General features: G+C 45.1%; 9 protein-coding genes across 12 annotated transcripts; 3 read left to right on the forward strand and 6 right to left on the reverse strand.

Annotated features, from left to right (window-relative positions):
• The first annotated feature begins 14686 nt into the window (after nucleotides 1-14686).
• Nucleotides 14687-18310, forward strand: gja10a (gap junction protein alpha 10 a). Its single transcript, XM_072365210.1, has 3 exons — nucleotides 14687-14775; nucleotides 16116-17569; nucleotides 18112-18310. The coding sequence occupies exons 2-3, from the start codon at nucleotides 16153-16155 to the stop codon at nucleotides 18156-18158; spliced, it is 1464 nt and encodes a 487-aa protein (XP_072221311.1). The 5' UTR covers nucleotides 14687-14775; nucleotides 16116-16152; the 3' UTR covers nucleotides 18159-18310.
• A 2048-nt stretch (nucleotides 18311-20358) lies between these two features.
• bach2a (BTB and CNC homology 1, basic leucine zipper transcription factor 2a) lies at nucleotides 20359-44151 on the reverse strand. Of its 2 annotated transcripts, none has more exons than XM_072365260.1 (5): nucleotides 44007-44151; nucleotides 34798-35068; nucleotides 30318-31448; nucleotides 26742-26948; nucleotides 20359-21778 (listed from the first exon to the last, which is right to left on the reverse strand). In XM_072365260.1, exons 2-5 carry the CDS (start codon nucleotides 35050-35052, stop codon nucleotides 21464-21466), a joined length of 1908 nt encoding a protein of 635 aa, XP_072221361.1. In that variant the 5' UTR covers nucleotides 35053-35068; nucleotides 44007-44151; the 3' UTR covers nucleotides 20359-21463. The 2 variants fall into 2 exon arrangements, with proteins under 2 accessions (XP_072221361.1, XP_072221360.1); XM_072365259.1 differs by having other exon boundaries at nucleotides 20359-21871.
• A 2594-nt stretch (nucleotides 44152-46745) lies between these two features.
• Nucleotides 46746-71104, reverse strand: LOC140270245 (mitogen-activated protein kinase kinase kinase 7-like). Of its 3 annotated transcripts, none has more exons than XM_072365360.1 (14): nucleotides 70895-71104; nucleotides 69235-69345; nucleotides 63320-63385; nucleotides 61365-61410; nucleotides 61077-61215; nucleotides 60013-60137; nucleotides 58325-58453; nucleotides 56453-56583; nucleotides 55319-55403; nucleotides 55111-55238; nucleotides 54054-54192; nucleotides 50092-50150; nucleotides 49706-49821; nucleotides 46746-48053 (listed from the first exon to the last, which is right to left on the reverse strand). In XM_072365360.1, the coding sequence occupies exons 1-14, from the start codon at nucleotides 70958-70960 to the stop codon at nucleotides 47882-47884; spliced, it is 1512 nt and encodes a 503-aa protein (XP_072221461.1). In that variant the 5' UTR covers nucleotides 70961-71104; the 3' UTR covers nucleotides 46746-47881. The 3 variants fall into 3 exon arrangements, with proteins under 3 accessions (XP_072221461.1, XP_072221463.1, XP_072221462.1); XM_072365362.1 differs by lacking the exon at nucleotides 70895-71104 and adding an exon at nucleotides 70730-70860; XM_072365361.1 differs by lacking the exon at nucleotides 63320-63385.
• LOC140270658 (uncharacterized) lies at nucleotides 58615-59869 on the reverse strand. Its single transcript, XM_072365855.1, has 2 exons — nucleotides 59484-59869; nucleotides 58615-59431 (listed from the first exon to the last, which is right to left on the reverse strand). The coding sequence occupies exons 1-2, from the start codon at nucleotides 59867-59869 to the stop codon at nucleotides 58615-58617; spliced, it is 1203 nt and encodes a 400-aa protein (XP_072221956.1).
• Nucleotides 71105-72887: 1783 nt separating the features above from the next.
• Nucleotides 72888-91263, reverse strand: LOC140270869 (disheveled-associated activator of morphogenesis 1-like). The gene is made up of 26 exons (XM_072366109.1): nucleotides 90873-91263; nucleotides 89651-89868; nucleotides 89484-89573; nucleotides 87035-87106; nucleotides 86815-86909; nucleotides 86525-86744; nucleotides 84708-84821; nucleotides 83757-83867; nucleotides 83385-83488; nucleotides 83231-83297; nucleotides 82939-83056; nucleotides 82716-82854; nucleotides 81572-81630; nucleotides 81026-81213; nucleotides 80652-80897; nucleotides 79859-79966; nucleotides 79609-79706; nucleotides 79292-79376; nucleotides 78966-79072; nucleotides 77742-77830; nucleotides 77501-77669; nucleotides 77209-77316; nucleotides 77052-77112; nucleotides 76830-76964; nucleotides 76167-76337; nucleotides 72888-74276 (listed from the first exon to the last, which is right to left on the reverse strand). The coding sequence occupies exons 2-26, from the start codon at nucleotides 89834-89836 to the stop codon at nucleotides 74061-74063; spliced, it is 3156 nt and encodes a 1051-aa protein (XP_072222210.1). The 5' UTR covers nucleotides 89837-89868; nucleotides 90873-91263; the 3' UTR covers nucleotides 72888-74060.
• Nucleotides 91264-94200: 2937 nt separating this feature from the next.
• Nucleotides 94201-96592, reverse strand: gpr135 (G protein-coupled receptor 135). Its single transcript, XM_072366110.1, has 2 exons — nucleotides 95869-96592; nucleotides 94201-95542 (listed from the first exon to the last, which is right to left on the reverse strand). The coding sequence occupies exons 1-2, from the start codon at nucleotides 95976-95978 to the stop codon at nucleotides 94201-94203; spliced, it is 1452 nt and encodes a 483-aa protein (XP_072222211.1). The 5' UTR covers nucleotides 95979-96592.
• Nucleotides 96593-98426: 1834 nt separating this feature from the next.
• On the forward strand, nucleotides 98427-105736 carry jkamp (jnk1/mapk8 associated membrane protein). Its single transcript, XM_072365708.1, has 7 exons — nucleotides 98427-98544; nucleotides 99552-99631; nucleotides 101429-101583; nucleotides 104224-104430; nucleotides 104598-104779; nucleotides 104855-104931; nucleotides 105058-105736. The coding sequence occupies exons 1-7, from the start codon at nucleotides 98541-98543 to the stop codon at nucleotides 105274-105276; spliced, it is 924 nt and encodes a 307-aa protein (XP_072221809.1). The 5' UTR covers nucleotides 98427-98540; the 3' UTR covers nucleotides 105277-105736.
• A 3137-nt stretch (nucleotides 105737-108873) lies between these two features.
• Nucleotides 108874-114536, reverse strand: fam241a (family with sequence similarity 241 member A). Its single transcript, XM_072365697.1, has 2 exons — nucleotides 114317-114536; nucleotides 108874-110812 (listed from the first exon to the last, which is right to left on the reverse strand). The coding sequence occupies exons 1-2, from the start codon at nucleotides 114422-114424 to the stop codon at nucleotides 110528-110530; spliced, it is 393 nt and encodes a 130-aa protein (XP_072221798.1). The 5' UTR covers nucleotides 114425-114536; the 3' UTR covers nucleotides 108874-110527.
• Nucleotides 114537-119353: 4817 nt separating this feature from the next.
• Nucleotides 119354-123989, forward strand: lrit3b (leucine-rich repeat, immunoglobulin-like and transmembrane domains 3b). Its single transcript, XM_072364830.1, has 7 exons — nucleotides 119354-119358; nucleotides 119552-119926; nucleotides 120010-120095; nucleotides 121602-121895; nucleotides 122668-122878; nucleotides 123773-123795; nucleotides 123901-123989. Exons 1-7 carry the CDS (start codon nucleotides 119354-119356, stop codon nucleotides 123987-123989), a joined length of 1083 nt encoding a protein of 360 aa, XP_072220931.1.
• Nucleotides 123990-132179: the final 8190 nt, after the last annotated feature.

The raw sequence follows: 132179 nt of genomic DNA on the forward strand, positions 1-132179 counted from the left end.
TCGGTGCTGAAGATAAAACTACAGAATCTGGATGAACAGACAGTCCCATCCGGCAGTGAACGCCTCACAGTGAGCCACGCTGAGCAGCTGCACCCCCCCCCACACGGATCCATTTGGATCAGAACACATCACATTAGCCCAGATGACCTCGTGCATGCAGCACGAAGAAAGTTAAAGCCAAAGTGTTTTTGATTGTAGAGCCGTCTTACCGAACAGAGGATTATATGAACATTAAGAGCTGAAAACATGAAAGTACACGTCAGGCTGGAGCTCTAAAGAGCCTCTTTAGCATCTGGGTCACAGCGCCATGTGAATAGCAGCAACATGTGATGGCTGAGCCTCTGACAAACAGTTATTTCCAAACCGTTGCTCACCTGTGTAGGTTTCCAAAGCAAAGCTTTAATCTGCTGGTTCGTGCTCTGGTTGCACACAGTGACCGGCTCCGGTTTACGGTCCGGATGCCTGACAGCTGGAGGGTTCCCAGCAGCATGGCAGTTCAGATAAGTGTCGGTCTCTGAGGTGCTGATGGCTGGAAACACATCAAACAGACAGAAAACTCCACAGTAGCCCCTCAGGCTGAAGATTAGACTGCTTTGATGTGAATTAATACATCTGGAATCATGTGTTCCAGATGTGTTGTTCCTTCCAGTGGAGATCCCTCAAAGAATGGTCTTCTTCTTTGAGTCAGGTTGGTCTAAAACTGTTGGACATTCAGAGATACCTTCTGAATGCAGATGGATGGTTCATCCTCTAATCTCTGTTTAGTTCTTTAATTCTAATCATGTCCTCAGGGAGAATTCATTCTCATGGAGGAGCAATCTGAATGATGCATTTAAGGTTCCCAGAGCCAGCGATAATCATTCGTCTCACAGACCTCAACTCATGTTCTGAATTCCCGACACAGGCATCATATCAAAGATTTCTGGATCATTAGAGACAACTGTTCCTCACAGATTGGTTCAGAAACCAACTGCTGGAAGAACTACATGAGAAGCAGACTCAGATCACTCCTACTGAAACACATCCTTCAGTCATTTTGTCATAATCTTGGATTTTTGTGTTTTGTCTGCCTTGTTCTGGTTACTTCCTGTTTTATTTTGGTAAACTCTGATCTGTTCACCTCTGTCAGATCACAGCTTCCCTGTCACACCTGATGTCCTTTATTTATTCCTTCACTTCACATGAACACACATCATAGATCTTTACCACTCAGAAGGTAAACTCTATCAGACAGTAAGCAGTCTGCTAACAGAAGGGCGACTGTATTCTGGAGTCTGCAGAGGCGTTTTTGACCTGGATGGACACCATGTTGGCTCACGTGCACACTGAAGGTTTCTGTGTGTTCGACACAACCAGTTGGTGAAATGAAGGCGGTGAGTCCTGTGATGGACCCACTTCCAGCCTTAGTTGGGACAGATCATTTACAGCTGAACACTTCTCACCTGGCTGAGCTGTGTCCGAATGAAGGCTGGGAAAATCCCACAGACCCTGGCAGCACCACAGGACGTCTGCAGGTACCTGTCAGAGTGGACCCTGACTCTGTGAGTGACAGCTGCTAAAGCTGAGCGGAGGATGATTACTGGGGTCGTGCAGGATGATTTCTCCTTACTGATTGATGGGAGAGTGTCTGCTTATCGATCTCTGTTACTGCAGCTGTGCTGCAGCATTGGCCACTTCTCTGCAGCTGAGTATTTCCACCCTCAGACTGTGACAGGACCCCCTCTGCTGCTGATTTAAAAGATGGAACAGATGTGAGGCAAACCAGCCGTGGCTTCGACATGTGATGGCACTGAAATCCCTTTGATACAGTTGTTCTGTGAGACAGTTTGAGCCTGCTGTAAGAGCAGTCAGAGCAGCTTAATACAGCTGCTGTCGCTCTGAGACTGCTAACCTGACCCTAACACACAGAGGACCTGTGAGCAAAGAGCTGACCTTCAGACAGAGGCTTCCCCATCTCTGATCATCACCAATGGAAATATTGATAACACTTTATCTGCAGTGTTTGGCAGGTTAATTAATGCCTGTTCTGACCTTTCCTCCACTGTCATGATCTGGAGTTTTGTGTTCTGTCGTTCATGCCTTTTAGTTTCTAATGTTCTTCATTGTTTAATCATTTATGTCTTTTATCCTTCTTTCTTTGTTTTTCTTTCACTTTCATTCTTGTGTCTTTATTCTTAGTTTTCTCTGATCCCTCCTGTCTGGTTATCAGCTAAATTTCCACACCAGTTTCCCAGTTATTCTAAGCTGCAGTTACTTCATCATTAGTTCCCTTCGCTATTTATTCCCCCTGATTTCCTTTGCCAGATCCTCACCATTAATCCTCGTGCCTTTGGCCATTTGTGTTTGTGTTCTGCATCATGTTCCCAGTCTTTGTCAGGTTTCTGTGTTCTTTGGTTTTTTTTGGTGTTCTGGATTAGTCTGAGCAGTTTTTGTAATAAATCACGTTTCATTTCCCCTATACCTCCTATTTTGGGTCCTTCTCATCCTCCACCGTACCAGAAACATCCAACACTGGGTCACATCAAGCCTGTTTCTCAGTCACAGGGCCCAGTACAACAGTTTGTTCAGAACCTTCATTATTTTCATCTAGTCGTACGAACTGTGATTCATAACTATGAGGACAGGAGGATGAGGAGCCTGTGACAGAACTATATTAACCCTTTTATCTTTATTTTTCACTTCCAAACTCTGGTGATAAAGTAATATTCTGTATCATCTCTGATATCTGAGAGAAGCTTCCTGTAACAACAGGATCAGATCCATCAGATCTGCAGCTGTTTCTGCAGAACATCTATTGAACAGCTGAAGTTTCAGAGTGCTCTCTTTTCCTGAGTCCTGAAGCAGTTTTTCTCCATCTGACTTTCACCATGTGATATTCCATCGAGGTTGAAGAAAAGATTTTGTTTTTTGACTTTTCGACTGGACCCGTTGATTAGAATTAAGGCCTTTTTGTATTTGATGATTCAGATTAACTCAGATTCATATCTCTGCTACAACAATGGGACATCTGTAGAACAACCTGACGACTACTCTGACGGGTGAAGCAACATCAGGTGTTTGGCAGGACCTGCCTGTCCTGGACAGAACCGGGTCAGAACCTCTCTCACCCGCCTGTGGGAAACTCTGAGTGAGGTGACGCAGCTCAGCTGGAGATCCCAGATGTGGGCACGCTGAGCTGGATTATGCTTCTGAACATCAGATCGCCTTATGTAACGCAGCGTAATGCAGACGGCCGGAGGTTATGCAATCCACTGCTGGCCTGGAAATGAGGAGATATTCCTGCACGTGCACACAGTCCATCACATGCAGATATGAAGAGGAATGAAAAGGATCCCACAGCAGCAGCATGAAAACACTCAGAGCTGCCTGGTCTTTTCTGCTCAGTGATATGAGGAGATTTAAAGTGAATACGTAAATGTTGGGCAGTGGCTTAATTAGAGCAGAAGTTTTAACTTCCCATCAGCACCTTTCACTCAGGTGCGCACGTACATGCAGATTCTTCTGGGTTTGGGTTTTTCCTCACGTAAATGCCTTCCTATCCAAGATGAAGATATTTAGAGAGTATGACATCTGCTACAGAATCTAACAAAACCAGCTGCCAACCTCATTAGTTTGGATAAGACCCAACTGGACCTCTGAAGGAACAGGTGAGGAGAACCATGAACTGCTCAACAGGTTAGCAGGTTAGCAGGGCCAACAAAGATCACTGCAGTCATCAGTTATATTCAGAGAGAGTATAGCTGGGGTGGAGGCCAAATAGCAGACTGAAGTGGGATTAATGGACATTCTTTAGATGAAATGGAGGATAAAAGAGCTAAACATGTACCTGCAAGTAAAAATGATTTCAGTCAATTCTGTTTCAGTTCCCCTGAGTTTCCTTCTTTCTTCACTGATAAAAACATCATCTGGTACATCAGTCATGTTCCACCTGTCTCACACAGCCTGACAGATCAGCAGGATGGAGCCTGTCCTTAGTTTCCACCTTAAATCTGAACTCAGACTCAGTTTGCTGGTCGTGTCTCTGAGCTGATATTTTTCCTGAAAAAAGAGATGTATCACCGCTGGGATAGGCTCCAGCCGTCCGCAACCCGACAGTTGGATTAAGCGGGTATAGAATATGGATGCATGGAAAAGAGATGTATCATCATCCTGGAAAATGAGCTTGGCATCACCAAACCTCTTCCTGACTGATGGAAGGAGAACAGAGTCCACCTGAACACCTCCTCTGGTCCTTTACATCAGCCCATATCATCAGAGATGGAAGGAGAACAGAGTCCACCTGAACACCTCCTCTGGTCCTTTACATCAGCCCATATCATCAGAGATGGAAGGAGAATAGAGTCCACCTGAACACCTCCTCTGGTCCTTTACATCAGCCCATATCATCAGAGATGGAAGGAGAATAGAGTCCACCTGAACACCTCCTCTGGTCCTTTACATCAGCCCATATCATCAGAGATGGAAGGAGAACAGAGTCCACCTGAACACCTCCTCTGGTCCTTTACATCAGCCCATATCATCCCTGATGGAAGGAGAACAGAGTCCACCTGAACACCTCCTCTGGTCCTTTACATCAGCCCATATCATCAGAGATGGAAGGAGAACAGAGTCCACCTGAACACCTCCTCTGGTCCTTTACATCAGCCCATATCATCTCTGATGGAAGGAGAACAGAGTCCACCTGAACACCTGATCTCTGCGTCTCACTTCCATCCACAGTCTGGCTGCTTCTCTTCAGGTGTTACTGATGCTTTACTTTGGCTTCTCTGGATGGAAATCACATTTCCTTCAGCTGGTTTCTTAAAGTTCTCTCACAAACATTGACTCCCGTTTCTATTGTTGAACATTTTGTATTTTCAGGCATGTTGCTTTGAGGTTTCTGTCCTGACTCTATGACCTGTGTGTTTCCCTTTTACAACCTTCCATTTTGTTAGTATTTGGCCCAAATTTCAGACCCAGCTGACTGGGAACATCCAACATCTTCTCTCTGAGCTGAGTTACCTTCTTAAGGGAGTTTTATAGCCTCTTCACTGTTTCCTCTGACAGCTCTCTGTTGAGTTCATGTTGTCAGTTGATAATTAAACTCTGCAGGAACTCTGAAACTGAACGCTCATTTGCATATTTAGACCTGTGCAGGTGTTTTGAAAAAATAATATTTTGCCATGTTTTCTTCTACTGGATCATATCATGCGGTGCCACTCTGTAAGAAGTGTTGCCACCGCAGAAACCAGTAGATCACTTTGAGCCGAGGCAGAGGCGGGGTTAGATCACATGTTTGCATCTTTCAGGTCTGTGCTGTATAAAACGTGTTATACAACATGGAGTTAATCCATCTGTTCAGCTGCTGCTGAAACAGCAGCTGGGAGGCTGCCGATCTGACTCCTGATGATCTGCACATGTGGAAACAGCTGGAAGTGTTCAGCTCAGCTTTATTTACACACAACCAGATAACAACAAATGGCACCTGAAGGCAATTCAGAGTCTCATGTTACCTATATATAACCTGTCTGTCACCTATCTATAACCTGTCTGTCACCTATCTATAACCTGTCTGTCACCTATCTATAACCTGTCTGTCACCTATCTATAACCTGTCTGTCACCTATCTATAACCTGTCTGTCACCTATCTATAACCTGTCTGTCACCTATCCCTCACCTGTCTGTCACCTATCTATAACCTGTCTGTCACCTATCTATAACCTGTCTGTCACCTATCTATAACCTGTCTGTCACCTATCTATAACCTGTCTGTCACCTATGTATAACCTGTCTGTCACCTATCCCTCACCTGTCTGTCACCTATCTATAACCTGTCTGTCACCTATCCCTCACCTGTCTGTCACCTATGTATAACCTGTCTGTCACCTATCCCTCACCTGTCTGTCACCTATCTATAACCTGTCTGTCACCTATCCCTCACCTGTCTGTCACCTATCTATAACCTGTCTGTCACCTATCTATAACCTGTCTGTCACCTATCTATAACCTGTCTGTCACCTATCTATAACCTGTCTGTCACCTATCTATAACCTGTCTGTCACCTATGTATAACCTGTCTGTCACCTATCCCTCACCTGTCTGTCACCTATCTATAACCTGTCTGTCACCTATCCCTCACCTGTCTGTCACCTATCTATAACCTGTCTGTCACCTATGTATAACCTGTCTGTCACCTATCCCTCACCTGTCTGTCACCTATCTATAACCTGTCTGTCACCTATCCCTCACCTGTCTGTCACCTATCTATAACCTGTCTGTCACCTATGTATAACCTGTCTGTCACCTATCCCTCACCTGTCTGTCACCTATCTATAACCTGTCTGTCACCTATCCCTCACCTGTCTGTCACCTATCTATAACCTGTCTGTCACCTATGTATAACCTGTCTGTCACCTATCCCTCACCTGTCTGTCACCTATCTATAACCTGTCTGTCACCTATCCCTCACCTGTCTGTCACCTATCTATAACCTGTCTGTCACCTATCTATAACCTGTCTGTCACCTACCCCTCACCTGTCTGGGAGAACTGACCGGTTCCTGTCGGTTTCAGTCCAAATGATCCCATTCATGAGGTTTTACTGGGCATGTGTTCCAGTAATTGTCACGATGCAGGCATAATGACTTTTTGTTAGAACACAAAGCACACAGTATAGATAGTAAAGATAAATAAATCTAATGCAAATATAATAGTAAAAGTTAAAGTCACATAAAGTGCAGTGCCTGTCTGCAGGGTTTTGATAATCAGTCTATGGATGGGGGTATGGGGTGATGGATTTTACAGCTCTGGAGAAGAAGCTGTCTCAGCCTGTTGGGTTTTGTTACTCCTGTACCTCTTTCCGGGTGGAGAAGCACAAACAGTTTGTGTCCTGGGTGGGTGCGTCTGTGGCTATACGACTGGCCCTCCTTTGGACCGGCTGTTAGGAGAGGACTCCCCACTGTGCCGTCTTGACCACACGGGCCACGTCCTTCCTGTCTTATGCGGTGCAGCTCCCACTCTGTTGCACTAAGACAGGAGGCTCTCTGTTGTGGCTGAGGGGAGAGTTCAGTCCTTTTCAGCTTCCTCAGGAAGAAGAGCCTTTGTTGGGCCTTCTTCACCAGGTGGGAAATGTGCATGGACCTGAGGTTAGATGTGATGCGGATGCCTGTGAACTTGATGTTTTCCACCCGCTCCACCTCTGCCCCATGAATGTGGAGACGGGTGTATTCAGTCCTCCTGGGTCTCCTGAAGTCCTGGTCTTGCTGGTGTTCAGGACAAGGTTGTTGTCTGAACACCATCCGGTCAGGTGCTGGATCTCCTCTCTGTAGTGAGTCTCTTTGCTGTCCGATATGAAACCCACTGCAGTGGTGTCATCTGCAAACTTCACAACCATGTTTGTTGAGTGAATAGCAGAACAATCGTGTGTGAACAAAGTGAACAGAAACAGAAACTGTGTGGTTTGTGCTGAAGAGTCCCAGCTGGAGGACAAGGACCCCCTGCTGTCCGAGGTATCTGCAGCGTCCCACTGGCTGCCAACGCTGACATCAGCTGACGGCCTGCTGGGACCAGAGCAGACCGGGAACAGGACCTGCTTTGAAGTAAAGGTGGACACCAACAACTGCTGCAGGACAATGGTGAGGTTTCTTCCTAAAAATGTCCTGTTCACACAGAGTTAGGAGACTATTAAACATTCATAAACACAGAATGACTTGGTTTTAGCCAAAAAAACTGTTTAAATGTCATCATTAAGAGTTTTGATCAATTTAAATGGCATTTTATTTCAATGACTTTAGGCACAGATTTAGAAATGAACCTCAGAGATTCTGGCTCTTCATTAGGAATTTTTCTTTTTATCTCAAACTTGACTTCCTGTTCAAAGACAGAGATCAGGTCTCGGGCCTCATTGGGGAGTTTATTCTTGACTCTTAGCAGGAAAGATCTGCTCTATAGTTTTGGTTTTTCCTCACTTATTCTCTTTTTACACCAGATGACAGCTTCTGAGGTCTGTGACCTGCTTTAGTCAAAATAACCCAGAGACAGTTCAATTCAATTCAGTTCAGATTATTTATATAGCGCCAAATCACAACAAATATCATCTCAAGGCACTTCAGTTAAATAGTCCAATTCAAGCCAATTAGACTCCAATTCATTGTAATCATAATCCAATCAAATCCAATTGATTAAATTCAAAATGAGTCCAATTCATACATACAGAGCCAATTCAAAAACAATTCCCCAGCTCAGGAAACCAACAGAGTGCAGTGAAACTTCTCTTCGGTCCAATCTCCCATCCTGAGGCATGCACAAGGCGACTGTGGAGAGAAACGACTCCCTTTTAACAACCTCCATCAGAACCAGACTCAGGGAGGGGGGCCATCTGCTGGATCAGCATAACAACCAGGAAATGGATCAGAGAAACAGTGAAACCCACAGACACTGACAGTTTTACTTTTAGATTCTTCCATTTTCCTCATCTGCACCCTCAGCTGGTTCTGATCCAGTTTTAGTTGTAGTCTCTTAACAAGTCACACGTTGAATGGTAAAAGTTGCTAAAACACTGCTGGTGTTAACAGAGTAATCTAATCTAGTAATCCAAGTCCTTCTAAAACAAAGGCAAAAGCTGTTCTTCTACACGTCCCCTTCAATGGCTGCTCTCAGCTGAAAGCTGCACAAACAGGAATTGGACTTAACATCACAACCCCCAGTGATGGAGGGAGAGTCTAATTTCATTTGAGGCTGAACTTCTCTTCAGTTGGAAACAAGATGTCGGTTACCAGTCTTTTTGAAAGACATCCTCTGTTCTGTAATCCCTCCCCGATAGATGACAACCAGAGCAGGACCCAGCGCTGTCCTCCTCTGCTGATCTCTGCCGCCCCCAGCTGGCCGCATGTAGGACTGCAGGACAGACCTGGGTCAGCTGCCTGTGATGAGAGCAGCAGCAGGTGCAGCATCCTCCAGCAGGAACCCTCAGAGATCCCACATCAGGAGCACAGAGGCCTCTCTAACAACAACACAGTGCTAGTCTGCACAATGAGACTGCACTGTCACAGTCAGACAGGAATTATCTGAAACTATTATCAGTACCACTGGCTTATAACCACAGGATGGTCCGGTGGGTCACATGTGAAGGAGAAAACAGAGAGTACAGAACCACCTCTTCTCTGAGGTAAGGCTGACAGCTCAACTTTTTTACCTACATTTCCGGTGTGGTCACCTGGTGGTTTTGATCATTTTGTGATGCAGTTGTTGACTGATGTTTAATAACTGCCACGAATGATGGAATTACAAACACAAACCTGTTTGTTATGCAGCCGTTCGTTAAACTGAGCTAAATCCAACCGTTCGTTATGCTGAACTGTAGCTGCTTGTTGCCTTCCTGCAGGTGACTCAGCGGTGCTTTGACATTATGTCGGCTCAGATGGAGTGTTGGTGCCACAAAAAGATCCTGGAGGTGGATCAGCAGACTGCCCTCAGAGCCCAGCTGGACAGGCAGGAGCTGCTGGAGGAGGAGCTTCACAGGCTCAAAACCAATGAGAGTGAAGAAAACTCAGATCAGCTACAACATCCAACAGAATGAGAAGTTCATACACAACTAAACTGCTATAGTAACACGTGTTTTAGGGTAAATTTTCCTCCTGTTTGAGCATCATGTTCTTATCAGGAAAGCAGTTATTAATCGGTTCAATTCGCCCTTCAGTCCCCTGAACATCATCCCTGATTATCTCCGGCTTCACTTTGACAAACTCTGTTCTAAACCTTCTGATTATTGATAAGTTTCCACACTAAAATGAACATGTTGAACACCTAAATTACATGACTGATACCATAACAATGGTCCCATGGAGGAACAACTTCTGTGGATCTGTATCTAATCCAGGCTGTAGAGTGCTGGTCTTTATTTTTTCTTTTCATCTTGTTAATGGTTAATGACACAATAAACATCTATTGGTAGATCATTGCTGTGTTTAAGGTGATGCCCCCCCCCAGCAAACATTCCCCCTAACTTACAAAGCTCCTCACCTCCTCTCAATGTCACTTTGAAACAAAAAACAAAAAAAACTAAATACATCCATAAAAACAGAGAGTGGAGCCATATTTCCCCTCAGCCATCCATCCATCCAGAGTAACTCATTTAAATCTTTCCACTCATTCACTGTGCAGATGACAGCTGGTATATTTGATGTATTTCAGACACTCCCTGAATAGAGCGGCGCTTCTTAATTCACATAAAGATGAATACACTCTAAATATGAAGGTTCAGAATGTGTTAAAATCTCTTTTTATCACACTGACATAAAACTGAATGACTCAGTGAACTTTTGTTCTGTTTCCACCCACACAAGCGCCTACTTTAATATGCTGATCATGAATTAATATTAATACTGAAAATAAGTTGAATTTCCAGTCAGACAGATGTTGGTAAAAAAACAAAAACTGTTTTTAAAGCCAAAATGTGACCCAACCCACTGTTGCAGCTCACAGGTTAAGATGTTAATAGTGTCTTTTTGTGTTTCTGATTATTTAAACTGAACAATTTAAGTTTTAAATCTAGTTCTTCCAGTCCAGTTCAGCTTTATTTGTTATGCACTTTAAAATAACCACAGTGGACCAAAGTGCTGTACAGGATTAAAAAAAACATAATGAATAAAAGGTTTACAAAGAATTGAAACATAATAAAGTAAAATAGAATAAAAGTCAACATCTCACATAGTATTTAAAGCCAAGGAAAAAAGATCTATTTTAAGAAGGGATCTAAAAACCGACAGAGAAGAGGCTGTCTGATGTGCTCAGGGTTAAAAACAGGAAATCCATGTGATAAAAATCAGCTTGGACATAGTGGCTGGATAGTATAGTGGAAAGATTAGAATACATTCCAGAAACAGTCACTTGTAACTCCATTTTTCATACACTCAACAGTCTTTGTTGTGAACCTCAAATGGAGGTTTTTCTTTTCTCTAAGTCCATCCCATGATCAGCAGCTTCAGCAGCAGTGAGCTGCAGTAAAGGTTTCCTGTGTGATGTCATCAGTCTCTCTCATGGTTGTGGAGGAATCTCGGCCCACTCTTCTTTCACTGAGGTTTGCAGCTTTGGTTTATGCACAGCTCCCTCCACAGTCTCTCTGAGCATTGCACGGTCTGACCTTGGGGTGACCTTTAACCTTTAACCTGCTAACTGAGGCCTGTAGAGTCTGAGATGTAGCTCTGGGCTTTTTCACCTTGGGCTGACCTTTAACCTTTAACATGCTAACTGAGGCCTGTAGAGTCTGAGATGTAGCTCTGGGCTTCTTCACCTTGGGGTGACCTTTAACCTTTAGCATGCTAACTGAGGCCTGTAGAGTCTGAGATGTAGCTCTGGGCTTTTTCACCTTGGGGTGACCTTTAACCTTTAGCATGCTAACTGAGGCCTGTAGAGTCTGAGATGTAGCTCTGGGCTTTTTCACCTTGGGGTGACCTTTAACCTTTAACATGCTAACTGAGGCCTGTAGAGTCTGAGATGTAGCTCTGGGCTTCTTCACCTTGGGGTGACCTTTAACCTTTAACATGCTAACTGAGGCCTGTAGAGTCTGAGATGTAGCTCTGGGCTTTTTCACCTTGGGGTGACCTTTAACCTTTAGCATGCTAACTGAGGCCTGTAGAGTCTGAGATGTAGCTCTGGGCTTTTTCACCTTGGGGTGACCTTTAACCTTTAGCATGCTAACTGAGGCCTGTAGAGTCTGAGATGTAGCTCTGGGCTTTTTCACCTTGGGGTGACCTTTAACCTTTAACATGCTAACTGAGGCCTGTAGAGTCTGAGATGTAGCTCTGGGCTTCTTCACCTTGGGGTGACCTTTAACCTTTAGCATGCTAACTGAGGCCTGTAGAGTCTGAGATGTAGCTCTGGGCTTTTTCACCTTGGGGTGACCTTTAACCTTTAGCATGCTAACTGAGGCCTGTAGAGTCTGAGATGTAGCTCTGGGCTTTTTCACCTTGGGGCGACCTTTAACCTTTAACATGCTAACTGAGGCCTGTAGAGTCTGAGATGTAGCTCTGGGCTTCTTCACCTTGGGGTGACCTTTAACCTTTAACATGCTAACTGAGGCCCGTAGAGTCTGAGATGTAGCTCTGGGCTTTTTCACCTTGGGGTGACCTTTAACCTTTAACATGCTAACTGGGGCCTGTAGAGTCTGAGATGTAGCTCTGGGCTTCTTCACCTTGGGGTGAACTTGCTGGGACGTCCACTCCTGGGAAGATTGACAGCTGTCCTGAATGTTTTCCACTTGTGAATAATCTTTCTCTCTGTAGAATGATGGACTCCAGATAGTCTGGAAATGGCCTTATAACCCTTCCCAGACTGATGGCAGCAGCAGCTGCTGAAACACCGCTTCTGTGTTTTGTCTCAGTTATTTTTCCAGAAGTAATGACAGTGTGATTTGTGTTCACCTGAGGTTAGATTTACTGAGTTTTAACAGCTGCTGAGGAACAGATGAGTTTTATTACGTCCTGATAAAGAAAATGTTAGAATTTGAAGAGGGTGGACATTCTTTTTCATGACTTTAAAATGAGCCATCACCCTCGTTAAATAGTGATTTCTAAAAAGGTAAATCAGCTAAACTACGGCGTGTCTGCTGGTAAACTGAGGCGTGGTGAGCTGTTTATGCGGTGGGTGGAGCTCTGATGCAGCAGAGTTGTGTAACCCAATGATCCTGGGGTGACATCTGGCTCTGGGCCTCGGCGACCACGCAGCAGCTTCTGAAGGGAAAATCAAATCAATGCTGCATTGACTGTGTGAGGGCGCGATGGAAACCTAATTAAAGGCCCTGCAGGCACAGCTGGTCATTTCATGCAGCCAAGCAGCAGAGCTCTAAAATAAAACCAGCAGTATGTGCTCGAGCTCTGGAAGGGGCCTGATCTGTGCAGACAGCAGGTTTACATGTAAAGAAAAAATCAACAACAGTAGTTTGGTCTTCACTGACAACAAATTATTTCTGCCCCCCCTTCTTTCAAATCTGCAGTTTAATCACACAGTTCAGGTTTTAAGCTTTGTTCCCAACAGGATGGAGTAGCAGACTTCCAGTTTGGAAGTCTACTTTAATTCTGACGCAGCAGGTGTGGTCGGGGTGTTAATCAGAGCTACTGGTTTCATACATCCAGATCCAGAACATCTGTGACACTGGCAGCCCAAGTTGTTTCAATGGTTTGAACCCATCAGTGCTGTTTAAATAAGCCCGGAGATGGTGGTGATTGAGCCCAGCTGTCTGTAATTCTGATCTGAACTGAAGGTTTTGACTCCATCTGGGGGCTGAATGCACAGATCCAAAGGCTGCTGGACAGAACTAACATCAGAACCAAAAGGCTGCTGGACAGAACTAACATCAGAACCAAAGGCTGCTGGACAGAACTAACATCAGAACCAAAGGCTGCTGGACAGAACTAACATTAGAACCAAAGGCTGTTGGGCAGAACTAACATTAGAACCAAAGGCTGCTGGGCAGAACTAACATTAGAACCAAAGGCTGCTGGGCAGAACTAACATTAGAACCAAAGGCTGCTGGACAGAACTAACATCAGAACCAAAGGCTGCTGGACAGAACTAACATCAGAACCAAAGGCTGCTGGACAGAACTAACATCAGAACCAAAGGCTGCTGGACAGAACTAACATTAGAACCAAAGGCTGTTGGGCAGAACTAACATTAGAACCAAAGGCTGCTGGGCAGAACTAACATTAGAACCAAAGGCTGCTGGGCAGAACTAACATTAGAACCAAAGGCTGCTGGGCAGAACTAACATTAGAACCAAAGGCTGCTGGGCAGAACTAACATCAGAACCAAAGGCTGCTGGGCAGAACTAACATTAGAACCAAAGGCTGCTGGACAGAACTAACATTAGAACCAAAGGCTGCTGGACAGAACTAACATTAGAACCAAAGGCTGCTGGACAGAACTAACATTAGAACCAAAGGCTGCTGGACAGAACTAACATTAGAACCAAAGGCTGCTGGACAGAACTAACATTAGAACCAAAGGCTGCTGGGCAGAACTAACATTAGAACCAAAGGCTGCTGGACAGAACTAACATTAGAACCAAAGGCTGCTGGACAGAACTAACATTAGAACCAAAGGCTGTTGGGCAGAACTAACATTAGAACCAAAGGCTGCTGGGCAGAACTAACATTAGAACCAAAGGCTGCTGGACAGAACTAACATTAGAACCAAAGGCTGCTGGGCAGAACTAACATTAGAACCAAAGGCTGCTGGGCAGAACTAACATTAGAACCAAAGGCTGCTGGGCAGAACTAACATTAGAACCAAAGGCTGCTGGGCAGAACTAACATCAGAACCAAAGGCTTTTTCTCTGTGGGATTGAGTCCAAACAGCAGGGTGCCCTTCACTGACATCACAGACATGTTTCAGACCAGAGCTGCAGTACCACAGAGCCTGGGTCAGAACCCCTCTGGGCCTCCCCATCTCTCTGGGAGCTCCAGAAGCCGCTCTGCTGAACAAACATGCTACTCTCTATCACTGAGGCGGATATTGACGGTCCCAGCTGGAGTTGGCAGTCCTGGCATGGGAGCAGGATGCGGGGTGGGGGCAGTGTCCCGGCAGGAGGAGATCGATGCTCACATCCTGTGAACCCTGCATGTAACACGGCAGAGCACTCCCATCCCACAGACCAACGGGCACACAGCAGAGGGACGTGGATTCTGAAATCAGCCAAAACAAGGACGTCCCAACACCTCCATGGGGTAGATCCGCCCGGACGTCACAGGAACCACAACCATGATGGAGGGCAGCGGAGGGAAGCCGGACCTGTGATATGTAAGTTCTGTTGGCATGTTTGTGCGTTTGTTGTAATGATCCATCATCAACCTGATCAGTTTCTGATGTAAATCCGCTCTGGATGCTTCTGTCTTACCATAAAATCACTGATCCTACTGCATCCTGTTCCCAAACACTTCGATGGCCCTCAGGGTCAAAGCACAGCAGCAGCACAACAACACAGGGTGGCATTTCAGAAGGTTTCACGAAAACCTTAAAAAACTTTAAAAACACACGGCTGGTCAGGTGTTTGTCTAAGGAACTGCTTTCCTCTCCTGAACCTGATGTTTGAACAGTTCTGTATTTTCCTCCCATTGGTGCTGTTGCGATGTTGTCTTTTTACTGAAGATGATTCCACATGTGACCACGAAGTTTCCTCCTCTGAGATCTCTTCATCCTCCTTTTTGATAACATTTTATTCAGAAATCAGGTCAAGCTGCAGACATTTAAACTAAATCTGGGCATGCTGTAATTCTGCTCCTCTGTAAACAGTCTGTGAGTAAAGTCTGCTCTATGTCCTGAACTGTGGCCTCTGTGCCAGCAGCAGGAAGTGATGTCATAAACAGCTGATGCACTCACAGTGAACTCACCTGCTCTGAAACACAGAGATGATCATCAGAGTGCTCACCTGAGCAGGTGTGTAAGGAGACAGCTCCTTCTTTAGGTTCTGAGGAGAAGAGTGTTCAGATTCAGAATCAGTTCAGATTTAGTTTTGCTGCAGATGTGGCTGCAAAGGATTAAAAACTGTTCTGATCCGTCCATGGAGTGAAGGAACATCGATGGATCCAGAGGTTCCAGAGTTTAGGTCCTGATGAACACAAAGTGAAACAGTAATGGGAGCTCCGGGGGGTTAGGGTTAGGGGTAACCTGAGTTTGTCTTGGGTTAGGACCTCTAATCCTTACCTACCATCAAAACACCAAATGAAGGAAGCTTTTCTAGAAGAATGGTGTTCCTCCCTCCAGAGGAGTTCCACAGAACTGATTCTGTTCTTGTGGACTGATGAACTTCATCACTGTAGTTGATAAATGTGTTGGTTGTAACTCAGTGGAGATGCTCCACAGTTATGTGGTGCCATCTGGGTGGAGGATGGCTGAAGTCCTCATGGTTGAGCTGCAGTCAGCTGTTTCTGGTGGCATTACTGGTGAGTTTTACTGATCAGCTGTTACCTTGTTTACCAGCTGTCTGATGCCCTGACTTCCTGTTTCCTTTGGTTTGTTGGTGACTGCAGGCTTGTTTGAGGCCCATATTATTGTGTAAATTACAATTTTACTGAAAACGAACCAGTCTCCTGCATGAAGTCCTGAGCTGAGTCTAATGAGCTGTATCTGTGTCTCCTCAGTCTGAGTATGAGGCAGTGACGTGGCGAGAAGCTGACCATGGGTGACTGGAACCTGCTGGGCAGCATCCTAGAGGAGGTCCACATTCACTCCACCATTGTGGGGAAGATCTGGCTCACCATCCTCTTCATCTTCCGCATGCTGATCCTAGGAGCGGCTGCTGAGGACGTGTGGGACGACGAGCAATCAGAGTTCGTGTGCAATACGGACCAGCCGGGCTGCAAGGCCGTCTGCTATGACCGGGCCTTCCCCATCTCCCTAATTCGCTTCTGGGTGCTGCAGGTCATATTCGTGTCTGCGCCCTCACTGGTCTACATGGGCCACGCTCTCTACTGCATCCGAGCGCTGGAGAAGGAGCGTCACCGGCGCCGGGCCCAGCTGAAGGAGGAGCTGGACGAGGTGGAGCTGGCGCTCAATGAGCACAAACGCATGGAGAAGGAGCTGAGGAGGCTGGAGGAGCAGAGGAAGGTGAAGAAGGCTCCTCTGAGAGGCTCTCTGCTGAGAACCTACATCATCCATATCCTTACTCGCTCTGTGGTGGAGGTCGGCTTCATCCTGGGCCAGTACGTCCTCTATGGCGTCCAACTGGAGCCCCTCTACAAGTGTGAGAGGCTGCCCTGCCCCAACAGCGTGGACTGCTACATCTCCAGGCCCACAGAGAAGACCATCTTCATGGTATTCATGATCGTTATCGCCGGAGTGTCGCTGTTCCTGAACATTCTGGAAATATCTCACTTGGGAGTCCGTAAAATCAAACAGACTCTGTATGGAGAGAGGTACACAGAGGATGACAGCATGATCTACAGGTCCAAGAAGAAGTCCTTACAGCAGCTATGTGTCATGAGCCAACTCTCCCCTCACAACGGGCCTCTGACTCAGACCTTCAGAGTGATTCCAGAGGCTGACATGAAGCCTCCTCTTTACAGCTGTGGGCTCAGAGTCAGTCAGGAGGGCCCAAGACTCGACAGCTTTGCTCAGCTGGGTCAGGCCGCCTACACCGACCCCCAAACAAGGATGCCCGCTGGGGCTGGACTGAGCTGTGCAAGCCAGTGCCCCCAAACTACCACCCGTCCAGAGGTTCAAACTGTGGTGATGGACCACCATCCGGCCTGGACCTCTGTTACTGTTGAGGCACCAAGCCAAGTGGACCTCCACGGGGGGGAGCATCTTCCCCCCAGCCACCTGGAGCCCCTGTTGTCTGGGGTCACCTTGAGGCCCGGACCCCTCAGGGACCTTGATGAAGATGAGAGACGGGAGTCAACAGGCAGCGAGCTCCTCATCCCCAACCCCAGGAAGACCAGCTTCATGACCAGGCCGCCGTCCGAGAGCCTGTCATCCATGAGCGGCTCCACCAGCCCGTCCCTGCACTCCTCAGAGGAGTCCGACGAGCTCGGCTCGCTGCAGGGAGACATGCCGATGATGCCGCCCGCCGGAGGACGAAGAATGTCGATGGCAAGTACAGATCACAGCGTCTCATGACCCTCAGATGTTAAGTCCAGCTTCTTTAACATTTACAGAAACGTGTAAACCAGTCAGTCAGGCTGGGTGGTTGGTTGCAAAGTTGTGGTCTGAGCCTAAAAAGGACCAACGAGAGGAGGCGTTGTCCTTTAAAAAGAAATGGTTCCTGTAGATGTGGACCAAAAGCAACCATCAGCATCTGTTCACACAGAGCTCTGATAGGACTCCAGACAAACACAGGAGGAAAGTAGAACCTGGAGGTCCTCAGATGGGAATCTGACAATAATCTGAAAATAATAAGTTTTGTCATTTTAATACAAAACAACTTCTTTTTATCTTAATATACATTTGAAGGATTTCAGAAACTCCTCATTTAACAACAAAAAGAAAATAATCTTTAGTATGGAAAAAAAGTCAAACTGTTCTTAGTGCTGGTTTCTGAATGTTTAACATCTTCTAAATCAGGAATCTGCTGGTCATACTCTGTCTGTGTGAGCAGGGTATGGAGGAGGCTGTAAACTGTGTGTTTGTCTGTTTCAGAGCATGTTTCTGGACATCTCCTCCATCATGAAAAAGTGAGGAGATGAGCTGCTGGCTCACCAACAGAAGCTGTATCACTGCTGCATCAGCATCGATTACTGGCTGCAGCCACAGAGTCAGTCAGCCATGATGAGGCCACGGACGAGTGCATAAGGCCTTCGGGCCAAAGAATCTGTGGTTAAAACGTGTTGGGACACAGCGTGGTGAACTGTGAAGCTCTACTGGCTTCTATAACTAAAGACAGTGTGTAAAGTCGTTTATATGCAGTCGCCTCAGCAGAAATCCTGATTCTCTGTTATATTCACATTAAAATCTTCTAACAAAACCACAGAACTTTTGATTTAATCACGACACACACCAGCAACACACTGCACAATCCTCATGCTTTATTTCCCTTTCAAACCTTTTCTTATCAAAGAATGAGATGTGACATGGTGCTCAGTATTTACAAAATCCAAAGAAACATTCCAACATTCAGAGATAAAAAACAGAAACAGAACAATCATCCTGCAGTTACACAAAGATGTAAAAAATGGCTCACAAAACCTGCAAATACAATGGAGTCACTGTAAAAAGTTAGAAACACGGCATCTATCGAACAGTCCATTCCTATGGAGGAGGTATGCAGGTAGATGGGACTGTAGCCTGGGTTCTGCTGGGTCTGAGCGGGCCGGGGTTCCCTCTGAAGCTTTGCGGTGGGTCGTGGGACGCTGGGTAAACCTTTCAAACCAATATCATCCCGACTGTTGCAATCAGTACAGACCCGTTAACTCTGGCTCCGTGTCAGAGACTCTCTGATCCAAATGAAGAGCTGGTCTCAGATGTCGGATTAATTTCAGCAGAATATCAGAGAAACCAGGGAAATTAATCAAACATCACATGAGAAACTTCCTCTGATGTCACCATGAAGCTGAAAAATTAGCCAGAACTTTCCAACCTTCAGTTTTTCTCATAGTTTCTGTGTTTATTCCTCAGCTTCATGGTTCAGAGGATTTTCTGTTTTCGATCGATTAGGAACAGAACACAAACCTGTAAACACGTTCTGTAAGTTAGAATATCACAGCCGTAAAATAAAGACTAAAAACCAACAGTAACTGGTTCAAATCTGAGGGAGGTGGCCTCCACTGTACAGCTGTGGGCTCACAGGAAATAAAGAGCATGTTCTGCTTCTGTAATCTGCTGGTTCTGGCAGGTCCAGACCAGCCTGCGGCGGACACGTTGCAGCTGAGGCTGACTGAGCGGCAGTACTCTCCATGGCCATGTGACGCCCCATCGACCTCTCAGAACATGAATTTGGCGTCTGCCGGATCAATAACGCAGCAGAGTTTATCTGGGGCTTCAAAGCAAACAGACGACGTGTCAGCAGACATCGATCTCTGATCAGCGTCCAATCAGAAAACACCCAGACGAACGCTTCAGCTCCGACAGAACCAGCACAGTCTGGGATAAGATATGATCAGAATTCTGGACCTGGGACCAGATCCAACCCTGACCTGGAACCAGAACTGACCCGAACCCTAACTTGGAACCATGTTTGGGGACACCTGCGTGTCCCAGTGGTTGCTGGAGGACTTTGAATGTTTCAACATGAGTTTGAGATCATTTTTCATGAACTGAACAGACGAGTCAAAACTTCAAACAGTTTCCTCTGAATCAGACCTCTGGACATGAAAATAAAAGAGCAAAAACACGTCTGCAGACACGTCATGAGACTCATTAGAGTATCACAGGTGGAGGGAGCTCGGTGGTGGAGTACCAACCTGACAAGTGCCAAAAAGAAGAGATGAATCTGATTTCAGAAAATGTTCTCCATGTGCTTCAGTTTGTGTCACTGATTGATTATGGTCAGATATTAACCAAGTTATGGTCAGATATTAACCAGGTTATGGTCAGATATTAACCAGGTTATGGTCAGATATTAACCAAGTTATAGTCAGATATTAACCAGGTTATGGTCAGATATTAACCAGGTTATGGTCAGATATTAACCAAGTTATAGTCAGATATTAACCAAGTTATGGTCAGATATTAACCAGGTTATGGTCAGATATTAACCAGGTTATGGTCAGATATTAACCAAGTTATAGTCAGATATTAACCAGGTTATGGTCAGATATTAACCAGGTTATGGTCAGATATTAACCAAGTTATAGTCAGATATTAACCAAGTTATGGTCAGATATTAACCAGGTTATGGTCAGATATTAACCAGGTTATGGTCAGATATTAACCAAGTTATAGTCAGATATTAACCAAGTTATGGTCAGATATTAACCAGGTTATGGTCAGATATTAACCAGGTTATGGTCAGCTATTAACCAGGTTATGGTCAGATATTAACCAAGTTATGGTCAGATATTAACCTGGTTATGGTCAGATATTAACCAAGTTATGGTCAGATATTAACCAGGTTATGGTCAGATATTAACCTGGTCAGATATTAACCAGGTTATGGTCAGATATTAACCAGGTTATGGTCAGATATTAACCTGGTCAGATATTAACCAAGTTATGGTCAGATATTAACCAAGTTATGGTCAGATATTAACCAGGTTATGGTCAGATATCAACCTGGTCAGATATAAACCAGGTTATAGTCAGATATAAACTAAGTTATGGTCAGATATTAACCAGGTTATGGTCTGCTATAAACCAAGTTAGGGTCAGATATCATCCAGGTTGAATATTAACCAGGTTATGACTAGATATTAACCAGGTCAAGGTCAGATATCAACCAGGTTAACATCAGTGATCTATCGAAATCCCAAACAGATTTCTAACATGAGGTAGATGTACTGAGAGTGTCCGTTATCACACAAGCTGTGATGTTTCCAAACTCCTGAACCAGTAGTTTTTAATGAAACAAGTGAAAGATAGAATAAAAACGACAGAACCGGGTCAGATGAAGTCGGATTGGTTTCATGTCCACCTTCCCATCCTTTTGGAACAAGTCAGACAGAATTTCCCAAACTGCTGACAGAATTTACTGAATCATTGTGTTACAAAAAATAAAAACTGTAAACTTCAGGAAAATGCAAACTGTGTCAGCCAGAAAAAATTCTACAGAACCGAAGTGAAGCTTTCGGTTTATGGAGCCCTGAAAGGAAGGACCCCCTTAGAGACCGAGTCCATGGCGCCAGACGCTGGACCAGACAAATGCACTGACTGCTTACTACTGTAAGGTAACGTGCACGTGTGTGTGTGTGTGTTAACAGTGAAGTTCCTGAGTTGAAGCTCCATGAGGAAGGAGAAAATGTTGGTTCACACCTATTCTGAAACACCTGTCCCACAATATTGCTGAAACAGAACAGAAAACACCTCACAGGTATCTCAGCCTGAGCAGCTCCCAGCTCTACAGGTGGTTCTGGTCCTGCTGCTCCTCTGTTGTGCACTTCTGTGTCATCTCCTGACAGAAATCCACTGTCACAGTGGCGCTGCTCACCTCCTCCATGGCCCCCAGCACCAGTGGACTCTCCGGGTTCTCCTGACCTGGACCCGACATCTGGAACCCTAGCCGACAGGGGCCCTCCCCAGCCTCACCTTGTTGTGACGCAGGAGATCTGGGCCGGATGGAGCCCGGGTCACAGGAAGGCGATGGCGGAGTGGAGGTGAGGTCGATGCTGGCAGTGATGGAGGGTGTCTGGCTGCCCTGCACCTCACGGCACACCTGCTGGGACAGAAAGGAGAGGTTCTGCCACAGCTCCGACATGCAGACCTGCAGCTGGTTCCGCTCGTTCAGCAGCTTCTGCTTCTCACATACCTGGGTTCAGAAAACACACACAATCAGGTGATGTTCAACAGGTGACATGTCTGTCAGCATGTGATGCTCAGGTTCTGAGGATCAAAACTCTGATCCAAACTGACTCAAACTCTAATCCAAACTGACCCAAACTCTGATCCAAACTGACTCAAACTCTGATCCAAACTGACTCAAACTCCTATCCAAACTGACCCAAACTCTGACCCAAACTGACCCAAACTCTGATCCAAACTGACCCAAACTCTGATCCAAACTGACTCAAACTCTGATCCAAACTGACCCAAACTCAGATCCAAAATGACTCAAACTCTGATCCAAACTGACTCAAACTCCTATCCAAACTGACCCAAACTCTGATCCAAACTGACCCAAACTCTGATCCAAACTGACTCAAACTCTGATCCAAACTGACCCAAACTCCTATCCAAACTGACCCAAACTCTGATCCAAACTGACCCAAACTCTGATCCAAACTGACTCAAACTCTGATCCAAACTGACCCAAACTCCTATCCAAACTGACCCAAACTCTGATCCAAACTGACCCAAACTCAGATCCAAACTGACTCAAACTCTGATCCAAACTGACTCAAACTCCTATCCAAACTGACCCAAACTCTGATCCAAACTGACCCAAACTCTGATCCAAACTGACCCAAACTCTGATCCAAACTGACCCAAACTCCTATCCAAACTGACCCAAACTCTGATCCAAACTGACCCAAACTCTGATCCAAACTGACTCAAACTCTGATCCAAACTGACTCAAACTCCTATCCAAACTGACCCAAACTCTGATCCAAACTGACTCAAACTCTGATCCAAACTGACCCAAACTCTGATCCAAACTGACCCAAACTCTGATCCAAACTGACTCAAACTCTGATCCAAACTGACCCAAACTCCTATCCAAACTGACCCAAACTCTGATCCAAACTGACCCAAACTCAGATCCAAACTGACTCAAACTCTGATCCAAACTGACTCAAACTCCTATCCAAACTGACCCAAACTCTGATCCAAACTGACCCAAACTCTGATCCAAACTCAGATCCAAACTGACTCAAACTCTGATCCAAACTGACCCAAACTCTGATCCAAACTGACCCAAACTCTGATCCAAACTGACTCAAACTCTGATCCAAACTGACCCAAACTCCTATCCAAACTGACCCAAACTCTGATCCAAACTGACTCAAACTCCTATCCAAACTGACCCAAACTCTGATCCAAACTGACCCAAACTCTGATCCAAACTGACTCAAACTCTGATCCAAACTGACTCAAACTCTGATCCAAACTGACTCAAACTCTGATCCAAACTGACCCAAACTCAGATCCAAACTGACTCAAACTCTGATCCAAACTGACTCAAACTCCTATCCAAACTGACCCAAACTCTGATCCAAACTGACCCAAACTCTGATCCAAACTCAGATCCAAACTGACTCAAACTCTGATCCAAACTGACCCAAACTCTGATCCAAACTGACCCAAACTCTGATCCAAACTGACTCAAACTCTGATCCAAACTGACCCAAACTCCTATCCAAACTGACCCAAACTCTGATCCAAACTGACTCAAACTCCTATCCAAACTGACCCAAACTCTGATCCAAACTGACCCAAACTCTGATCCAAACTGACTCAAACTCTGATCCAAACTGACTCAAACTCTGATCCAAACTGACTCAAACTCTGATCCAAACTGACCCAAACTCAGATCCAAACTGACTCAAACTCTGATCCAAACTGACCCAAACTCTGATCCAAACTGACCCAAACTCTGATCCAAACTGACTCAAACTCTGATCCAAACTGACCCAAACTCAGATCCAAACTGACTCAAACTCTGATCCAAACTGACCCAAACTCTGATCCAAACTGACCCAAACTCTGATCCAAACTGACCCAAACTCTGATCCAAACTGACTCAAACTCTGATCCAAACTGACTCAAACTCTGATCCAAACTGACCCAAACTCTGATCCAAACTGACCCAAACTCTGATCCAAACTGACCCAAACTCTGATCCAAACTGACTCAAACTCTGATCCAAACTGACTCAAACTCCTATCCAAACTGACCCAAACTCTGATCCAAACTGACTCAAACTCTGATCCAAACTGACCCAAACTCTGATCCAAACTGACCCAAACTCTGATCCAAACTGACCCAAACTCTGATCCAAACTGACTCAAACTCTGATCCAAACTGACCCAAACTCCTATCCAAACTGACCCAAACTCTGATCCAAACTGACCCAAACTCAGATCCAAACTGACTCAAACTCTGATCCAAACTGACTCAAACTCCTATCCAAACTGACCCAAACTCTGATCCAAACTCTGATCCAAACTGACTCAAACTCTGATCCAAACTGACCCAAACTCAGATCCAAACTGACTCAAACTCTGATCCAAACTGACCCAAACTCTGATCCAAACTGACCCAAACTCTGATCCAAACTGACTCAAACTCTGATCCAAACTGACCCAAACTCTGATCCAAACTGACTCAAACTCCTATCCAAACTGACCCAAACTCTGATCCAAACTGACTCAAACTCCTATCCAAACTGACCCAAACTCTGATCCAAACTGACCCAAACTCTGATCCAAACTCTGATCCAAACTGACTCAAACTCTGATCCAAACTGACCCAAACTCTGATCCAAACTGACCCAAACTCTGATCCAAATTCTGATCCAAACTGACTCAAACTCTGATCCAAACTGACCCAAACTCTGATCCAAACTGACCCAAACTCTGATCCAAACTCTGATCCAAACTGACTCAAACTCTGATCCAAACTGACCCAAACTCTGATCCAAACTCTGATCCAAACTGACCCAAACTCTGATCCAAACTGACCCAAACTCAGATCCAAACTGACTCAAACTCTGATCCAAACTGACCCAAACTCTGATCCAAACTGACTCAAACTCTGATCCAAACTGACCCAAACTCTGATCCAAACTCTGATCCAAACCGACTCAAACTCTGATCCAAACTGACTCAAACTCTGATCCAAACTGACCCAAACTCTGATCCAAACTGACCCAAACTCAGATCCAAACTGACTCAAACTCTGATCCAAACTGACCCAAACTCTGATCCAAACTGACCCAAACTCTGATCCAAACTGACCCAAACTCTGATCCAAACTGACCCAAACTCTGATCCAAACTGACTCAAACTCTGATCCAAACTGACTCAAACTCTGATCCAAACTGACTCAAACTCTGATCCAAACTGACCCAAACTCTGATCCAAACTGACTCAAACTCTGATCCAAACTGACCCAAACTCTGATCCAAACTGACTCAAACTCCTATCCAAACTGACCCAAACTCTGATCCAAACTGACCCAAACTCTGATCCAAACTCTGATCCAAACTGACTCAAACTCTGATCCAAACTGACCCAAACTCTGATCCAAACTGACCCAAACTCTGATCCAAACTCTGATCCAAACTGACTCAAACTCTGATCCAAACTGACCCAAACTCTGATCCAAACTGACCCAAACTCTGATCCAAACTCTGATCCAAACTGACTCAAACTCTGATCCAAACTGACCCAAACTCTGATCCAAACTCTGATCCAAACTGACCCAAACTCTGATCCAAACTGACCCAAACTCAGATCCAAACTGACTCAAACTCTGATCCAAACTGACCCAAACTCTGATCCAAACTGACTCAAACTCTGATCCAAACTGACCCAAACTCTGATCCAAACTCTGATCCAAACCGACTCAAACTCTGATCCAAACTGACTCAAACTCTGATCCAAACTGACCCAAACTCTGATCCAAACTGACCCAAACTCAGATCCAAACTGACTCAAACTCTGATCCAAACTGACCCAAACTCTGATCCAAACTGACCCAAACTCTGATCCAAACTGACCCAAACTCTGATCCAAACTGACCCAAACTCTGATCCAAACTGACTCAAACTCTGATCCAAACTGACTCAAACTCTGATCCAAACTGACTCAAACTCTGATCCAAACTGACCCAAACTCTGATCCAAACTGACTCAAACTCTGATCCAAACTGACCCAAACTCTGATCCAAACTGACCCAAACTCAGATCCAAACTGACTCAAACTCTGATCCAAACTGACCCAAACTCTGATCCAAACTGACCCAAACTCTGATCCAAACTGACTCAAACTCTGATCCAAACTGACTCAAACTCTGATCCAAACTGACCCAAACTCTGATCCAAACTGACCCAAACTCTGATCCAAACTGACCCAAACTCTGATCCAAACTGACCCAAACTCTGATCCAAACTGACTCAAACTCTGATCCAAACTGACCCAAACTCTGATCCAAACTGACCCAAACTCTGATCCAAACTGACTCAAACTCTGATCCAAACTGACTCAAACTCTGATCCAAACTGACCCAAACTCTGATCCAAACTGACCCAAACTCTGATCCAAACTGACCCAAACTCTGATCCCTCCTCGACCAAAACCGGGTGTGAACTCAGCCTATGAACCACATGAGTTGTCATGAGCTGTCAGAATCAAATGTTCTGACATGAACTCCTGAAAGGTAGAGATGAATCTCATCTGTGGTTCAGTTTGGAGGACTTTTGGACCTGATAGAGGTTCAGAGTAAAGACAGTTCTGTTTGGCCATCAATAATCTGCTTTTAGCTGCTGGTTTCTAATGGAACCATGAGTTTCTTTGTTTTTCTATGTTCAATAAGGCCCAGAAATGAGGAGCCTGCTGTACTTTTATGGGAACCAACAACATATTTAGAGGGATTTTGAGGGCCTTTATCGTTCTAGATATAGTTAGGGTTTAATGGTTACGTCAGGCATTCAGCTGTGATGTGTTTCAAGGCTGTACCAGTTTGCGGATCTCATTCTCCAGGTTCTGGATGCAGTCCAGCTTCCTCTTCCGGCAGCGCTGGGCAGCAATGCGGTTTTTGCTGCGGCGGCGGATGTCATGGATGAACTCCAGCTGTTCTGAGGTCAGTTTGTGCATCTTGATGAGAATCTGGAAGTCATTGCGTGGGAGGTTGGTGATCTGGTCCACGGGGAAGGGCAGCTTCACCTGAAACGACCACAAGATTTTATTTCAGAGGGAGCACCAGAAGGTCTTAATGGAAACCAAGAAATGTTTTCAGGGTCCTAAAGAATCATTTAAAGGTCAAAGTACAGTTGTGTGGGTCATTGTCCTGAGTTTTGTCTCTCAGGCTATATTTGGATTAAAACAACCCTGTGTGGTAAAGAAAAGGACAAAAACCCATCAATTTCTTCAGTGGACAATATAAGAAAGTAAAACAAGACACAAATTAGTTAATCAGGAACAAATAATACAAAAGATTAAGAATTATCATATTTAAAACAGTTCTTGAACATAAGGAGCCTACCAAATGTGCAGGGGTTAGGGTTAGCTATACAATCAGGACCAAACAGAGCCACAAATAAAAAGATACAGGACCAAACACTGAGAAAATCCTGAAAAGGACAAATATTAAACAGTCTAACAGAAAAGAAACAGTTTGACCGTCTGATGAAAGTGTATAAAAAAAGAGATTTTAGACATCAGTGACTCAACAGATCTGATTTCAGGTAGTTGCTTTTTTACAGTTTAGAGTCTCTGACCTTTCCAGATGTAACTGGAACACAATCGTCTCAGTCCACATACAGGCCCATACGGAACCAAAGTTTCTGATAAACCAGGTGTGATGGGCCAGGAAACCTTCAGCATCAACACTCAGATCTTAAAACTGAACTAAGCAGATGGAGGGACTGCAGAGCGCTGAGTACTGAAACCAATAAAAGTATCCCGGTTCGAATAAAACTTTATAACATTTCATAAAAATGTATAGTCCTTCAATAAACTATGGCAGTGACTCTGAACAGTGACCTGTCCAACCGTTACCATTCAGCAGTTAGCTCAGCCTGCATCCTAAGAAAGATGACCCAGGAATTCTTATCCAATGGAAGTAGACACCAGAAGAGAGACATGATAATGTTGAGACAGGACCCGAACAAAAACTGGGACAGAGGATCAACTGGAAGTTCAGAACAAATGAGCCTGAGGAGGTAAAAAGAAACATGAGAGCTGCAGGAGGTGGACAGAGCCGGGACAGGGAACTGCTGAAGGTCATTCTAAAACATCCTACACCAGGTCCAGCCCTGTTTATCTCCAAGATGTAGCAGTGTGGGGACTTTGGATCAGGATAAGGAAGAGTTACCAGAGAGAAGAAAGGCTCCAAAGACTCTGAGATGTGGACAAACTAGAGAAAGCAGGAGAGATTGAAGGTGTTCCCAGGTGTTTGAAGAGCATCAGTTTCTGTAGTAATGGTGATGAAGCTCTGACATTTCACTGTTAGCTGGGAGCAATCACCAGCTTACTAAATAGAAATCTCCATCCATCTCTGCTTTCCTAAATTCAGATTCACAGCTATGAACAGTTAAGTTTCTCCAAAGCTGGTCAGATCTTATTCACATGGACTCAAGGTTAAACAGCCTGTCAGGTGGTGGCGGTGGTCAGATTCAGGGCGGGTTTAAAAATCTTGGAGGTGGACTAAACTGTTACAAATAATCTAAAAGCTTCAGTCTGTGGTGGTGTAATGCGGTGAGCTGTCCAGCAGGGGTCAGTGTCGACCTGACTCAGAGAGACGCAGCTTTCTGTGGTGATGATATCCCTCAGCACGCCCTACTTTAAACTCTTTAGGAACCTGCAGTGATGAAGGTTTACAGATGGAACAGAAGTTGAACAGATGGAATCAGACCAAACAGAACTTAAATGTGAAGCTTAGTGGTGATATTCAGTTTGATCATTTATCTGAAAATCCAGACACAGTCTTAAAGAAACTGGACCAGGTTCCAGGTGTTTTCTCATGAATCCACTGTGTGAGGTCTACAGGTACAAGGTCTCTGCTCACAACTGCAACCAATGGAGGAGGACCTCTGATCAGTCTCCTTACTGCGTTAAATCTGAGGGTTTCATCAAAAGATAAAGGAAACAGTGGCAGCAGTGGTCTGTCTAAAATCTGAAAAAGAGATGGTACATGGCTCTAAAACACAAAGGTCATCCACATAAACCTTTTCCCCACATGATGGGAGGCTCCAGGAGGACTAACGTCCTGTTGTTTCCTCATAGTTTCCAACCATCACAGACTGGTACGTTCTCACTGTTTCTGACAGTATTACAGCATATGTTGCTGTAAAATCTCAGGGAGCTTTTCTGCATTAATGCTGCCGTCACAGAAGTGGAAATGAGCTTTGCCCCCTGATCCAACCCCATACCATCACAGAGCCTGGCTGCAGGGACTGGTTGCTGACAGCAGGCTGGATGCTGCTTTTGCTCTTTGCTCCATTTCTTCCAACAAAGATGTGGAATACTGATGGGTCTGACCACAGCGCACGTTTCCACCGTGTGACGGTCCATCCCAGACGCCTCCGAGCCCAGAGAAGTGGACGAGGTTAACATCAGGCTTCTTTCCTGCACAGTAAAGCTTGTGAATGGAACTCTGTATTGTGGTGCTTGACAAAGGTTTCCACAGTAATCCCTTGTCCATGTGCTTCTATCAGCTGCTGATGAATGACGGTTCCTGAGGGGTCAGAGGTCACGGGGTCCAGCTTAGGCTTGCTCCCTCGTCCTTTACACTGAAACTCCTCCAGATTCCCTGAAAGCTTCGATGATATTCTGCTCTGTGGAGGCAGAAATATGCAGATCCCTTCCAGTCTTTCTCTGAGGAACTTTGTTTTAAACACAAACTGGAGCTCCTCTGAACATCTTTGCTGCTCAGACTGTCCTGGAGGCTGCTTCAGGACCAGATCAGGTCACAGTCACCTGTTTGAAATAACTGAAATATGAAATATTTAGGGTTCAAACAATCTGCATTTAAATAAAACTCAAAGGAATCATTTGTAATTGTATTTGTCATCAATAATGTACCGACTCTTACTTAAGCCTGTTTTTTAAAATCTGAACCAAACCAGTCTCTCCCCCTGTTTCCTGGATTTAAATAGAATTTATTAATATTTAACGTTCTCTGAGCCTTCTCTGTGAAACTGTGAGATTCTGTTCAGTGGACCGGTGTAGATTGTACCTGTTCTGGTGTCAGACTGAGACCCTGAGGCCCTTCTAACACTTGATGGACAGATGGAAGGTGTGATGCCTTCTGAGATAATGACACTGAGCAGAGGTCAGGTGAAGTAAAATCTTTCATAAAAGCAGGAACAAAGCTAATCCTCCTCCCACCAGGTCTGGCCCAGTTGGAGCAGATCAGAGGTCAGAGCAGCAGCTCGGCTCGGTGTGTAAAACAAGTGGGTCAGCCTACAAACACACAGCTCAGGTGTAATAAATGACAGATTAAAGCTGCAGAAGCACAGGAACCAGCACCAGGGTCCAGATTTCACCTCAAATCCAACCAAACAACAACAAAGCTGAGGGGAGCGTACAAACCTCGGGTCTGGAGACGGTGGTGCCGCCCTCACTGTCGCCCTCTGAGAACGAACTGGACTCGTCACTGGAGTTTCCGCCGCTGGCACCAAACTCCTGCTCACTTTTGATCCTGTGGCCCGCCTCTGAGGGCTCCACCTGATCCAGGCAGCGGGACAGAGCGGACCCCGGACCAGAGTGTGGGGTGGGGGAGAAGCCGTCCTCTGGATGTGACACAGAGGAGCGGGAGCTGGAAGTCTGGGCTTCAGACAGAACCGGAGAGCCCGCCCGGGTCTGACCAGAGGCAGCCATCTCCGCCTCCATCAGGGCTGACACTTTGTCTCTGAGCTTTTCGTCCACATCCGGTCGGAGAGCCCGCCGCTCGCAGACAGCAGAGGAAAAGATGACGCTGCGCCTGTCCAGCTCGCCACCGTACTGAGAGGAGGAGCTCCCCCTGCTGATGTGGTCGCCCTTCGGTCTGGGCCGGTCCCGGAGCAGCTCTCTGTAGTGGCTGAGGGTCAGTTGGCTGCTGAGCAGCTGCTGGATGGCGGCGCTGGGCATGGTGCTGAGGTCCAGGCCACCTCGCTGCAAGTAGGAGCGCAGGCAGGACGCTGAGGGCTCGGCTGGAACCCCCTCCACCTCCAGCTCCATCTCCAGCACCTCCTCCGTGCACAGCTCAGGGTTGCAGCCCTCCTCGGCTGCGTCCTCGGACACAGACGGCTCCTCTTTGATCCTGGAGGGCGTCAGAGGGGAGGGGCCTGAGCTCGCAGGGCTGACTGAGGTGGGGCCGGCGTGCTGCACCTCTTCTCTGCTGTCAGCCACCGGGTGCTGATACCTCCTGTATCTGGGACACTGTGGGAGGTTGTCAGGGGGCGGAGCTACGTCTCCCGCCTGCTGCCCGGTGTCTGCACAGCTTTCAAAGCGAGCGTCCTCGGAGAAAACGGCGTCCTCTTCCTCAGGCTCCACCTCACTGTTGCTGGCGTGCTGTTCATCATTCTGAAGCTGAGCTTGAAGGAACCGGAAGCACGAGTCCTCCAGGTTGTGCACGCCCAGGAAGTCGGCGCACAGAATGACCTCGTGGATGTTTTCCTGACTCAGCACCAGCTTGGCAGTGTAGGCAAACTGAAGCAGAGGGGCGAAGCCTCGGGCTGTCACCTGCAGAGAGGAGAACACATTCAGGTCAGCCAAGAGACATCTACATCTGGGCTCATCGGCAGCTGCAGTTTGTCTCGCCTTCATGAATCCGTGCTACACAACAACAACATTCTGTTCATTGTTCATATTTATGAGCTGATATGTCATTAGTGGCAGGCCTGCACACATTCGTCTCCCCAGGAGACGTTTCAGGTTTTAAATTCTGCAGCTCTCACAGGTGTGAGACAACCAGTAAAAATCTGAGTCTGACTGAAAGTAAAACTGAGGTGATGTGTTGGGGAACTTTAACCCCATCACTGCCTCTCCCAGTCATTCGGCTCCTTGTTGTCATGATGTGGAGAAAAATCTGGGAATAATTCTAAAATAGATCAGTGCAGCCACTAAAACTAGATTTTATCAGTGAGACATATTCCCAAGATGAAACCATCTCTCCCCTCAAAGGAGCTGAAAAAGTCCTTCAGAGTTTCCTCATCTGGTTCTTGGACCGCTGTGATTCTTGTATTTGGGCATAGAGAGTTCTGTTGGTCCAAACTGAGCAGCTCCCCTTTAACTGGGATTAAAAAGCCTGATCACATAACTCTGTTCTTGTCTTCCCTTCATTGGCTCCCAGTCCGTTTTCAGATTGATTTTCAGATTTTATTGCTCATTTTAAGGTTTTAAATGGACCGGCACCATCCTGCCTGTCTGAGTTGTCTATATTCACACCCCAGCAAGAGCTCTGAGGTCAACCAGCCAGATGTTCTGATATATCCCCAAAACTGACTGAAAACAACAAGATGATGGTGGAGCAACCTGTGGAACAGTTTACCTCTCCACATCCGTACGGAGCTAGGGTCATTGATTGTTTTTAGCTTCCTGCCTTTATTTGGTTTATTGTCCTTTACTGCTGTCTGCTGGGTTATGTTTTAGTCACATTATTGTTGGCCTTAGCCTGAGTTTTAGTCTGAGTTTGGGTTAGTTTTAGCTGGTTTTGTTATGGTTTTTAGTTATTTACTCCATCCAGCTGTGCATCTCTTTGCTCTGTGAATAAACTCTGACAGAAAAACCAAAGTTTTACTAAATGTAAATGGACCCCCTGTCTCCACCCAGGTGGACAATGTAGTCATTGTACAGGACTACAAATACCTGGGAGTACACATTGACAATAAACTGGACTGAGCAAAGAACACTGACTCTCTACAGGAAGGGCCTCTATTCTCTGAGGCGCCTGAGGTCCTTCAACATCTGCTGGACTAAGCTCAGGATCTTCATGAGTCTGTGGAGGAACCTCTATGGTGGATATGTGCAATAACCGTAAATATTTACACAAGAGTGTAAACTTATGTTTAACATTGTTGGACTTTTTAGTTCTATTTGCTATATATATATATTTCTATTTTTAGTTAGTTTTTGTATTATTATTTGTATTTTCTATTCCTTTTCATATTCTTTAAATAGGTGCAGCTGCAACAAAAAGAATTCCTCATGGGGATCAATAAAGTATTCTGATTCTGATCTCATGACTTTAAAGGATGGAAATCAGAATAAAGACTTTAGAAAAACATTTTTTCAGCACATCATCCTGTGCTTCATCCTCTGAACAGCCACTCTGAGCGTGCACCTTTCACACTTCCATGCTGAGGAGGATGAGGTGTCACTGTGACTGTAGCTGCTGTTTCAGCAAAAACACTGAAGTATCATCTGCTTTCACACAAATAAACAGCTGTGCCTCAGACTGTTACACATCCACTGTAATTCCAATTTAACCACAGATAGTTAGATACCGGCTACTGAATCCATAAAAGCACAAATCTTATCACAACCTGCTATCTGGTCACATGATGCTGGTGAGGCGGCGCACCTTTATCCCGAAAGGTGACAAAATATGAAAAAATCCCATTTTTCCCTGTTCTTAGGAGAATATATCAGTGTACCACTCTTGGTGTGTTAGCAATACATTATCAGCATGTTCCTTAGCCTTCACTGACTGAGCCAAGCAGCGAGCCCTCAGCAAAGTGGGGAAAAGGTTATTTCTCCGAAGAGACTGACCGGGGGCAGGTGTACGGAAACCAAAGGTCTAACAGTAACCTGAGATATGGACGTTCTGCTGGTTAAACTTTTGCTCTGAAGAACAAAACAAAGCAACTGATGTGAGCAGAGAGACCCTTGGGATGGTCTGAGCGAGCAGCCCAAAGGTGTCATCCGAAGGAAACCAGCACATTGACCAAGAACCAAGGTTCAGCAGAAAGAGTCTCAGCAGTTTGTTCTCTTTACTCCTGAAATCTCAGCGCTTTAGCGTTGAGCTGTGACGGCTACAGACAGATAAGGTGGAGCTGTGCATAGGTGGAGGCCTGTGAAATGGACTCAGACATTAATCAGTACGACAGATCTGGGCCATGTGGGATGAAGAGTGGCTCAGAGAAAACAGCAATGCCATTAATTCTCCACCCAACATGTGATCATGAATTTGTGTCAGCTCGGCAGTTTCACAGCATGGCTCTTTATCTTCTGACCCGATTAATCACAGGAAGGTCCAGCTCGCTCCTCTTCATCACCTGCAGTCCTTCTCAGTCCGACACAAACCAGCCCAGTCTTTTCATAATAGAGAAGGAGAAGCAGCAGCCCACCAGCTGAAGACCACTTCCTCAACTCCACTTTCACTTATTCACCTCAACCAGGTTCTGTTTCTAAAAACATTAGAGATGAGGAGTGAGTCAGTTAATATTAATTCATCTTAGACCTAAAAGGTCTTATTTAAAAGTTTGGTCCCACTTTCGTAAGACAGATGCTGTACTGCACCTCCAGAATCACAGTAGACTAAAACAGCCTCATTCCCAACAAAGCTTAACTCAGTTCCTAGACTTCTTGTTCTGATCCGAACCAGATGAACCACCTCAGCTGACTCCTTTCTATGTGGTCCATTTGAAATCCATGTACACCAGGGTTCACCAGGTCAGTCCATCAGCTCTGTTCCCATCTACTAAAGCTGCACATTTTTACCGGTTCTAAGGGTTTTAGGTGTTCTTATTTGTGCCTGAGAGGAAAACTGTTGTGAAACAAACCCAGATTACTGTTTCATGGCTCTGATGTAACAGCTTTTTTGTCACAGTCTGAGCTCTTTAAACAAATAAAGAGTTTTGGAGCTCCTCTAGTTGGTGTTTCGTAAACCAGCACCAGCCGGGAAAGACTGATGAGATGTTCCAGAGTTAGAAAAGGACTGAACCAGTTGACTTGGTCCAGCTTCAGCCTCAGGAGGCTTCTCGCTCTGACTTCAGCCTGAACTCTTCTTTTCTGTTTTTACGACCCGAGTTTCTGGACCTGCCAGAACTTTCTTTTTCATCTCTCAGCGCTGCCATCTGCTCATCGTTACCTTGTCTGGCAGGTTGATGATGGGCTCAGCGTTGCCTGCTGAGCCGCCGTGTCCCAGCAGAGCTTGCAGAAAGTAGCGGCTGCTGGCGGCGAGCACGGCCCTGTGCGCTCGCACCTCCCTGCCCTCCACCAACACGGTCACGTCGCAGAGGATGCCCCGCCGCCGCTGCTCCTCCAGGCTCAGCAGCACGTTGGCACAGTGTACCTTGGATTCGTACACGTACACGGGCGCCTCACCCCCCCGCTGCTCCGACATCACTGCCCCTGTCAGCCTGCACAAAGGACAACAGCAACATTAAAACTTAACCAATGTCAGAATAACTAATCAGTTGTAGAGGATCTGCAGATGGTTATCCTCCAAACATCTGACTCACTTCAAAGAAAGCAGCTCTCACAAAGTCAGCTGAAACCCGAACCCAGAGGCAGCAGAATGCTCAGTACAAGCTGCAGAAAGACAGAAGGATCGGGTCTTTGAGGTGAAGACAGTGATGTAATAACCAAAGGTGTGAGGGCTTTTAGGGTGGAAGACTCCACACCAAAGCCCTGGGACTGCTGCCATCTGAATTACGACTTAGAAGAAGTTTAGAAGACTAAAACCTCCTCGGTTGTTCTGTCATGAGGGAACAAGAACATGGATGAGCAGCTTGGAGATGAACCTGGAAAGGTTTGGATCTACAAGGTCACATCTCTGAAATAAAGGAACAATATCAGCTGGTTTCCATAAAAGAGGGATTTAATTTGAACTTAGTGAGAGACTAAAACATCATGTCTGAAGTGTAGAAACATAACTAGCTGTAAAAAGAAAGTCTCCAGGTTTCTCTGGAATCTTTGAGACTTTTATGGCCTCATGCACCTCTGAGACTGAGCCTGGATTAAACCTAGAAGAATAACTAGTTACAGAAGGATGTTCACAGCAAACAGGGACTTGTGTCTGTGACGATAAACTGATATTAAAAGCAGCAATCAGGAGTGTTTGTGAGTCTCTGACAGTAGAAGGAGAAACCACGCTGGTTTAGTTTCCAGATAAAGATTTAATGGTCTACAAAATCCTTCAGGATCATTAGGGTTGTTTGACATTTTATTACCAAAGCAACTTACACTCATATCCCAGATAGGGTGCCTAAGGACCCCACTAGAGACAGTACCTTTCATGCAGGGGTGTCAGGATTTGAACACAGGTCACCCACATGAAAGGTGAGGATTTTACCACAACACTATTCAGTGATCAGCTTCTCCTTTGACCAATAAAAGTGCATGAATGATGGACAGCCCAGCTGCTAAGAACCCTACCAAGTTTAACCTCAACCTGACCTCCTCCACCAGGTGGATGTTTGTTAGGGACACACTGATATCTGAGAGGACTCAGGAGGCAAAGTGCATGAAATGAAGCTGCTGGTGAGAGATGGATGAAATTATGGGGCTTCTGACGAATACTGATAATAAGATATAATTTATTATGTATAATAACATCATAACCTCCCGGAGAAATGCAAACTGCTGATGCTGCCACATTTCTGAGACTCTGAGCTAGCATCAACAACCTGTTTACACCTGTGATGACCGGGGTTAAACTGTTCCCTACGTCCAACTCCAGCTCCATCTGTACAGGCTGATGTTCTGCAGGCATCATGCACAGCTGTTGGAGGAACTCCGTGGCCTCAGATGGATATAGAACTCCTCTTTGTATTGGATTCTTAAAGCTGATCGAGCAGTCTGACCGTCAGCAGGCAGGATGGCAGCTTTCTGCTGACGTAGCTTTGAGGAGCACCACTCGCTGTTTGCAGTAACACTCTGCGGCGTCTCCCTGAGGCTGTCGGCCAATCATCATCATGTTTATGCTGCTGATCGAACTCAGCAGGAGGAGACTCACATGACTGCTGGTTCTGCTTGAAACATGAAAACTCTGAGATCAAAGCATAACCACACCTCTCTGCTCACCTGCTCGCCCCCGCTCTCTTTGTCACAGCCTACGGCGCCACCTGCTGACCTCCACTTGTCACAGCCTACGGCGCCACCTGCTGACCTCCACTTGTCACAGCCTACGGCGCCACCTGCTGACCTCCACTTGTCACAGCCTACGGCGCCACCTGCTGACCTCCACTTGCCACAGCCTACGGCGCCACCTGCTGACCTCCACTTGTCACAGCCTACGGCGCCACCTGCTGACCTCCACTTGTCACAGCCTACGGCGCCACCTGCTGACCTCCACTTGCCACAGCCTACAGCGCCACCTGCTGACCTCCACTTGTCACAGCCTACGGCGCCACCTGCTGACCTCCACTTGCCACAGCCTACAGCGCCACCTGCTGACCTCCACTTGTCACAGCCTACGGCGCCACCTGCTGACCTCCACTTGTCACAGCCTACGGCGCCACCTGCTGACCTCCACTTGTCACAGCCTACGGCGCCACCTGCTGACCCCTGATCAGACCACGGATGTCAAGTGGAGATCAAACTCAGGTGGAAATCAAACTACTGCTTGCAATTATTCACACTGTCTGCATCTCGGCCTCCAGCAGGCGGCGCAGCTTGAGCTCAGGCTCTTGCAGCACGTTCTGTCAGAGTGACATCATCACCACCTTAACTCTGAGGTGACCCAGAGGAGCTGAAGGATCAATTTCACCTGTGTGATGGTGGAGCAGTAGACTCCCTTTTCCTCCTTTCAGTTGGGCTGACATCACTCTGCCTCAAGAAGCAGAAACCTGATCTGACCTGTCGGGTTTCAGGGAAAGTGAAGCAGGTCACATGCAGGAATAACTCAGACTGAGTCCAGCAGAGGAGGAACACACCCTGAACTTCCCCTGACTGTGACGTCCTCATGTCTGCATCAAAATGAAAATTTCCTTCAAATAAAGTTTCCTTTATTTATTCATTGTTTTTTGCCGCTGTTTGATGCTGTTTCCATCACAGCTTCATCTCAGCTCAGACTGGAGCAGCAGCAGCAGCAATCAGAACAGGAATCTCTGAGCTGAGCTGGAAGAACTGAGCTTTCTGCAGGGCTGCAGGCCTCAGCTGTGGCTCAGTTTACTGAAGTTTGATCCAAACAAACGATAGGTTGGAAAAAGCTGTCACCTGGGATACCTGACAGATGAGTTCATAACTGACCAATCTTAGATGAGAAGATTACTAAGATTAGATCCTTAAAATGCCACGCCCACTTCAGTCCATCACAACCCAGATACCTGATGAGAAATCTCACATTAACGCCATCTAAAGGTGACGCATGGTGAGTTTAAACTGATGCCGCCACACGTTGGTACATCAACATAAATCTTACTTCTGACCAGAGCCGACTTCTGAAGTCTAAACAAAAAGTTCCTGTCTGCCTCCAGCGGCTGCTCTGTGACAGGTGTGCATTTACCTGTGGAGCCTTACAGGACGTGGGACATTGTGGCTCCTTTCTGGAATCACTGCACAGACGCCTTTCACTGAGCTGTGTGGTGGTTTTCAGAGGTTAGAATAAATGGGTTTTATCAGAGCTGAGTTAAAATGTTCTGAGTGACCACCAGGTGACATTAAGTCTCTACGAGCTGCCTCTCAGGAACAATTTCACACAGTTTAACAAAAGAAACATAAAATATGTGAGAGAGGGCAGCTGAATTGGGAATTCATCTGTATTAATGTGTACATGTAGAGAGCCATGGTGACTCACTACTGTCAATGTTTAACATCTGAACAGAACATCTCTTTGGCAGAATGCGCCCTGACTAACAGCAGATGATCCACAACTCAGGAGGGTCAGGTCACACCTGGTGTAAAAATAAGATCTTTATAAAGCTGGTGCTGAACACCTGTAAAGTCAACTCTCAGAAATTAGAATCAATAAAGAACCAGATTGGTAGGAAGCATCAATAACAACAATGGTGTCAATAAGAAGAAGAGAAGAAGAAGAAGAGAAGAAGAAGGGTCGAAATAAGCCGAAGATTAAAAGAGAAAAGCCAAAAACAAATTATTCTGAAAACATTAACTCGGTTTCTACAACACAAAACATCCCAGCTCCGTTCCATCCTGACACCCTGGACAGGTGGCCCGTCCATCCCAGAGCCATCACAAAGCAACGCAAAGCAACACACCAGCACCAGCACGCCGCCCTCATAAAAAGCAGCTGATTATCTCAGCGCCATCCTTCCAACATGCCAGAGAACACGTTAATGTGAGTGGACAGGTGGAACCTCCACATAGCCTCCATCAGCTCTATCATCCGCCCACAAACCCTGCTGCCACTGCTGCTAATCAATCAGATTTTAAGTGTTGTCTCCTCTTTGTTTAGAAAACGTGTATTTGGGCTTCCTGTCAGCCATATTGGCGGCATGGACGCTGATGGTTATGTTGCTCTCTGACTGAAGAGTCCCAACGATATGAGACGTTTGGTGAGGAGAAGTTTGGAGTCTCTCTGAGTTACTGAGTGTCAGGACCTGCCTCCACCGAAGCCTGAGAGGAGGCTGAAGGTTAAAGGTCAGGATTTAGTGTGTTTTTGTCTGCTTTGTTTTGATGCCGTAACCCTAAACGTTCCTTCACTCTCAGTGAGTTGATGGAGAATGGTGACTGCGTTGTATCTAAAGCCCAGCTGACTCTGTTCCAGCAACATGTGGACGACCACATGACTGCAGCCAAGCTGAGCCCTCCAGGAGCTGGTCCTCCTGTTCAGTCTGTGTGCTGACGGGTCGGTAACCGTTTCATTCAGAACTGATAACCCGGACCCTACCAACAGCTGTATCCAACATCCCCTTCAGCCTCCTCAGACAGAACCAGAGAAACAGCTTTGGTATGGGTCGCTCTCATACTCTGATTTCATAGATCAGTATTCATGTTTCCTGAATCCGAACAGCTAACATCTGGGTTTGTAGGAGCATCTCTCCAAGGAGACTTTGTCTGTTGTTGTCTCTTTTCATCCTCTCAGTCTGACTGTTGAGTCCAAGCTTTGGATTAGCTGAATCTACATGGAGTCTGAGGATTTAAAGCACCCCATTATCTCACCATCTGCTCTGTCTGCACCACCCTCCATCAGCTGGATGACCAGTTACATACCAGATAAATCACCGAGCTGCATGTGGTTAAATGCTGTTAAGCTATTAAAGACTCTCTTTTATTCTTTTGAATCAAAGTGGTTCCAGTGCTGGTTCAGGTTTGGTACCAGAACCAGTTTTAAAGTGGTTCTAGTTCAAAACTGGTGTGGTTTTCCTCAGAGCCAAGTGGTTCGGTCTCTTCAACCCTCCTCTGTTTGTCCCTGCAGAGCCCCACAGAGTCAGTTCATCTCCACAGGTCAGAGTCTGGTTTATAAACGCTGTTTCAGACAGACTCAGTGTTTGTGAACGCTCTCTGCGGCTCTGACTGCGTTAATGATGATTCAAACAGTCTCAGGTGGACCTTTGAACTCCAGCTGCTGATGTTAAAATACCAGAATGCAGCTGCAGACTCAGCATTCACAAACAGAACCTGAGAGGAACTCTACGCTCAGGGTCTCCTTCTGCTGCTTCACTTCCACATTGAAGCTCAGCTGTTACTGTTGGATCATACAGACTGGACTCGGCACTGGTTCTGGTTTTTAAACACAGAGGTTTGGCTGGTCTGGTTGGTCTCTACAATCCCGGCCCCTGACTGTAAGTGCTTCGTAGATCTGGATCGGCAGAGCTGGCGTTGCTGCAGAACCAGAGTCTGAGACCTAGTTCTAAGTTAGGCTCTGTATCTGAAACAGAACTGGACCTGCTCTGGAACCAAGCAGTTTGAACTGAAGTGGTCCCCATCCCTCCACAACTTACTGGGTTCTTGTGTCTATCCAGTCAGTCCCATGACATTCATCTCAGTAGTTTTTGTTTGAGCTTTCTGACCAACAGAAGTCACAATCCTCCAACAAGCCAACAGCACCTGTTTCAAACTTCCAGAAACATCCTGGAATATTCTTTACACGCTGGTATGACCCCGCTGTCAGTCCTGTTCTACACACAGCGAGGCAGTCCGGTGATAAAGAACATGTTCACAGTGTACCTGCGCAGCAGCAGAACCCAGCTACTGACTGAAGTCTGTCTGAGGCTGGAAGCCTGTGAATTGTTAGAGAAAACCCTCCAGACATCCTGCTGCTTCCAACTTCCTCTGTGGGGGATCACGGTACATGAAGCTGAATTCACTGCACAGATGTTGTCTTCAATCTACTCGAATGCTGATTTTATCAGATGAGGCTGTAGTTATAAAATCAGGATTTTATTAGAGCAGGGCGACTGTCTGGAAATGCTTTAAGTGAGCTGACAAATTGGCTGATTTTCAGTCCCAGTTTCTGACCAAAAAAACCCAGAAGAATATATGAATGAGAGCAGCTTTATTGGGAATTCAACTGGATTAATATACACTTTATTGTTTTTACTAAAAGATGCAAAAAGATGGAACTTTGGAGCATGAACAGGGCATCTGAGTACTTAACTGTACTGAACTGTCCTTTACTCAATTGTGCTGTCCCACACTGGACTGTCCTGCAATAAATTATACTGACCTGTATTGTCCTGAACTGTCTCATACTGAAGTATATTGAACTGTCCTGTCCTGAACTGTTCCACACTGAACTGCACTGAATTGTAGCAGCTTCATTAGGAATTCAGGTGGATTAAAATACACTTTCACTCAGAAAGATGGACCTTTGGAGCACGGATAGAGCACCTACGACCATCTGAGTCCAATTGTGTGTGTGTTAATCCGGTTTATATACATTTAAAAAGTTCAGTTTTAGGTCATTATATCTTTGTCATGGCGACATCTTTGAAGCTTCAGTTGTGTTCACTGTTTCACTGCAAGTGTGCAGAACTGAACTGTCCCAAAATTAACTGAACTGTCCTCAACTGTCCCAGACTGAACTATACTGAACTGTCCCAGACTGACCTGCACTAAACAGTCACCCAACTGAACAGTACCATCCTATTTCAGTAAAACTGTGCTTGTTCTTGGCTGGTACTTTCATCATAATGTCTATCTAACTGTGATGCAAAGAGTGTTTTAATATGCAAATACTCATCAGACTCATACGTGTTCGCATGGCTTCACATTGACTGAGATGTAGAACAGAACCAGATGTTTCTGTATCCCTTAGATGGATCTGGATCCTGGTCTAAAAGTCAGAACCATCCTTAGGATGATTTCACACCAGACACACACCGAAACATTGTTCAGTCCAATCCAGACCAAGACCACCTCTTATTGTCAGACTGCTGGGTCCGAGAGACGTTTAACACCAGACTATCTATCAGAGATACAACTAGAAACGAAGATATCTGGATGTGTTGAACACTGATTCAAGTGAATCTTCTCCAGCTTTGTTTTGGGTGAAGCTGGAAAGTTTGTGACTGATGACAAAGAGCTGATTTTTATGATTTCACAGGCAGATCGATGACCGATGCAGGAGCCTTCGTCAGCTGACAGATGAGACGGAGAGCCTGCAGACCGCTGAGGTAAAGGTGATAAAAATAGAGCAGCAGCAACATAAAGGCAAAGAGACGAAGGAGGAGCTCCAGCAGTCTCTCCCCCGAGCTATTCTTCACCTCCTGGGACGGTCTGTTCTCATCATTCTCACATGCAAACATTCATTACAATTCCTCCTCACACAGTGTCCGGATCCAGTCTAAAAACCGAAGAAAATGAGTTCATACAGAACCGGAGCAACATGTGTATCACTAACTGCTGTGGAATATTTTCATCTGATCATTCACAGACAGAATAAAACAGTTTAAACTGACATCACTAATTCAGTGGCATCCCAGACATGCTGCGTTCAATGGCACATGAACAATGGTGAATAAGGGAACAAAATGCTGTGTTCAGGGTCTTTACAGAACGTCAGGAACTACAGGTTTGTATCAAGGTTTTATTTCAGATTTTTCTGTTTCAGAAGTCCCTGTTTTATAGCTGTGGAGGTGCACTAAATGTAATTAAGACTGTCCACAAATAAAACTATATTTTATTCACTCTGAAATAAAAGACTTTTAAGTAAAGGACATCTTTATTTATATACATTTTTTATTAAATGGTGGTTTTGTCTGATTAAACCATGTGATGTAGCACCATGTGAGAGCAAAGTAAGAATTAAAAGATATTAAAAGATATTGTGCAGCTTGGCTCCGAACATTCGGGTGGAGATCTGAACAGATGTGAACGGAAACGACCGGCAGAAAGTTTCTCTGAACAATTCCAAGTCCAAACTCAAGCCATTTGTTGCATACAGAAACGACTAGCAGCAGGTTTCTCTGAACAATTCTGAATCCGAACCGAACCCTTTTGTTAAGGGTCCGTGTAGATGCATACAGAAAGTACCGGTGGCAGGTCTCTCTGTACAGTGCCCCGTCCGAACCACTTTGCTGACCATCAGTAGCCTACAGATGTGGATGGAAACGACCGGCGGCGGGTTTCTCTGAACAATTCACCCTCTGAGGCTGAACTCTGCTTCTGGGAACCAGAGAAGCCCCTTCATTGTGGTCCTGGACGGATGGTAAACAAAGATGGGGTAAAGATTAGGTGTGAGATTGGATCTGAACCCATCTGGCCCGTTTACACCTGTAATGGGAGCGGTCCAGTGTGATCAGACATGTCAGAACCAGGTGTGAATCCGTGCTGGTTTCCAGAGGTTCAAAGGTAAACGGTCTGCTTAACAAAGGATAACAAAGAGCCCGATACACGAGCAGGCGCGCGCGCGCACAACACACTCACCCTCCGCCTCCATACTGAGTATTTACGATTTAAAATGAGCCCGGTTCGGTCAGCTTGGTCGGTGTCGCATTCAGCGCTTTGTTCGCAGGCGGCTGAGGGCGGGAGCCGCTGCCTCCTTTGTCCGCCTCAGCCCCATCCTCCCCCCGTGTCACAACAGCTCGAGCTTCGGTTCCGGATGCTTTTTTCCCCGGTGGAAATGAGAGCCCGCCGCGTGTTCATCACCAAACGACACAAAGACCCACAAACCTCACAACAGACGGACACACGCGCGCACACACACACACACAGCGTCAGATGGAGCGGCTGACCTGCGGCGGCTGCACCGTCAAACACCTCCGCAGCGGACAGGCGGACAGCCCTGAGCTCGGAGCCGCTCCGCAGGCACCTTCACACGGATACAAACAGCTCACACCTCCGGAGCAGACAGGCGGAGCGCCCGCAGCTCGGAGCCGCTCCGCAGGCACCTTCACACGGATACAAACAGCTCTCAGCCCAGCCAGCCCGACCGGTACCGGCACAACTCACCTGCTCTTCCTGCTCAGAACCTCAGAGCCCAGAATGGGTCCACATTGTGTTTAAAGTCCGCAGCTGGGTGTTGAGCGCGTGTCCGCGTGTGAGTCTATGTGGTGGGATGAAACGCCTTTCCTCCTCCAGGAGCTGCATTGTTGACATTGGCTTCGTGACGTCATGCTACCCCTCATTCACAACAACAGCAGAGACCCCCCCCCCATACACACTCTAATACTCAGAGTATTACTGATTCATTTGAACTGTGGGAGTGTGCTGATATGAGGAACTTGTGCAGATTCCTGTTGCACTTCATCCTGATTTACATCTCACGTGACTGAACTCCTTCAGGGGTCACGTGTTACTCTGTTAACAGGCCGAGGTATAAACAAGTAAATAATCCTGTCCACAAGCTCAGCATCTTCATCTTCAAACAAAGGAGACAACAACTCCTCTAGAATCCAGAATCTGTGTTTGTTAGTGAATCCAAGTCCACCTGTGAACCTGAGGCAGTTGCCTTAAACAGTGATGTCACTTATAACACCTGTGACATCACACGTGCTCTGATCCAACAACACAGACATGAGGACTCATGTTGGTTTTAACTCACAGTCATCTAAACTTTAGACAAGACAGATATTTTACCCTGGATGAAATCGGTGTCATAGTTTAAATGGTCCCCATAACAAGAATAAACAAACCCATTAACTTTAGTTCCTACATATTCATGCTCAGCATTATAGTTAATAAAACTGGAGAAGTGGAAGACAACTAAACTCCCCTGGTAGAAGTTAATTTAACTGAAATCACAACAGATATTCACCAGAACTTTTATTCAATTCAGTTAAATCACATTCAGTTAATTGCTGAAGGTAAAGTACATAACAAATTATATCCCTGCAGTATTAATTATTATAAAAGATCAGCTGTTGCTACAGATAGAGAACCAAATGAAATATAAATCAGATGACAAACATGTAGAAAGTTGAAGTGTGGCAGAAAGGAAGGTGTGGTAGAAATCTTCACACCTCCATCAGTGGGTTGGGGTTAAAGATCTCACAGTTGGATATTTCCCCAACAGAGCACTTTGCTCTCAGGCTGCAGGTTTCCTTGTGGTTCCCAGAGTTTCTAAAAGCAGAATGGGAGGCAGAGCCTTCAGTTATCAGGCCCCTAAAAGCAGAATGGGAGGCAGAGCCTTCAGTTATCAGGCCCCTAAAAGCAGAATGGGAGGCAGAGCCTTCAGTTATCAGGCCCCTAAAAGCAGAATGGGAGGCAGAGCCTTCAGTTATAAGGCCCCTAAAAGCAGAATGGGAGGCAGAGCCTTCAGTTATCAGGCCCCTAAAAGCAGAACGGGAGGCAGAGCCTTCAGTTATCAGGCCCCTAAAAGCAGAACGGGAGGCAGAGCCTTCAGTTATCAGGCCCCTAAAAGCAGAATGGGAGGCAGAGCCTTCAGTTATCAGGCCCCTAAAAGCAGAATGGGAGGCAGAGCCTTCAGTTATCAGGCCCCTAAAAGCAGAACGGGAGGCAGAGCCTTCAGTTATCAGGCCCCTAAAAGCAGAACGGGAGGCAGAGCCTTCAGTTATCAGGCCCCTAAAAGCAGAATGGGAGGCAGAGCCTTCAGTTATCAGGCCCCTAAAAGCAGAATGGGAGGCAGAGCCTTCAGTTATCAGGCCCCTAAAAGCAGAATGGGAGGCAGAGCCTTCAGTTATCAGGCCCCTAAAAGCAGAACGGGAGGCAGAGCCTTCAGTTATCAGGCCCCTAAAAGCAGAATGGGAGGCAGAGCCTTCAGTTATCAGGCCCCTCTCTGTGGAACCAGCTGCCAGTTTGGCTTCAGGAAGCAGACACCCTCTCTACCTTTAAGATCAGGCTGAAACCTTCCTTTCTGATAAAGCTTATAGTTAGGGATGGTTCAGGTGAGCCTGAAACATCCCATAGTTCTGCTGCTATAGGCCCAGCCTGCTGGGGGAGCTCCCATGATGCACCTCTCCTCCCTCCATGTACAGATGACATCATTGCTGTCATTAACTTGTGTTTCTCTCTCTCAGCAGGTGTCTCTGGCCTGGTGTTACGCTGCTTGTTGTCCCCTCTTTCCTGTCCTCTCAGCCCCAGCTGGTCCAGGCAGATGGACCCTTCCTGGTTCTGGTTCTGATGCAGGTTTCTTCCAGTTAAAGGGAGTTTTTTCTCTCCACAGTCGCATCGTGCAGCTCAGGACGGGGATTGGATCAAAGAGAAGTTTTGATAATATTTTTGGGTCGTGTAACATCTTTAGACAAGCTTGGTGTCATCATCTAAACTTAGAAGTGAAAATAGTTCCAAAAGGCAGAGAATGAAAAGGATGTCACACATTTTACAATAGAAGAAGTGGACATGTAGCAACAATGTGAAATCTTCTCTTCAATGATCAATTAATTCACTAACATGCAGGAATGTAAGTTACATTCCACTTTACTTTCCTACTCTGGGTGTTTTCCTGTGTGCTGACACACTATCACTAAATCATTCTTCATCAGACCCATGAATAAAACTTCATTGCAACCAATCAGTGGATGAGGGGTGGCAAAACAGACAAAACACTGAACACTTTTCTAGTAATTTCATGGTTTCTGTCTCAGACAAACTGACATTAGAACGAACAGCGACTGCTGCTGGCCTGATGGTTAAGGTCCAAATGACAGCCATCAGGATGATATTCTCTGAGCAAAGGAGAAAGAGCAGGTTCAACCTAGAGTTAGGGTGCAGTCAGTGAAAGCATTCAGGTTGGTCTTATAAACTTTTTTTTTAAAGAAAATGTGCATTCCATCTCAAACTGAAAGTATATACATTGTAAGTATAATGGGTTAAAAGTACTTAAAATACAAAAAAGTCCTGCTGACAAACGTCCACTCATTATATCATATTTACATGCTTAGTAATACAAATTATATAAAAGTATTAACTGCTGTAACTGATGAAAGAGAAACAGAATCATATTGACATTTGTATGAGTTGAATTATTCAGAAACTGGTGGAAAAGCTTCATAATGTTTGTATTGTCCAAACCTGTACATTAAAGTTGTATAAAGTGAAATAAAGACAAAAATCACATATTTAAGGTATAGCAGTCAAGTTAGAAGAATCTTTACATAAAAAATTATTTAAACAATTATAAAAAAACAGTATCTAATAAATCTTTGATTAATCAGCAGAGTGTTTCAGCTCCACTTCTGTGGAGGATTTAATCTCTGACCATATTTCATCAGCTCCTTTACATGTATCTGATAACTTTAGTGGAGTCCAAATCCTCAGCATGCCTGTGACATCAGTGAAAATAAGAAGTATTGAAGTGAAATGTACCTCAGTTTTGCACTTTAGCGCAGTAATTGAGTAAAACTAAATGCTCATTCAAAGCCTTTTTCCAGAGTTTTCCTCCAGTAGGGTGCAACCTTGAACACGTGCAGCTTTTATCAGCTTCAGCCCACTAAGAAGTCCAATCACATACTGGACCTAACCCTAACCCCACCACACAGTGGACCAATCACGGCTTATATATGAACTTAATATTTCACATGTTTGGTCAGGTGGATGTGGGTTTATTCAGAGGAGGAAAACCTGGAAGATGGCTCACTGTGTAACTCACACACACTCGCACATGCACATTTGGACCGGCTGCTACAACACAGCAACTCTGACTACAACACACACACAGTTCCCTGGTTACATTGTCACATTCTCAGAGTGGTTTGTTGTTTTAACATGAACTGAACAGTCTGGTACCAAACAAACGGTCTGATTCTGAATTATCTAGGTTCGGGTTTTGTAGTGATGTGTGCTGTTTTCTAAGAATAATGACATTCTGGACTGCTGGAGCTGCTTGGATCCACAGGAGGATAAAGTAAAGCCAACAGTGCTGGGTCCTAGCTGTGCTGCTGGTTCTGACTCTTGATGAGGCTCAGCTTGCTCCGGAGGCCCTGGCAGTACACCGACAGGCTGCTGTTGTCCTCCAGCAGCTTACTGTGCTCCTGGATGAGGCGAGATGACGCTTGTTGCTCCCTCTGCTCCTGTTCCAGCTCACACATGAGCTCCTGTCTGAAAAAAAAAAAAAAAGTAGAAAGCATCCGGTACCATCAACACGTCAGTGGACCCAACTGTTCAAACTAATCCTTTCACTAAAGTCAGAGAAGCCGAGAAGGGGAATGACACAAAGCAAGGACTATAGCCTCTGTATATGGGGCATCTGCTTAACCCACTACACCACAAGTTCATCAGTTCTGAGACATTTTATTCAACAAAGACCCAGAACATTAACTTGTTTAGTTTGATTCTTTACAACTGAAGCTTTGATTTACCTGTAAGAACCTGCTTAGGGCTGGTGATTTCATGGTACTGAGGGTGATGTGTTTGTTTATTGGTGATTGCGTATGATACTCAGCTGCACTCATTTATTAAACCAATAGGTTGGTCAGACTACAAGCCTGTCTTAAAGACATAAAGACCTGGATGACTCAGAACTTTCTGCTTCTAAATTCAGACAAAACTGAAGTTGTTCTCTTTGGACCTGAGCGCTTCAGGGAGAAATTGTCCTGTTATATAGTTACTCTAGATGGTATTTCTTTGGCTTCTAGTTCTACAGTGAGGAACCTTGGAGTTATTTCTGACCAGGATCTGTCCTCTGACTCCATATAAAACTGGTTTCTGCCTTCTTTCACCTTCGTAATATCATTAAAATCAGGAACATCCTGTCTCAGAGCAGAGAAACTGCTCCATGTATCTGTTCCTTCAGGACTGAACTACTGTAATTCTTTATTATTGGGCTTTCCCACAGATTCTCTTCATTGGCTCCCTGTTAAATTCAGAATAGAATCTAAGATTCTTCTCCTCACATATAAAGCTCTTAATGACCGAGCTCCATCACATCTTAAAGATCTCACAGTTGGATATTTCCCCAACAGAGCACTTTGCTCTCAGGCTGCAGGTTTCCTTGTGGTTCCCAGAGTTTCTAAAAGCAGAATGGGAGGCAGAGCCTTCAGTTATCAGGCCCCTAAAAGCAGAATGGGAGGCAGAGCCTTCAGTTATCAGGCCCCTAAAAGCAGAATGGGAGGCAGAGCCTTCAGTTATCAGGCCCCTAAAAGCAGAATGGGAGGCAGAGCCTTCAGTTATCAGGCCCCTAAAAGCAGAATGGGAGGCAGAGCCTTCAGTTATCAGGCCCCTAAAAGCAGAATGGGAGGCAGAGCCTTCAGTTATCAGGCCCCTAAAAGCAGAATGGGAGGCAGAGCCTTCAGTTATCAGGCCCCTAAAAGCAGAATGGGAGGCAGAGCCTTCAGTTATCAGGCCCCTAAAAGCAGAATGGGAGGCAGAGCCTTCAGTTATCAGGCCCCTAAAAGCAGAATGGGAGGCAGAGCCTTCAGTTATCAGGCCCCTCTCTGTGGAACCAGCTGCCAGTTTGGCTTCAGGAAGCAGACACTCTCTCAGGTGACCCTCAAACATCCCATAGCTATGCTGCTATAGGCCAAGACTGCTGGGGGACCAGTTGCCTTGTGCACTCTAAGGACGTGGGATTGAATCATAGAAGTTTCAATTCAGTCTGTTGGTTTCCTTAGCTAAGCTACTTTTAGCTACTTGTTTTTTTCCTGTAAGAATTGGACTAATTTTGAATTTAATGCATTTTATTAAATTGGATTCTTATTAGCTTGAATTCAACATGCTCAGAGGCAGCATTTTCATGGTAACTGGTGACTTACTTTCTACACAGCAGGTCAGCCATCTCTGACTGAACCCTCAAGTATTCCTGTGCCATCTGGATGTGCTGCTCGAATACAGCCATGGACTCTCTGGAGTTTGGACAGGGAGCCAGTGGCTGAACAAAAAAACCACAGCAGAACAGTAAATTGGAGCACTTTGATACCAGAACCAACTCCACAGCAGAACAGAATTAACCATTTATCAAAACCGTTTATAATCTGTGCTGTGTTTAAAGTTCAGGGAAGCTCTAAACTAACAGAACCTGAAATTCTGATACTTCCTGCTCTTTATACAGAACACCAACATATGTATAAACACTGATTAATGTCCTATCACATTTGTAGGTCCAGTTTGCACCAAAGCTACATCCTTTTCATTAACTCACCTGTAGCTGGTGATCCAGCTTCTGATAGGCAGGTGGAACCAGGTCTAATCCATTGGTAGCTGAACATACACACAAAGACACACACAAAGTGTAAAAGACGAGATACAAATTTAACCCTCAAAGATTTATTGTCCCCTGGTAGAGAGTCTCACCCCTTGGTGGTGGGGAGTATTAGGCCGTATATCACCCCTTGGTGGTGGGGAGTATCGGGCCGTATATCACCCCTTGGTGGTGGGGAGTATCAGGCCGTATATCACCCCTTGGTGGTGGAGAGTATCGGGCCGTATATCACCCCTTGGTGGTGGAGAATATCGGGCCGTATATCACCCCTTGGTGGTGGGGAGTATCGGGCCGTATATCACCCCTTGGTGGTGGGGAGTATCGGGCCGTATATCACCCCTTGGTGGTGGAGAATATCGGGCCGTATATCACCCCTTGGTGGTGGAGAGTATCGGGCCGTATATCACCCCTTGGTGGTGGAGAGTATCGGGCCGTATATCACCCCTTGGTGGTGGAGAATATCGGGCCGTATATCACCCCTTGGTGGTGGAGAGTATCGGGCCGTATATCACCCCTTGGTGGTGGAGAATATCGGGCCGTATATCACCCCTTGGTGGTGGAGAGCATCGGGCCGTATATTACCCCTTGGTGGTGGGGAGTATCAGGCCGTATATCACCCCTTGGTGGTGGAGAGTATCGGGCCGTATATCACCCCTTGGTGGTGGAGAGTATCGGGCCGTATATCACCCCTTGGTGGTGGGGAGTATCGGGCCGTATATCACCCCTTGGTGGTGGGGAGTATCGGGCCGTATATCACCCCTTGGTGGTGGAGAGTATCGGGCCGTATATCACCCCTTGGTGGTGGGGAGTATCGGGCCGTATATCACCCCTTGGTGGTGGGGAGTATCAGGCCGTATATCACCCCTTGGTGGTGGAGAGTATTAGGCCGTATATCACCCCTTGGTGGTGGGGAGTATCAGGCCGTATATCACCCCTTGGTGGTGGAGAGTATCAGTCTGTATATCACCCCTTGGTGGTGGAGAATATCAGGCCGTATATCACCCCTTGGTGGTGGAGAGTATTAGGCCGTATATCACCCCTTGGTGGTGGAGAGTATCAGTCTGTATATCACCCCTTGGTGGTGGGGAGTATCAGGCCGTATATCACCCCTTGGTGGTGGAGAATATCAGGCCGTATATCACCCCTTGGTGGTGGGGAGTATTAGGCCGTATATCACCCCTTGGTGGTGGAGAATATCAGGCCGTATATCACCCCTTGGTGGTGGGGAGTATCAGGCCGTATATCACCCCTTGGTGGTGGAGAGTATCAGTCTGTATATCACCCCTTGGTGGTGGAGAGTATCAGGCCGTATATCACCCCTTGGTGGTGGGGAGTATCAGTCCGTATATCACCCCTTGGTGGTGGGGAGTATCAGGCCGTATATCACCCCTTGGTGGTGGAGAATATCAGGCCGTATATCACCCCTTGGTGGTGGGGAGTATTAGGCCGTATATCACCCCTTGGTGGTGGAGAATATCAGGCCGTATATCACCCCTTGGTGGTGGGGAGTATCAGTCTGTATATCACCCCTTGGTGGTGGAGAGTATCAGGCCGTATATCACCCCTTGGTGGTGGGGAGTATCAGTCCGTATATCACCCCTTGGTGGTGGGGAGTATCAGGCCGTATATCACCCCTTGGTGGTGGAGAATATCAGGCCGTATATCACCCCTTGGTGGTGGGGAGTATCAGTCTGTATATCACCCCTTGGTGGTGGAGAGTATCAGGCCGTATATCACCCCTTGGTGGTGGGGAGTATCAGGCCGTATATCACCCCTTGGTGGTGGGGAGTATCAGGCCGTATATCACCCCTTGGTGGTGGAGAATATCAGGCCGTATATCACCCCTTGGTGGTGGGGAGTATCAGGCCGTATATCACCCCTTGGTGGTGGAGAGTATCAGGCCGTATATCACCCCTTGGTGGTGGGGAGTATCAGTCTGTATATCACCCCTTGGTGGTGGAGAGTATCAGTCTGTATATCACCCCTTGGTGGTGGAGAATATCAGGCCGTATATCACCCCTTGGTGGTGGGGAGTATCAGTCTGTATATCACCCCTTGGTGGTGGAGAGTATCGGGCCGTATATCACCCCTTGGTGGTGGGGAGTATCAGTCTGTATATCACCCCTTGGTGGTGGAGAGTATCAGTCTGTATATCACCCCTTGGTGGTGGGGAGTATCAGGCCGTATATCACCCCTTGGTGGTGGGGAGTATCAGTCTGTATATCACCCCTTGGTGGTGGAGAGTATCAGTCTGTATATCACCCCTTGGTGGTGGGGAGTATCAGGCCGTATATCACCCCTTGGTGGTGGAGAATATCAGGCCGTATATCACCCCTTGGTGGTGGAGAGTATCAGTCTGTATATCACCCCTTGGTGGTGGAGAGTATCAGGCCGTATATCACCCCTTGGTGGTGGGGAGTATCAGTCCGTATATCACCCCTTGGTGGTGGGGAGTATCAGTCTGTATATCACCCCTTGGTGGTGGAGAGTATCAGGCCGTATATCACCCCTTGGTGGTGGAGAGTATTAGGCCGTATATCACCCCTTGGTGGTGGGGAGTATCGGGCCGTATATCACCCCTTGGTGGTGGAGAATATCGGGCCGTATATCACCCCTTGGTGGTGGGGAGTATCGGGCCGTATATCACCCCTTGGTGGTGGGGAGTATCGGGCCGTATATCACCCCTTGGTGGTGGAGAATATCGGGCCGTATATCACCCCTTGGTGGTGGGGAGTATCAGTCCGTATATCACCCCTTGGTGGTGGAGAGTATCAGGCCGTATATCACCCCTTGGTGGTGGAGAATATCAGTCCGTATATCACCCCTTGGTGGTGGGGAGTATCAGTCCGTATATCACCCCTTGGTGGTGGGGAGTATCAGGCCGTATATCACCCCTTGGTGGTGGAGAATATCAGGCCGTATATCACCCCTTGGTGGGGGGGAGTATTAGGCCGTATATCACCCCTTGGTGGTGGGGAGTATCAGGCCGTATATCACCCCTTGGTGGTGGAGAATATCAGGCCGTATATCACCCCTTGGTGGGGGGGAGTATTAGGCCGTATATCACCCCTTGGTGGTGGGGAGTATCAGGCCGTATATCACCCCTTGGTGGTGGAGAATATCAGGCCGTATATCACCCCTTGGTGGGGGGGAGTATTAGGCCGTATATCACCCCTTGGTGGTGGAGAGTATCAGGCCGTATATCACCCCTTGGTGGTGGAGAGAATCAGGCCGTATATCACCCCTTGGTGGTGGAGAGAATCAGGCCGTATATCACCCCTTGGTGGTGGAGAGTATCAGGCCGTATATCACCCCTTGGTGGTGGAGAGAATCAGTCTGTATATCACCAAAGAACAATTTACAATGTTTCCTGTTGGTCTTCTTTTCATGAAGAAATTCATTGGAACCAAATTAGACAATTTCTTTTAAAACCTCACATAACATATACCCAGTTGAAAAGATACTAGAGAGGTTTAAGCTTCACATGAACCATTGTTCTTTCCGTGAGCTGCATATTAAAACTATTTGTCATCCATTTGATCAGTGTAGGTATACCATGTGTTGGACTGATGTACAACAAAAACTGACTAAAAAAATTAAGTTTAAAGAGAAGGACATTATATTTTGTTCTGAGCATAAGGACATTGGAGGAAGACTTGGAGAAATTTCAAATTCATGAAACAGGACAGACTCCAAACCAAACACAGACCACATCAGTTAGGAACTTACACAACACAGCAAAACCAACTATATCTTTGACCAATTTCATGTAAACTGTAGACTTTGTATTATATTCATTTCATACTCGTGCTTATAATTATTCTTTTTACGTGGCTCTGGCTTTAAAATGTTCTGAATATATCTGTTCTGAACATTATATTGCGTTTCTGTGAGCCCCTCACCTGTAGGACTCAGGGTTGTCCTCAGCTCTGATTGGCTGCAGGCGGTCGCAGAGCTACTGGAGTGGGTGTGGCTTAGAGAGTAGCCTGGCTGAGAATCCACGCTGGATGTCCTGGATGGCCCAGAGCGCAGAGCAGCAGCCTGGGAGAGGAAACATCAGGAAGTTATTGTAGAAAAGTCCTTGTTGCCAGCATTCCTTGTGCAATTACATGACTGAAACTTGGGCTGCTGTAATTTTTTCCTTACCAACCTTGTGGCAGGAAGCTTTCAGAAGCTTGAGCTGATGGTGTCAGTCCTGTTTGTTTAGACTGGTGTGCGTCAAAAGAATGTAAGACTCATCTAAGTCTAACATGTCCAGTTTTAAACTCTTGATTAAGTTGCCAAGCTGTCGTTACGATTAGATTCAGTCACATATTCAACCGTTTCTGCTCATGCGCAATATATAGGAGCTATTCCTGATATTCCATTTGCCTTCGAACATTATATTGCAGAGTTGGAGTGCTTCATACAAGATGCCGGCGCACCAGGACACCGGGTCCTTACAATGGTGCAATATATGTTTATATTTTGAAGGAACTGTGTCTTTCCAGTGCTTAAGTCTTATGGAACAACATGTAGACATGTCTACAGCCTTCAACGAGAATTATTCAATTTATCTGAGTTTGGAAAAGGCCTTTAAACCTGCTGCTCCCTCTGCTCAGAAACCCTTTGCAGAACCAGTAGAATCTGAAGGAGCCGACCTCATTATACTGATTTAAACTCAATTTAAACCTGATAGAAACTGATATGTCTGACTGTAAATGCTCTGATTGACCATCCTGCTCCTTTCTGACTGTGATTATTAAATGTTCTGAAGTTTTAATTGAAGTTTTTCTATGGTTATACTTAAATGTGAATTACTTTTAGTGTAGAATGTCTGTGTTGTAGGCCTTTCTTGGCTAGGACACCCCTGGAAAAGAGATCTCAAGAGTTTTTATTCCTGGTTAATTAAAAGTTTGAATGAATGAATGAAAGCAATATTCACATTGTTTCTAACCTCATGTAAACTCTCTGCATTACCTTCATGGGCTTGAACTGTAATGGGAAGCGAGCCTCAAAGCTCTTCAGGGTTTCCTCTCTGCCGGCCGAATTTCTGAGTTCGGAGTCGTCGCTACGGTTACTGTAGTTGTTGCAGTCAGTGCACGAGCCTACAGAGCCACAAACACCAACGCACAGCCTGATTCAGAGGTTCCACAGAGATTACACATCTTTGGTCTCTGACTGTTACCTGTGCTGGTGGCTGATGAGGAGCCACTTCTGCTGGATGAAGACTGGTGGGGAAGACTGAGGGGCTCATCAGAGCCAGGGAAGTACTGAAATGAAAGCATACTTTATTTATTTCCAAGACAAATTAGAGGGGAGGAGTTGGGGTGAGAGGTTCAGAAAGTTTCAGGGATTTACAGGCAGGAAGCTGCAGCTCAGACAGTTTATCTGTCTGAGCTGCTGTGCACACTGAAAACAGGAACATTAATGATGTGAAGCTTCAACACTGCTGAGCGATAACGATATGTGGCACCTTCAGATGACCTGCTGCTTCTGTTCTTCAGACACAGAAGAAGAAAACAAGCAGGTTGTTGGAATAAACAGACTGAGGAATCTTTCCTCCTCTTTCCTAAACTTTTATTCAGATTTCATACGAGTCAGTTGGATTATATCAGATGACATGTTTCTGTCAGACTTTGACTGATTGGTCACGAATCAATCAGGAATCTGTGTCTGAGTGCATGTGTTTTCTGGATGAGCAATCATCTATATTATCAGCAGGCTGTATGTGAGGCGTTCAGGGAACATCAGACAGTCCACCCTTATGCTAGAGACCCAATGTCGGGTAGAACAGATGTTTGATTCCCATGTGTGAGGATCCGTTGGGTTCATTCTCATTACCTCTTTAGGTTTTGGTGTTTAAAGTGTTGATGCTTAGAATTCCCTCTGCTGGACAGTACATAAAGAGCAGGGGAGTTTACCTTGTGGTCCAGCTGCCAGCTAAAGAGGAAGACTTTATTTTTCTACTTTTTCTTATGCTTCAGTTTGGTCAGGTTTGTGCACCTGAGCAGAACTCTACATCGTTTTTAACATGCACAGTAATAAGCGTGGAGGAGTTCGCCATCCGGAAACCTCCTGGATGTTTGTACGAAAGAACAGCTGATAGCAGAATATCCTGAAAGAGACACCGGTCAAAACTACAGTGGGCAGGTCAGACAGCACAGCCTCGGTGTCCTCAGATGTCCCGGTTGTCTGCTTTGCTATTTGTTCTAACCCGGTGCTGATATCCTCTGAGGATTTGCTCTGAGGTTCTGCCTGCTGCCCGGTCCACACACACTCTCTCAGACTAAGGTAAAGCTGTTCCATGAATGTACTGTACCTTCATCAGGTGGCTCATGGTGTCCTGGACCTCGCTCATGGAGGGCCTGCGGCTGGGCTCTTTGTCCCAGCAGCGGGTCATCAGAGTCTCGATGGGTTCTGGAAGGTCTCTGATCAGAGGAGGACGGGTTCCTACGTGTCAGAGAACAGCCTGTCAGGATCATGTCTGCCGGACGATCCAAATGGACCGGATCAACATAAGAATCAGCATTCATTCAGAGAGTTCTGTGTTGTTTAGACTTAACCCAACGCTCTGAGGTCAAAGGTCCCAACTATCTGAGGTCAAAGGTCCCAACGCTCTGAGGTCAAAGGTCCCAACGCTCTGAGGTCAAGTGGCCCCGACGTTCTGAGGTCAAAGGTTCTAAGGCTTTGAGCTCAAAGGTCCCAACTATCTGAGGTCAAAGGTCCTTAAGATTAATGACTGAGTTGTACAGATGTGGAGACGTAAACCGTTCCAGAGATTGATCCACCATCATCTCGCTGTTTTCAGTTAGTTTTGGGGATGTCTCAGAGCATCTTCGTTGACCTCAGAGCTCTTACTGGGGTGTGAATATAGAGCAACTCAGACAGGCAGGATGGTGCCGGTCCATTTAAAACCTTAAAATGAGCAATAAAATCTGAAAATCAATCTGAAAACGGACTGGGAGCCAATATAAGGGAAGACAAGAACAGAGTTATGTGATCAGGCTTTTTAATCCCAGTTAAAGGGGAGCTGCTCAGTTTGGACCAACAGAACTCTCTATGCCCAAATACAAGAATCACAGCGGTCCAAGAACCAGATGAGGAAACTCTGAAGGACTTTTTCAGCTCCTTTGAGGGGAGAGATGGTTTCATCTTGGGAATAAGTCTCACTGATAAAATCTAGTTTTAGTGGCTGCACTGATCTATTTTAGAATTATTCCCAGATTTTTCTAGAGATGCCCTGAACCACATTTTTTTTTGCCTCCCCATACAATGCAATATTTTTAATGATTAGTCTTTCTTGATACCGATACAGAAAAACAGCGCAGAATTATGGTAACAAACGGTAAGTTTAATTGTGTGGAAAAGACTGGGATCATTCTTTTGTGCAAGGCAACATCAGACTTGACTTAAACATTTCTTTCCTATATTTAAAAAATAAAAATAAAAATAAATGATGAGGCTGAAAAACTATAATAAACCATCAGAGACATTGGTCAAACTTTAACATTACCAAAATCAGTTGTCTGGAAGATCATTAAGAATAAAGAATGCACTGGGGAGCTCTGTGATCACAAAGGGAATGGTAGGCCAAGGAAGACCGTAGGATCCCCACTGTGGTAAAGAAAAATCCTCAAAGGCCCATCCAACAGATCAGAACCAGTCTTCAGAGGCAGGTGTGTCTTTGTCAGAAGACTTCATGAAGGCAACACTGCTACATGCTAAACACTAGTTAGCCACAAAAACAGGATGGACACATTACAGTTTACCAAAAAGTTCTTAAAGGAGCTGCAGAGTTCTGAAAAAAGGTGTTCTGGACAGACCAGACCAAGATGGACCTGTATCAGAGTGATGGCAAGAAGAAAGTGTGGAGACCAACAGGAACCGAGATCCAAAGCATAGCAGCTCCTCTGTTAAACATGGTGGTTTAACAGAGGAGCACTCTGAAGCACTCTACAGGTGAGGGCTTCTGTTTTGGAAGAGCATTCGCCACAGAAAAACTTCTGAACCAAGTCAGAAATTTGATTCCAACGACATGTTCAAGATGAGAATTTTATGGTCCATAGAATCAGACTGGTCTAAAACACCAAAACTGCAGAAATACCAGAATCAACAGTTAAAAAAACAGACAATTGAAAGCTGAAATTGTTCCCAGAAACCACTGCAGTGCAAGTGTCCAGGTGTCACTCACCTCTGTGCACGGCCCACATGATGCAGAACGCAGAGCCACCGATCTCATCAAAGGGCTTCTTTCGGGTGATGACCTCCCACAGGATGATGCCCCAGCTGAACACGTCACACTTCTCACTGTAGCTGCTCCCTGAATAAAAACGCAGCATCAGATGGAAGGTACTGGTGCTGACCTGAAGAAACCAATTACCTGAAGGTTCTGACCTCCAGGAACTAAATATCTGGTGGCTCTGACCTGATGGAACCAGGTACCTGCTGGTTCTTGTTATATCTGAGGAGTCAGAGTTCACACTAAGACTTTTCTGTGTGACCAGCGGCCATGTGGAAGCTGCTCAGAGAGCTGCTCATAGAGCCGCTCAGAGAGCTGCTCAGAGAGCTGCTCAGAGAGCTGCTCATAGAGCTGCTCATAGAGCTGCTCATAGAGCTGCTCATAGAGCTGCTCAGAGAGCTGCTCAGAGAGCTGCTCATAGAGCTGCTCATAGAGCTGCTCAGAGAGCTGCTCAGAGAGCTGCTCATAGAGCTGCTTAGAGAGCTGCTCATAGAGCTGCTCAGAGAGCTGCTCAGAGAGCTGCTCATAGAGCTGCTCAGAGAGCTGCTCATAGAGCTGCTCATAGAGCTGCTCAGAGAGCTGCTCATAGAGCTGCTTAGAGAGCTGCTCAGAGAGCTGCTCATAGAGCTGCTCAGAGAGCTGCTTAGAGAGCTGCTCATAGAGCTGCTTAGAGAGCTGCTCAGAGAGCTGCTCATAGAGCTGCTCAGAGAGCTGCTCAGAGAGCTGCTCATAGAGCTGCTCAGAGAGCTGCTCATAGAGCTGCTCAGAGAGCTGCTCAGAGAGCTGCTCATAGAGCTGCTCAGAGAGCTGCTCACAGAGCTGCTCACAGAGCTGCTCACAGAGCTGCTCAGAGAGCTGCTCAGAGAGCTGCTCATAGAGCTGCTCAGAGAGCTGCTCAGAGAGCTGCTCATAGAGCTGCTCAGAGAGCTGCTCAGAGAGCTGCTCAGAGAGCTGCTCAGAGAGCTGCTCATAGAGCTGCTCATAGAGCTGCTCAGAGAGCTGCTCAGAGAGCTGCTCATAGAGCTGCTCAGAGAGCTGCTCAGAGAGCTGCTCAGAGAGCTGCTCATAGAGCTGCTCATAGAGCTGCTCATAGAGCTGCTCAGAGAGCTGCTCATAGAGCTGCTCATAGAGCTGCTCAGAGAGCTGCTCATAGAGCTGCTCAGAGAGCTGCTCAGAGAGCTGCTCACAGAGCTGCTCATAGAGCTGCTCAGAGAGCTGCTCATAGAGCTGCTCAGAGAGCTGCTCACAGAGCTGCTCATAGAGCTGCTCATAGAGCTGCTCAGAGAGCTGCTCAGAGAGCTGCTCATAGAGCTGCTCATAGAGCTGCTCAGAGGGCTGCTCAGAGAGCTGCTCAGAGAGCTGCTCACAGAGCTGCTCATAGAGCTGCTCATAGAGCTGCTCAGAGAGCTGCTCATAGAGCTGCTCATAGAGCTGCTCAGAGGGCTGCTCAGAGAGCTGCTCAGAGAGCTGCTCAGGTTGCTCAACCTTCAGCCACATTCAGGATGATGAGCCAGCTCTCAGTCATCAGAGATGCTACTCTGTACAGGTCAGATGAAGCTGAATCTCTGAAAGCTGAAGGCAGAGTCCAGTTCTGCTGTGATTTAATTTAAAGATGAACACAGACATGCAACCAGACTCACCTTCAAACACCTCCGGGGCCATCCAGGCTGCACTGCCCTTGTTGTTGGTCATGTAGGTCTGAATATCGCAGGCTGTCCCAAAGTCACAGATCTTCAACACGGTCCCACGGCCCACCAGGAGCAGACTAGAACAGAACCAGGTCTTAGACACAAAGACCTGCAAATCCTTCTAGCCATGCATTTAAATAGGAAAAAGACGACCAATAAGACGCTGAGACAAATAAACGTTTGTTTCATTATTATTTCATCACAATTTCATTGACATCTGCTCCGACTCCTAACATCTTCTCTGAACCCGAGCCTTGTTCTGAAGAAACCAGCAGGGTTCAGTCATGTTGGACCATGCTGCACCATGTTTGAACTGAGGAGTTCAGATTTTTCTTCTAGTGGAGTTTTTCCTTCCTGTGTGGATGCAGAAATGAACTGTGTTCACCTATGATTGTTCTCAGAGGTGTTCCTGAGTCTGTGTGTGATTTCTCTGAACCTGAACAATAAATCATATTTATTATTATTTCCTTAGTCCTTACTTAAGGTCAGACTCTGATGCTCCGTTTGTGTCGTCATCATTTCACTGACAATTAAACTCATTACTTCCACCCGATTTTTGTTTCTCCAGTCTCAACTCTAAATTCCAAATGAGCTGATATGTTTAAAAAAACATGATTTCTTAGTTTAAGTGAGTAATTAGTTGTTCTTTAACTATTTAAAATAAATAGCAGGTTTAAAGGATTTGCAGATGACCGTTTTTCTTTAACCAGTTTTACTTCATGAAATCTTTTGATGAGAGGTTGGGAAAATGAGCAGAGCTTTGCAGTGATGGTGCTGGAGGAAAAGATTAACATCAAGGTCATTATGAATGTGGACAACATTTCATTTTCACCTAAAGTCAACCTGATGATGTCAAACAGGAAGTCTCAGTTAATCCCACAGAAGTTACAGTCAGTAGCAAACGAGCAGAGCAACACAAAACTGCACACAAAGTCAGAGTGAACTCAGTGTTCATCAAGGAAGTATTTCTTCTGACACAGTGATGGATGAACAAATGCATCATGTGACAGTCTTACTTTGGTGGTTTGAGGTCTCTGTGGATCAGAGCTTTGGGCTTCATGGCATGAAGATAAGCAACTCCCTGAGCGCACTGCAGACACCAGCTCATGGCATGCGCCGCGGTGTAGTCGGGCGGTGGGTCAGCGCTGTGCAGGACTGCAGCACAAAGACAGAGGCAACAATCAGTCATTCCTGTGGCCTTAAGAACACACACGGTGGGACAAAAACACTGTTTACAGGATGAGCTGAACCCTCGTCTCACATTATTACAACATAGTGACGGACTTCTCCCATCAGAAACTTACGATTATATAGCGAACCACATTCTGCGTATTCCATGACCAGACACACCTGGCAACACAAAGCAGGTTAGGGTTAGAACACAGAGGTATGATGCTGACAAATACACCAAACTCATCCTCGGTTACCGTACAGCTTCCAGCCCCCAGCTGACCACAGACAGGTGAGATCAGGCCAATTAATGACCTCATCTTAGCCAGAGATGCTGCTGTGTTAAACACACACATCTGGCTGTGAGCCTATGGTCATGTTCCCCGATTAAACTCAGTTAATGAGTTAATGTTCCTTGATTAAACCTGAGTTGAAGAGTTAAAGTTCCTTGATTAAACCCGTTTTAAACAGTTAATGTTACCTGATTAAACCTGAATTAAAGAGTTAATGTTCCTTGATTAAACCTGAGTTAAAGAGTTAATGTCACTTGATTAAACCTGAGTTAAACAGTTAATGTTACCTGATTAAACCCGTTTTAAACAGTTAATGTTCCTTGATTAAACCTGAGTTAAAGAGTTAATGTCACTTGATTAAACCTGAGTTAAACAGTTAATGTTACCTGATTAAACCCGTTTTAAACAGTTAATGTTACCTGATTAAACCTGAATTAAAGAGTTAATGTCACTTGATTAAACCCGTTTTAAACAGTTAATGTTACCTGATTAAACCTGAATTAAAGAGTTAATGTTCCTTGATTAAACCTGAGTTAAAGAGTTAATGTTACCTGATTAAACCCGTTTTAACCAGTTAATGTTACCTGATTAAACCTGAATTAAAGAGTTAATGTCACTTGATTAAACCTGAATTAAAGAGTTAATGTTCAATTATTCGTTTCAGCCCCAATAGAGACGATATCAATGCCATGACTGAGTGTGTGACAGACAACATTAACTTCTGTGTGGAGAGTATTATTCTCACAAGGAAAGTGAGGTCCTTCCCCAGTAGTACACCCCGAATCATCATTGACTTCAATTAGCTGCTAAACATTAAAAAAAAGAAAGGGATACAGGAAGTCATTGAGGACTGCTCCAAAACAGCAGAAAAATAAGATAACAGCATAGACGTCGAACTAGGGGTGCAGCTGCACCCCCTCCCATCCGCTCCCGACCCACTGCATTACCCTTTAAAAAGAATAAAGAATCTGAATTTAAAATTTGTCTAACTTACATTTATCTCTTTCATATAATTAATGCATAGATCTATGCTTTTGATATGATATGCAGCCTGCCTGACTCCATACAGTAGCCTAGGCATAGGCTACTGTAAGGAGTGTATAGGGGACGAGAAGTTAGCACCATCCAGGATGTTGTGTCCATCCTGCAAACCTTGAAGCCTCAAACCCGCTCCATGCTGTCAGAGGTGGAGAAGCTCATTAAGCGCTGTCTGGCCCTGTCCATATCTATCGCAGCATCCGAGTGATCTTTGTCAGCCTTGTGCAGGCTGAAAACCTGGTTGTGCAATACCGTGACGCAGGAGAGACACATTTGGCCATTATGAACGCTCACAGTGACCTTATGGATGAAAGCCATGTCTCAACCCTGCTTAAAATTTTCCATCAGTAGGTTAACTGAGAGAAGGTCCACTTTTGGAAATGCACGAAAGCCCTGAGCGCACACTTTTCTTTTTTTCATTTATGGTGTATTTTATGTGCTATGCCTTGGTATGTTAAGTATCGTTACTGAATAACCAACACATGTTCCTTAAATGGCTTGATTTATTTATCAAAGTTTCATTTTCTTAACAATAAAGATGCCATGTTCATCCATTCTAGTTCTCTTATAAGTGCATGCTATTATAAAAAACTTCACATGCTGGAGCTACACTGACAGTGTGGCTGTAATAAATGCACCAACTCACTGAAAGACTTTACACTTTCAAACAGATTTGAACAGCCTCGTAACTGAAAATTAGTCACAAAATATTTGAAAAGAGAAAATATGCAGTTTGAAACTGAAGAAGTGTTACTCACTGGGTCTTTACATGAGCCGTACAGCTTAACAATGTTGGGATGGCTGACCCGAGAGAGCTGGCGAAGCTGGACACCAACAAATATAAACAAAGAAAAACAGACAAACAAACAAAACAAACATTTTAATAAACAACCACACAGGATGGATCTGGTTTATTAAGTATGAACAAAGAAGAATACGTTTTACATCAGTAAAATTTTACATTTGTAAAATATAAAATACACAGCTACATAACCATCACACCAGAACATGTCACCTACGTGACCACTGTACCACTACAACTGTCGGCAACACGTCCACCACAGCGACTGTCGACTACATGAACGCCTCAACGACCATCAACTACACGACCACCAAAATGACTGTCAACTACGTGACCTCCACAACGACCACACCATAGCAACAACCACCACGACGACTGTCAACTTCAACCACCACAACAGTCGACTACACGACCATTATAACGACTGCCAATTACACTACCACCACAGCGACGACCATCAAAATGACCGTCAACTACATCACCACCACAGTGACAACTACCATCAATCGTCTATGAATTACACATGGCAATGGTCATCGCTGTGGTGACCGTCAGCTACAGGACCACCACAGCAAAGACCACCACAAGGACTGTCAGCTAATGACCACCACAACGACTGTCAGCTAATGACCACCACAATGACTGTCAGCTAATGACCACAACGACTGTCAGCTAATGACCACCACAACGACTGTCAGCTAATAACCACCACAACGACTGTCAGCTAATGACCACCACAACGACTGTCAGCTAATGACCACCACAACGACTGTCAGCTAATGACCACCCCAACGACTGTCAGCTAATGACCACCACAAGGACTGTCAGCTAATGACCACCACAACGACTGTCAGCTAATGACCACCACAACGACTGTCAGCTAATGACCACCACAAGGACTGTCAGCTAATGACCACCACAAGGACTGTCAGCTAATGACCACCACAATGACTGTCAGCTAATGACCACCACAACGACTGTCAGCTAATAACCACCACAACGACTGTCAGCTAATGACCACCACAACGACTGTCAGCTAATGACCACCACAACGACTGTCAGCTAATGACCACCACAAGGACTGTCAGCTAATGACCACCACAAGGACTGTCAGCTAATGACCACCCCAACGACTGTCAGCTAATGACCACCACAACGACTGTCAGCTAATGACCACAAGGACTGTCAGCTAATGACCACCACAATGACTGTCAGCTAATGACCACCACAATGACTGTCAGCTAATGACCACCACAACGACTGTCAGCTAATGACCACAAGGACTGTCAGCTAATGACCACCACAATGACTGTCAGCTAATGACCACCACAATGACTGTCAGCTAATGACCACCACAACGACTGTCAGCTAATGACCACCACAATGACTGTCAGCTAATGACCACAAGGACTGTCAGCTAATGACCACCACAACGACTGTCAGCTAATGACCACCACAATGACTGTCAGCTAATGACCACCACAACGACTGTCAGCTAATGACCACCACAATGACTGTCAGCTAATGACCACCACAACGACTGTCAGCTAATAACCACCACAACGACTGTCAGCTAATGACCACCACAACGACTGTCAGCTAATGACCACCACAACGACTGTCAGCTAATGACCACCACAAGGACTGTCAGCTAATGACCACCACAAGGACTGTCAGCTAATGACCACCCCAACGACTGTCAGCTAATGACCACCACAACGACTGTCAGCTAATGACCACAAGGACTGTCAGCTAATGACCACCACAATGACTGTCAGCTAATGACCACCACAATGACTGTCAGCTAATGACCACCACAACGACTGTCAGCTAATGACCACAAGGACTGTCAGCTAATGACCACCACAATGACTGTCAGCTAATGACCACCACAATGACTGTCAGCTAATGACCACCACAACGACTGTCAGCTAATGACCACCACAATGACTGTCAGCTAATGACCACCACAACGACTGTCAGCTAATGACCACCACAATGACTGTCAGCTAATGACCACCACAATGACTGTCAGCTAATGACCACCACAACGACTGTCAGCTAATGACCACCACAATGACTGTCAGCTAATGACCACCACAACGACTGTCAGCTAATGACCACCACAAGGACTGTCAGCTAATGACCACCACAAGGACTGTCAGCTAATGACCACCCCAACGACTGTCAGCTAATGACCACCACAACGACTGTCAGCTAATGACCACCACAACGACTGTCAGCTAATGACCACAAGGACTGTCAGCTAATGACCACCACAACGACTGTCAGCTAATAACCACCACAACGACTGTCAGCTAATGACCACCACAATGACTGTCAGCTAATGACCACCACAACGACTGTCAGCTAATGACCACCACAAGGACTGTCAGCTAATGACCACCACAAGGACTGTCAGCTAATGACCACCCCAACGACTGTCAGCTAATGACCACCACAACGACTGTCAGCTAATGACCACCACAACGACTGTCAGCTAATGACCACAAGGACTGTCAGCTAATGACCACCACAACGACTGTCAGCTAATGACCACCACAACGACTGTCAGCTAATGACCACCCCAACGACTGTCAGCTAATGACCACCACAACGACTGTCAGCTAATGACCACCACAACGACTGTCAGCTAATGACCACAAGGACTGTCAGCTAATGACCACCACAACGACTGTCAGCTAATAACCACCACAACGACTGTCAGCTAATGACCACCACAACGACTGTCAGCAAATGACCACCACAACGACTGTCAGCTAATGACCACCACAATGACTGTCAGCTAATGACCACCACAACGACTGTCAGCTAATGACCACCACAACGACTGTCAGCTAATGACCACCACAACGACTGTCAGCTAATGACCACCACAAGGACTGTCAGCTAATGACCACCACAACGACTGTCAGCTAATGACCACAAGGACTGTCAGCTAATGACCACCACAATGACTGTCAGCTAATGACCACCACAATGACTGTCAGCTAATGACCACCACAACGACTGTCAGCTAATGACCACCACAATGACTGTCAGCTAATGACCACCACAACGACTGTCAACTAATGACCACCACAAGGACTGTCAGCTAATGACCACCACAAGGACTGTCAGCTAATGACCACCCCAACGACTGTCAGCTAATGACCACCACAACGACTGTCAGCTAATGACCACCACAACGACTGTCAGCTAATGACCACAAGGACTGTCAGCTAATGACCACCACAACGACTGTCAGCTAATAACCACCACAACGACTGTCAGCTAATGACCACCACAATGACTGTCAGCTAATGACCACCACAACGACTGTCAGCTAATGACCACCACAAGGACTGTCAGCTAATGACCACCCCAACGACTGTCAGCTAATGACCACCACAACGACTGTCAGCTAATGACCACCACAACGACTGTCAGCTAATGACCACCACAACGACTGTCAGCTAATGACCACAAGGACTGTCAGCTAATGACCACCACAACGACTGTCAGCTAATGACCACCACAACGACTGTCAGCTAATGACCACCCCAACGACTGTCAGCTAATGACCACCACAACGACTGTCAGCTAATGACCACCACAACGACTGTCAGCTAATGACCACAAGGACTGTCAGCTAATGACCACCACAACGACTGTCAGCTAATAACCACCACAACGACTGTCAGCTAATGACCACCACAACGACTGTCAGCAAATGACCACCACAACGACTGTCAGCTAATGACCACCACAATGACTGTCAGCTAATGACCACCACAACGACTGTCAGCTAATGACCACCACAACGACTGTCAGCTAATGACCACCACAAGGACTGTCAGCTAATGACCACCACAATGACTGTCAGCTAATGACCACCACAACGACTGTCAGCTAATGACCACCCCAACGACTGCCAGCTAATGACCACCACAACGACTGTCAGCTAATGACCACCACAACGACTGTCAGCTAATGACCACAAGGACTGTCAGCTAATGACCACCACAACGACTGTCAGCTAATGACCACCACAATGACTGTCAGCTAATGACCACAAGGACTGTCAGCTAATGACCACCACAACGACTGTCAGCTAATGACCACCACAACAACTGTCAGCTAATGACCACCACAACGACTGTCAGCTAATGACCACCACAATGACTGTCAGCTAATGACCACCACAACGACTGTCAGCTAATGACCACCACAACGACTGTCAGCTAATGACCACCACAACGACTGTCAGCTAATGACCACCACAACGACTGTCAGCTAATGACCACAAGGACTGTCAGCTAATGACCACCACAACGACTGTCAGCTAATGACCACAAGGACTGTCAGCTAATGACCACCACAACGACTGTCAGCTAATGACCACAAGGACTGTCAGCTAATGACCACCACAACGACTGTCAGCTAATGACCACCACAACGACTGTCAGCTAATGACCACCACAACGACTGTCAGCTAATAACCACCACAACGACTGTCAGCTAATGACCACAAGGACTGTCAGCTAATGACCACCACAACGACTGTCAGCTAATGACCACCACAACGACTGTCAGCTAATGACCACCACAAGGACTGTCAGCTAATGACCACCACAACGACTGTCAGCTAATGACCACCACAACGACTGTCAGCTAATGACCACCACAATGACTGTCAGCTAATGACCACCACAACGACTGTCAGCTAATGACCACCACAACGACTGTCAGCTAATGACCACCACAACGACTGTCAGCTAATGACCACCACAACGACTGTCAGCTAATGACCACCACAATGACTGTCAGCTAATGACCACCACAATGACTGTCAGCTAATGACCACCACAATGACTGTCAGCTAATGACCACCACAACGACTGTCAGCTAATGACCACCACAATGACTGTCAGCTAATGACCACCACAAGGACTGTCAGCTAATGACCACCACAACGACTGTCAGCTAATGACCACCACAACGACTGTCAGCTAATGACCACCACAATGACTGTCAGCTAATGACCACCACAATGACTGTCAGCTAATGACCACCACAATGACTGTCAGCTAATGACCACCACAATGACTGTCAGCTAATGACCACCACAATGACTGTCAGCTAATGACCACCACAGTGATGAACACCACAACGAAAGTTTGCTACAGAACCACCACAGACCCAGATATATTATTAGATTATACCTGCTCAGCTAATTCTAACAGTGTTTGCACAATTTGAGGGAGCGCCATGATCTATGATGCGTCCTCTAATGACCCGGCAATTCAATCAGTTTCCCGGCACATTTGCAATGTAATGCAATGCAGATGTGCACAGCGCCCCCTACCGAACAAGATGGGTAGCTCGGCAGGGAGCTGAAGAAAAGCTGACATCACTCTGCTGCGCCGCTCAGAATACTTTTTCCTTTTCGACTCATGGGCAGTAGTTTGTGGGCAGACCATGAAAACGAAAAAGCAATAATGTGCACTCTTGAAGAAGAAAATGCAAATGCAAATAGGATGATTGATTACTAATTTCATTTATGAGTCCAATAATGCAGCCACATTGTTAAAATGAAAAAGCATTTCTGCAAATGCATTTTAATTTGAATTCTGGTCAAGATTCGCTTCCGTACACGTAGGCCACATTTGCTGAACTGGGGTTAGTATCATCATTGTGGGTTTCAGGTTCATCAACCTGCACCCTGCGAGAGCGTCGTTAGGGGAAGGGTGAGCTTGGAATCCAATCTTACATATTGCTCCGTTAAAGTTCTTCTATCTACTCTAAGACTCCATGTGATGGAACAGACTGCAGTACAGGTTCAGATGATGATTTTACATAACAACTTACCTCCACCAGGAAGGCGTTCCTCTCGTTCTCGCTCTCAATGGTTTTGATGGCCACATCCTTTCCTTTCCACACCGCTTTGAAGACTACCCCGAAGGTTCCTCTGCCAACGGCCTGCACACAGAACACAGTTAGGAGGAGCTGACCCACAGCATCAGAACCAGAACACAGAGAGGAGGAGCTGGCCCACAGCCTCAGAACCAGAACACAGAGAGGAGGAGCTGGCCCACAGCATCAGAACCAGAACACAGTTAGGAGGAGCTGGCCCACAGCATCAGAACCAGAACACAGTTAGGAGGAGCTGGCCCACAGCATCAGAACCAGAACACAGTTAGGAGGAGCTGGCCCACAGCATCAGAACCAGAACACAGTTAGGAGGAGCTGACCCACAGCATCAGAACCAGAACACAGTTAGGAGGAGCTGGCCCACAGCATCAGAACCAGAACACAGTTAGGAGGAGCTGGCCCACAGCCTCAGAACCAGAACACAGTTAGGAGGAGCTGACTCACAGCATCAGAACCAGAACACAGTTAGGAGGAGCTGACCCACAGCCTCAGAACCAGAACACAGAGAGGAGGAGCTGACCCACAGCATCAGAACCAGAACACAGTTAGGAGGAGCTGGCCCACAGCCTCAGAACCAGAACACAGTTAGGAGGAGCTGGCCCACAGCATCAGAACCAGAACACAGAGAGGAGGAGCTGGCCCACAGCATCAGAACCAGAACACAGTTAGGAGGAGCTGACCCACAGCATCAGAACCAGAACACAGTTAGGAGGAGCTGGCCCACAGCCTCAGAACCAGAACACAGTTAGGAGGAGCTGGCCCACAGCATCAGAACCAGAACACAGTTAGGAGGAGCTGACCCACAGCATCAGAACCAGAACACAGAGAGGAGGAGCTGGCCCACAGCATCAGAACCAGAACACAGTTAGGAGGAGCTGACCCACAGCATCAGAACCAGAACACAGAGAGGAGGAGCTGGCCCACAGCCTCAGAACCAGAACACAGAGAGGAGGAGCTGACCCACAGCATCAGAACCAGAACACAGAGAGGAGGAGCTGACCCACAGCCTCAGAACCAGAACACAGTTAGGAGGAGCTGACCCACAGCATCAGAACCAGAACACAGTTAGGAGGAGCTGGCCCACAGCCTCAGAACCAGAACACAGAGAGGAGGAGCTGACCCACAGCCTCAGAACCAGAACACAGAGAGGAGGAGCTGGCCCACAGCCTCAGAACCAGAACACAGTTAGGAGGAGCTGGCCCACAACCTCAGAACCAGAACACAGTTAGGAGGAGCTGACCCACAGCATCAGAACCAGAACACAGAGAGGAGGAGCTGGCCCACAGCCTCAGAACCAGAACACAGAGAGGAGGAGCTGACCCACAGCATCAGAACCAGAACACAGAGAGGAGGAGCTGGCCCACAGCCTCAGAACCAGAACAGATAGGAGCTCGTCCACTTCATCTCTACAGAAACGACGTTAAACGTTTACCAGCAGCTGGTTCTGAAAGCTCAAATAGTAACGACATGCTTCGTGGTTCTGTCCAGGCCTTCCGGACGGTACCAACACACTCGCTCTCAGCCTGTCCTCCCAGCAGAGCTCAGCTGCCCTAACCCCGACCCGGAACCACCCGACCCGCTGGAAAAGTGAACTTACTGCCTCAACTTGGATGTCGTCATACTGGATGTCCTCAAACACGCAGCCGATTATGGGCTCAACCATCCTTCTCACCTGGACCGGAACCTCTGCTTACCGGATCAAACCGTCTGTTGTCTAGTGCCGAACTGCCGCGCTCATCTGTTGCTGTGAGTTCAGGAAATGAGAAGCAGAGATGTAGTTTCTGTCACATCTGAGCGTTCCTGAACGTCTCACAAGGCGGAAGCGAGGACCTACCGTCACACGTACGTCACACCGCCCGGAGACACAGCAGGCTGATTTCTGATTCTGACTCGCACTCTTGAATGCAGCTGTGTTATTTTAGATTCTACCAGGGGGCGTCATTCCCCATCGTTTCAGTTTCACATCCTGTTTCCTTCTCGGGGGGAGAGAGACGGTTTTCAGGGAGGAAGCAGCTCTGGTAGCTCCTGTTTTATGGATCACATTACCAGACAATTTCACGCGCAGGTAATGAACTATTTCCACGTTTGGAATTCTTCCTGCTGGACTTCCGGTTCAGTGTTTCATTCATTGATTGTTCATGCAGCTCAGCCGAGCTTTACTTCTGGGTGGAATGTCAAGAAACCAACAAACTGAGCCTCATGAGGCTAAACGCACAGTAAACACGTGTTTAGCTGCAGCTCCAGTAGGTGTATAGATCAGATAACTGAGCTGTGCACAGCCTCCACCTGGAAAACTGGGTTCTGCAGCTGCTTTCCTTCAGATCTGTGCAACCTGCATGAGTCTGTGTCACAGAGAAATGCTCTTACACAGCCCAACCGCCCCACTCTGGTTGGGACTCCTGGTTGGACCACAGGTTATAACGATGGAAAGTTGAAACAATAAAGTGGAGAAAAGGAAAAGTGTTTGCTGTAAACAGAAAAGCTAAAGAGGCAATCAGCTCACCATTCCCAGTGAAGAACCCAGCAGAAGTTTACAGCACACAGAGAACACAAAACATCAAGAACTCATTTATTTTCATTATACTTTGGGATGATAGATCACACATATTTGTCGAAATTTTGCCTTTGTCAAAGTAAAACTCAGATACAAAATAACACAGAAGAAGAATCCTCCAAAAACACAAACTATCCCACGGCCTCTCACTGGTGAGTTCAGTCCTGAACGCTGCTGTAAGATCCAGCTGTGAGTGTCTTTATGGTTCTGCCCAGTAAAAACTCCTCATGATGAACACAGTGAAATAAGAAAGCAAATGCTTGAATTTGGATGTACTCCACCAAATATTACAACTTCAAATCCAATGCACTTTCAACTTTACGCTAAAGCAAATGAAAATATATAAACAAAATAAAAATGATTTAGCCCAGCATGTTATCTTGGCCTCACACAGCAAGGGGAAGATGGCCTGTGGGGCTCTTTTTTAAAGACATAGTTTAGAGTTGAAAGCTGAACCGATCATGAACCAGAGCAGCCTGATGGTGGCCCAGATGAGGACATGGCATGGCTGCTGGGGCCCTTCTGCGGTTGCTGGTATTCATGGACATCAAAGAGAGTAAGAAAGAGCTTGGTTTTTAGGGAAAGCATGGTGGTTTAAAATCCAATCGTTTCTTTTTACTTCTGCAGGGTGGTTTCCTATGAACTCACAGAGCTGATCTCTGTTTTAATTCAACATATGTTGTTCGGTCCTTGATCACAGAGCTGAAATCACTGAATTAAAAGACTCATTTCCTGTCAGTAAGTCTGAGCTGCTCCTTTCCTGCTGCCTCCATCAGCAGGTCTGTGAAACAAACGATATCCTGAAAAATGTATAAATCAGGAGAGCATCTACTGTCATTCATGGCTAAAAATGGGAGTGGAAATCAGTTTCATGATTTCACAATGATTCAGATTCATAAAAGAGAACCACAGGTGCACACAGCCTTATAAACCTGGTGGAAAGCATGAGTGTGCACGCCTCTGTGTGCTCACACATGGTTCTAGTCCCTGACTTTTCTGAAAAGAAAAAACAGAAACAGATTCTCAGGAAACTGAATCAACTTTTGCAAAGATCGCCCTTTATTCAGGAGTTTGGTCTTGTAGGTATTTCATTATTCTGGGTCTGATGGTAGAAACATTTACAGGAAAAAGACAAGGAACAGACACAATATTGCTCTAGCAGTTCCATTGTTGGACCCCAAACAAACAAACATTGCATTATGTTAAATTATATTATATTACATGATACATATATGATACACAGTTATTATTTAGATTAAAAAAACAACAACAAAAAAAACAATGCATCTTCATTCATACAGGACATGTTTAATCCAATCACACGTGGTTTTTCTCACTATGTGATCATAGGTACCATTGAAGCAAAGTATTTGTAATGATCCAAAATTAATTTACTTCCAATATCTTTTGTCAATAAAACACAGAACGGATGTGGTCAGTTAACTGGAGGGTCACATTTACCAACTTGTTTCCCAGCACTGAAAATAACCAACAGGAAAAGAAAAGCAGAGATGTCTTCATGTTCTGAATCACTAACAAAAACATCTTCCTGTTGCCAGCGGTTAAATCACCCGTTCATGATTTGGTTCTGGTTTAAATCTTATCTCTCTGGCCGCACTCAGTTAATCCAGTTGAAAACCTTCACATCCCAACCATCTTCCCGCTCCTCTGGTGTTCCCCAAGGCTCTGTACTCAGCCCTATCCTGTTCATCATCTATCTCCTTCATGGTCAGATTTTTCGCAGATTTAACATCCACTTCCATTGTTTCGTGGACTACCTTTCTACCAAACCCAGCTCCACTTTCCCGCCCTCCTAAGTCTGTGACTGCGTACAAGAAATTAAAACCTGGTTCTCTTCTAATTTTCTGAAACTCAACAGTGATGAGACAAAAGCTCTGGTTCTGAGATTAAACTCAGACATGAATTATTGGCAGTAAAAGTTCTGAAAGTTTATCTCACTATGATGTCAGTGATCAGCAGTAGCTACACCCGGGTGCTATTTCTCTTCTCAGTGGAAACATGATATATTAAAACATTACCAGATCAGTTCACATTTAGAGGACTGATTCTGGACATTTGTGAAGTGTTTCAGAATGTTCCACAATTGGATGCATCAAATATTCGACTTCTCCTCACAGACAGAAATGTTTCTGTCATTGTGTTATTCAGTTTTTTCCTCCACACTAACCACAGTTCTTCAGACATCTCATCAGCTGTCCTGGTTCTGGTCCAGTTTGGTCACTGGCCTTTCTCGACTGTTGTTGAAGGAGTTGTGTCTCCGTTGCCTCCGGCGGTTTAGTTTGGACAGATCCTTGTCGAAGACTTCTCCAGAGCGCAGGGCAGACACCAAGTCATCAAACTCACCACACTCCTCTTCTTCGTTTCCTCTGGCCATCCTCCCCCTCTGCTCTCTGTCCTTCTTCATCTGCAGGCAGAGAGACAGATTGTGACCATGAGCAGGTTCAGATTTATTTTGATGAGACTTTATCTGTGCATGAGTTTGTATGTGATTAGGTCAGCTGATAACCTCCAGATGACACATCCCCACTCTATAAGAGTCACCAGATGAAGAACCTCTGAGTTACAATCACAGAAAAGTTGGGATGTTTTCTAAAATACAACAAAAACTTTTTTAGTCACTTTGAACCTTTATTAAACAAAGATATGCAGAGACAGTAACACACGCTGTAAAAGTTGTTCTTGAGTCAAAGAAAGACTTTTTGTAAAGTTTATAGAATCTACAGCAACAGCTTCTGGAGCTTCTCCAAGCAGCAGGTTACCTGCTGACAGGTGAGGGTGTCAGGATTGGGTATAAAAGCAGCTTCCACCAAAGGTTCAGCCTCTCCAACAAGGACGGGTCGTGGCTCACCGCTTTGTGCCAAACTCCATCAGAGAATCATCAATAAGTTCAGGAAATATTCCTCAGAGTCAGACTGGAAAGAACTTTGGTCTTTCAGCATCTACAGAGCAGAATATTGGGAACAGATTCAGGGAGTCTGGGGAAACCTCAGTGTGGAAAGGCCAAGGACAGAAAGCCCTGCTGGATGAGCTCGGAGCCCTCAGGCAGCACTGCAGGAGAAACCGTCAGGCCACCATGATCCATACAGCCACATGGGCTCAGGAGGAGCTGGGAGAAGCATTTCCACTCAACACAGTCCACGGCTGCATCCAGAAATGTGAGCTGAAGCTGCATCACACCAGGAGGAAGCCATATATCAGCTCTGAGCAGAACCACGGCCCAGTTCTCTGGACTCCAGCTCATCTCAGAGGGACAGAAAGACAGTGGACACGTGTTCTGTGGGCAGATGAGTCCACGTTTCAGCTGCTTCTGGGAAAAACTGCTGAGAAAGAGCATCCAGCTGTTCTCAGAGGAAGGTTTAAAGCAGCGTCTGTGATGGTCTGGGGCTGCAGCAGAGTCCATGGCATGGAGGGCTTCATCTGGGTGAAGGTACCACTGATGCACAGCTGGATGTTGGAGTTCTGGAGAGACAGATGCTGCCATCAAGGTGCCGTCTTTTCCCGGGAGGTCCGTGGTTATTTCAGCAGGACGATGCCAGACCTCATTCTGCAGGACTTCCAGCAGCTTCATAAACACAGAGTGGCCTGCCTACAGTCCACATCTATCTCCTATTGAAAATGTATGGAGCGTCATGAAGAGGAGAATCAAACAACAAAAACAACGGACTATTGAGCAGCTGGAATCTTGGATTCTACCAGAATGGACACAGATTGCGCTGAAAAACTGCAACAATCAGTATCCTCAGTTCCCAAACCATTAAAATGTGTCATTAGTGACAGTGACAGACTGCAGGACCAATAGACTCAGAAACTCCTTTGTCCCTCACGCCATCAGACTGTACTGCTTCTCTCTGGGGGGAGGAGGGGTATCAGGAGGCAGAGGATGGGAAGGAGCACTAGCTGGATATAGGATTTCTTTATTTTATTTTTTTATTTTGTTATTATCTATCTTTGCATATATCATTTTGTATACTATTCTTTTTTTAATTTTTCTGTAATTGTGCTGCTGGAATCTGAATTCTATCTAATCTAATATAATCTAAAAGGAAGCTGATGGAACACAATGGGAAACATGACTCTGGAACAACTTTTACTAAGTGTGTTGATGCTTCTGATTCTGGATTTGGTTCTGGATATAAAGAACAAGACTGAAAATCAATTATCTGGACCTTCTGTTAGATAAAGGTTCAAACTGATGAACTGCCCATAGACTTTTTGTTGAAAGTTTGAGAACTTTTCTGTCATTGTCACATGACTGATGTCCATGTGCCTGCAGGTGAAGTGTGTCTCTGCTAACCTGAGCCTCCATGAGCACCCGTCTCTGCTCTCCCTCCCGCCACCGGGCAATGTCCTCGTTGTCCTGTCTGGCTGCTGAGAACGCTGTGAGGAACGTACTGAAGATGCCAAAGAACTCGTCCGGCTGCAGATTGGATGTGCATTCCCCAAAGTGTCGCAGTGCCTTTGCAAACTTCAGGAGACATGTGAAGAGGTAATTTGGTCGAAAGGGTTAAGTGATTTAAAGGGTCATGTGATCTATAGGTACACACTCACTTCCTGGCTTGTACAGAGGATTTGTTGAAACAATCTCTCAGAGTTTGTTATGCAGGATAAAGTGGATAAAGCAGGATAAACTGTCACCATACTGACACATGTAAACATCCACTTAATCCAATAGTGGAGCCTATCAGCTGCCATTGGTCAATAGGTGGGGAACACCCCAGACCCGTCGCCAGTCCATCACAGGTCATACACACCCACACTCATTCCGAGGGTCAGTTTAGAATCACTGAGTAACCTGACATGATGTTTTGGATGGTGGGTGGAAGCTGGAGAGAACCCACGCACACACAGGAAGAACATGTACACGCCCACACCGACAGAACCAGCCAGGGTCAGAACCAGAATCCTTCTGCTGTGCAGTGATGGGGCTGACCACCTGCAGTGGTACAGACACACTCACCAGCTCTTTGGCCTCTCGAAGTGACTCCTCCACATCAGAGAAGCTGAAGGACGCCACGGCGATGAACTGACTGACAACAGGGATGAACCTATCGACCGCAGGCTGGGAGGACTGGGCCTGCTGGTACTGTAGCTCCTGCACACGTGCATAGACACACGGGCCGTGGTCAAACATGTGGATGTGTCTCACACAGGTTTTTAAATCTTCTTCTGACATATTTACCGCCTTGATGCTCTTCAGACCGGAGCTGAGGCTGCTGATGTCTTTCTCCAGCTCGGTCATGCTGCAGACACACAGATGTTGGACAGTCTGAACAAGCCCCACCAACCTGCTCAGAGATCTGACCGTTTTCACATAAACTAATATGCCTCAGACTTACTTGACTTTGGAGGCCTCTGGTACGCTCTGCAGCTCCTCGCTGAATGACAGCACTGCGGGGAACTTCCTCTCCAGTACAGTAATCATGTAGTGCAGCAGAGTAACGTTCCTACAAACATCAACGGTCACTCACATTTCTCTCCATCAAGGCTTCACTTTAGCCTGTATCCTGCAGATCATCTGGCTTTAGGCCAACAACAGCAGTTCTGTTTTGTGTCAGCCCTGCACTAAAGCAGGACTGTGAATGGGAATTTGGCAGCGAAAAAGATGAATGAGGTTTGTGGTAAACGAACCTGTCGGTGCTGGACTTGGTATCAGCCATCTTGTTGAGGCTGGACACTCGAAATCCAAAAGCATTCCCTCTCTGTCCTTTGTTCATGTAGTTCCCAAAGGCCAAGACCACCTCCAGGAGCTGACGCAGCGCCTTGCTCCGAACCATCTCCCGTGACGCTTGAGTCAGAGCTGAGAGCAGAAAGGATGGGGTGAGGAACACAGTGGTGCCACAGAACAGGTTGTCAACATGATGCCACACACCTTCGATTTTTGGTTTGACGTCGGAAACTCTGTCTGCAAACTTCTTCTTAAAGTGGAGGGTCCGCAGTCTCTGCTGGTAGTGGTCGATTCTGGGTGGGCACCAGACGACAACTGACTGTTTGGACTCATGAAGAAGTTTATTTCATTTATGATCTTCAACCCCACCCTGATCAGCCCCCCTCGTTGTTGGGCCTTAGTTTGATAATTTGTTGGTATGGTGTCTGCACTTTGCTCCCGGGCTGGTTTGCGGGGGTCTCAGGGGCTTTGTCCTCCTGGCGCTGTGGGGTGCAGGGTTGGGATTGGTGAGGGGGCCTGGCAGAGGGACTGTGGTGTTGGGTTGTGGCACAGATGATTGGGAGTTTGGGGGGGGTCTCTGTACTCTGAGTGCTGATGTTCAAGGGTGTGAATGTGTATTTAGGTGTGATTGTCTCACAAGTACGTGTGTGTGTATTTATGTATATATTTATATATATATGTGTATACATATATATATATATATTTATATATATTTATATATATAATATATAATATTATATATATTATATATATATATAATATATATATATATATATTTATATATATATATGTGTATATATGTATTTTTTTGTGTGAATTTTGGATAAAAGCATAGAAATCAAACAGGAAGGTTACTATAAGGGCAATTAGAGGGAGAAGGGGTATGAATAAATAAGTTTTGCTTCCTCATATCCCTTTTCAGACAATTTGCATTAATTAATGTCATATCTGTAGTATAAATACTTACAAGTTTATTCAATTGGAAATTTTGTTTATATTATTAGTTTCTATTTCTGTTCAAATTTATATATGAATATATTATGCGATGTTGAGTTAATAATGGTGAATATGTATATGTTGTTTGGGATTGTTCTTTTTGTAAATACTGTTTACCAATCACTTTTTTTTTGGTCTGAAATAAATTCATTCATTCATTCATAAGAAGCTTTGAATGGACACATGTTCCAGTTGTACAAAGGGCTCCCTACCTCCAACTAAGTACAACTAAGTACAACTAAGTACATTCCAACAGATTTGGTACAGGTGGAGGTTACAGTTGGTTTTATGGATGAGGAGGGGCTTCTGAGTAAGTTTAATAAGTTTAACGCTTATCACTTTCTCTGCTGTTTGATGTCATGTGAGCTTTGGATATTGTTCATTCAGGTTGTTTACTCAGAAGCACGTGCGTGTGTCTGTGCACGTGCATACCTGCTCATGTCATACAGGAAACGGTCAGCTTTAGCCATGCGGTCCAGCTCATGCTTGTGTTCTTCCAACAGCTCGATGTCACTTTTCTCAGGAACGAACTTTAGAAGCTACACATGCACACACCCAAGCACACACAGTTATTAGAACATGACTGCGTGACACAGATTGTTGGTTAAAGTGTTCTGAACTCATCCAGGTCAGAAAGTTCTGTTGATTTGGACTTCAACTGCCAGAATTGTGATGAGTCGACATTCATGACAGACATGGACACAGGAACAAACACACAGGTTGTGATGTCCCCTCTTGTGCATCTCCTGGTTTCATACCTGCTCCAGCATATCTTTGGGCAGGTCCTCCTGTTCATCCATGGTCAGGATGGCGTGGCAGATCTCTTCATTGGTCAGCTTCAGTCTGTCACAGACATTCAAACTCATGTTTCACATCAAGTCAGACAGCCTGTCAGAGTCAGACCCTAACAGGACTAAAAAGAAGCCACTCAGAGTGTGATCCGAGGTCTAATAGGACTAAAACGAAGCCGGTGATGGACATATGTCTGATGTGTCTTTAAAGCACTGAGCCGTGGGGAGAATCATGCCGATGCATTTCATCATCACATGCTGTGAAAACGGCGACCAACACTTACCGTGACAGCAGGATGTTGCAGTTCTGCGCTCGGCGTCCGTCGATCACTGACAGCTCCTTCACTCTGTGGACAGACAGGTGGTCTTCCTCAGCATCCTTCTGTGAACAAACACATGTTACAGTCAAATGAAGCTCTGAGATGACAGAGGTTAAATATAAGTTAGAAACCACATTAGAATGAAGCCACATCTGTACTGACTGATGTCAGAGTGGCTCAGAGGTGTGATCAGTGTGAGTGTGCTTTGAGTTACTGTTGGCCTCTGGTAAGCTGAGAAGGTCTGCTGGAACTCCTCCAGATCCAGAACTCTGAACACATTCATGTCATCGATCTCTTCCCAGATGGTTTCTTCTATTTTGTTCTGGAAAAGACAAAAACTTGATCTGTTTACTCTCAAAGCAGATTGTATGTTTTCTGTGCAGCAGTCTGATGTCGTTCTGTATTTTCCTGCTCGGAAACCAACCAACCAGCATGAGTTTATCTTTACACACTTCGTGACCTCCTTCAACGGACGTAAACCTTCTCACAGATTGATAGCTTTGTTTAAAACAAACAGATCCAGCAAAAATGTTGCAGCTCAGAACCATCTGCAGTAATAACAGTGGTTTATGTTACTTTATGCAGGGTTCCTAGACCTAAAGGAGCAGACTGAACAGGTAGAGGGGAAACAGTTAACTGATCAGTTGATGTAGGAGGGGCTTGTCCACCATGGACGCTCTCAAGCTATTAACTCAAAATGAAGTCTGTGAATCCCTTCAGATGAATTTAATGAAATCACTTGACTTTGACACGATGTCTACTGTGTGAGGACAGAGACTGTAGGGGACATACTGAGGTTTTCTCTTTGGTCAAATTTTAAAAAAATGATTGGTAAGACCGACATGTGACGAGTAATGTTAAATGATTAAGTGGAGGTGATGGAGAATCTGAAAAACTCAGTGTTCTGTCATATGAGCTGAAGCTGAGGCTTTCCTCTTGTTCAGGTATATGATAAATGCTCTGATGTCAGCAGTAAAAACAGCTGTATCAACACTACATGGGTGTACCTCAGACAGCTTGCTCCAGTTGAAGGACTTCAGTGGGTGAGATGGCAGAGGAATGTTCTTCCTCCTTTGTCCTGTTTCAAGTGGAGCTCCTGGAGGAGGTGGGGCAAAGGGAGCAATGCCAAAGACCGGTGGGCCTCCTGGAGGAGGAGGTGGGGGGGGAGGAGGAGGAGTGGGGGGGGATGAGAGAGGAACTGGGGGAACTAAACCACCAGAGGGCTGGGGAGGTCCTCCTGGAACACTGGAGGCCTAAAAGGTGAAGATGGACAGAGAAACAACCATAAAATTTGTCATGATGTAGCTGAAATATGCAGAAACCTTCGGTTTGTGATGTTACAGTGTCTGAATGTCAGCCTCAGGGATATGACCGAACGCACAGAGCTGAGCTGCTGCAGCCGAGCGGACAGCTCCTCTACTTGTCGTTTGGCTTGCTTGTGCTCGTTGGTCTCTCGCTCCAATCTGTCTTTCATCTTATTCAGTGTATCCATCATGTCCTCCTTTTCCTTATTCTTGGCTTCACACTCCCGCTCTTTCTTCGCGAAGCGCTGCTGCAGGTGCTTTTGCTCTGAGAGGAGGGGAAGATTGGACGAATGAAATGTGGCCATGAGTCCTTCAGAGGGTGGTTATGAATTCTGAGTAAGGTGTTTGTACCCTGGTTTTAATAGCAGGGATATCAGGAAACCCCTCTTTTATAGTTCATTTTGAACAAAACATCATAGTGTAAAACCTGCTTACAGAAGAATTCATTTGAAGAGTTAAGGTATGATGGTTCTGGGTGGTTCTGGATGGTTCCTTTGAACACACTGACCAGCCGACATTATCAAAGATATGTATTTCTTTAAACTGTCAAAAGAATGACTCCATCTTGCCCTTTTAGAGTGTGATAGCATGAAAAGTTTATGCACAGATGTGTGTGTGTTTACCTTTTCTCATTTCAGCAGCTTGTTCTTTCCATTGTTTGACTTCATCCTCTTTGACCAACCTGTCAACACAAAGACGCACAAACATGACAGGACTGCTGTGATCAAGTTAGGAAGTCGGCTCATGTTCAGCCACAGCTGCACCCCAGCAGTGGACCAACATGTGATGGAGCAGAGCGATCATAACCAAACTCAAACTAACTGAACTTTCAGCAGCTTAGAAAGTTCCCATCTGTGTTTGTGGTCTAGCATGTAAACCCAGACATGCCTCTCCCCAGCAACACTCTTCATCTCCTTCCGGGGGAATCCCGCAGCATTCTCAGGCCAGATGGGATATATAATTCCTCCAGTGAATTCCGGTTCTGTTCCGGGCCTCCTCACCATCACTGAGAACAAGATCCAGAGATACTGGAACTCCTCCACCTGAGGCAGATTCCTCCTGCCTCCCGGGATCTAATGGCTAAGTCTTTGCTCCATGAGCTCCGCTGGACTCAACCTAAAGAAGGCAAGGGATGCCACCTCCATGTTGGATCACCACCTATGCGGAGGAGGTTGGGTTCAGAGTGAGCTGGGCGGCAGGCAAAGTTGGGGGCCTGTGCGTGCTGATCCCAGGCATCATAAACTGGTTGTTGGGATGTGGAATATCACCTTGATGGTGGAGAAAGAACCTGAGCTAGTGTGTGAGGTGAAGCAGTACCAACTAGTTAGAGTTAGGCTAACATCCTTGTACAGCATAGGCTCTGGAATCAAACTCCCGGAGAGGGGCTGGACTCTCAAGTCATGTGGGCAATGATAGAGTGACCTTGGGCGCCATGATAGAGTACTGGGTACCAGGCCACCTTGGAGATTTGCTCGAAGATACTGAAGCCTCTAGATGTTCTGGGGCTAGAACAACAGCTGTGGAGTGGCAGACCAGGGTGGTGGTTCCCATTTTGAGAAAAGGGGACAGGAGAGTGTGTTTCAACTACCAGGGAACTGTGGTACTCAGCCTCACTCAGACTGATTATCACATGTTGGATTCAGGAGCAATAAGGTTTTCATCCAGGCCAAATCATCCCTAATTACACAAACACCTATAACCTGAGAAAGTTTCAGTGTTTTGGCAGTATGTTGTGACTGACACCTTAGCGACAGTGTTGGGACTTACATGCGCACAATGTTTTTAACGTTGAAGTCCTCCAGCGGGGCAATGTCTGGGTTTTCACCTTTGTCTGTCTGCAGAACCAGCTGCTGAACTATCCTGTCCAACAGAACCCAGTACTGAAGAATTGTGGGGCTCTTTTTATCTGCAAACAGAAATGCGTCAACACTCTAAGAGATGTAATCCAGAGAAGAACAAGGTGAAGTAAGCGGTGTGCAGCTGATCTTACATTGCATCATGAGGCAGTGATGCAGAGCTGACAGCAGGTGAGGGTAAGCTTCAGTGTGGCTCAGGCTCTTCTTGATCAGCTCAAACATCTGATTTGCACTTTTAGTGTTGATGTGATTCTGAGACAGTGGAAAGAACATCAGATTATCAACACATGCCAAATACTAATCACAAGCTGAAACTTGAACACTGGAATATACAGTTTCATAGTCAGGTATAAGTTTGAACTTGAGAGAATGAAACAATTTAAGTTATAAGACCTAAGAGGTATGATATGAAGTAAAGTTACTGACAACATCAAAGCATTTGGACATTTGAAGCTCATCTTCATTCCTCAACATCTCAAAGAAGTCCAGATGTCTGAAGGACAGAAAGATCCACAGAAAGCAGTTTAAAGTCAAATTACAAACATGAATAAATGTTTGAAAAGGTTAAGACCATGTGTACCTGTCCAGGGTGGCGTTCTCATGGGAGCGTAGTTTGTCAATGATTGGCTGAATGCCCAACATCAGAAACTCGTAGCGCAAATGAATCCTGAACTCCAGACTGGTCTGGAAACATATTCACAGAAAACGTGGGAGACATACTTGTATTATATTGTACCGTACCATAATGCATTGTGTCCCATCCATCTTAAAACATTTAGGTGTTCTAGTGGAAGCGGTGATCCTCAGACAATCAGACAGTAAAGAGAGGTAAGTTTGTTGGTCACTTATGAAAGACTCAGACTGGAAAATATATAAGAGCTAGTTCTGACTTAATGTGATGACGTCATCAGCAGAAATGCGATTTTATCCTTCCTGACAGAGATTTGCTCACCTCTCCTGCTCCCTGGCTGAGCACAGCATTGATGAAGGACATGATGGCGGTCTTAAGACTGACTTCATCTCTGTAGCGGCCTGTGGATCTGTCCAAGTTGGTCAGCAGGTTCTGCACACAGACATTCAGAAGCCTGTTTGAAAATGTGAGTTCACTCTGTGATGAAAAACCTTGGCTGGTCCAACAGAGGTCATTCAGACGCATTCAGGTGTTTTCGCAGGTCAATGGAAAGCAGAGCAGGTCTGAAAAGAGCTTTAATTGAACAATCTGCACTCAGTTTGGGTAGCTTATCTGTGTAAAGACAACCTCATTTAACATTTTAAATACACCAAAGAAAAATAAGAAAAGTGGTTAAAATCAACATTTCTCATGTAAATACATGTTTAGTGATGTTTGAGACACAGTCAGTCCATCAATGGATGATTAATCCCAATGTTTTCTTAAAATCACAATCACAAGTCAAATGTTGGGTCAGATGGGTGTAGAACTCTGTTAACTGACTGCCCACAGGCTAAAGGGATTATTCTGGTTTGTTTGCAGTAATTTTGAGTTATCAGTGTCGTCACAGCAGAGACAGACACCTCAAACTGTGAATGTTCTTTGGTTTAGGAAATGTTCTGACAGAGTTAATAACAGAGATTTTAGATGGAGGAAAGTTGAATCTATTAATAAATAAAGATGCCAATCTTTTTCTCACACTTTGTGATTGGACATCAATTTTTCCTCTACATCAAAATAACTGTAAAGTTTAAACAGATATATTGAGATTAATATGAAATCTTATCAGAGATGATGCTGGTGATGACTTTAACATCTTTCTGACTCCCACTCTGGGATATCTGCAGATTTCTAAAAAAAACTAAAACTCTGAATCACAAAGTCAGACGTACCCACTTAATCCACGTGTGCTTTCTGTTATCAGCGATGAATACAAAAGAAAAAAAAGCAGACCTGGAAGCGAGTTCTCTCAGAGGCAAACTTCTGGTAGTGCAGCATGGCCTCCAGGACCTTCTTCTGGCCGCCTGGCACCAGGCAAACTGCGCCAAGGATCTCTAAAGCTGCCACCTGAGGACACAGGTGAACACATCAGAGACACATTCATGAAGGTTTTGACATTTGAAAGCTCTGTCATAAGAAACACTGACGGCGAGTTCAGAACATCTTCTTATCCACAGTTTACTTTCATCAGTTTTCCTTCTGTACTTTGATCTTTGCCTTAAATCTCCTGAAGTGAGATTAACGCCTAACCCAAGCTGCTCCTTTAGCTTCAACATTATGATTCAAACCCGATCCCAAACCACTGCTGCTGGTGTTTGTTGTCATCCTCCTTCCTCTGCTGTTGCTGCTATTCTAATCTACTATTATCAGGTCATTATCAGTAAGAAAACTTTATGTGAAGGAGAATCAGCGGAGATTAGTTTGTGTTGTAGACACAGTCCGGTTCTGGTGAAGTCTCATATTGGGTTAACTGAGTTTTTATCTTATGGAGCTTCTTAACTAACTTCAGATAAACAGAAACACTGATTTATATTTTCCATCGAACACTGAACTTCTGTATGAATAAGTCTTGCTGTACTTGGGTAGAATTTTCTGGAACCTTTACTCAAGTAGATATTCCTATGAGAATTATATAAATGGTTTGAAACAAATATCTGCACTTTCTGCTCCTTACTTTTTTAAAAGAGCCTTTCAGCTTTAGTTCGAGTTCATTTGACGTTAATGATCCTTTTTTTCTTTTGAATTTGAATCATTGTGCCCTTTCTAAATATCAGAAACAGTTTCAACTTTCATGGATGGGTCAGTAACTTTTGGAAATAGTGATCTCAATATTTCAGAACAGCTCAGGACTTCTATAAACGGGGTCCGTACTCTGAGGCAGGTTCAACGTAATCAGGTTGCCTCCTGGTTATCTGGTTTAACCAACATAGCTGCTGCTGACAGAGCAGGAAAGAAAGATGACTCATCAATAATAGGATGAATAGCACAGCTGAAATGTTAGATGAGTTCATCTTCCGTCACCCAGCCTCTAAAATGTTCCAGAAAAAGGGTTTTAGTTGTTGTGTGATGTGAGTTCAGACAGACATCATGCATGCAGCTGAGTTTGACATGCTGTCACCCAAACTGAGAAAACAGCCAGAAATCTCTGAGTTCAGAGATCTGAATCAATAAAAATCCTTCATATTGGTTTAAAAGTCAGCAGAAACTTTAGTGTTTCTCAAATATCTGAAGTGAAGCTAAAGTTTAATTTACAGACCAAAAACTGAATTAAGAAGAAATAAACCAGAGTAAAAGACAAACAGATAAAAGCAATCTGAAATGTTTTTTCTAATTTTACGTTTTCTTTTTAGAGATCGGTCACCTTAATCCTCTTATATGTATCACCATGGCATCAGTTACCGTGGTGATACCACCTGGTGAGAAGTGAAGCAGCTTCCTGATACTTCCCTGACCTTCTGATCCTGCCTCAGAGTGCAGGGCTCTGCTGTAAAGCTTCAGACCAGCAGAGGTGTGAATGGCCTCTATAGAACTTCCTGTTCAGCTAACTGAAATGGGAGGAATCAGCAGGTTACAGGAAGTGGATCACCTGATGATTTACACCAGTGCTGGCCGTTCCTCGGCTGCTTTAAGTCTGACTCATTCATACATGACTTGAACCTCTGAAAGGACTCTTTGTGCTGAAGTCATGTGATGTAGTTTGATAACTCACAGGTGAAGATGTAACAGGGTCTGATACACCTGCCTACTCACAGTTGAGGCCAGTAACTCACCTTGGCTTTAATGTTTTCGGTGGCCAGACTTTGTGCAATTACATTGATGCCCTCGCAGTGTCCCAGGACATGTGCTCTGCCCTGAGAGCTGTTCATCAGAGCTTTGATACAGCCAATCAGAGACGTGTGGACCTGAGACTCAGCCATCTCATCATCCATGGTCCTAACGAAGCTCAGAATGCACGAGAGGCCATCCAGCTCAATGAACCGGGAGACAAACCTACAGGAGATCAGGAGGTTATTTTCAGCTCTGTCCAGAACACACAAACAACAACCTGGCAGAGGTTCACCTTATCGGTTGAGTCCGCAGAGCTGTTTTAAGATCTTCTACCACCTTTTGCCGGCCCTGATCTTCCTCATCCTCCAACACCTGCAGAGTCCTCCTCTGAGGAGAGAAGAGTCAAACCAACACTCACCACATAGTCTTCAGGTCCTCCTTGGTAATTCATTATTTTTCTTTGATCCTCTGTGGTTTAAAACCTTCACATTGAGACAAACTGTGTGACTCACCGCAGCCATGGCTCTGAGCTGGTCGATGTAAAACTCCGGACAGCTCATGGCTCCTTTCTGAACTTCTGCCTCCTGAATAAAAGACACATCAGAGTTTTCTGATGTATATACGAAATAATCAGCGTTTCTGACTGATTTAAATGGCTTTCATGATGGTGACTGTCACAGTGGAATAAGATCGTTTTCTAACCCTAACCACATGACGTCATCATCTAACCCAAACAGGAAGCGACCAAAGTGTTTCCACTGTCGCTTCGTGCACACTCAGGATGGGGGATTGGATTGAAGAGAAGTTTCAGTGCAATCTGTTGGTTTCCTTAGCTAGGCTACATTTTTTAATTGGTTCTATATGAATTGAACTAATTTGGAATTGAATTTATTGGATTTAATTGGATTATGATAAGATTACCATGAAATGGATTGTCATTGGCTTAAATTGCACTGTATCTTTGAAGTGCCCTGACATGATATCTATTGTGATTTGGTGCTTTATAAATAAAACTGAACTGAATTGTAGTGGACTGTCGCCATGTTGTCATCATCTGATGGAGCACATGTTTTCCACTCTGGGGCTCATGGTTAAAAATCTCAGGGTTAAAATGTGCCCCCATACAGGTCATACTTCTCTGCTGCCTGTAGAGGTGGCGCTTCACTGGATGCCGTTCTGAGTCATGTTGAGGAGAATGAATAAATTACACAGGACTCATTATGGTTGTCAGTGGTGGAATTATGAAGGACCCAGATGCAGAGAAAAGCTGTCTGAAGGCTAACGGATGATTGACTGAAGTTGAACAGAAACCAAAAGTGCAGCTGAGCTGGGAAAACATTACCTAAACTAGGAAAACAAAAGACGAAATAATAGAACAACCAGACAGGAGACGAACGAGGAACAGAGCTATAGAGAAGATCAATGATTAAAGTAACCGTGAGGATCTGACAAAGACTGAGATGAACAAAGGATCTTATATACTGAGGGGAACTACTGAGAAAGTGACAACAGCTGAGATAATTGACAACGAACAGGTGAGTGTGGAGCTGAGGACCAAACAAATGACCAAACAGGGGGAGCTGAGGACCAAACTGAGGACCAAACAGGGGGAGCTGAGGACCAAACTGAGGACCAAACAGGGGGAGCTGAGGACCAAACAGGGGGAGCTGAGGACCAAACTGAACACAAGGAATAAAGCTCAAAGAAAATACCGAACACAGAACAGAGACTAAACCAAGGAGCTAAGAAATAACTAAACCAGAGCAGAGTTTAGGAAACCAGAAGACAGAAAACCAACACAAAAACATGGAGCAGGACAACAGGAGCTTTACTTCAGCTCATTTCATATCTCAGTAACTCTAAGCTACACAGTCCACAGGAGGAGAATTGCTGTATGGGGTAACATCATCCAGATGTAATCAGGGTGACAGATGTGGAGGTTTGCGACAATATCAGGTTTCTATGACTTTAAGACGTTTCAAGCTCCAACTGTCAGAGTCCGTGTTTTGCTGTGTTTTGTATATCTGCTTGTTTTCCATGTTCCTCATTGGACGGTAGCAGCGCTGTTCATAATTGCCCTCATTACTCTCACCTGTGGGTGATCCTGTGGCTCCAGTTTATAAGCTTCATGACATTACGTCAGGTGTATTTGGAACTCTAGAGACTACTTTCATGGTCAACCATCCACAAACCTGCCAGAAAGAATCAAGCCATAACATGCAGTCACAGCTGAGCCTTCAGCAAACCTCTCTGGAGTCCACAGGAGGGCCACTCAGCACCATCTCAACCTTTAGCTTTTCATTGTGTATCACTGGAGGAACCATTCCACTATCACTGTTATGTCCCTTTCCCACTGTGAATCACCTTGGATTTCACTTCCTTCCCCACCAGTCAGTAAATCACTTCCAAAGATAAAAGAAACCCTTAAAATTCATCTCTTCTCTCACAGAAGCAAGGATAGCTTTGGGGAACCACAGCATATCATCCAGCAAAGGATCTTTCTTTATTGTAAATAACACTTTTATGTTCCATAGCAGCTTTCAGTCCCGCTTTTGGAACCTGTCTATTCACCCACCCGACAAAGGTGGAGCAAATACACATTAAACTCAGCTGGAAAACATCTCAGATGTTGATCTGAGGTTAACTTCCTGTTCAAGTTTTTGGTTTCAGCATCACCTCAGCAGCTTCAAACACAAGAAGTCATGACAGAGCAATGTGATTAGCTGATTTATCTCATTTACCTGTAAAACAGGTGTTCTGTTCCACATGAAACATGAAACATGTGGAACACGTGAAAATCTCTGTGTGAATTAACAGGGAAACGGTTGGCAGAACACTTCATCTGACCTCTACCTCTTGTTGAGCAGTTGAAAAAAACCTGAGCCATGTTCATTTCTGGACCAGTACCAGCTGAGCCCACACAGAAATGGCCTGTAGGACCAAACCTCAAACGTTACTCACCGTCTTCTTGCTACAGTAGATGTGCCACTTCTTCTCCAGCGGCAGCGCGAACATGGCTGCTCGGTGCTCCTCAGTCAGCTCCAGCTCATCCTGAAACGGGACAGAAAGAGATGGAGTAACTGTATGTCTGAAAGGCAACACAGAAATGAACGGTGCCTTGAACACACCACCAGCTCTGCGAACATGGCATCCAGCTCCTGGAGGGGGGGCAGGGGCAGCGTGGGCTCCAGTGCCACCACAGGGGCAGTGGCTTCATGCCGGTAGGTGATTTCTGGCTGGTCACTTTCTCTGAAGCAGCATGGAAACAGAGCAGCCAGGCCCCTCCCCCGAGGCTGCTTCTCTGTGGATGCCATGGTTATTTCAGCGAGCTGACCTGATTGGTTGGCTGAACAGAAGGAACACAAGTAAAGGTGAGATGACAGGTTTCTGAGGTTAAAGCACTTATTCTAATTATTTACCTGAAGCTCTAATGAGAATCTTATTTCAATCACACTGTTTTAATTCTGTTAAAATGTAAATATTAGATTCAGTTTGTCCCACTTCTGATTTTTTCTTTCATTTTTGGAAAAACTATGACAGTGAGCATTTTACATAACCTGTCCAGGTTGGTTTCTGTCACATCTAAATTGCACAATCAACACAAATTTATTATAAAGGACACATAATGAACTACATATCATCAACATTTCCAAAGCAGTGGATTTCTTAGATATTTAATTCTACTTAGTTCTGGTCCAGTTCTGGTCTTAGTTCTGGTTCTGACAGAAAGGCTAGTGGTAGTGACCGACTGGACTGAAGCCATCTGCAATACTTTTTTCTACCTTTACAGCAGAGACCACCATCAGTCAAAGCTCATGCCTCATGGCTGGTGTTCAAACTTCCAGTGTGAAATACTTTGATCTGAGATGCAGTGATAAAAACAAGAGGCAGTCCCAGCAATGCCAAACATGTTTTACACAAATACCACTCATGATGGTGAAGTTTCAAAGTCCACAAACAGTCCAGTTCACTGACCTCAGACTGAACACAAGCAGACACATTGCTGCTGTTTTAACCCTGAGACTTTGACTGTGAACTGGATTAATTTCTGTCAGGATTCATCACATCTGAGGACTCGATTTGACGATGGATGTTTCTTCTGACTGAATCTGTCACAGTATGGCCTCTACCATCTTAGTGATTAGGCTTTAAAAAGACATTTCAGCCAACCAAACACACCCAACATGCTCTGTGACGTGGACAGTCTGCACTTTACAGTAATTTCCTTCTACATCTGTTATACGTGAAACACTGTAAAACCACCTGTGAACTGCCGTCATCAGAGAATAAGCTGTCCTGGGGGGTCTGATGGCGCCCTCCACACCGTGTGCGGATGATCATGTGTCTTACCTTTGTGATTCAGTCCTATGTGACACAGTAAGATCTGCTGCAGTCATCAGTCGGATCGTTTACTCTGCCATCTTTGGTTGCCGGCCTCCAGTTAAACATGATAACAGCTGATCAGGTCTGAACCTCTTCTTTTTACAAGTTTTAAATCATCTAAACACAGAGGCCCAGAATGTCAAAAAAGTCAGAGAATGCTGCAGAAAGCGGTCTGAAAATACCACAACAGACACCTCAGAGGGAAAATCTGAGAGTTAAGAGAGCTTTCAGAGGGTTGTTAAAACGCTGCTTCTCCTCCACAGGTGATTCACGCAGCTCGGCCAGTTTTACAGAAACCTGCAGGACTGCAATGTTTGGCTGTGAGGCACCCCCACAGCCCTTCATATTCATCCACTCTGATGTAATCGTGTATGTATGTGTGCAGAGAGAAACTGACACACAGCCTGAGTGGGTGTGTTAAAAACACACAGGACTGCATTCCTGTCGCAGGTGGTCACACCCAGCCTCACCTGTCCAAGTCTGAGCTGCAGGTGTGTAATCACCTGCAACATTCACCTAAATTGAGATGTACTGGGGCCATCTTTAACATCACCAGGGTTTCCTCCCCATGGAGCTGCAGAGTAATCCTCCCAGCTGTTTTTCAGTCATTACTTTGATCTATTTAATCGGAAATTAAAGTAAACAAACATGAGACAGGAGAGACAATGCTGCTCTGTAGGTGCTGGGAAGTGTATCTTCTCCTTGAGACGTAGGTGCACTGCTGACTGTTGACCTGAAGAGGTGGCTCTCCTATGTTGTGTCATGTGCTTGTGGGGCTGTTGTTTGGTCTCTCCTATTTAGAGGTCTGCACACTCCTCTCTGCACTGCACTGAATAGATGGCAACACTCAGTTTGTGTTCTTGGGTTTGAAGTGCACTGGAATGTCATGTTTGGAGAAGATCCGTCTAAGTTTATCTGAGACTTCTGCCTCATATGGAATTACAGTATGTTTGTGGCTGTTCTTTTTAGCTTCTCCAACAGTGTGGTTTGGTCCATTTGTCTTTGCTGATTTGAGAAAGGACCAGTTTGTATATCCACAGCATGAAAGAGCTTACTTGGAGAGCTGATGTTCCTTTTGTTCTCCCTCAGCTTTAGGAACTCTATCTAGCCCGGTGATGTTTAGTTCTGATGAGAGCCAGTTTGTGTTCTAGTGGATGATGTGAGTCGAAAAGCTGGTACTGGTCTTTATGTGTGAGTTTCCTGTAAACCTCAGTGTTTAGAATTGTGTCCTCTTCAATGTGCACGGCACAGTCCAAAAAAGGCAGCTTGTGGTCTTTTACAGCCTCCCTCATGAACTTGATGTTGCTGTCCACCAAGTTGATATTCTCTGTGAAAGCCTCCACTTCTTGAGTTTTGATCTTGACTCAGGTGTCGTTCACATATCTGAACCAGTGGCTTGGTGCTGTTGCTTTGTATGAGCTCGGTGCTTTTATTTCCACTTCCTCCATATAAAGGTTAACTACAATGGGGGACACTGGAGATCCCATGTACAGCCGTGCTTTCTGTAGAAACAGTCATTGTATTTGAAATAGTTAGCTTTTTATAGAGCTGTTATATCTTCATTTGTGTTGCTTTGGATAAAAGCGTCTGATAAATACAGAAACATGAACATACATCAACATAAATAGGTGGTAGAGAGGACACAGAGTTCAACAGGACACAGATCTGATCAGGAGTGAGGTTGGTTCTGTTGTTCAGTGAGTCATCTTGCAGCATCCGTTTCCTGACAGTCTCCATTGCTGCTGAAATCAGAATGCAGGTAAAAAGTGGGGCCACATTAAAAGACACAATGGATTAATTTAGGGACAGTTTCAGATGTTGGATCTTCTTCACAAAGTCTGTGGAGCTCTGTATGTGATGCAGAGTGTTTCGCATGCAGTGTGTTCGTGTGTGTTATGAAGCTTGATGACATTCCGGTCTTTAGGTGTCTATGTCTTGTTGCCTGGTCTCAGTCACACCTGTCTCCAGGTAATCACAATACTCATCAACCCCTCCAGTATTTATAGCTCTGAATACCTCAGATATCAGATCACTGTTGTTATCCTGTGGTTCTGTCATCATTTCCTCATAGCCAGTTTCTCTTTCAGTCAATCTGTCTGTTGTTCCTCTTTTGTTTTATTCCTCATAACTCCGTTAATAGTTTGTTTATCTTGCTTTGTTCTTGCCTCCTCGTCCTGTAGTCTTGCATTTGACTCTTCAACCTTAACAGTAAAACCAATCCTGATACTTCAGGAACAAAACACACATCTTATTTTATAAGATTATTGTATAAGTTGTTTCTTTTAATTGATCATTTTCATCTTTCCTCCACAGAGTTCAAATTAAAAGGAAAACATATAAACAGTCCCTTTTTGATCGCCTTGCATGTTAATTCGATATTTTCCTTTTAAGACTAGATCAAAGAGGCACTTGTCTTAATCTCTGCTTCTGAAAAGAAAAGCCAGGATACTTTGGACCTGGTGGCAGATGTCTTCCCACATTTGAAGATGCTTTAACGTTGTATAAAAAACAGCAACAACAGCATCTGTGATGACAGACTCTCTGTTTGAGAGGGGAAAACCCTCAGCAGCTAAATTAAATATTTATTCAAGTTGAACTATTTATGAACTTAAAAAGTGAAATTTAGGGACAGTTGATAACATTTCAGACAGGGTAGGCTGCTGGAAGCATTCTGATATTTATTCTCTCCCATCACCATCAATATTTATAGCAACAACCCATTTAATTATCTCTGAATTTGTGACAAAATGACATGTGAACAAACAACAGAGTACATATGTCTGTTAACACAGAGAGAAACCACTGATCTGACAGGTCTTCAGAGGTTCCTTCTGGTTTTCTGCTGTCATCCGTTGTATAAGTTGTATAAAATCATTTTCCAGACTGAGACCAAAGGTTTAAAATCAAACTAAAGTTCACATTAGCATTAAAACAAGCAACAAATGAAGTCATTTCTCTAGTGAGGACAGTGTGAGAAGTAAGGACAAGCTAGCGGATTGTTCTGAGCTTTGCATCAAGGTGCATTTACACATGAAATATATACAAACTCTTCCCCTCAATGCTTAATGACTGAACGGATTTTAATAGAAGATTTAATTTAACTCTTCAGCTGTCTTACAGAAGCTGCTCAAATTGTAAATTTATAACAGAACTTTTTTTTCCCAAACAGTGGGAAGATTTCTGCTTTTAAGTCAGTATGTCAACAAGGATCCTTCTGATTCCTGAATCATGATGTGATGTTAACAGTCTGTCAGAGGAAGTGACACATCTGCATCAGCAGACCAGATGATCAGGCTCACAGGCTGGTGTCGGCGGTCTTCATCTTTGCGGTGCTGGCAGCGTTGGGCAGTGTTGCTGTGTCCAGCTGGGCGTCCCTACAGAAGAACACAGCAGGGTTCTTACAGGCCCACATCGCCACTTCTCCTCCGGTTTTTCCAGGACTGGAACTCGATAACCGGCTGTTGTTCAAACCTGCTCGGCACACGTAACGGTCCCTGATCCTCTCTGCCTGGTTCTGTTGGATCTCCCGGTTCTGGCTCTGGCTGGAGAGGTACGCAGCAATGTTTCTGGTCCGATAGCCCTCCTCTCTGCTGCGTCCCAGCAACATCGATATGTTTGGGTTCCTCAGAGCATAGATCAGAGGGTTAATGGCTCCGTTGGCCCAGGCCAGCCAGATGGCCACCGTGTCCATTGCAGGGTTGAAAGTGTAGTCTCCAATCGCTGTGACCAACCCCATCAAACAATACGGTCCCCAACAAAAGATGACAAACACTATCATAATCAGCACCGTGGTGGCTGTTCGCATCTCACTGTAGAATCTGAGTAAGTAAGCGTATGTGGTGACAGGCCGGACTCGTATCTCAGAGAGCCGAACAGTCTTACAGATGTTGTAATGACAGAAACACATCAGGGAGAAGGGCAGCAGGTAACACACTACGATGAGGCAGATGCTGTAAGCTGTGCCCATGCTGGAGGAACCAGAGTGGAAAACGTACATGCAGTGGTAGAAACCTCGCTTATGGATCTCAGTCGGTGTTTGGACCAACAGATACCACGGGAGAGAGAATATCACTGCAGTTAACCACACAGCTATCAACAGCTGAGTGGCCTTCTGACGCCCTATTTTAGCCTGTGGCTGCTTGACGATGGCGTAGTACCTGTCAAAGGAGATCAGAGTCATAGTAAGGGTGGAGATGATGCCAAAGCAGGTGTTGAAGAAGCCGTTGGCAACACAGAAAGCATCCCCGAACATCCAGACTCCGTCCTTACTGAAGAGCATGGCAAAGGAGAAGGGAAGGCATAAAACAGCAGTGAGGAAGTCTGACAGCGACAGCGACATAATAAAAGCGTTAGTCACCGTCCTCAACTGTCTGTGTTTGATGATGACGATGACCACGGCAGAGTTACCCAGACTGGAGAGGAGGAAGATAGAAAGCAGCACCAGGGCCTGAGCTGCCAACGTGACTCCCTGCAGAGCAGAGGTGGTTTCGGCGGCGCTCAGAACCGGCGGCATCGTTGGCTGATGGGTTTCACTTTGATCGATCCCTCTCTGGTCTCGGAGTGCCAACACGTTTCCTGTGGTTTGCACAGTGGCCTTTGTGGTGGAAATCACCAGGCTGGTCACTATGGAAATAACTCTGAAGACAGAAGTAGAAAGGTTTTATTACATAATCTGGATAGAAAATGTTGTCAACAGAGAACCCCTAATACAAAGAAAGGATCAGAAGACGAGCAGGTGCCACTCAGCTGTGTGATACAGTGTTTGAGTTTACATGATAATCTGAGTGTACTGTGAATACAGTGCACTCGAATGCCCCTTCCAGCCCTACCCCGTTCATAAAGTGCTCACTGACTCCTCAGTGACTGATGACAGAACGTTACCAGCTCCGAGTTACTGACAACAGAAGGTTTAATCAGATTAGTAATCATTCGGATGGAGTAGTGCGTTGCTGAAGGAGGTTACCTTGGCACCAGAGGTAAGGCAGTGCTGAGGTGGGTGATGAAGCCCGCGGAGTCAGCTGTGTAGTTGCTGCTGATACTGCCCCGCAGGGCCATGCTAACAGGTGAATCCATGGGTGAAGCTGGACAGGACGACAGCAGTCATCGCCTACGGGTCATAGTGACAGCTGAGTCGGTGTGTGTTGGTGGCCTGGATCCTAACATGTCCTGAACTCTGTGGTGACGACAGGAAGCAAAATCTCAGAGGGAAATGATGAGGAAGCTACATGCAGCTGAGTGTAAACAGGAATCAGATCCCAGTGATGCATTCTGGGTGTTTCTCTCTGTCCCATAAGCGTCCCTGTGAAGCTGTGGGGTTGAAAAGGTCACTGACTTATGGTGTAATTGATCTGCAGCATTACAAATGTATGTGGCCGTATATCTGTGCACATGCTCTCAGAATTGCTGTTTTTACAGGTTGACACACCTGTTGACATTTTCATTCTGCTGTTTTACATTAACTTTTTTTTCTAGAGATGTGTAAAACACTTATTGTGACATTTGCATATACTGCGGTAAACCTGAATTTCTTCACGTGATTCAGAAAATAAGTCACCATCTACAGTTCAGTGTCTGCTTGTTAACCCGACTGTGAAGTTTAAATCTAAAACGCATGTTTTCTTATTAGAACAGATCCAGGTGCCATCTTCTGGTAATTCAACACGGATGAACGGACTCTTCAGTTCCCTCTCCGCAGACTGTTTTTCTCCACACCGACTGACAAACCCCTGTTCTCCTCGTCGTGTTCAGTCGGAGGTTCTCCTGTGAAGCATGCTGTGACTCTGCCAGCCTCTCACGGCAAAAAGCTGGTTCAGCGTCCGGCAGAGCCGGACCTGCTCCGTGTCTGTGCTGTTCAGATGGTGAAGGCCTGCGGAGGGAGGAGCTCAGCGCCAAAGGAGCAGACGGAGGACACAGTGACACGGAGCTGGCTCTCTGCCTCTCCTCACCTCCATCATCACAGCGTCGGAACCTCAGCTGCCTCTCAAATCCAGATGAACAGACCCCGCACGCGTTCCTTCTGTAAAGATGTCTGCTCTGAGCTTTCGAAGCCACGCCCTTTGAATGAACGTGCTCACACTATAGTTACGTTTGCCATGGCAACCGGTGATGCTGTGCCTCTGTAGACTGTAGCAGTAAAATGGGTTTATACAGAACTCTTTTTGATTTTACCTCAATTCAGTTCAGTTATTTTTACAAAGCACCAAATCACAGCAAATGTAATCTTAGGGCACCCCAAAGATACAGTCCATTCAATTCGAAATTAGTCTAATTCATACAGTGCCAAGTAAAAAAAAAAGATTGTATTTGTGTGCACGTTGCATTTTGCAGCTGAACAGATTAAAGGTTAAAATAATGTTTGACAGCAGTTTAAGCTTTAGCGTTACATTCTGTTGGATCATCTCATGTAAGAAAAAATGTAAACCCGGTTATTAAAAAATTCTGAACATGAAATTATATCGTCAAAGTTAAACAGCACAATCAGATATTAACTAAATTAATTTACTTCTAAACGAGCTGATGTTAATGTTCAGAGTATAATAGAAAATAATAGTCTTTATTGTCATTGTACGGGGTGGTACAACGAAATTTGAGGGTGCTCCCGCAGAGCTACTGTGCACAACAAAAATAACGAACATAAAACCACAAACAAAGCCAGAAACATTATTTAGCAGGTAAAAACAATAAAGAACACAAGGGAGAGACTGTGTGACAGGTTAAAAAAAGTGTAAAATGGGGTTAGGTTCTGTGTCTGTGGGTGTTTGTATGGCCCAGGAGAAGAAGCTCTTGGTCAGTCTGCTGTTGTGGGACTTTGTAGACCAGTAGCGTCTCCCAGAGGGGAACAGATCAAACAGGGGGTAGGCAGGGTGTGAGGGATCTCCTGTGATGGCCCTGCTTTTCCAGGCTGGGCAGAGGGCAGCCAATGATCTTTTGGGCAGTGTTTATGACCCTCTGCACTGCCTTCCTGTCCTTAGCTGTGGAGCCTGCATACCAGACGCCCAGACAGTACATCAGTACACTCTCCACTGAGGAATGATAGAAGGCCAGCAGCAGCTTCATGTCCAGATTGTTCTTCCAGAGGACACGCAGGAAATATAGCCGCTGCTGGGCCTTCTTTACCAGGACCCTGATGTTGTGAGTCCAGGAGGTGCGGAGATGTGGGTGCCCAGAAACCAGCATAAAGAAACTGTAGCACTTAAAGAAATTAAATTAATCAATAGATAAATTAGAAAATAAGTAAATACAAACTGGAAAATAACCAGTATATATATGAACAGAAATACCGATGATATGTGTATAACAGAAGACAAAAAGTTAAAATAATGCCGTGAGCACCCAGCTTCTCTGTCCACCTGGGGAACAAAAGGGCGAGGCATCTCTCACGTAAACAGGAAATCTTCTCCATATCATAATACAAAGGCTCGGTTCGGTCCTTGAACTGACCGGGATAATTGATGAGTGTTCAACAGAAAGCAATAAAGTCAGAGTATACATCTTCCTCCAATAAGACAGGTGGCGCTGTGGACCTGCTGCCGCCAAGAACAAATACAAGAAGAAGAAGAAGAAAAAGAAAAAGAAGAAGAAGCTGAGCGAGAAATGAAGAGAAGGAGCTCATTTTGTTAATCTGTTGTTTTCATAATGGGTGAGTTAAAGCTTATCATCTTCATCTGGGTTAGGGTCATAATTGATTAACTGACGCATTTAAACTGTAGCGGCCTGCGTACTGTTTTATTTTATCAGCCAACTGAGCACGAGACAATTTAGCTTGGCTACATCCGACTGACCGGAGGTCATCAATTTCTGATATGCAGACGCATACACACGGGACCTTTTGTTCGTCCTCTGTGATAATTTCATGCGAGACCTTGCGGATGTGCATCAAAAGCAGCAAATGGAGCAGTACCATCGGAAATCGGGGGGCAGCACAGCACAGCTCACGTGCGACCAACGAAAGGAACAAACAAGAAGACAAAAACGGAAATGGTGCAACTCTGTCCACATGTCGCAATGTATTTAATACTGCGCCATGTATTTTGATGTCTCCTCCTAATAAAGTGCATTATCACGATCTCCTCTACCGTCGCCATGTTTGTTATTGTCTGAAACTGACGTCAGAACTCTGAACTCTGTACTGCCCCCTGGTGGATGTAATGCCTAAGAACCATGCCAACTTAAATCAGGCATGGAAGTATGTGGGCAGTAACGTTTGAAACGGGCTACCTTGACATTGATGCTGTGATAAAACAGATCAGCATCGATGGATCTCCAGTTCTTTTCAGTGATCCAGAGGTCTGGACTGGAATAATAGTAGGATCAAGTCCAGGTTGGACCAGACCTAGTCTAACGTGGTCCAGAGGTTTCATAAACCCTAACCTGTATTTGATAGAATATCTGAGATCCTCAGATGGATTCTGGATCCAGTCTGAGATCAGGAAGTGTTCATTGGCTGTTTCATCATTAATTTATGCCCTCCCTAATACTGAGACCTGAAACATTTCTCTAAAAACCTTTTTATACCCAGTATACCAGGAAAGATGGAGGACGCTTGCTGCACGGATTAGTCTGAACAGCGAGATGCTGATGTGCATCGAACGGTTAGGAACCCCGGTGCCGTCTGTTTACAGTGTGCTTGTGTTTGTTTTCTTCCAGTGGTCGCAATGAGTTCTACGTGTCCGGGTCTGTATTGTGGTCGGCTCCTGGTGAACGGATCTGTGGAGGGGGAGTGTGGCGTGAGTACCAAAGATCTGCCTACTGCTGGATGTCAGTGTTGCGCTTTCTTCCATGAGTCTGTCCCGTGTTTAAAACGTTCCATCATCTCATTTCACCCACTACGGTGCAGTAAAAGGGACAAAACAAAAAGACGGCTGAGCAGCAGGTGGTAGCATCTCAGAATGAGATGCTGCATGGTTCAGCTGACTGGATACTGACACTTCTTTAATAGGCCTCTGACTGATTCCGTCCTGCCTACATGTCTCAAAAGATCCATCATTGTTCCGGTGCCGAAGCATATTAAACTGTCTAGCCTGAATGATTACCTCTCTGTGGCTTTAACATCACGAGTCATGAAGGTGTTTGAGAGGCTCATAAAGAACTCCATCGACTCTCTGCAGTTTGCTTATCATCAGAACAGGTCTACTAAGGTCCCTCACACATGTAGAAGAACGGAAAGATGTAGATGGATGCTGTACTTTCTTTCCGATAGGCCCCAAGTAGTTAGGGTGGGCAGCTGTGTGTCTAGTCCCATCACCCTCAGCACTGGAGTCCCATAAGGGCGTGCGTTGAGCCCCTTGCTGTTCACCCTCTACACCTCTGTCTGCGTGTAGTACCAGTAATGCTGGTATCATCTCCAGCAACGATAAGACGGCATACCTGAAAGACGTGGAGAATCTGGAAAGATGGTGCCAGGTAAACTACCTCCAGCTGAACATCAGCAAAACTAAACAGATGGTGGTGGACTTCACAGGAAACAGTTCAGGTCACAGACAATCTCACCTGGTCCACCCACATGCACATTCATGTCAGAAAGGTGAGACAGCAGCTTTAATACCTGAGGCAGCTGAAGAAGTTAAGGGTCTCTTCTGAGATCCTCAAAACCTTCTACACGGCTGCTGTTGAGAGCATACTGACCATAAGCATCGCATCATGGTTTGGCAACAACACCAAACAGGACCATAGAGCCTTGCAGACAGTGATCAAAGCAGCCCGGTGCTGCATCAGATTTGATCTGACCTCCCTGCAAGACGTCTGTATAACTGCTGGAGCAGAGCCCTCAGAACCACCAGAGAAACTTCCCGTGTGTTTCAGCTGCTGAACTCAGGCAAACAGTTCTGCAGCCTGGCAATAACTGAAAAACTCAGGAGGAGCTTTTACCCTCCTATAAGTATAAGGCTCCTGAACTGGGCCAGGCCTCTACATCCTTGTTGTAACTTCACTTTTCCAATTTCACCTGATTCTTATGCTGCTACTAATGTCACATTTCGTTTAGATTTATGTAGTTAAGTATATATATTTCAAGAATATTTCTATTTTTCAGTGTATTTTCTGTATATTTGTAGTGCATTTCTAGCTTTTTTTATTCCTGTTTTATTGTTAAACCCATTTTTGCAGTCTAAGGAGTGACTCGAGGTTACATTTCACTGCATGTTATACGTGCATAAATGAGCATGTGACAAATTGTTTTATCTTTTTATCTTTAATCTTTCGTCATAAACCGTAAAACCTCAGAGAGGAAGCAGATGGCTAACAGACAAAAATAACATTGATCTAATTGATGATGTCACATATTTTACATCCTATGATGAGCTCAGTTTTTGGCACAAACAAAACGGCTCCCAACTCACCTGGTTCTGACTCATCCCATCTAGTGGTACAAAGTGGTATCACGTTTTTACATGTCATCGCAGGTTTAGTTGTTCCTGTCTGTTGGTATCTGTAGTTACTTCTCGTATTTTAAGCATTTTTCCTCTTCCTCACAATGAGGAAGGAGTCATGGTTGTTGTTAACCGCGGTGATCTCTGTGGGTGCAGGTTTGTCCTCGAGGGGAACGGGCCAATGTCCAGAAGGTGTGTGAACGCTGCATAGAGGTGCCTGAGCTCTACGACTGGCTCTACCTGGGCTTCATGGCCATGCTGCCTCTGGTTCTGCACTGGTTCTTCATCGAGTGGTACTCTGGGAAGAAGAGGTGAGGGCAGATCCCTGTTGTTGTGTCTGTTCATCCAGCTGATCCATATTTTATGTTCTATAAATAAACCACATATTCTTTCATATGAAAAAATGACAAGAACAAGTTGTTGGAACATTTTATTCATTCAGTAAAGTGTTCAGAGGCTGCTTCACTCAGTAACAGCAGAACCAGCAGTCCAGACTCTGATTGGTTCAGACTCAGTTTCATTCAGGTCCAAGCTCTTGTTGCTTCAGGCTCAGGTCCAGGCTCTGGCTGGTTCAGGTCCAGACTCTGGCTGGTTCAGGTCTAGGCTCTGGCTGGTTCAGGTCCAGACTCTGGCTGGTTCAGGTCCAGACTCTGGCTGGTTCAGGTCCAGACTCTGGCTGGTTCAGGTCCAGGCTCTGGCTGGTTCAGGTCCAGACTCTGGCTGGCTCAGGTCCAGACTCTGGCTGGTTCAGGTCCAGGCTCTGGCTGGTTCAGGTCCAGACTCTGGCTGGTTCAGGTCCAGGCTCTGGCTGGTTCAGGTCTAGGCTCTGGCTGGTTCAGGTCCAGACTCTGGCTGGTTCAGGTCCAGGCTCTGGCTGGTTCAGGTCCAGACTCTGGCTGGTTCAGGTCCAGACTCTGGCTGGTTCAGGTCCAAGCTCTTGTTGCTTCAGGCTCAGGTCCAGGCTCTGGCTGGCTCAGGTCCAGACTCTGGCTGGTTCAGGTCCAGACTCTGGCTGGTTCAGGTCCAGACTCTGGCTGGTTCAGGTCCAAGCTCTTGTTGCTTCAGGCTCAAGTCCAGGCTCTGGCTGGTTCAGGTCCAGACTCTGGCTGGTTCAGGTCCAGGCTCTGGCTGGTTCAGGTCCAGACTCTGGCTGGCTCAGGTCCAGACTCTGGCTGGCTCAGGTCCAGACTCTGGCTGGTTCAGGTCCAGGCTCTGGCTGGTTCAGGTCTAGGCTCTGGCTGGTTCAGGTCCAGACTCTGGCTGGTTCAGGTCCAGGCTCTGGCTGGTTCAGGTCCAGGCTCTGGCTGGTTCAGGTCCAGACTCTGGCTGGTTCAGGTCCAGGCTCTGGCTGGCTCAGGTCCAGACTCTGGCTGGTTCAGGTCCAGGCTCTGGCTGGTTCAGGTCCAGACTCTGGCTGGTTCAGGTCCAGGCTCTGGCTGGTTCAGGTCCAGGCTCTGGCTGGTTCAGGTCCAGACTCTGGCTGGTTCAGGTCCAGGCTCTGGCTGGTTCAGGTCCAGGCTCTGGCTGGTTCAGGTCTAGGCTCTGGCTGGTTCAGGTCCAGACTCTGGCTGGTTCAGGTCCAGGCTCTGGCTGGTTCAGGTCCAGACTCTGGCTGGTTCAGGTCCAGGCTCTGGCTGGTTCAGGTCCAAGCTCTTGTTGCTTCAGGCTCAGGTCCAGGCTCTGGCTGGTTCAGGTCCAGACTCTGGCTGGTTCAGGTCCAGACTCTGGCTGGTTCAGGTCCAGACTCTGGCTGGTTCAGGTCCAGACTCTGGCTGGTTCAGGTCCAAGCTCTTGTTGCTTCAGGCTCAGGTCCAGGCTCTGGCTGGCTCAGGTCCAGACTCTGGCTGGTTCAGGTCCAGACTCTGGCTGGTTCAGGTCCAGACTCTGGCTGGTTCAGGTCCAAGCTCTTGTTGCTTCAGGCTCAAGTCCAGGCTCTGGCTGGTTCAGGTCCAGACTCTGGCTGGTTCAGGTCCAGGCTCTGGCTGGTTCAGGTCCAGACTCTGGCTGGCTCAGGTCCAGACTCTGGCTGGTTCAGGTCCAGGCTCTGGCTGGTTCAGGTCCAAGCTCTTGTTGCTTCAGGCTCAAGTCCAGGCTCTGGCTGGTTCAGGTCCAGACTCTGGCTGGTTCAGGTCCAGGCTCTGGCTGGTTCAGGTCCAGACTCTGGCTGGCTCAGGTCCAGACTCTGGCTGGTTCAGGTCCAGGCTCTGGCTGGTTCAGGTCCAAGCTCTTGTTGCTTCAGGCTCAAGTCCAGGCTCTGGCTGGTTCAGGTCCAGGCTCTGGCTGGTTCAGGTCCAGGCTCTGGCTGGTTCAGGTCCAGGCTCTGGCTGGTTCAGGTCCAGACTCTGGCTGGTTCAGGTCCAGGCTCTGGCTGGTTCAGGTCCAGACTCTGGCTGGTTCAGGTCTAGGCTCTGGCTGGTTCAGGTCCAGACTCTGGCTGGTTCAGGTCCAGACTCTGGCTGGTTCAGGTCTAGGCTCTGGCTGGTTCAGGTCCAGGCTCTGGCTGGTTCAGGTCCAGGCTCTGGCTGGTTCAGGTCCAGACTCTGGCTGGTTCAGGTCCAGACTCTGGCTGGTTCAGGTCCAGACTCTGGCTGGTTCAGGTCTAGGCTCTGGCTGGTTCAGGTCCAGGCTCTGGCTGGTTCAGGTCCAGGCTCTGGCTGGTTCAGGTCCAGACTCTGGCTGGTTCAGGTCTAGGCTCTGGCTGGTTCAGGTCCAGACTCTGGCTGGTTCAGGTCCAGACTCTGGCTGGTTCAGGTCCAGGCTCTGGCTGGTTCAGGTCCAGGCTCTGGCTGGTTCAGGTCTAGGCTCTGGCTGGTTCAGGTCCAGGCTCTGGCTGGTTCAGGTCCAGGCTCTGGTCAGCTGTTTCTCCTCCTGGTCTGTGATTTGTTAGACTCGGTTCAGACGGTCAGGTGATGATGGATGTCAGGTCTGACGCTCTGTGTCTGTGTTCGTAGCTCCAGCGCTGTGCTGCAGCATGTAACGGCCATGTTGGAGTGCAGCGTGTCGGCCATAGTTACCTTGCTTCTCACAGAACCAGTGGGCTTGCTCAGCATCCGGTCCTGCCGGGTCCAGATGCTGTCCGACTGGTACACCATGCTGTACAACCCGAGCCCAGACTACATCAACACGCTGCACTGCACCCAGGAGGCTGTCTACCCGCTGTGAGTACCAATAGGCTGTGCGACTGGTCCCGGTCCAGACTTCACTTCCTGTCACCAAAATCATTTTCTGTCTCTGCCGTTACATCATGTCTGATGCCACTGCCTCTCTTTGACATCAGATCCTTTCTCTGATGTTACTTCCTGACATCACTGCATCTCCTCCCCAGCTACACCATCGTGCTGATCTACTACGCCTTCTGCCTGGTGATGATGATGATGCTGCGTCCTCTGCTGGTGAAGAAGATCGCCTGTGGTCTTGGGAAGTCAGACCGCTTCAGGAGCATCTACGCAGCTCTCTACTTCTTTCCCATCCTCACCGTGCTGCAGGCCATCGGCGGCGGGCTGCTCTGTGAGTTTCTCTCCAGATGTTTCCATGATAACGCAGTAACCAGCATTTTGTGGTTCATGTTCATCTGTGTTTCAGACTACGCCTTCCCCTACATCATCCTGGTCCTGTCGCTGGTCACGCTCGCCGTCTACATGTCTGCCTCTGAGATTCAGGTGAGACACAGGTCACATACACAATCCATATGTTAATGTATCTGAGGAACACAGGAGGGTGGGTCTGAACTGTTTCTGTGTCTGTTTGAAACAATCACTGATCCCCCCCCCCTTTCCTCCTGACAGTCCTTTAAGACCCTGTTTTCCAGGAAGAAGCGTCTGGTGGTGCTGCTCAGCCACTGGCTGCTGCACGCCTACGGCATTATCTCCATCTCGCTGCTGGATAAGCTGGAGGTGGCGCTGCCGCTGCTCGCCCTAGTGCCGGGCCCCACCCTCTTCTACATCGCCACGGCCAAGTTCACTGAGCCGAGCCGCATCCTGTCTGAGGGCGGCAGTGGACACTGAGTGGAGTGTCAGGCGTCCAGTTTCCTCCTCAGATATCAGCAGGTGATGACAGTCTGAGCATATGTTCTGGTAAATGAACGGTCCGTCCTGTTGATGGAGGGGCACAGCCACACCCAGTCATGTGACACGTTTCAGCGCTACCCTGCTGAGCTGAGCTGTTGTCACTGTCAGACTGTGTTTCAGCACATGTTGGAGCTCCATCCACGGGTATATGTATGCTCTTTGTGTATATTTATATATGTCAGCTCCATACAGACAGTATGTATTTATGTGAGTAAACAGAGTCTTCAGGGTATTTTACTGAGTCTTTACAATGTGTTTAAGCAGCTGCTGGTTTGTTACTTTTCCTTCTGAAGTGTAATGTTCCTCAGAGGCTGGCTGCACTGTAAATATATATGAATGTTTGTTTTTACGCCTCACAGCAAAGAGAAATAAAATGTTTCCTCCTGTGGCCAGAGCTTTCCTGCTTTCATATGACTTGCCTGTTTCCACTACAGAACTACATCACAGATGTAGAATCCTGGTCTGCTCAGCATGGACGTGTTTTCTTGATCCAGGTTTTCGAAGCGACTTTTCTACTGAGCTCTACAGAGCATCAGTCCCCAACCTTCACCTGATGCTATGACCACCGCCTAGCACCACACACCAGGCTTACAATTAGGGTTAGTAACCAACTAATTTATTGTAAATTATAAATAATTAATATGAATTTAACAGGGAGCCAATGAAGAGAAGCTAAAAGCTCATCAGAACTCTGGCTGCAGGGTTTTGGATCAGCTGGAGGCTTTTCAGAGAATCTGTGGGACAGAACAATAATATCCTTATTATTGTTCTGTCCCACAGATTCTACAGATTACAGTAGTTCAGTCCTGAAGGAACAGATGCATGGAGCAGTTTCTCTGCATCACCCTGAGACAGGATGGTCCTGATTTATTACGAAGGTGAAAGAAGGCAGAAACCTGTTTTATATGTGAGTCAGAGGACAGATCCTGGTCAGAAATAACTCCAAGGTTCCTCACTGTAGAACTAGAAGCCAAGGAAATACCATCTTAGAGTAACTATATAACAGGACAATTTCTCCCTGAAGCGCTCAGGTCCAAAGAGAACAACTTCAGTTTGTCTGAGTTTAGAAGCAGAAAGTTCTGAGTCATCCAGGTCTTTATGTCTTTAAGACAGGCTTGTAGTCGGACCAACCTGTTGGTTTCATCTGGTTTCATAGATAAGTACAGCTGAGTATCATCAGCATAGCAATGGAAATTTATGTCATGCTGTCTGATAATGTTACCTAATGGAAGCAGGTATAAAGTAAAAAGAATCGGTCCAAGCACAGAACCCTGAGGAACTCCATGACATACTCTGGTGTATGAGGAAGATTCTTCATTTACAAGAACAAACTGGAATCTATTAGATAAATATGACTTAAACCAGCCTAAAACCAGCCTAATGCAGTTCCTTTAATCCCAATAACATGTTCAAGTCTCTGTAACAGAATGCTGTGATCGATCGTATCAAATGCAGCACTGAGATCCAACAGGACAAGCACAGAAACAAGTCCGCTATCAGAGGCTAAGAGGAGATCATTGGTAACTTTCACCAGTGCTGTTTCTGTGCTATGATGCACTCTGAATCCTGACTGAAACTCTTCAAACAGATTATTTCTATGTAAATTATCACAAAGTTGAACTGCAACTATTTTTTTCTTCAAATGTCTTCTCAGAAGCTGTATTGTCAAGTAATGTAAACTCAAAGCTTATCAAAAATTGTTCAGACAAGACAGAGTTATGAGGGAACACTGTTAACTGTTCACTCTCAATGCCATAAGTCAGCACAAGGTCAAGGGTATGATTAAGGCAGTGAGTAGGTCTGTGAACACTTTGAGAAAATCCAATAGAGTCTAATATAGAATTAAAGTTAATATTTAGGCTGTCATTTTCAACATCTACATGAATATTAAAGTCACCCACTACAATGACTTTATCTGTACTCAGCACTAACTGGGATAAAAACTCTGAGAATTCAGACAGAAACTCAGAATAAGGGCCAGGTGGACGATACACAACAACAAACACAAGAGGTTTTTGTGATTTCCACTTTGGGAAAAACTGAGAATCAGAGATTCAAAAGAGCTAAAACTAATCTTGGGTCTAGGACTGATTAGTAACCCTGATCTGAAGATAGCTGCCACTCCTCCTCCTCTGCCTGTGGTTGGAGGAACATTTAAATAGTCAGAGGGAGTTGATTCATTAATGCTAACATGATCCTCCTGCTGCAGCCAGGTTTCTGTAAGACATTTTCAGTTTTTGTCTAAAAATTTTTTGACGTTTTCTGGATTTTCTCCTCTTGTGTTTGATTTATTTAATTTGGGTGGTGGGAGCACACACAGTCATTGTGGGGTTTAGAGAGAGGGGGGGGGGGGGGTAGCAGCAGGTGGGAAGCTGCAGAGAAGTGTGTGACACATATTTCCATGTTTCTAGAAATGAGAGCTGCTCCTTCCAAAGTGGGATGGAGGCCGTTAATCAGACCAGGTTTTCCCAGACAGATTGCCAACTATCTATGTTTTCGAATGTATATTTTTCAGAGAAATCAATGTGAACGACTGCCTCTTCTTTTGACTGGATGTCTGTCAGCTCTCAGCAATAAGAGTTGATTTACACAAAAGTTCTAAAAGGGCTTGAATCATATAGTTTTTCTAATTGAGTTTTTTTTTTTATAGGTATGAAAGACCAATCATCCATAAGTTTAAAAATCAATACTGGTGTCCCTCAAGGTTCAGTTTGAGGTCCAACACTTTTTAATCTGTATATGTTACCCTTGGAGGTGTAATCAGGAGACATGGTCTTAAGTTCCACAGTTATGATGATGACACCCAGCTTTGCATGGGCGTGTCTCCTGTAGATTCCCTTTTAAACTTTCTCTGATATTAAAACATGGATGTCAGAACACTTTCTACAGCTAAAGCAAGACTAAACTAAGGTTTAGTTACTGGTGCTGAAGCTCAAAGAGAGAAACTGCCAGTACATCTACAATTACTCACTTTGAACCTATCTAAAGCAGTAAAGAATCTTGGTGTCATCTTAACCTCTGATTTTAATCAGCCTGAAAATCACAAAGGTCACTTCCAGCTGACAGACTAATTACAATCAGGTGCATGTTCCCAGGATCGTGCTCGACATTCTTAGAGTTGTAACGTTTGACTCATTGTGGCGGAAATGTTTACAACCACAAGGAGAATTTAATGTCACAAACACCAAAGATGAAAAAGGAGAAAAGGTGATGACGCTGTACGAAACCTTGATCGGCTGAATGTGTGAACAGCAGCAATGATTCAATCTAGTCAAATGGTTTTTTTCAACCTGATGAAAACTCAGGGAGGATTTAATTCACAAAGTGTGACAGGATTTACTTCAGGGTGAGTTTGAAGTTGTGGTTTCCGATCATTTTTCAGGGTTATTGATCAATAAACTGACGGTTTCAGGTGAGGATTCCACAGGAGACAACCTCCAACTATCTGATGCTCTGGTTTGAAAACGGCAGAAGTTCAACTGGAAACACTGCAGGAAGATTTCAGGAAAATTACCACAGGATGACAGGAGACCATTACTTTGACACATTTATTTGTTTTTTCCAACAAGCTGCTTCAGATAAAAATAGAAATAAAACTCAAACTGATATGTAATCAGCTGCTCAGGGGAAGCTGGACGACTTTGTCATTAGATAAATCAATAGAGTCCAAACCTTCCTCCTCGTGGTTTTCAGAGTGTTCACTACAGGTTTTCTGCCTCTGCTCTCAGCAGAGATGATGGTGAACTGAGGAAGACGAGTCTTTGTTCACACGCCTCCCCATGCCACCAAAATCTCAGAAAGAAGCAGCCAATCAGAGTTCTTCACCACAGCGACTGTTCAATAAGCTGAAAGCAAACAGCTGCTTCATCCGCTACGGCTCTGACATGTTTTTCAAACCCAGGCTTTTTGCACACCTGTGGTTCACATGTGCAGCGGATTCTCTGTAATATCATTTTAACAAGACGTGGCATCTGGTCGAGATGATCCAAGGAAGTCCAATTACAGCAGAACATGGAGGGAGGATGATGCTCCATATCATCAGTGACAGTAATATCAATCTAACAAATAACTTGATTTTAATCCTTTTTAATTAAACTTATTTTATGTTGTAATCTGTTGAAATTTTACTCAAAATAACTTAATTTAAATTACATAATGACTTTTTAGGATTTTTAAATGCAAATATGCTCGGACAGACACACTGGCAGCCAAGTCTTCCTTGTTACACGATATAAGGCATCGATGACCGTAATCAATAGAGTTTGATGAGTAAATCATAAAAGATTAGATTAAAGATTGAATTTGTAGAGGAACAACAGATTTATGCTGACAGAAGCACTTCAGAGTGCAAATAGTTCCAGAATAACTTATCTAAACATTATTCATGATCTTTAGACACTGTGTTCATCACTGCAGTTAAAGACAGGTTTAAAATAACAGACCTGAGTTCTGGGGTCATCCTTCCTATAATTTCCCTTTAACTGCTGATGGTTTATTTAACAGAATTAAAGTGATGTTTTGTTTATAATTAGTTACATTTGACAGCAGTAATTTAGATTTATCTGCAGATAAACTGAAGATGTTCTGAAGCAGCAGTTCTTACAGCAAACACCATCACAGGAACCTGAGATTCATCAGGAAAAAGACCATATGAAGGCTGAGAACCACCTGCTGCCCAAACCAGAACAACTTGGACATTTTACCTCAAGCTGTCTTTATTCATTAATGTAAATGTGACTGAATGTTATGCAGATGAACCCTAACCCTAACCCTGAAAAAGAGTTTTGGATGAAAGTTACCTTTCTATTTCTGGACAGATGTGATTAATTTAGTCTGTAAATTTCAGGGAACAGGAAAGGTTAAATCCTCATACTCCTGACGGTTTGTGTTGTCAGGCTAAGGACCTGGTTAGTCACCGCAGCAATCAAGCTTATTGGATGTGTTTAATGTAAATAAATGATAGAAACTCATTTTAACAGCCTGGCTTATTTACAGAAAAGTGTCTTTTGTCAACAACCTGACTTCACGATGAAATGTCACGGCCCCGACCCCAGGACTCTACGAGGTCAGGGAGCATGGTGTGAACACCGTGGAGGATTTTTCTGTTCAAACTAACCACTCCCAGAAATCCCGCCTGCTGAGCCCAGCTCTGAGTCCAGCCCGATGTCAGCATGACATGCAAGATGCATCACTTCTGGATGTAGATGATGATAATGCACAGCGTCCCCACAAGACCCAGAGCCTGTAAACCCAGGAACCAGAGCAGCAGCCAGAAGAACACGATCACCACCGGCTCCACCGTCCGGTCCCCAAAGTACATTTGGCTGAAGCCCATCCCCCGCAGACACTTGTTGATCATCCCAAACAACGTCCCCATTCGCTCACAGTCGTCCAGCTGAGGCGCTCCGACAGTTGGGTCACGCTGCCATGAGGCAACACTGGGAGGTCGAAGTCGGGTTCGGTTGGTATCAATCTGCAGAAAGAACAGAATGATGCTTTTTAAATCCATTTGGGGTCCAAACTGTTGGTTGTTGTTTCGCAGCTGGAAAACTTAGGGTGACGGGACAACTGTTTATACTGTGCAGACTTACACCGCTGTTTATACTGTCCCAAACTGCGTTATACTGTCCCAAACTGCGTTATACTGTCCCAAACTGCGTTATACTGCTGTTTATACTGTCCCAAACTGTGTTATACTGCTGTTTATACTGTCCCAAACTGTGTTATACTGCTGTTTATACTGTCCCAAACTGCGTTATACTGTCCCAAACTGTGTTATACTGCTGTTTATACTGTCCCAAACTGTGTTATACTGTCCCAAACTGTGTTATACTGTCCCAAACTGTGTTATACTGCTGTTTATACTGTCCCAAACTGTGTTATACTGCTGTTTATACTGTCCCAAACTGCGTTATACTGTCCCAAACTGCGTTATACTGTCCCAAACTGCGTTATACTGTCCCAAACTGCGTTATACTGTCCCAAACTGCGTTATACTGTCCCAAACTGCGTTATACTGTCCCAAACTGTGTTATACTGTCCCAAACTGTGTTATACTGCTGTTTATACTGTCCCAAACTGTGTTATACTGCTGTTTATACTGTCCCAAACTGTGTTATACTGCTGTTTATACTGTCCCAAACTGCGTTATACTGTCCCAAACTGTGTTATACTGTCCCAAACTGCGTTATAATGTCCCAAACTGCGTTATACTGTCCCAAACTGTGTTATACTGTCCCAAACTGTGTTATACTGCTGTTTATACTGTCCCAAACTGTGTTATACTGCTGTTTATACTGTCCCAAACTGCGTTATACTGTCCCAAACTGCGTTATACTGTCCCAAACTGCGTTATACTGTCCCAAACTGCGTTATACTGTCCCAAACTGTGTTATACTGTCCCAAACTGTGTTATACTGTCCCAAACTGTGTTATACTGCTGTTTATACTGTCCCAAACTGCGTTATACTGTCCCAAACTGTGTTATACTGTCCCAAACTGTGTTATACTGCTGTTTATACTGTCCCAAACTGTGTTATACTGTCCCAAACTGTGTTATACTGTCCCAAACTGCGTTATACTGTCCCAAACTGTGTTATACTGTCCCAAACTGCGTTATACTGTCCCAAACTGCGTTATACTGTCCCAAACTGCGTTATACTGTCCCAAACTGCGTTATACTATCCCAAACTGCGTTATACTGTCCCAAACTGTGTTATACTGCTGTTTATACTGTCCCAAACTGTGTTATACTGTCCCAAACTGTGTTATACTGTCCCAAACTGTGTTATACTGTCCCAAACTGTGTTATACTGCTGTTTATACTGTCCCAAACTGTGTTATACTGTCCCAAACTGCGTTATACTGTCCCAAACTGTGTTATACTGTCCCAAACTGTGTTATACTGCTGTTTATACTGTCCCAAACTGTGTTATACTGTCCCAAACTGCGTTATACTGTCCCAAACTGTGTTATACTGCTGTTTATACTGTCCCAAACTGCGTTATAATGTCCCAAACTGCGTTATACTGTCCCAAACTGCATTATACTGTCCCAAACTGTGTTATACTGCTGTTTATACTGTCCCAAACTGTGTTATACTGTCCCAAACTGCGTTATACTGTCCCAAACTGTGTTATACTGCTGTTTATACTGTCCCAAACTGTGTTATACTGTCCCAAACTGTGTTATACTGTCCCAAACTGTGTTATACTGCTGTTTATACTGTCCCAAACTGTGTTATACTGTCCCAAACTGCGTTATACTGTCCCAAACTGTGTTATACTGTCCCAAACTGTGTTATACTGTCCCAAACTGTGTTATACTGCTGTTTATACTGTCCCAAACTGCGTTATACTGTCCCAAACTGCGTTATACTGTCCCAAACTGCGTTATACTGTCCCAAACTGCGTTATACTGTCCCAAACTGCGTTATACTGTCCCAAACTGTGTTATACTGCTGTTTATACTGTCCCAAACTGCGTTATACTGTCCCAAACTGTGTTATACTGTCCCAAACTGTGTTATACTGCTGTTTATACTGTCCCAAACTGTGTTATACTGTCCCAAACTGCGTTATACTGTCCCAAACTGCGTTATACTGTCCCAAACTGCGTTATACTGTCCCAAACTGCGTTATACTGTCCCAAACTGCGTTATACTGTCCCAAACTGCGTTATACTGTCCCAAACTGCGTTATACTATCCCAAACTGCGTTATACTGTCCCAAACTGTGTTATACTGCTGTTTATACTGTCCCAAACTGTGTTATACTGTCCCAAACTGTGTTATACTGTCCCAAACTGTGTTATACTGTCCCAAACTGTGTTATACTGCTGTTTATACTGTCCCAAACTGTGTTATACTGTCCCAAACTGCGTTATACTGTCCCAAACTGTGTTATACTGCTGTTTATACTGTCCCAAACTGCGTTATAATGTCCCAAACTGCGTTATACTGTCCCAAACTGCATTATACTGTCCCAAACTGTGTTATACTGCTGTTTATACTGTCCCAAACTGTGTTATACTGTCCCAAACTGCGTTATACTGTCCCAAACTGTGTTATACTGCTGTTTATACTGTCCCAAACTGTGTTATACTGTCCCAAACTGTGTTATACTGTCCCAAACTGTGTTATACTGCTGTTTATACTGTCCCAAACTGTGTTATACTGCTGTTTATACTGTCCCAAACTGCGTTATACTGTCCCAAACTGTCCCAAACTGCGTTATAATGTCCCAAACTGTGTTATACTGCTGTTCATACTGTCCCAAACTGTGTTATACAGCTGTTTATAATGTCCCAAACTGCGTTATACTGTCCCAAACTGCGTTATACTGTCCCAAACTGTGTCATACCACTGCTAAATCAGCAATTCAAGAAGTTTGGGAAATAAAGAGAATAAAGCAGCCTCTGATCAGCAGGTCCATGAGGTACAAACCAGGAAATGTTCACAGCTGCGTTCCAGTCAGTGAAGGCCCTGCTGTCATGCACACTCATGACAAAAAGGGAAACTAACAGGAAGTGGGCGAACATCACTGTTTTACCTGTGTTCTGAACAAAGTTCATCCTTAATAGCAGCTGCTTATCAAAATGATCAATCTGCTGACACAAACTGACACTGTGTGAACAACACCTGACATGGACTGATGATCTACCCGAATATCAATCCGTGGTCCTGAAAGCATCTTTTCCTGGGTCCGGCTGTAACACGACCCACTTGCCGATCTTTACCAGAACCTTTAAATTAGTAGATTTTTAACGGAATTTGGCTCAGGTGCTTTTGTTAACGCAGCTTGATAAATATAAACAGAACTTTTCGTGGAACAAACATTAAACCCGATGCCAAGTAAGTTACTGTAAACAGAACCATATAGATTCACTAACGGTTCAGCTCCGTTCGGCCCAGCTGAGTTCGGTGTTAGCTTACAGTTTGTTTCACATGCACAGCTCAGTAGTTACTATAACAGCTTTACCTCGTGTGTGAACCGTTGACCGGGGGTGCTTCGTGTCCTCTGGCCGCCTGACGGCAGATCCTCCAGCCCGCGTCCATGAAGCTCAGAGTGACCGCCCACAGTCGACATGTTCGCCCGAACCAAACCCAACTTCTAGGGGTCACCACACCACGAATTGACCAGAGACGAGCTGTATCTCCACAGTGCCGCGTTCGTGGGAAGTGGCAGTTAGACACATATCGACCTGTTCAGCCACCAGGCGCCGCCTGCAGGCTGGGAGAGTGACTACAACTATAAAGTAATTGCAGCAAATATATTGACAGTCATATCGGGGAGGGTTAGATTTTTTTTAGTTTGAACTTGGTTCACATTATGCCTGATTATATCAACGTTTATGTTGAGAAACAGGTATCCTATTTTATTAACCAGCGTTGCATACTGGGGATCCGCATGGTGTTGTGGTGGTTGGCACTGTCGCCTCACAGCAGAGGGTCCCTGGTTTGGTTCTCTCTGTGTGTGTAAGTGTGGATTCTCTCAGTACTCCGGCTTGGTCCCACCGCACAAAAACATGCAGGTTAAGGGCCCGTCCACGCGAGAACGTTTTTGTCGAATCCGCATAAATACTTAATCATTTCGGCCTCACGCTCATACGGATCCGGCTTTTTCGAGGTGTGAAATCGGTATTTTTGGAAAACGGCTCCACCACACACACACACAGTTGGAGTTTTGGAGCTGGATTAAACGGGTATAGGAAATGGATGGATTCATTACATACTGGGGTTAAACTTTGTCATTTCTACATCTCATTTTAAAACAAAAGGTTTGTCTAACCATCCTCCGATCTGCCTAAACAAACACAACAAAGGGATTTTGAACATTTCTTTCTATTCTCCCCATCATTTTTCAAGTGAAATCTTAAAATTAACTTCCATATAATCCAAACTTTTATTAGGAGTATCTGCTTGTATTTTCTGTGTCATAAAGTCATCCCAGTCAACACAACACAAGGGTCCCAAATGGATAGTATTAGGGCTGATATTTGGGGCCCAATTTGACAACCCATGTGGGGCCTGGCTAATTTTGTCCTCTGTGTAATAGAGTCATCAAATATATTTCCCCAGATGGGTTTATGATAGCCCTTGTGATTGGCCTCTAATATAGCTGCTCAACAGTCCTGGGTCCTTTGTTGTATTTTGTAGTCATGTCTGTTTTTAATGCAGAGCTGCCTGAAGATCACTGATTTCCAACTGTGTCCCTGTTCAGAGAGATGTCTCCGGATTCTCTGAATCTTTGGATGATATTATGGTTTGTAGATAATGAAATACTCAAAGCAACCAATCTGATGTCTTTCAGTCCAAGAGTCAAAATAGATGAGGCTGGAATCAATGAGACTGGAGTCATTTGTGGAGAATATTCTTTAGTACTGTGTATACAGGGTCATACAGCCCGCTTGCATCAGATATAAGACCATGAATATGTTTATGTTTATGCATTTAGCCGATGCTTTTATCCAAACCGACTAAATCACATGAAGAAACCAGGTCCTACGTATACCCTAAGGTACGTGTAGAACAATATATATTTCTTTAGGTGTTATTTTGATCTTATGGTTTATGCAAAGAAAGTCCAGACATACTGACATCACGTTGACATGTCGTATCTGCTATCATGTGACATGTCATGTCATATCAAACACCATTTGTGTTATTCTGGCACCCATTTACTTAGATCTTTGGTGTTTTACACATTTTCACGCTTCTAGCAGTGTGTCTTGTTTTTTAGCTCAGCAGGGATACCAGCTCGCTTCCTCTATCTCCAGCTGTCACTTGCTTCTTGTGTTTGATGTTTAGTTACTCCTCTGCCTCCCTTAGCGATAATGGTACATGCAACAAATGTAGTCTTTTTGTAGTTTTGTTGTCGAGGTTATCTGAATTGGAAGCTCGACACTGCTCTGTTGAAACCACCCGATCAGTGTGGAGCCACTTAGTGTAGCTAATCCCCTTAGCTGTACCCCACCTTGCCCTGAGCAGCCAGGACCCCGGCTGGGTTACAGTCCGGAAGAGGAGGCATAGCCCTAAAGTCAAGCCTGTAGTTCACCATCAACCTGTTCGTTTTTCTAATATATTTTCCCCACTCAGCGACACACCTGCTGAGGACAAAACCCCGGTAATTGGTAGCACCATAGTCTGAAAAGTGGCATTAGAGACACCAGCAACCAGTCAAATGTATTCCAGGGGCCAGAGTGGGCGACGTAGAAACCTTTTTGAAACTGCTGGCTAAGGATAAGCGTAAATACAGTAAAATAGTTATTCACATCGGCAGTAATGACACCCAGTTACGCCAATCGGAGACAAGTAAAATTAATGTTGCATCGGTGTGTAATTTTGCCTGAACAATGTGGGACTCCGTAGTTTTCTCTGGACCCCTGCCAAATCTGACCAGTGATGACATGTTTAGCCGCATGTCCTCATTCAATCGCTGGTTGTCTAGATGGTGTCCAGCAAACAATGTGGGCTACATAGATAATTGACAATCTTTCTGGAGACAGCCTGGTCTGATTATCAGAGACGGCATCCATCTCACTTTGGAAGGATCAGGTTTCATATAGAGAAATATGGCTGAATTTATTAAGTCATACAAAAACATGACAACCCAAGGTCGAGACCAGGATGCAGAGTTGTAGTTTGACACACTTCTCTGCAGCTTCCCACTTGTTGCTACCCCTCCAAAACCCCATAATGACTGTCTACTCCCAGACCACCCAGAACAAATAATCTATTTAATTGGTTCCGTATGAATTGGACTAATCTGATATTTAATTAATTGGATTTGACTGGATTATGAATGAATTGGAGTGTAATTTGCTTGAGTTGAACTGTATCTTTTATATGACCTTTAGATCAAATTGTTTTAATTTGGCACTTTATAAATAAAACTTCATTGAATTATACTGATGTTCTCCTTTTAGAGAGAAACCACCTGTGTTGTTCTAGTAGCTGTGTATATCTTAACCCATGCTGGCACTGTCTCTGACATCATTTGCTCAGTATTTTGCAGGTGTAAAACACAACATACCAAAACAGTCACGGTGAGTTTTCGAGATTTCAACCTGGTTTCCCCTGGTGCTACACTTCCAACTTTCCAACAGTTTGTCAACTGCTCCACCAAAGAAAATAAAAGTTGGATTTATAATGTGCAAATGTAACATGTGTACAACTCCTCTGCCTGTCTTCCATTAGGAAAATCACATTAACTTATTTGCAGAGAGACAAAGGAGAGACAGTGAATACTTAGAGACTAAAGGGAAGGACCACTGAAAATCAGCAGGGCAGTGACAATGAAAGATTTAGTTTCGGTCACTTCTGATGAAATGATCAACAAATCTTGGTGGAGAGGTGAATTGTCTTTGGGGCCCTTGTTGTCCCGTTTGGTCTCTGATGCTGTGATATGTCATTCTGACAGTAAGGCGAAGGATTACATCCCGCCTCTAAACAGTAATCCCGGCTAATCTGGGATTCAGTTTCACTCTGCAGCTAGACAAACCCACAGACTGGAGAGGAGTATGAAGAACCAAAAGTCTCTATGAGCACTGTTTGTTTGATAAAAGATGTTCCTGCTGGTCCTCGTTCAAGTCCTGCAGTTGCCTCTGATGGAGGTCCACTCCTGTCCAGCTTTGTGTGCATGCACGTATGGGAGCAGTGGAATGGCAGAGCTCAGGCTGAGTATCTTCATGTCTGTGTGTTTCTGTGTTTGTTTAAAAGCATAAAATACCACATTTGAAACATAGATATTGTAAATATTTATTTTCAGAAAAATGAAATGAAAATGTATTTTCCTGGTAACCAGGTTGCTGTTAGACCTACCTACCCTAACCAAACCACGCAAGAAAGTTTCTTTCCTTTTTACTACTTACATATTGGATCTGATCAATCTATCCTCATTAAGATGTGATGTACTGCATGCCTTTTAAACTTGCATTAATTAATCAGGTACTTAAAAATCCCACCTTGTGTCAAGAATTAAATTTATTTCTAAAACACAAGTAAAAACAGCAAACTTACTTTGAGAGTATCTGCAGATAAACAGATGGTCTTAAGAGTTTCAGTCTGGAATTAAAGTGCAGCACAAACATAAACATAGCATAGCAAACAGAGCACAAGTCAAACTGATCAAAGATCTTTTGATGAAGTGCACACGCTCAATTTAAAGGGGACATATTATGCAGAAATCACTTTTCCAGCTCTTCTACACTAATATTTTTGAATTTGGGGTGCATACAACGCTCTCCCTCCCAGTATTGAAAACAACAACTGCATCCATTCTGCGTCCATTTTGACAAGAACTCCTTCCACAATTTGGATCAGTACAATGCAGGACTGGCAACAAAACTTTACCTAAAAGAGGGATCGATAGCGACCATCCGTGGGGAAATGACAGACGATGTAAGTGTGCTATATGCTTCTTTTGTCCAATTGCCACGAGCTTACCCGCTAGTTAGCATTACGTTGAACACCCAGCCCTCAGCTGCATGCAAGACAGGGCACTGCTGCCATCCCCGTCGAGCGGCCTCCAAGATTCACGACAAGTTAAAACGTCTTTTTATCTCTGTTAATGGTGCAGGAATAGTCGGGCATGAGAGGGGGGCGGGGTGAGCAGCAGCTCATTTTCATTTAAAGGGACAGACGTGAAAACTGACTGCCTGAGCGCAGAGTGCTACAGACAGTGTACAGAAGTGTACAGAAATGGCTGCTGTGCTTGATCCGTGAGGAATTTGACCAAATGATTTCACAGACATGTCATTAAGGTGCCTGGGACCTGTGTGAACTGGTGGAAAAGGGGTGTAATTGTTCCACTTTAAGTCATGCATAGTTTAGATTTTGTTACTGTGTATTGTAGTCCCTGGTAGTGCCTTGTCATCATCCTTTTTTGCTTCATTGCTGCTGAATGATTGACCCTAACCCTAAAAAATGCGTGGGTCAGCTCCAAACATGTATTGATGTCATTGTGCAGGGTTGATAGCATGTAAATGTGAAAAACATTATACTAAAGGTGACCTTAATGACGTAAAGACCTTCATTCTGTAATTTAACTTGCAGCACTGTTTAATGAAATGACCAAAAACCAAAGTGGGGACACGTAATTACAAATCTTTTTCTTCACATAATCACATATAGGAACATTTGAATCTCAATATTTACTAGAAAATGTTTAGTTTAGTTGCTCCTGGTTCTTATTTGATTGTTCTTGACACTGCAGGCTAGTGCAATGCAGTGACCCTGGGCTATCAGCAGTTCCCATTAATGTTCCAGCTGACACAGTAAAACTTCGTCTAGAGAAGACCTTGATCTCCAGGGTGCCCCGAGCAGCGTTCTACAATCTGTCAGAGCTACGCTTCTTATGGCTGACATACAACTCCATAACATCCGTCCATCCCAGCAGCTTCGTCAACTTGAAGGCTTTGCGAGAGCTGCGTCTTGATGGAAACTTATTGACCACTTTCCCGTGGGAGGGGCTCAGGGACATGCCCCACCTCCAGACTTTGGGGCTCCACAATAATCGTCTGTCCAGCCTTCCAGCCCATGCTGCTCTCTTTCTCCATAATATCACATACCTGGACCTGTCCAGCAACAGGTGGACTCTGTTCCCATATGTAACATTTCTGTAGAGTTCAGTAATGTTAAACAACTCTAAACCATCTCTTCTTCTCTCCTCAGGCTGACCATATTACCGGCTGAGTTCTTGGACCTTTGGTTTCCTCTTCCAGGACTACAGGAAGGACCAGTACAAAGGAAAATCCTGGGTAGAGTATGTTTTGGAGCATGTTGTACATATAGCCTTGTTGTGATATATATATATAAAACAGATTGATTTATCATAATTGATGGTAGCTGTAAAATGAATAAGATCATTTGTAATGGGCCAACATGTTTCAGAAAGACAGAGCTTACATGCAGTGAATGAGCTGCTTATGTAATGATCTGGTTAACCTGTATATGTTAGCATAATCAGAAGTTTGTCTTTTAAATGGGATAATTTACTATTGGCTTTTCAAACTATTTACTATTTGGCTTTTAAATTAATAGAAAAGTTTATCAAATAAAATTGAAAGTTTTTGACATGTTAGGTAAACGAGGAGGTCAGTTTCAAGCAGTTAAAATGGCTAATCAGGGATTTGATTGTTTTTCCCTGTTTCTAATTGTGTATTTGCTCTTTCTGGATGTAAAGGGTCTGACAAGTTACTTAAGACAAAGTCCAGGTTAAATGAAAGATCTTCTTTCTACAGAAAACTCCTGAATAAGTATAAGATGTGCTTTGTTGTTGGTAGTCCAGTCTTCATTTGCTCCATATGTGGCAGTCACTGTTTGAAGTCAGTGATCTGTAGTCATGAAACTTTGTGGACGGTAGAAGCATAGGTATAGGAAGAGCCCTCTGGTATGTGATGATTGTTTAAAACGATGAAAAGCACTTTTGGCCTCCTGTTTTTTTGCATAAAAGGTTTCATTAGGGGTTTCAAAAGGCCAAGATGACTGTTGGCATGGGCATCCAATTAGAATGAATGCAATAAAATGACTCAAGTGCCTTTGAACAAGATTTACCAACACACATGGACTGTAAATCTGCAAGAAGGCAAACAAATTACTAGAAGCCAGTTCAAAGTGTCTAATTTAGAGGATTTAATAGTTAAAACAGAAAAAACATAGTACAAAACTACAGACCCATTGTACCAGAACTGTGCTGCCCCATGTTAAGGTAAAAAGATATAGGGTGAGTGTAGTCATTAAATAGTGCCATCTAGAGAGGCTAATAAGGTAAATGAGGGTATCACTGGGTCAGAAAGAAAGAGGCCACGAGAAAGGAGAGATGAGGTAGGCTAGGAAAGGAAAGACCAACAAAGGGAATATAAATTAGGCTACAAGGTAAAAGTTTAATATAACAATTAAAGTCAGTTAGAGCAAATGCCATGAAGCATTTGGTGGACTATTACAGTTTACAGAAGACATAGTTTTGTTATGTGTGAATACAAATGGTCTTTTGTATGGGCTGTTGTTGCTTTTGTTGTTGCTCATTTGTCACAGATATGAAGACCAATGCTTCTGTTTCTGCCATGAAAAAAAGGAAGACTGCTGAAATTAAATTAAATTTCATAGATAACACGCCAAATCACAACAAATGTCATCTCAGTGCACAAAAGATACAGTTCAATTCAAGCCAATTAATTCTATTTTTTTCATTATATCAGTGTAACAACAAAAGTTGTTAACAAAAGTTAACTTAGTTATCTTATCAAATTATCTTGGATACCTAGGTCTCCATGACAACCCCTGGTTGTGTGACTGCCAGATCTCCATGCTAACGTCATTGTCCATGTCCTTTGGGAGTTCAGTGGTTCTGATGGATCAGCTGCTGATGTGCAGCAGGTCTCTGGGTCAGTCAGGGATGCTGCTGACCCAGGCTGAGCTGTCTCGCTGTATGCGGCTCTCAGTACAGCCTGCAGCCACCAGGGTCATCTCTCCACTGGGAAGCAATGTAATCCTCCGCTGTGATGCGAGTGGCTACCCAACACCAACACTGACCTGGATTAAAACATCATCCTACTCTGGTGAGCAGTCTAGGGTCACTCCAAGATGCTTAAGATACAAACATTTGACCTCAAAAATAAGCATGTTGCTATTATCTTTATAGACTGTTGCCAACAAGACGTCTCACAGAACTCTGAACAGCTACCCAGGATACTGAACAGTTGTAAGTTGTAACCCTAACCCTCTAATCTAATCTGGTAAATACATAAACATCTAATCTCTTTTAAGAGATCACACATAATTTATAAGAGTATCACACATAATTTTTCTTTCACATTCTGTATCTGGCTCTGTTTTTCCTACCTGTTTTATAGCTCTGAAGTAGTAAATCTGTCTTAAGCATAGAATCTCGGGCTGAATGGTAATGGTAAATGGACTTGTACTTGTATAGCGCTTTTCTAGTCTAGCTGACCACTCAAAGCGCTTCACTACATGCCGCATTCACCCCACTCACACACACTCATACAGCACATCTTAAGATTCATAACTACGTGCTTTTCTAATCATTCACACACATTCATACCAATGATACCCTGGGGGGGCAACGTGGGGTTCAGTGTCTTGCCCAAGGACGCTTCGACATGTAGCCCGGGGAAGCCAGAGTCAAACCACCGACCTTCCGATTGGTGGGTGACTGCCCTTCCTCCTGAGCTACAGCCTGAATGTGGGTTTTAGATTAAGGGTACCATTTTCTGTAGTCTGTGACATAACTCTGTTAAGGTATGCCATAGTAATATGGAAAATACTGGTGCTGGATATGAAGTGCTAAATCTGTATTCCTTAATGTTCCAGTTATGCAGGAATCTACTCGAGTTGGGGTCCGTTGGTCCATTATCAGTTTGAATGGGATATCTTACAAGGATGCTGGTGAATACCGCTGCCAAGCACGAAACATGGCTGGAACTTCTGAGGCCCCAATAAAACTCAAGGTAATGGGAGTCAGCAGACTTTCTCGTCCTCCCAAGAAAATATCCAGAAAGATTCCATCCAAATCATCTTCAAAGTACAGGAGACTAAACCAAACCTCCGCTTCCACCAACACCTTCACATTGAAGGAGAGTCAGATTATTAGAGGCATCCCACTATCTGTGAAGAACATGGACCAGAAAGCTGAAAATCCTCAGTTCAAAGTGGTTGAAGAAGGCAAATTTATAAAAAGGCGTAAACTTAACTTAGTAGAAGCAAACAAAAAGACCCTTACATTGTCTACATATTCTACACTAAAATCCCATAACAACTCCTCAACTAACCTTACCTAAGACAAATTAATAAGATTAATAATTAATAATTCTCCAATAACAAGATTGACTGAGTGATTAATGGATTTTCATGCACTACATTTTTTTCTCTCTCAAATATTTTTATTGAATTTTCCATGTATCACATATACATACATGCTCATACATTGTACATTTTCCAAAGTGATTCAACATTAACATAAATATCCCTCCACTCCCACTATCCACACCCACAAACCATGATTCCTGAAGTGTATTATTCCTGGAGTTTTGTAGGGAACTGCTGGGTTAGGGTTTGTCAAGTATTGAGTTAAATAGAGATAAATTTTGAGATAAATAAATAAACAAACAAACAGGATGAACAGATACGTTAATAAAGGTAAATAAGTAGAAGAAGGTAAATTTAGACAATGGCTAATACAGACACTGTAACTGACTGAAACGGAACACCGATATCAACCCCTCGCGCGATGGATGGAGACCAAGTAACATATCGGCGGTGGTCGCAGCAGTTGCTCCTGGGAAACTAGCCACCTGTGTCATGATCTGACTTGGCTTGGAGGTTTGTTTTGAGTTTCAGGCTGGGTGAGCAGGTTTCCCTGGTTACCTGGGCGGAGTCTGGTAACAATCTGAGACTGGAGAAATTGTCTTGTCTGCAGGTATCGGAAAAAATTAATGTTTGGTAAACCAAACTTTTCAGACAGTTGTGTGAATAATGCAAAGCTATTACCAATGAAAAGAACTTTAAATTTCTCTATACCCCTCCCGTGCCACTCTTGGGATGCAGAATCTGATAGTGAAGGTTGCAAGAGGGGATTGGACAGAATAGGACTAGAGAGAGAGGAATCCCGGAAACTGAAATGCTTTCTGAACTGAGCCCACACCCTCATTGTGTGCCAAACCGTTGGACTATCAGTCTATTTAATTGGTGGGAGAGGGAGTGGTGATCCAAGCAGAGCCAAAATAGAAACATTTCGGACAGAACTAAACTCCATTCTCACCAATGTCTGACAGACCGCTCGATCAAGAAAGTGTGACCAGAAAGTAATGCAGTGTATATTAGCAGCCCACTAGTAAAGGCGGAAATTAGGCAGCGCCATACCTCCTTCTTTTTTGGATATTGGAAGATGGGCTTCATGTAGTCTAGGGTTCTTCCCCCTCCATATGTATTCCGCTATGATTGAGTCCAATGAATCAAAGGAACATTTGGGAATAAAGATACATTATTCACATTACTTATACATTATTTATGTCTGTGAATAAAGATACATTGAAAGATATATAAAAATTTTGAGAGGATGTTCATTTTAATAGAGTTTATGTGGCCCACCAGCGATGTAGACAATGGTGACCAGTGCATCAAGCGCTCTTTCACATGATGTAGTAGAGCCTAAAAATTTTCTTTAAAGAGATATTTATGTAATTGTAACCCCAAGTTAGACTAATTTATTTTCCACAATCTTAAAGGGCAGGCTGGTATATTTTAAAGCAAGTGCCTCTGTATTCACAGGAAAGAGTTCAATCTTGTGTAAGTTTAGTTTGTGCCCTGAAACCTGGCCAAATTGAGCGAGTGCGGATAGCATTACAGGTAAAGAGATGTCTGGGTTTGATATGAAAAGTAAAAGATCGTCAGCGTACAGAGATACTATATGTTTAATTCCTTTCCTCAAAATCACTGAAATATCCTTGCAGCTACGAAATGCAACTGCTAGTCTCTATGGTCAGATTGAAAAGTAATGGGCTTCAAGGGCACCCTTGACGGGTTCACCTATGAAGATTGAAAGGTTGAGAGCGTTGAGAGTTGATAAGGATAGAAACGGTTGGGCACATATATAATAGTTTAACCCATCTAATGTAGTTTGGGCCAAAACCAAACTTTTTCAAAACTGCAAATAAATATTTCCACTCCACACGGTCAAACACTTTCTCTATGTCTAGAGAAAGGACACATTCCGGAATAGCCTCTGAAGGGGATTACAAAAAAATCAAATAAACGACGTATATTAAAATAAGAATGTTGTTTTTTTACAAAGCCAGTTTGATCCTGTGATATTATCTCTGGTAATATACCCTCTAATCTACGGGCCAAAACCTTTTCCAAAATATTGCCATCAACATTTAGTAAGGAGATTGACCAATAGGAGAAGCACTCTGTTGGGTCTTTACCTTTCTTTATGATAAGACTGATGCATGCATCATACAGTGTTGCTGGGAGTTTGCCTTGCTTGAAAAAATCTGATAGCACTGAAAATAGGTGAGGGGAAAGTCATGAAGAAAATGTTTAGAAAAACTCCGCTGGGAACTCATCAGGTCCTGGGGATTCCCCAGACTGCAGTGAGGAGACAGCAACTATCTCCCCCTGCGATATAGACTCGTCTAACATAGTCCTATCGTCATGGGTAAGTGTAGGAACCTCTAAATGATCTAAGAAATTTTCCATTAGCATACTGTCATTTGGGAGGTCAGAAGTGTAAAGTCAGGGGTAAAATTCCTAAATGTGTTTTGATTTTAAAGGGATCTAATTTTTTTCTTTATATATTAGTTGTTATTGTGTTATCTTGTCTTTCTGATTTCTATGTTTATATTTCATTTTTACTTTCTTTGACTTTGTTGAATTAATTTAGGATTTTCTGTCTAATTTGCACTTGTTTCTCGTCCGGTATACTTTTTTTTTCCTCAGTATGTTTTCTGATTTCTTTCAGTTAGTCCTGCTATCTGATTTCCCCGACAGCAGGAGCTTGTTTCTCACTTACCACAGCTGCCTTGCATTAATCATTAACTCCCACAGTTGTTCTTCGATCCTTATGTGTTTTTGATCATATGGCATGTTTTTTTTTTTTTTTTGCCACACTCTGTTATACATATTGGATTTGTGCTCTTTTCTTAAATTGAATTAAACCTTATTGCTGTGTTTTACTTGCCTCCTCACTGAGCTCCACCTGCATCTGGTTCTTCATCTCTTATTGTTAATCTTGTCTTTATCTAAAAAAAAACTGCGCTGTCTGACAAATAAACTTCCATCAATTCCAGGATGTGTTAAATAGAACATTGAAATGTTTGGACCTCACCATCCATATGGAGGCGGAGTCAATGCACACTCCATCCATCCATCCAGTCCCCCCCTCCCTGACATGTGTATACATAAACACCCATACACAACCATAAGTTAGATTGTATTATATATACATATAGGCCCACATGATCACACTAATATATTGTTTTTATTTATAATCATATATGTTATAATAAAATGACAACATGGAATAATAAAAGTTAGATTATACGCACACAATAGAGGTTATGGCTTTTATATGTTTATAAAAGCTATACAAGTTATAAATGCAGTTATAGTATCTGTTATTATTATTGTATTTTAGGTGAAAAAGTATATCACGATGACCCCACCCCCCCCGACTCATCCAACGATAAACCAGTTGAAATGGGGAACCAAGGTAAGGCACTGACAGTCGCATGTCATTCGCAGCTTTCTTCGCTGATAATTTCACCAATATATTTCACCAATATACTTCAAACCACACATTTTACAAACCATCACATACACACAGTTCTTTGAGGAAACACTGCCCCGTGGGGAAACCTTGAAGACCCTTTGGGTCTGAGAATTCTGGAACCAGGTCTGCTGTCTGAAGTAGCTGTCTCGGGAGGCCAGCTTGTGTTCCTCCCGAGCTTTGACCTTTGACCTTACAAGGTAATCTTTGATGTTTTTATTTTTTCTGAAAGCAGCAATAATTCTATAATCATTTTGAGGTTGATTGTCAACCATAAGGGTCTTAAAATTACGTTTGATTTTTCCCACCAGGGTTACAGTGGACGGCGAGTAGGTGGTGATGAAGGGGAGAGCAGTTGAGACCTGGATGGGATTAGACTGGAGAAATGTCCTGAAGCAAGATCTAAGAAAGGTCCTAGAGTACCCTCTTGTGGACAAAGCACCAAACAGCACCCTAGTGGCATGTTTAAAATTCTCCTTTTGTGTGCAAATTCTATAAAATCTTAATAATTGGGATTTGATGAGTCCTGCAAATGTGTGTTTTGGATGAAAGCTGGTTTTGTGTAATAGTGCATGTGTGTCTGTGTCTTTGAAGTAAACTTTGATATCCAATTGATTGTTGTGGTTGAAATTTGGTCCTTTAAATGTTGTTGTGTCTAAAAAATTGATCGAATTGTTATCTGTTGTGGATTTTAATTTAATAGAGGGATTGCGATTGTTTAAAATATCCAAGAATGTGAGAAAATCCTCCTGTGAATGGGTCCAAATGCCCCAGATGTCATCCAAATATCTGTAATAATGGAGGGGCTTTTTTTGACATTTCTCCAGTGCAGCAGTCTCCCATTCAGCCATAAAAATATCTGCATATGCAGGGGCAAACTTTTTGCCCATGGCTGTGCCTTTTATTTGTAGGAAGTAATTTCCATCGAATTCAAAGTCGTTTTTGGTCAAATTAATCTCTAATAGTTGCAATAGTTCTTTGTCTGGTCTTTTTTATCGTAGAATTTGGAAAATATGTTTCTAATTGATTGGATTCCTTCTTTAATATCAATATTGGTATATAAACTTCAATTGTGAATAGGATCAAATTAGTGGGGGTGTTTATCTTTTTAACTTTATCAATGAAATCATAAGTGTCTTTAATATAGCTCGAATGTTTAGTGGCCAATGGGTTCAAATAGTAATCTATGAATTCGGCTGACCTATAGGTCTCACTGCTGCAGTCAGACACGATAGGCCGCCCGGGGGGAATTTGGAATGGTTTGCTTCAATTAGCTGGCTCTTTGTGGATTTTGGGCAGTAAATAGAATTGTCTGGGTCTGGGCTCAGAGTCTCCAATTAGATAGTTTCTTTGTTTAGCATTAATGAACTTTTTCTCATATAATTTTTGGAAAATGGGGACAATTTGGGTTAATGTGTCTAAATAGATTGGTTTCTTTAATTTGGAATAGTATTTCTCATTTCTCAGTTGTTTGTAACCTTCCCAAAATACTGCTCCGTGTCCATCACCACTACTACGCTGCCCTTATCGGCCGGCTTAATAATGATATTTTTGTTATTTTTCAGTTCTATGAGGGCTGCGTTTTCTTCGGGGGTTAAATGTGGTCTAATTCGAGGGGGTTTGAAATCATTTTGAAAGTAGGAGAGGTCTAATTGAATCAGGTGTTTGAGATTTTGGGGCAAATTAACATCAGGAGGAGTCCAATTGGATGCCGGAGTAAAGGGTAGCTTTGGTGAGTCTGATTTGTCTTTATAATAATCTATAATTTTTAGTCTCCTGTGGTAGTTTTGCAAATCTAATCTTGTTTGTTGTTTAATGTTTTTGTTACTGCCCCTGGTGGGAATAAAATTCAAACCTCTGTTAAGCAGAGTCAGCTGGGGGATTGTCAGTTTGCTGTTTTGGGCTAAAACCATGACATTTTTAAACCCCTCCTGATGAAACAGGCTATCGGGGACACTCGGTTTACCTGTTTCAACCAGTGATCGAGCATGCTGCAGGCAGTGTGGTGAGTCCAGTGGACTCCATCCCTCTCAGTCTTAAAGTCCTGGGTGGGGAGTGGAGGGATGTAATCATAGTTCGTGGTGATGTGCTCGTTCAGGATCCTCAGGTTTGATTTCTCTTTCAGGGGAAGAGAACTGGAAAAGTTCAGGACAGGGACCAAAATGGTGGCCTGGGGAAATTTATTTTTCACCACCCTCAAAGACCCCTGAAGCTGACGGATGGTTGTGCTGCGGACCTTCTGGCTCCTGCTGTTGATCCCAAAAGCAAGGTTCACAGTATCAACTGCAGCGTTGCTGAGGGCCTTGTGGAGGATGGCCTCAGCGTGGCGAAAGGTCGCCCCTGGATAACTGTCAATCTGCAGGTTATCATGCTGGAATGGAGGAAATCTGGACAGGTTAGAATCACCTATCATCAGATTTGTCTTTTTCACAGTTAGGGTTAGGTTAGGGTAGGCTCGAGAGTTTTTACTCAGTGGTCTCCCTCCTACGCAACCAGCTGGTTACCATGGAGTTTGGTGTAGAAACCAAGGGTGTGCATGCTCAACTCGTGATCTTGCTGGGAGCTGCTGCGTGTAGTGCCATGGTCTTGGAGTAACTCAGGAGACCCTGGGAAACTCTGTGCAATTTGAGTTGTGTAGCAATGTGGGTGCGATAGACTCATGGTCCTTATGGTGTGTGTTATGTGCTGCTAGGATGGGGGGGGGGGAGAGAAGTAGAGAGAGAGAGAAAGAGGGGTTGGGTTATGTTTTTGGATTGTGGTGTGCTGCGGGTGCGATAGGAAATTGAATTTCCCTTGAGGTGAGTGGTGCAGGTGTTTGGGTGTGTACTGTATGCAGTAGGCTCGAGGCCTTTGATTTGTGTATGTGGAGGGGGGGGGGGGGGGGGGGGGGGGGCGAGAGAGAGAGAGAGAGAGAGAGAGAGAGAGAGAGAGAGAGGGGATGGGGAGGACTTAGGGTAAGGCTAACTGACCGGGAAAGGCCTGAGACAGAGGAATCAGGTTGTCAGGTAAGGCCGGAAACCGTTAGTTTTAGCCAAAATTGTTAGGGTTAGGTGAGAGACTCTATCACGATGACCCCCCGACTCATCCAACGACAAGCCAGTTGAAATGGGGAGCCAAAGGTAAGGCACTGGCCGTCGCACGTCATCCGCAGCCCTCGTCGCCTTATAATGACCAGTACCATGACATCTCCAATAAGGTGAAAGAACATATGCATTAATGCCCATGTACACAGTCATACATGCACATCAATCCACATGTGAAACAGGAACCGGAGGAGACAGAGTCAGGGAGAGGGTGTCGGACCGGACTGTATCCCACTCCCCCGCCTTACCAGGCTGTACACTCTGCCACCTCCACTCCCTCCAAGACAGGAGGGAAGTGAAAAGGAGGAGAGGAGATAAAGTGAATGTGTGAAATATAAACGTGATATTATGTGGACCTGTAACAGAGGTGAGTGAAATGAGAACTGTGATTTTGGGGGTACACATCGTCAGTAGTGGACCTTGGGATCACAGGGCGTTTCGGCCATTATCACAAAAGAGCCTTTTTTGCTTTGCGAAGCCTGCAGATCCGGGGTTTTCCTGGTGGTAGGTTGCTTCTGGTGTTCTTGTGTCGTCTTGTAGAGTTGGTTCCGTCTTTCAGGGGTTCTGTTCTTGATTGGAGGCGGTGTGCTGTTCCAAGCGTCTGGTCATTCAGGAGGTGAGTCCAGGATGATGTGGGTGTTCCGTTTTTTCGGGGGGTGGTGCTGTTTCTCACTGTTGGTTTGCTGGACGGTGTCGGTTTTTTGCATGTTACCCACAATCCCTTGCGGTGTTCCGTTTTTTCGGGGGGTGGGGCTGTCTCTCACTGTTAGTTTGCTGGACGGTGCTGTTTTTTTGCATGTTACCCACAGTCCCTTGCGGTTGTTCGGGTGGGTGTGGTCATGTTGCTGATTGGTCCGTTTGAGTTTGTCCGGTCTGTTCCGTTTGTTTGGGTGTTATTGTTTCCCTGTATTTCCTATTAGTTTGAGTTTTTCCTTTTCTTGGGTGTCTGCTGGTCCTTCCATCTTTATGGTGGGTGTGTCTGTTGATCATTCCTGAGGACTAGTACTTATTTACTTTTGGGGTTCGAAATCTACTGTTCCTAGTCAAGTTCACTTGTTGGTTGTACCTCTTTCTTGTGTCACAGTCTCTGTCCCGGTATTTCTGAGTTGTTGTGAGGTTGCCAGCGGTGTTTTTCTTGTAGAGTTCCTGCAAATTCTGTAGCTTGCCTTCATCCATTTGCCGAGTTGTGAGCAGAATTGGAGTCTAGTGGGTGGGGTTTCGTGGTGGGCGTGGTTGTTTCTTGCTGCTGTTTGTGTGGTACCGTCACTGATGTGTTATGGCCCCGAAGTTAGGTATTCCTTTGAGTTTTGGCGTTTTTTTGGGTCTCCCCTGTGTTTGGGGAGGTCCATGTTAAAAGCCAATGTTCTTATTTTTGGAGATGGAGAGAGAGGGGGGGAGATGGAGATGGAGGGGGGGAGATGGAGGAGAGAGGGCAGATGGAGAAGAGAGGGCAGATGGAGCGAGAGTTTGTGTGTAGGTATCGTTGGATGAGGGTTAGGGTTAGGGGTTAGGGTTAGGGTAGGGTAAGGGTTAGGACATACAAAAGTTTGGACCCCGTCCTCCGTGAGGAGGCGGGGTCAAAGCACACTCCATCCAGCCCCACCAAAACAGGCCAGCCCCGCCACCCCCCCACGTCCCCCAACCCACCCCTCCCTCCCCCCTGAACATGCACAAGCATCCAAATACCCATACATACACACACCCCCACAGGCACGGGGTCAATTAGCCACCCAGGTTGGGGTTGGAATAAAATGATTAGGGTTAGGGTTAGGGTTAGGGGTTAGGGTGGGTTAGGGTTAGGGTTAGGGTTAGGGTAGGTGAGAGACTCTATCACGATGACCCCCCCTGACTCATCCAACGACAAGCCAGTTGAAATGGGGAGCCAAAGGTAAGGCACTGGCCGTCGCACGTCATCCGCAGCCCTCGTCGCCTTATAATGACCAGTACCATGACATCTCCAATTAGGTGAAAGAACATATGCATTAATGCCCATGTACACAGTCATACATGCACATCAATCCACATGTGAAACAGGAACCGGAGGAGACAGAGTCAGGGAGAGGGTGTCGGACCGGACTGTATCCCACTCCCCCGCCTTACCAGGCTGTACACTCTGCCACCTCCACTCCCTCCAAGACAGGAGGGAAGTGAAAAGGAGGAGAGGAGAGATAGTGAACGTGTGAAATGTAGAAGTGATATCATGTGGACCTGTATCAAAGGTGAGTGAAATGAGAACCGTGATTTTGGGGGTACACATCGTCAGTAGTGGACCTTGGGATCACAGGGCGTTTCGGCCATTATCACTAGACACCCTCACCCAAGGAAGGCCCCGCCGAGATTGATCAGGTCCCGGGGTGTGTCCCATAGCCAATCGGTGTATGTGAGAGAGAGAAAAAAAAAAAAAAAAAAAAAAAAAAAAATAGAGAGCAAAAGAGCCATTATCATTCCAAATCGTCCAGGGTTAGGGTTAGGGG

This window comes from Leuresthes tenuis, unplaced genomic scaffold, assembly GCF_036924035.1.
Source record: "Leuresthes tenuis unplaced genomic scaffold, fLeuTen1.0.hap1 SCAF_15, whole genome shotgun sequence".
Classification (NCBI taxonomy): Eukaryota; Metazoa; Chordata; class Actinopteri; order Atheriniformes; family Atherinopsidae; genus Leuresthes; species Leuresthes tenuis.

Bases quoted from the DNA above. Each gene is read 5' to 3' on its own strand.
- gja10a (XM_072365210.1), top strand. From the start codon at position 16,153: ATGGGTGACTGGAACCTGCTGGGCAGCATCCTAGAGGAGGTCCACATT. The intron at 17,570-18,111 runs GTACAGATCACA...TGTCTGTTTCAG, and splicing joins ACGAAGAATGTCGATGGCAA to AGCATGTTTCTGGACATCTC.
- bach2a (XM_072365259.1), bottom strand. From the start codon at position 35,052: ATGTCGGAGCAGCGGGGGGGTGAGGCGCCCGTGTACGTGTACGAATCC. The intron at 26,949-30,317 runs GTTTGTACGCTC...TGGTCGTTTCAG, and splicing joins CCACCGTCTCCAGACCCGAG to GTGAAGCTGCCCTTCCCCGT. The intron at 21,872-26,741 runs GTACAGCCTTGA...TTCTGAACCCAG, and splicing joins AGAATGAGATCCGCAAACTG to GTATGTGAGAAGCAGAAGCT.
- LOC140270658 (XM_072365855.1), bottom strand. From the start codon at position 59,869: ATGTGGCTGAAGGTTGAGCAACCTGAGCAGCTCTCTGAGCAGCTCTCT. The intron at 59,432-59,483 runs GCAGCTCTCTGA...CTCTATGAGCAG, and splicing joins CTCTATGAGCAGCTCTATGA to CTCTCTGAGCAGCTCTCTGA.
- LOC140270245 (XM_072365360.1), bottom strand. From the start codon at position 70,960: ATGGTTGAGCCCATAATCGGCTGCGTGTTTGAGGACATCCAGTATGAC. The intron at 61,411-63,319 runs GTGAGTAACACT...TTGTGTTGCCAG, and splicing joins ACGGCTCATGTAAAGACCCA to GTGTGTCTGGTCATGGAATA. The intron at 56,584-58,324 runs GTGAGTGACACC...TCTGACACGTAG, and splicing joins CATGTGGGCCGTGCACAGAG to GAACCCGTCCTCCTCTGATC.
- LOC140270869 (XM_072366109.1), bottom strand. From the start codon at position 89,836: ATGGCATCCACAGAGAAGCAGCCTCGGGGGAGGGGCCTGGCTGCTCTG. The intron at 86,745-86,814 runs GTGAACCTCTGC...GATCTCCTGTAG, and splicing joins CTGCGGACTCAACCGATAAG to GTTTGTCTCCCGGTTCATTG. The intron at 77,831-78,965 runs GTATGCACGTGC...GTGCCCACCCAG, and splicing joins TTCCTGTATGACATGAGCAG to AATCGACCACTACCAGCAGA.
- gpr135 (XM_072366110.1), bottom strand. From the start codon at position 95,978: ATGGATTCACCTGTTAGCATGGCCCTGCGGGGCAGTATCAGCAGCAAC. The intron at 95,543-95,868 runs GTAACCTCCTTC...TTCTGTCTTCAG, and splicing joins GCCTTACCTCTGGTGCCAAG to AGTTATTTCCATAGTGACCA.
- jkamp (XM_072365708.1), top strand. The intron at 99,632-101,428 runs GTGAGTACCAAA...CTGTGGGTGCAG, and splicing joins CTGTGGAGGGGGAGTGTGGC to GTTTGTCCTCGAGGGGAACG. The intron at 104,780-104,854 runs GTGAGTTTCTCT...TCTGTGTTTCAG, and splicing joins CATCGGCGGCGGGCTGCTCT to ACTACGCCTTCCCCTACATC.
- fam241a (XM_072365697.1), bottom strand. From the start codon at position 114,424: ATGTCGACTGTGGGCGGTCACTCTGAGCTTCATGGACGCGGGCTGGAG. The intron at 110,813-114,316 runs GTAAAGCTGTTA...TTCTTTCTGCAG, and splicing joins GTCAACGGTTCACACACGAG to ATTGATACCAACCGAACCCG.
- lrit3b (XM_072364830.1), top strand. The intron at 122,879-123,772 runs GTACAGGAGACT...TCTTGTCTGCAG, and splicing joins CCATCCAAATCATCTTCAAA to GTATCGGAAAAAATTAATGT. The intron at 123,796-123,900 runs GTAAACCAAACT...CTTGGGATGCAG, and splicing joins TCGGAAAAAATTAATGTTTG to AATCTGATAGTGAAGGTTGC.